Genomic DNA, 144,179 nt, shown 5'->3' with positions numbered 1-144,179 from the left:
TCTTTCCCAAAACATGTAAAACACAGAACCACAGAGCATAGGGCACTTCCACACATGGGCGTAGACCTTGGGAAAATGAAAAAATCAACCAGACACAGGGACCCCAAAGTTGAGGGCTGCTGTCTTGACAAGAACCTCGACTCCGGTACACGTTTCATATCCCAGGAAAGAGCCAAGTGGACAAAGACAAGTGGACAAGTGGACAAAGACAAGTGGACAAGTGGACAAGTGGTGCTACGTAGGTCCAATGGAGTGTCACTCCGCCATGAAATCCACGTCATGAGGCTGGTAGCAGCATCCTGAGTGGATTTAGGTACGATCATCCTCAGTGAAGTAAGTCCCACAAAGACAGAAACTTATGATATCACTTATCGAGGGAATGTAAAAATCGCTCCCCATGAACTGAATCCCCAAACAGAACAGAGTCACCCTTTTAGAAAACACACTTAGGCCTGCTTCAGGGGAAAGGTGAGGTGGGGTGACGCATAAAACTCGAGTTTGAAATGAGCACAGATACCCTTCCGAAAACCGAATATGGAATGGACACGACCTACTCCTTGCTCAATCAACTGGACTCACCAGACCCTGTTCATCGCACAAGTATCTATCCGACTAGTAAGCATCTTAAAAGCTAAGTCTTGATATCTCTGTGTAAGTGCATCAAGTGTGTGTAAAGCGGCCTAAAAACAGCAGGGAAAATCAGCTCAGACCCATTCTGAGGATACATTTCCAACACAAAGAAGAAACAAGCAGGGCAAAACAGAGAGAAATTCTTCCAAAATGCGTTCAGGGACTGGCATGCAACCAGCATTGACCACATCTACAACCCCAGCGGCAGAAGACATAAGGCTGGACACTCTTGGGGCTGAGACGATTGGTGAGGTTGGGAAAGCAAATGCAGACCCTTGAAAGGAATCCTGCGTGCTCCCCATTCCATGGGTCCCAACTCTCCAGGTTCAACGCAATCTTCCGACAGCGAAAGCACTCATTGGAAACCCAGCGGACGCTACACCGTGGGATCGGGAAAGCTTTCTGAAACTCACCTCACTTTTCATCTCCTGGTGCTCGTGTTCTCCATTCAGGCCCCCTTACTAACAATCTCCCCACTTGGAGACTCAGCGCCTTTCCATGCCTCTTTCGTACCGTCTGCAATTTGTCCGCAGGATGAACTGCAAGAGGGGGAACCAATGAGAGACTCGCTGGAGGGGTTTGGTCGGGCACATGTCACTCTCATTTCCCATCGCGAAGAAGAATTCACCAAAGGCTCAGCCTGCCACCCCGGATCGACAATAGGGCGTGAAGCCATCCAGCCGTGTTGCGTCCCACTCACAAAAAAGCGACTTGGGAAATGGAGCTCAGGGGCACTGCACTTCCCAAACCTGCAGAGTTCTAAACGATAACTATCGCCCCCAAATATATTGAGGTCAGGCTACGAAGAGGCGTTGAACGCAAGGCAGAACTGCAGGAAACGGATGTCAACGGGTACATCGGAATGGCCTCGATAGCACATGAAAAGCGCCAGAACGTGGACAATGATGCGGTTGGCCAAAAAGGGCGTATGCGTTTTTTCCTGAATATATTCAGGAAAAAACGCATACGCCCTTTTTGGCCAACCAAGCAACCTGGGAGAGCAAATCAGCACTACAAAGAAATCTCTCCCCCCCCCCCGGGGCAAAAGGGCCAGGCGAAAAAAGTCTAAAAACCAGAAAGGCAGGGCAGGCCACGGAGTCAAGGGAGCCTTGTTAAGCTGATGGGCGGGATGTCAATGGCCAACAGCCAATCTTCACAAGTGTATCCTCTTTCCCAAAACATGTAAAACACAGAACCACAGAGCATAGGGCACTTCCACACATGGGCGTAGACCTTGGGAAAATGAAAAAATCAACCAGACACAGGGACCCCAAAGTTGAGGGCTGCTGTCTTGACAAGAACCTCGACTCCGGTACACGTTTCATATCCCAGGAAAGAGCCAAGTGGACAAAGACAAGTGGACAAGTGGACAAAGACAAGTGGACAAGTGGACAAGTGGTGCTACGTAGGTCCAATGGAGTGTCACTCAGCCATGAAATCCACGTCATGAGGCTGGTAGCAGCATCCTGAGTGGATTTAGGTACGATCATCCTCAGTGAAGTAAGTCCCACAAAGACAGAAACTTATGATATCACTTATCGAGGGAATGTAAAAATCGCTCCCCATGAACTGAATCCCCAAACAGAACAGAGTCACCCTTTTAGAAAACACACTTAGGCCTGCTTCAGGGGAAAGGTGAGGTGGGGTTACGCATAAAACTCGAGTTTGAAATGAGCACAGATACCCTTCCGAAAACCGAATATGGAATGGACACGACCTACTCCTTGCTCAATCAACTGGACTCACCAGACCCTGTTCATCGCACAAGTATCTATCCGACTAGTAAGCATCTTAAAAGCTAAGTCTTGATATCTCTGTGTAAGTGCATCAAGTGTGTGTAAAGCGGCCTAAAAACAGCAGGGAAAATCAGCTCAGACCCATTCTGAGGATACATTTCCAACACAAAGAAGAAACAAGCAGGGCAAAACAGAGAGAAATTCTTCCAAAATGCGTTCAGGGACTGGCATGCAACCAGCATTGACCACATCTACAACACCAGCGGCAGAAGACATAAGGCTGGACACTCTTGGGGCTGAGACGATTGGTGAGGTTGGGAAAGCAAATGCAGACCCTTGAAAGGAATCCTGCGTGCTCCCCATTCCATGGGTCCCAACTCTCCAGGTTCAACGCAATCTTCCGACAGCGAAAGCACTCATTGGAAACCCAGCGGACGCTACACCGTGGGATCGGGAAAGCTTTCTGAAACTCACCTCACTTTTCATCTCCTGGTGCTCGTGTTCTCCATTCAGGCCCCCTTACTAACAATCTCCCCACTTGGAGACTCAGGCCTTTCCATGCCTCTTTCGTACCGTCTGCAATTTGTCCGCAGGATGAACTGCAAGAGGGGGAACCAATGAGAGACTCGCTGGAGGGGTTTGGTCGGGCACATGTCACTCTCATTTCCCATCGCGAAGAAGAATTCACCAAAGGCTCAGCCTGCCACCCCGGATCGACAATAGGGCGTGAAGCCATCCAGCCGTGTTGCGTCCCACTCACAAAAAAGCGACTTGGGAAATGGAGCTCAGGGGCACTGCACTTCCCAAACCTGCAGAGTTCTAAACGATAACTATCGCCCCAAAATATATTGAGGTCAGGCTACGAAGAGGCGTTGAACGCAAGGCAGAACTGCAGGAAACGGATGTCAACGGGTACATCGGAATGGCCCCGATAGCACATGAAAAGCGCCAGAACGTGGACAATGATGCGGTTGGCCAAAAAGGGCGTATGCGTTTTTTCCTGAATATATTCAGGAAAAAACGCATACGCCCTTTTTGGCCAACCAAGCAACCTGGGAGAGCAAATCAGCACTACAAAGAAATCTCTCACTCCCCCCCCCCCCCCCGGGGCAAAAGGGCCAGGCGAAAAAAGTCTAAACACCTGAAAGGCAGGGCAGGCCACGGAGTCAAGGGAGCCTTGTTAAGCTGATGGGCGGGATGTCAATGGCCAACAGCCAATCTTCACAAGTGTATCCTCTTTCCCAAAACATGTAAAACACAGAACCACAGAGCATAGGGCACTTCCACACATGGGCGTTGACCTTGGGAGAATGAAAAAATCAACCAGACACAGGGACCCCAAAGTTGAGGGCTGCTGTCTTGACAAGAACCTCGACTCCGGTACACGTTTCATATCCCAGGAAAGAGCCAAGTGGACAAAGACAAGTGGACAAGTGGACAAAGACAAGTGGACAAGTGGACAAGTGGTGCTACGTAGGTCCAATGGAGTGTCACTCAGCCATGAAATCCACGTCATGAGGCTGGTAGCAGCATCCTGAGTGGATTTAGGTACGATCATCCTCAGTGAAATAAGTCCCACAAAGACAGAAACTTATGATATCACTTATCGAGGGAATGTAAAAATCGCTCCCCATGAACTGAATCCCCAAACAGAACAGAGTCACGCTTTTAGGAAACACACTTAGGCCTGCTTCAGGGGAAAGGTGAGGTGGGGTGACGCATAAAACTCGAGTTTGAAATGAGCACAGATACCCTTCCGAAAACCGAATATGGAATGGACACGACCTACTCCTTGCTCAATCAACTGGACTCACCAGACCCTGTTCATCGCACAAGTATCTATCCGACTAGTAAGCATCTTAAAAGCTAAGTCTTGATATCTCTGTGTAAGTGCATCAAGTGTGTGTAAAGCGGCCTAAAAACAGCAGGGAAAATCAGCTCAGACCCATTCTGAGGATACATTTCCAACACAAAGAAGAAACAAGCAGGGCAAAACAGAGAGAAATTCTTCCAAAATGCGTTCAGGGACTGGCATGCAACCAGGATTGTCCACATCTACAGCCCCAGCGGCAGAAGACATAAGGCTGGACACTCTTGGGGCTGAGACGATTGGTGAGGTTGGGAAAGCAAATGCAGACCCTTGAAAGGAATCCTGCGTGCTCCCCATTCCATGGGTCCCAACTCTCCAAGTTCAACGCAATCTTCCGACAGCGAAAGCACTCATTGGAAACCCAGCGGACGCTACACCGTGCGATCGGGAAAGCTTTCTGAAACTCACCTCACTTTTCATCTCCTGGTGCTCGTGTTCTCCATTCAGGCCCCCTTACGAACAATCTCCCCACTTGGAGACTCAGCGCCTTTCCATGCCTCTTTCGTACCGTCTGCAATTTGTCCGCAGGATGAACTGCAAGAGGGGGAACCAATGAGAGACTCGCTGGAGGGGTTTGGTCGGGCACATGTCACTCTCATTTCCCATCGCGAAGAAGAATTCACCAAAGGCTCAGCCTGCCACCCCGGATCGACAATAGGGCGTGAAGCCATCCAGCCGTGTTGCGTCCCACTCACAAAAAAGCGACTTGGGAAATGGAGCTCAGGGGCACTGCACTTCCCAAACCTGCAGAGTTCTAAACGATAACTATCGCCCCCAAATATATTGAGGTCAGGCTACGAAGAGGCGTTGAACGCAAGGCAGAACTGCAGGAAACGGATGTCAACGGGTACATCGGAATGGCCCCGATAGCACATGAAAAGCGCCAGAACGTGGACAATGATGCGGTTGGCCAAAAAGGGCGTATGCGTTTTTTCCTGAATATATTCAGGAAAAAACGCATACGCCCTTTTTGGCCAACCAAGCAACCTGGGAGAGCAAATCAGCACTACAAAGAAATCTCTCGCCCCCCCCCCCCAGGGCAAAAGGACCAGGCAAAAAAAGTCTAAAATCCAGAAAGGCAGGGCAGGCCACGGAGTCAAGGGAGCCTTGTTAAGCTGATGGGCGGGATGTCAATGGCCAACATCCAATCTTCACAAGTGTATCCTCTTTCCCAAAACATGGAAAACACAGAAGCACAGAGCATAGGGCACTTCCACACATGGGCGTTGACCTTGGGAAAATGAAAAAATCAACCAGACACAGGGACCCCAAAGTTGAGGGCTGCTGTCTTGACAAGAACCTCGACTCCGGTACACGTTTCATATCCCAGGAAATAGGCAAGTGGACAAAGACAAGTGGACAAGTGGACAAAGACAAGTGGACAAGTGGTGCTACGTAGGTCCAATGGAGTGTCACTCAGCCATGAAATCCACGTCATGAGGCTGGTAGCAGCATCCTGAGTGGATTTAGGTACGATCATCCTCAGTGAAATAAGTCCCACAAAGACAGAAACTTATGATATCACTTATCGAGGGAATGTAAAAATCGCTCCCCATGAACTGAATCCCCAAACAGAACAGAGTCACGCTTTTAGGAAACACACTTAGGCCTGCTTCAGGGGAAAGGTGAGGTGGGGTGACGCATAAAACTCGAGTTTGAAATGAGCACAGATACCCTTCCGAAAACCGAATATGGAATGGACACGACCTACTCCTTGCTCAATCAACTGGACTCACCAGACCCTGTTCATCGCACAAGTATCTATCCGACTAGTAAGCATCTTAAAAGCTAAGTCTTGATATCTCTGTGTAAGTGCATCAAGTGTGTGTAAAGCGGCCTAAAAACAGCAGGGAAAATCAGCTCAGACCCATTCTGAGGATACATTTCCAACACAAAGAAGAAACAAGCAGGGCAAAACAGAGAGAAATTCTTCCAAAATGCGTTCAGGGACTGGCATGCAACCAGGATTGTCCACATCTACAGCCCCAGCGGCAGAAGACATAAGGCTGGACACTCTTGGGGCTGAGACGATTGGTGAGGTTGGGAAAGCAAATGCAGACCCTTGAAAGGAATCCTGCGTGCTCCCCATTCCATGGGTCCCAACTCTCCAAGTTCAACGCAATCTTCCGACAGCGAAAGCACTCATTGTTAACCCAGCGGATGCTACACCGTGGGATCGGGAAAGCTTTCTGAAACTCACCTCACTTTTCATCTCCTGGTGCTCGTGTTCTCCATTCAGGCCCCCTTACGAACAATCTCCCCACTTGGAGACTCAGCGCCTTTCCATGCCTCTTTCGTACCGTCTGCAATTTGTCCGCAGGATGAACTGCAAGAGGGGGAACCAATGAGAGACTCGCTGGAGGGGTTTGGTCGGGCACATGTCACTCTCATTTCCCATCGCGAAGAAGAATTCACCAAAGGCTCAGCCTGCCACCCCGGATCGACAATAGGGCGTGAAGCCATCCAGCCGTGTTGCGTCCCACTCACAAAAAAGCGACTTGGGAAATGGAGCTCAGGGGCACTGCACTTCCCAAACCTGCAGAGTTCTAAACGATAACTATCGCCCCCAAATATATTGAGGTCAGGCTACGAAGAGGCGTTGAACGCAAGGCAGAACTGCAGGAAACGGATGTCAACGGGTACATCGGAATGGCCCCGATAGCACATGAAAAGCGCCAGAACGTGGACAATGATGCGGTTGGCCAAAAAGGGCGTATGCGTTTTTTCCTGAATATATTCAGGAAAAAACGCATACGCCCTTTTTGGCCAACCAAGCAACCTGGGAGAGCAAATCAGCACTACAAAGAAATCTCTCGCCCCCCCCCCCCAGGGCAAAAGGACCAGGCAAAAAAAGTCTAAAATCCAGAAAGGCAGGGCAGGCCACGGAGTCAAGGGAGCCTTGTTAAGCTGATGGGCGGGATGTCAATGGCCAACAGCCAATCTTCACAAGTGTATCCTCTTTCCCAAAACATGGAAAACACAGAAGCACAGAGCATAGGGCACTTCCACACATGGGCGTTGACCTTGGGAAAATGAAAAAATCAACCAGACACAGGGACCCCAAAGTTGAGGGCTGCTGTCTTGACAAGAACCTCGACTCCGGTACACGTTTCATATCCCAGGAAAGAGGCAAGTGGACAAAGACAAGTGGACAAGTGGACAAAGACAAGTGGTCAAGTGGACAAGTGGTGCTACGTAGGTCCAATGGAGTGTCACTCAGCCATGAAATCCACGTCATGAGGCTGGTAGCAGCATCCTGAGTGGATTTAGGTACGATCATCCTCAGTGAAATAAGTCCCACAAAGACAGAAACTTATGATATCACTTATCGAGGGAATGTAAAAATCGCTCCCCATGAACTGAATCCCCAAACAGAACAGAGTCACCCTTTTAGAAAACACACTTAGGCCTGCTTCAGGGGAAAGGTGAGGTGGGGTTACGCATAAAACTCGAGTTTGAAATGAGCACAGATACCCTTCCGAAAACCGAATATGGAATGGACACGACCTACTCCTTGCTCAATCAACTGGACTCACCAGACCCTGTTCATCGCACAAGTATCTATCCGACTAGTAAGCATCTTAAAAGCTAAGTCTTGATATCTCTGTGTAAGTGCATCAAGTGTGTGTAAAGCGGCCTAAAAACAGCAGGGAAAATCAGCTCAGACCCATTCTGAGGATACATTTCCAACACAAAGAAGAAACAAGCAGGGCAAAACAGAGAGAAATTCTTCCAAAATGCGTTCAGGGACTGGCATGCAACCAGCATTGACCACATCTACAACCCCAGCGGCAGAAGACATAAGGCTGGACACTCTTGGGGCTGAGACGATTGGTGAGGTTGGGAAAGCAAATGCAGACCCTTGAAAGGAATCCTGCGTGCTCCCCATTCCATGGGTCCCAACTCTCCAGGTTCAACGCAATCTTCCGACAGCGAAAGCACTCATTGGAAACCCAGCGGACGCTACACCGTGGGATCGGGAAAGCTTTCTGAAACTCACCTCACTTTTCATCTCCTGGTGCTCGTGTTCTCCATTCAGGCCCCCTTACTAACAATCTCCCCACTTGGAGACTCAGCGCCTTTCCATGCCTCTTTCGTACCGTCTGCAATTTGTCCGCAGGATGAACTGCAAGAGGGGGAACCAATGAGAGACTCGCTGGAGGGGTTTGGTCGGGCACATGTCACTCTCATTTCCCATCGCGAAGAAGAATTCACCAAAGGCTCAGCCTGCCACCCCGGATCGACAATAGGGCGTGAAGCCATCCAGCCGTGTTGCGTCCCACTCACAAAAAAGCGACTTGGGAAATGGAGCTCAGGGGCACTGCACTTCCCAAACCTGCAGAGTTCTAAACGATAACTATCGCCCCAAAATATATTGAGGTCAGGCTACGAAGAGGCGTTGAACGCAAGGCAGAACTGCAGGAAACGGATGTCAACGGGTACATCGGAATGGCCCCGATAGCACATGAAAAGCGCCAGAACGTGGACAATGATGCGGTTGGCCAAAAAGGGCGTATGCGTTTTTTCCTGAATATATTCAGGAAAAAACGCATACGCCCTTTTTGGCCAACCAAGCAACCTGGGAGAGCAAATCAGCACTACAAAGAAATCTCTCACTCCCCCCCCCCCCCCGGGGCAAAAGGGCCAGGCGAAAAAAAGTCTAAACACCTGAAAGGCAGGGCAGGCCACGGAGTCAAGGGAGCCTTGTTAAGCTGATGGGCGGGATGTCAATGGCCAACAGCCAATCTTCACAAGTGTATCCTCTTTCCCAAAACATGTAAAACACAGAACCACAGAGCATAGGGCACTTCCACACATGGGCGTTGACCTTGGGAGAATGAAAAAATCAACCAGACACAGGGACCCCAAAGTTGAGGGCTGCTGTCTTGACAAGAACCTCGACTCCGGTACACGTTTCATATCCCAGGAAAGAGCCAAGTGGACAAAGACAAGTGGACAAGTGGACAAAGACAAGTGGACAAGTGGACAAGTGGTGCTACGTAGGTCCAATGGAGTGTCACTCAGCCATGAAATCCACGTCATGAGGCTGGTAGCAGCATCCTGAGTGGATTTAGGTACGATCATCCTCAGTGAAATAAGTCCCACAAAGACAGAAACTTATGATATCACTTATCGAGGGAATGTAAAAATCGCTCCCCATGAACTGAATCCCCAAACAGAACAGAGTCACGCTTTTAGGAAACACACTTAGGCCTGCTTCAGGGGAAAGGTGAGGTGGGGTGACGCATAAAACTCGAGTTTGAAATGAGCACAGATACCCTTCCGAAAACCGAATATGGAATGGACACGACCTACTCCTTGCTCAATCAACTGGACTCACCAGACCCTGTTCATCGCACAAGTATCTATCCGACTAGTAAGCATCTTAAAAGCTAAGTCTTGATATCTCTGTGTAAGTGCATCAAGTGTGTGTAAAGCGGCCTAAAAACAGCAGGGAAAATCAGCTCAGACCCATTCTGAGGATACATTTCCAACACAAAGAAGAAACAAGCAGGGCAAAACAGAGAGAAATTCTTCCAAAATGCGTTCAGGGACTGGCATGCAACCAGGATTGTCCACATCTACAGCCCCAGCGGCAGAAGACATAAGGCTGGACACTCTTGGGGCTGAGACGATTGGTGAGGTTGGGAAAGCAAATGCAGACCCTTGAAAGGAATCCTGCGTGCTCCCCATTCCATGGGTCCCAACTCTCCAAGTTCAACGCAATCTTCCGACAGCGAAAGCACTCATTGTTAACCCAGCGGATGCTACACCGTGGGATCGGGAAAGCTTTCTGAAACTCACCTCACTTTTCATCTCCTGGTGCTCGTGTTCTCCATTCAGGCCCCCTTACGAACAATCTCCCCACTTGGAGACTCAGCGCCTTTCCATGCCTCTTTCGTACCGTCTGCAATTTGTCCGCAGGATGAACTGCAAGAGGGGGAACCAATGAGAGACTCGCTGGAGGGGTTTGGTCGGGCACATGTCACTCTCATTTCCCATCGCGAAGAAGAATTCACCAAAGGCTCAGCCTGCCACCCCGGATCGACAATAGGGCGTGAAGCCATCCAGCCGTGTTGCGTCCCACTCACAAAAAAGCGACTTGGGAAATGGAGCTCAGGGGCACTGCACTTCCCAAACCTGCAGAGTTCTAAACGATAACTATCGCCCCCAAATATATTGAGGTCAGGCTACGAAGAGGCGTTGAACGCAAGGCAGAACTGCAGGAAACGGATGTCAACGGGTACATCGGAATGGCCCCGATAGCACATGAAAAGCGCCAGAACGTGGACAATGATGCGGTTGGCCAAAAAGGGCGTATGCGTTTTTTCCTGAATATATTCAGGAAAAAACGCATACGCCCTTTTTGGCCAACCAAGCAACCTGGGAGAGCAAATCAGCACTACAAAGAAATCTCTCGCCCCCCCCCCCCCAGGGCAAAAGGACCAGGCAAAAAAAGTCTAAAATCCAGAAAGGCAGGGCAGGCCACGGAGTCAAGGGAGCCTTGTTAAGCTGATGGGCGGGATGTCAATGGCCAACATCCAATCTTCACAAGTGTATCCTCTTTCCCAAAACATGGAAAACACAGAAGCACAGAGCATAGGGCACTTCCACACATGGGCGTTGACCTTGGGAAAATGAAAAAATCAACCAGACACAGGGACCCCAAAGTTGAGGGCTGCTGTCTTGACAAGAACCTCGACTCCGGTACACGTTTCATATCCCAGGAAATAGGCAAGTGGACAAAGACAAGTGGACAAGTGGACAAAGACAAGTGGACAAGTGGTGCTACGTAGGTCCAATGGAGTGTCACTCAGCCATGAAATCCACGTCATGAGGCTGGTAGCAGCATCCTGAGTGGATTTAGGTACGATCATCCTCAGTGAAATAAGTCCCACAAAGACAGAAACTTATGATATCACTTATCGAGGGAATGTAAAAATCGCTCCCCATGAACTGAATCCCCAAAAAGAACAGAGTCACGCTTTTAGGAAACACACTTAGGCCTGCTTCAGGGGAAAGGTGAGGTGGGGTGACGCATAAAACTCGAGTTTGAAATGAGCACAGATACCCTTCCGAAAACCGAATATGGAATGGACACGACCTACTCCTTGCTCAATCAACTGGACTCACCAGACCCTGTTCATCGCATAAGTATCTATCCGACTAGTAAGCATCTTAAAAGCTACGTCTTGATATCTCTGTGTAAGTGCATCAAGTGTGTGTAAAGCGGCCTAAAAACAGCAGGGAAAATCAGCTCAGACCCATTCTGAGGATACATTTCCAACACAAAGAAGAAACAAGCAGGGCAAAACAGAGAGAAATTCTTCCAAAATGCGTTCAGGGACTGGCATGCAACCAGCATTGACCACATCTACAACCCCAGCGGCAGAAGACATAAGGCTGGACACTCTTGGGGCTGAGACGATTGGTGAGGTTGGGAAAGCAAATGCAGACCCTTGAAAGGAATCCTGCGTGCTCCCCATTCCATGGGTCCCAACTCTCCAGGTTCAACGCAATCTTCCGACAGCGAAAGCACTCATTGGAAACCCAGCGGACGCTACACCGTGGGATCGGGAAAGCTTTCTGAAACTCACCTCACTTTTCATCTCCTGGTGCTCGTGTTCTCCATTCAGGCCCCCTTACTAACAATCTCCCCACTTGGAGACTCAGCGCCTTTCCATGCCTCTTTCGTACCGTCTGCAATTTGTCCGCAGGATGAACTGCAAGAGGGGGAACCAATGAGAGACTCGCTGGAGGGGTTTGGTCGGGCACATGTCACTCTCATTTCCCATCGCGAAGAAGAATTCACCAAAGGCTCAGCCTGCCACCCCGGATCGACAATAGGGCGTGAAGCCATCCAGCCGTGTTGCGTCCCACTCACAAAAAAGCGACTTGGGAAATGGAGCTCAGGGGCACTGCACTTCCCAAACCTGCAGAGTTCTAAACGATAACTATCGCCCCCAAATATATTGAGGTCAGGCTACGAAGAGGCGTTGAACGCAAGGCAGAACTGCAGGAAACGGATGTCAACGGGTACATCGGAATGGCCCCGATAGCACATGAAAAGCGCCAGAACGTGGACAATGATGCGGTTGGCCAAAAAGGGCGTATGCGTTTTTTCCTGAATATATTCAGGAAAAAACGCATACGCCCTTTTTGGCCAACCAAGCAACCTGGGAGAGCAAATCAGCACTACAAAGAAATCTCTCCCCCCCCCCCCCGGGGCAAAAGGGCCAGGCGAAAAAAGTCTAAAAACCAGAAAGGCAGGGCAGGCCACGGAGTCAAGGGAGCCTTGTTAAGCTGATGGGCGGGATGTCAATGGCCAACAGCCAATCTTCACAAGTGTATCCTCTTTCCCAAAACATGTAAAACACAGAACCACAGAGCATAGGGCACTTCCACACATGGGCGTAGACCTTGGGAAAATGAAAAAATCAACCAGACACAGGGACCCCAAAGTTGAGGGCTGCTGTCTTGACAAGAACCTCGACTCCGGTACACGTTTCATATCCCAGGAAAGAGCCAAGTGGACAAAGACAAGTGGACAAGTGGACAAAGACAAGTGGACAAGTGGACAAGTGGTGCTACGTAGGTCCAATGGAGTGTCACTCAGCCATGAAATCCACGTCATGAGGCTGGTAGCAGCATCCTGAGTGGATTTAGGTACGATCATCCTCAGTGAAGTAAGTCCCACAAAGACAGAAACTTATGATATCACTTATCGAGGGAATGTAAAAATCGCTCCCCATGAACTGAATCCCCAAACAGAACAGAGTCACCCTTTTAGAAAACACACTTAGGCCTGCTTCAGGGGAAAGGTGAGGTGGGGTGACGCATAAAACTCGAGTTTGAAATGAGCACAGATACCCTTCCGAAAACCGAATATGGAATGGACACGACCTACTCCTTGCTCAATCAACTGGACTCACCAGACCCTGTTCATCGCACAAGTATCTATCCGACTAGTAAGCATCTTAAAAGCTAAGTCTTGATATCTCTGTGTAAGTGCATCAAGTGTGTGTAAAGCGGCCTAAAAACAGCAGGGAAAATCAGCTCAGACCCATTCTGAGGATACATTTCCAACACAAAGAAGAAACAAGCAGGGCAAAACAGAGAGAAATTCTTCCAAAATGCGTTCAGGGACTGGCATGCAACCAGCATTGACCACATCTACAACCCCAGCGGCAGAAGACATAAGGCTGGACACTCTTGGGGCTGAGACGATTGGTGAGGTTGGGAAAGCAAATGCAGACCCTTGAAAGGAATCCTGCGTGCTCCCCATTCCATGGGTCCCAACTCTCCAGGTTCAACGCAATCTTCCGACAGCGAAAGCACTCATTGGAAACCCAGCGGACGCTACACCGTGGGATCGGGAAAGCTTTCTGAAACTCACCTCACTTTTCATCTCCTGGTGCTCGTGTTCTCCATTCAGGCCCCCTTACTAACAATCTCCCCACTTGGAGACTCAGCGCCTTTCCATGCCTCTTTCGTACCGTCTGCAATTTGTCCGCAGGATGAACTGCAAGAGGGGGAACCAATGAGAGACTCGCTGGAGGGGTTTGGTCGGGCACATGTCACTCTCATTTCCCATCGCGAAGAAGAATTCACCAAAGGCTCAGCCTGCCACCCCGGATCGACAATAGGGCGTGAAGCCATCCAGCCGTGTTGCGTCCCACTCACAAAAAAGCGACTTGGGAAATGGAGCTCAGGGGCACTGCACTTCCCAAACCTGCAGAGTTCTAAACGATAACTATCGCCCCCAAATATATTGAGGTCAGGCTACGAAGAGGCGTTGAACGCAAGGCAGAACTGCAGGAAACGGATGTCAACGGGTACATCGGAATGGCCCCGATAGCACATGAAAAGCGCCAGAACGTGGACAATGATGCGGTTGGCCAAAAAGGGCGTATGCGTTTTTTCCTGAATATATTCAGGAAAAAACGCATACGCCCTTTTTGGCCAACCAAGCAACCTGGGAGAGCAAATCAGCACTACAAAGAAATCTCTCACTCCCCCCCCCCCCGGGGCAAAAGGGCCAGGCGAAAAATGTCTAAACACCTGAAAGGCAGGGCAGGCCACGGAGTCAAGGGAGCCTTGTTAAGCTGATGGGCGGGATGTCAATGGCCAACAGCCAATCTTCACAAGTGTATCCTCTTTCCCAAAACATGTAAAACACAGAACCACAGAGCATAGGGCACTTCCACACATGGGCGTTGACCTTGGGAGAATGAAAAAATCTACCAGACACAGGGACCCCAAAGTTGAGGGCTGCTGTCTTGACAAGAACCTCGACTCCGGTACACGTTTCATATCCCAGGAAAGAGCCAAGTGGACAAAGACAAGTGGACAAGTGGACAAAGACAAGTGGACAAGTGGACAAGTGGTGCTACGTAGGTCCAATGGAGTGTCACTCAGCCATGAAATCCACGTCATGAGGCTGGTAGCAGCATCCTGAGTGGATTTAGGTACGATCATCCTCAGTGAAATAAGTCCCACAAAGACAGAAACTTATGATATCACTTATCGAGGGAATGTAAAAATCGCTCCCCATGAACTGAATCCCCAAACAGAACAGAGTCACGCTTTTAGGAAACACACTTAGGCCTGCTTCAGGGGAAAGGTGAGGTGGGGTGACGCATAAAACTCGAGTTTGAAATGAGCACAGATACCCTTCCGAAAACCGAATATGGAATGGACACGACCTACTCCTTGCTCAATCAACTGGACTCACCAGACCCTGTTCATCGCACAAGTATCTATCCGACTAGTAAGCATCTTAAAAGCTAAGTCTTGATATCTCTGTGTAAGTGCATCAAGTGTGTGTAAAGCAGCCTAAAAACAGCAGGGAAAATCAGCTCAGACCCATTCTGAGGATACATTTCCAACACAAAGAAGAAACAAGCAGGGCAAAACAGAGAGAAATTCTTCCAAAATGCGTTCAGGGACTGGCATGCAACCAGGATTGTCCACATCTACAGCCCCAGCGGCAGAAGACATAAGGCTGGACACTCTTGGGGCTGAGACGATTGGTGAGGTTGGGAAAGCAAAAGCAGACCCTTGAAAGGAATCCTGCGTGCTCCCCATTCCATGGGTCCCAACTCTCCAAGTTCAACGCAATCTTCCGACAGCGAAAGCACTCATTGTTAACCCAGCGGATGCTACACCGTGGGATCGGGAAAGCTTTCTGAAACTCACCTCACTTTTCATCTCCTGGTGCTCGTGTTCTCCATTCAGGCCCCCTTACGAACAATCTCCCCACTTGGAGACTCAGCGCCTTTCCATGCCTCTTTCGTACCGTCTGCAATTTGTCCGCAGGATGAACTGCAAGAGGGGGAACCAATGAGAGACTCGCTGGAGGGGTTTGGTCGGGCACATGTCACTCTCATTTCCCATCGCGAAGAAGAATTCACCAAAGGCTCAGCCTGCCACCCCGGATCGACAATAGGGCGTGAAGCCATCCAGCCGTGTTGCGTCCCACTCACAAAAAAGCGACTTGGGAAATGGAGCTCAGGGGCACTGCACTTCCCAAACCTGCAGAGTTCTAAACGATAACTATCGCCCCCAAATATATTGAGGTCAGGCTACGAAGAGGCGTTGAACGCAAGGCAGAACTGCAGGAAACGGATGTCAACGGGTACATCGGAATGGCCCCGATAGCACATGAAAAGCGCCAGAACGTGGACAATGATGCGGTTGGCCAAAAAGGGCGTATGCGTTTTTTCCTGAATATATTCAGGAAAAAACGCATACGCCCTTTTTGGCCAACCAAGCAACCTGGGAGAGCAAATCAGCACTACAAAGAAATCTCTCCCCCCCCCCCCGGGGCAAAAGGGCCAGGCGAAAAAAGTCTAAAAACCAGAAAGGAAGGGCAGGCCACGGAGTCAACGGAGCCTTGTTAAGCTGATGGGCGGGATGTCAATGGCCAACAGCCAATCTTCACAAGTGTATCCTCTTTCCCAAAACATGTAAAACACAGAACCACAGAGCATAGGGCACTTCCACACATGGGCGTTGACCTTGGGAAAATGAAAAAATCAACCAGACACAGGGACCCCAAAGTTGAGGGCTGCTGTCTTGACAAGAACCTCGACTCCGGTACACGTTTCATATCCCAGGAAAGAGCCAAGTGGACAAAGACAAGTGGACAAGTGGACAAAGACAAGTGGACAAGTGGACAAGTGGTGCTACGTAGGTCCAATGGAGTGTCACTCAGCCATGAAATCCACGTCATGAGGCTGGTAGCAGCATCCTGAGTGGATTTAGGTACGATCATCCTCAGTGAAGTAAGTCCCACAAAGACAGAAACTTATGATATCACTTATCGAGGGAATGTAAAAATCGCTCCCCATGAACTGAATCCCCAAACAGAACAGAGTCACCCTTTTAGAAAACACACTTAGGCCTGCTTCAGGGGAAAGGTGAGGTGGGGTGACGCATAAAACTCGAGTTTGAAATGAGCACAGATACCCTTCCGAAAACCGAATATGGAATGGACACGACCTACTCCTTGCTCAATCAACTGGACTCACCAGACCCTGTTCATCGCACAAGTATCTATCCGACTAGTAAGCATCTTAAAAGCTAAGTCTTGATATCTCTGTGTAAGTGCATCAAGTGTGTGTAAAGCGGCCTAAAAACAGCAGGGAAAATCAGCTCAGACCCATTCTGAGGATACATTTCCAACACAAAGAAGAAACAAGCAGGGCAAAACAGAGAGAAATTCTTCCAAAATGCGTTCAGGGACTGGCATGCAACCAGCATTGACCACATCTACAACCCCAGCGGCAGAAGACATAAGGCTGGACACTCTTGGGGCTGAGACGATTGGTGAGGTTGGGAAAGCAAATGCAGACCCTTGAAAGGAATCCTGCGTGCTCCCCATTCCATGGGTCCCAACTCTCCAGGTTCAACGCAATCTTCCGACAGCGAAAGCACTCATTGGAAACCCAGCGGACGCTACACCGTGGGATCGGGAAAGCTTTCTGAAACTCACCTCACTTTTCATCTCCTGGTGCTCGTGTTCTCCATTCAGGCCCCCTTACTAACAATCTCCCCACTTGGAGACTCAGCGCCTTTCCATGCCTCTTTCGTACCGTCTGCAATTTGTCCGCAGGATGAACTGCAAGAGGGGGAACCAATGAGAGACTCGCTGGAGGGGTTTGGTCGGGCACATGTCACTCTCATTTCCCATCGCGAAGAAGAATTCACCAAAGGCTCAGCCTGCCACCCCGGATCGACAATAGGGCGTGAAGCCATCCAGCCATGTTGCGTCCCACTCACAAAAAAGCGACTTGGGAAATGGAGCTCAGGGGCACTGCACTTCCCAAACCTGCAGAGTTCTAAACGATAACTATCGCCCCCAAATATATTGAGGTCAGGCTACGAAGAGGCGTTGAACGCAAGGCAGAACTGCAGGAAACGGATGTCAACGGGTACATCGGAATGGCCCCGATAGCACATGAAAAGCGCCAGAACGTGGACAATGATGCGGTTGGCCAAAAAGGGCGTATGCGTTTTTTCCTGAATATATTCAGGAAAAAACGCATACGCCCTTTTTGGCCAACCAAGCAACCTGGGAGAGCAAATCAGCACTACAAAGAAATCTCTCCCCCCCCCCCCCGGGGCAAAAGGGCCAGGCGAAAAAAGTCTAAAAACCAGAAAGGCAGGGCAGGCCACGGAGTCAAGGGAGCCTTGTTAAGCTGATGGGCGGGATGTCAATGGCCAACAGCCAATCTTCACAAGTGTATCCTCTTTCCCAAAACATGTAAAACACAGAACCACAGAGCATAGGGCACTTCCACACATGGGCGTAGACCTTGGGAAAATGAAAAAATCAACCAGACACAGGGACCCCAAAGTAGAGGGCTGCTGTCTTGACAAGAACCTCGACTCCGGTACACGTTTCATATCCCAGGAAAGAGCCAAGTGGACAAAGACAAGTGGACAAGTGGACAAAGACAAGTGGACAAGTGGACAAGTGGTGCTACGTAGGTCCAATGGAGTGTCACTCAGCCATGAAATCCACGTCATGAGGCTGGTAGCAGCATCCTGAGTGGATTTAGGTACGATCATCCTCAGTGAAGTAAGTCCCACAAAGACAGAAACTTATGATATCACTTATCGAGGGAATGTAAAAATCGCTCCCCATGAACTGAATCCCCAAACAGAACAGAGTCACCCTTTTAGAAAACACACTTAGGCCTGCTTCAGGGGAAAGGTGAGGTGGGGTGACGCATAAAACTCGAGTTTGAAATGAGCACAGATACCCTTCCGAAAACCGAATATGGAATGGACACGACCTACTCCTTGCTCAATCAACTGGACTCACCAGACCCTGTTCATCGCACAAGTATCTATCCGACTAGTAAGCATCTTAAAAGCTAAGTCTTGATATCTCTGTGTAAGTGCATCAAGTGTGTGTAAAGCGGCCTAAAAACAGCAGGGAAAATCAGCTCAGACCCATTCTGAGGATACATTTCCAACACAAAGAAGAAACAAGCAGGGCAAAACAGAGAGAAATTCTTCCAAAATGCGTTCAGGGACTGGCATGCAACCAGCATTGACCACATCTACAACCCCAGCGGCAGAAGACATAAGGCTGGACACTCTTGGGGCTGAGACGATTGGTGAGGTTGGGAAAGCAAATGCAGACCCTTGAAAGGAATCCTGCGTGCTCCCCATTCCATGGGTCCCAACTCTCCAGGTTCAACGCAATCTTCCGACAGCGAAAGCACTCATTGGAAACCCAGCGGACGCTACACCGTGGGATCGGGAAAGCTTTCTGAAACTCACCTCACTTTTCATCTCCTGGTGCTCGTGTTCTCCATTCAGGCCCCCTTACTAACAATCTCCCCACTTGGAGACTCAGCGCCTTTCCATGCCTCTTTCGTACCGTCTGCAATTTGTCCGCAGGATGAACTGCAAGAGGGGGAACCAATGAGAGACTCGCTGGAGGGGTTTGGTCGGGCACATGTCACTCTCATTTCCCATCGCGAAGAAGAATTCACCAAAGGCTCAGCCTGCCACCCCGGATCGACAATAGGGCGTGAAGCCATCCAGCCGTGTTGCGTCCCACTCACAAAAAAGCGACTTGGGAAATGGAGCTCAGGGGCACTGCACTTCCCAAACCTGCAGAGTTCTAAACGATAACTATCGCCCCCAAATATATTGAGGTCAGGCTACGAAGAGGCGTTGAACGCAAGGCAGAACTGCAGGAAACGGATGTCAACGGGTACATCGGAATGGCCCCGATAGCACATGAAAAGCGCCAGAACGTGGACAATGATGCGGTTGGCCAAAAAGGGCGTATGCGTTTTTTCCTGAATATATTCAGGAAAAAACGCATACGCCCTTTTTGGCCAACCAAGCAACCTGGGAGAGCAAATCAGCACTACAAAGAAATCTCTCACTCCCCCCCCCCCCGGGGCAAAAGGGCCAGGCGAAAAAAGTCTAAACACCTGAAAGGCAGGGCAGGCCACGGAGTCAAGGGAGCCTTGTTAAGCTGATGGGCGGGATGTCAATGGCTAACAGCCAATCTTCACAAGTGTATCCTCTTTCCCAAAACATGTAAAACACAGAACCACAGAGCATAGGGCACTTCCACACATGGGCGTTGACCTTGGGAGAATGAAAAAATCTACCAGACACAGGGACCCCAAAGTTGAGGGCTGCTGTCTTGACAAGAACCTCGACTCCGGTACACGTTTCATATCCCAGGAAAGAGCCAAGTGGACAAAGACAAGTGGACAAGTGGACAAAGACAAGTGGACAAGTGGACAAGTGGTGCTACGTAGGTCCAATGGAGTGTCACTCAGCCATGAAATCCACGTCATGAGGCTGGTAGCAGCATCCTGAGTGGATTTAGGTACGATCATCCTCAGTGAAATAAGTCCCACAAAGACAGAAACTTATGATATCACTTATCGAGGGAATGTAAAAATCGCTCCCCATGAACTGAATCCCCAAACAGAACAGAGTCACGCTTTTAGGAAACACACTTAGGCCTGCTTCAGGGGAAAGGTGAGGTGGGGTGACGCATAAAACTCGAGTTTGAAATGAGCACAGATACCCTTCCGAAAACCGAATATGGAATGGACACGACCTACTCCTTGCTCAATCAACTGGACTCACCAGACCCTGTTCATCGCACAAGTATCTATCCGACTAGTAAGCATCTTAAAAGCTAAGTCTTGATATCTCTGTGTAAGTGCATCAAGTGTGTGTAAAGCGGCCTAAAAACAGCAGGGAAAATCAGCTCAGACCCATTCTGAGGATACATTTCCAACACAAAGAAGAAACAAGCAGGGCAAAACAGAGAGAAATTCTTCCAAAATGCGTTCAGGGACTGGCATGCAACCAGGATTGTCCACATCTACAGCCCCAGCGGCAGAAGACATAAGGCTGGACACTCTTGGGGCTGAGACGATTGGTGAGGTTGGGAAAGCAAATGCAGACCCTTGAAAGGAATCCTGCGTGCTCCCCATTCCATGGGTCCCAACTCTCCAAGTTCAACGCAATCTTCCGACAGCGAAAGCACTCATTGTTAACCCAGCGGATGCTACACCGTGGGATCGGGAAAGCTTTCTGAAACTCACCTCACTTTTCATCTCCTGGTGCTCGTGTTCTCCATTCAGGCCCCCTTACGAACAATCTCCCCACTTGGAGACTCAGCGCCTTTCCATGCCTCTTTCGTACCGTCTGCAATTTGTCCGCAGGATGAACTGCAAGAGGGGGAACCAATGAGAGACTCGCTGGAGGGGTTTGGTCGGGCACATGTCACTCTCATTTCCCATTGCGAAGAAGAATTCACCAAAGGCTCAGCCTGCCACCCCGGATCGACAATAGGGCGTGAAGCCATCCAGCCGTGTTGCGTCCCACTCACAAAAAAGCGACTTGGGAAATGGAGCTCACGGGCACTGCACTTCCCAAACCTGCAGAGTTCTAAACGATAACTATCGCCCCCAAATATATTGAGGTCAGGCTACGAAGAGGCGTTGAACGCAAGGCAGAACTGCAGGAAACGGATGTCAACGGGTACATCGGAATGGCCCCGATAGCACATGAAAAGCGCCAGAACGTGGACAATGATGCGGTTGGCCAAAAAGGGCGTATGCGTTTTTTCCTGAATATATTCAGGAAAAAACGCATACGCCCTTTTTGGCCAACCAAGCAACCTGGGAGAGCAAATCAGCACTACAAAGAAATCTCTCCCCCCCCCCCCCCCGGGGCAAAAGGGCCAGGCGAAAAAAGTCTAAAAACCAGAAAGGAAGGGCAGGCCACGGAGTCAACGGAGCCTTGTTAAGCTGATGGGCGGGATGTCAATGGCCAACAGCCAATCTTCACAAGTGTATCCTCTTTCCCAAAACATGGAAAACACAGAACCACAGAGCATAGGGCACTTCCACACATGGGCGTTGACCTTGGGAAAATGAAAAAATCAACCAGACACAGGGACCCCAAAGTTGAGGGCTGCTGTCTTGACAAGAACCTCGACTCCGGTACACGTTTCATATCCCAGGAAAGAGCCAAGTGGACAAAGACAAGTGGACAAGTGGACAAAGACAAGTGGACAAGTGGACAAGTGGTGCTACGTAGGTCCAATGGAGTGTCACTCAGCCATGAAATCCACGTCATGAGGCTGGTAGCAGCATCCTGAGTGGATTTAGGTACGATCATCCTCAGTGAAGTAAGTCCCACAAAGACAGAAACTTATGATATCACTTATCGAGGGAATGTAAAAATCGCTCCCCATGAACTGAATCCCCAAACAGAACAGAGTCACCCTTTTAGAAAACACACTTAGGCCTGCTTCAGGGGAAAGGTGAGGTGGGGTGACGCATAAAACTCGAGTTTGAAATGAGCACAGATACCCTTCCGAAAACCGAATATGGAATGGACACGACCTACTCCTTGCTCAATCAACTGGACTCACCAGACCCTGTTCATCGCACAAGTATCTATCCGACTAGTAAGCATCTTAAAAGCTAAGTCTTGATATCTCTGTGTAAGTGCATCAAGTGTGTGTAAAGCGGCCTAAAAACAGCAGGGAAAATCAGCTCAGACCCATTCTGAGGATACATTTCCAACACAAAGAAGAAACAAGCAGGGCAAAACAGAGAGAAATTCTTCCAAAATGCGTTCAGGGACTGGCATGCAACCAGCATTGACCACATCTACAACCCCAGCGGCAGAAGACATAAGGCTGGACACTCTTGGGGCTGAGACGATTGGTGAGGTTGGGAAAGCAAATGCAGACCCTTGAAAGGAATCCTGCGTGCTCCCCATTCCATGGGTCCCAACTCTCCAGGTTCAACGCAATCTTCCGACAGCGAAAGCACTCATTGGAAACCCAGCGGACGCTACACCGTGGGATCGGGAAAGCTTTCTGAAACTCACCTCACTTTTCATCTCCTGGTGCTCGTGTTCTCCATTCAGGCCCCCTTACTAACAATCTCCCCACTTGGAGACTCAGCGCCTTTCCATGCCTCTTTCGTACCGTCTGCAATTTGTCCGCAGTATGAACTGCAAGAGGGGGAACCAATGAGAGACTCGCTGGAGGGGTTTGGTCGGGCACATGTCACTCTCATTTCCCATCGCGAAGAAGAATTCACCAAAGGCTCAGCCTGCCACCCCGGATCGACAATAGGGCGTGAAGCCATCCAGCCATGTTGCGTCCCACTCACAAAAAAGCGACTTGGGAAATGGAGCTCAGGGGCACTGCACTTCCCAAACCTGCAGAGTTCTAAACGATAACTATCGCCCCCAAATATATTGAGGTCAGGCTACGAAGAGGCGTTGAACGCAAGGCAGAACTGCAGGAAACGGATGTCAACGGGTACATCGGAATGGCCCCGATAGCACATGAAAAGCGCCAGAACGTGGACAATGATGCGGTTGGCCAAAAAGGGCGTATGCGTTTTTTCCTGAATATATACAGGAAAAAACGCATACGCCCTTTTTGGCCAACCAAGCAACCTGGGAGAGCAAATCAGCACTACAAAGAAATCTCTCACTCCCCCCCCCCCCCGGGGCAAAAGGGCCAGGCGAAAAAAGTCTAAACACCTGAAAGGCAGGGCAGGCCACGGAGTCAAGGGAGCCTTGTTAAGCTGATGGGCGGGATGTCAATGGCCAACAGCCAATCTTCACAAGTGTATCCTCTTTCCCAAAACATGTAAAACACAGAACCACAGAGCATAGGGCACTTCCACACATGGGCGTTGACCTTGGGAGAATGAAAAAATCTACCAGACACAGGGACCCCAAAGTTGAGGGCTGCTGTCTTGACAAGAACCTCGACTCCGGTACACGTTTCATATCCCAGGAAAGAGCCAAGTGGACAAAGACAAGTGGACAAGTGGACAAAGACAAGTGGACAAGTGGACAAGTGGTGCTACGTAGGTCCAATGGAGTGTCACTCAGCCATGAAATCCACGTCATGAGGCTGGTAGCAGCATCCTGAGTGGATTTAGGTACGATCATCCTCAGTGAAATAAGTCCCACAAAGACAGAAACTTATGATATCACTTATCGAGGGAATGTAAAAATCGCTCCCCATGAACTGAATCCCCAAACAGAACAGAGTCACGCTTTTAGGAAACACACTTAGGCCTGCTTCAGGGGAAAGGTGAGGTGGGGTGACGCATAAAACTCGAGTTTGAAATGAGCACAGATACCCTTCCGAAAACCGAATATGGAATGGACACGACCTACTCCTTGCTCAATCAACTGGACTCACCAGACCCTGTTCATCGCACAAGTATCTATCCGACTAGTAAGCATCTTAAAAGCTAAGTCTTGATATCTCTGTGTAAGTGCATCAAGTGTGTGTAAAGCGGCCTAAAAACAGCAGGGAAAATCAGCTCAGACCCATTCTGAGGATACATTTCCAACACAAAGAAGAAACAAGCAGGGCAAAACAGAGAGAAATTCTTCCAAAATGCGTTCAGGGACTGGCATGCAACCAGGATTGTCCACATCTACAGCCCCAGCGGCAGAAGACATAAGGCTGGACACTCTTGGGGCTGAGACGATTGGTGAGGTTGGGAAAGCAAATGCAGACCCTTGAAAGGAATCCTGCGTGCTCCCCATTCCATGGGTCCCAACTCTCCAAGTTCAACGCAATCTTCCGACAGCGAAAGCACTCATTGTTAACCCAGCGGATGCTACACCGTGGGATCGGGAAAGCTTTCTGAAACTCACCTCACTTTTCATCTCCTGGTGCTCGTGTTCTCCATTCAGGCCCCCTTACGAACAATCTCCCCACTTGGAGACTCAGCGCCTTTCCATGCCTCTTTCGTACCGTCTGCAATTTGTCCGCAGGATGAACTGCAAGAGGGGGAACCAATGAGAGACTCGCTGGAGGGGTTTGGTCGGGCACATGTCACTCTCATTTCCCATCGCGAAGAAGAATTCACCAAAGGCTCAGCCTGCCACCCCGGATCGACAATAGGGCGTGAAGCCATCCAGCCGTGTTGCGTCCCACTCACAAAAAAGCGACTTGGGAAATGGAGCTCAGGGGCACTGCACTTCCCAAACCTGCAGAGTTCTAAACGATAACTATCGCCCCCAAATATATTGAGGTCAGGCTACGAAGAGGCGTTGAACGCAAGGCAGAACTGCAGGAAACGGATGTCAACGGGTACATCGGAATGGCCCCGATAGCACATGAAAAGCGCCAGAACGTGGACAATGATGCGGTTGGCCAAAAAGGGCGTATGCGTTTTTTCCTGAATATATTCAGGAAAAAACGCATACGCCCTTTTTGGCCAACCAAGCAACCTGGGAGAGCAAATCAGCACTACAAAGAAATCTCTCGCCCCCCCCCCCCCCCAGGGCAAAAGGACCAGGCAAAAAAAGTCTAAAATCCAGAAAGGCAGGGCAGGCCACGGAGTCAAGGGAGCCTTGTTAAGCTGATGGGCGGGATGTCAATGGCCAACAGCCAATCTTCACAAGTGTATCCTCTTTCCCAAAACATGGAAAACACAGAAGCACAGAGCATAGGGCACTTCCACACATGGGCGTTGACCTTGGGAAAATGAAAAAATCAACCAGACACAGGGACCCCAAAGTTGAGGGCTGCTGTCTTGACAAGAACCTCGACTCCGGTACACGTTTCATATCCCAGGAAAGAGCCAAGTGGACAAAGACAAGTGGACAAGTGGACAAAGACAAGTGGTCAAGTGGACAAGTGGTGCTACGTAGGTCCAATGGAGTGTCACTCAGCCATGAAATCCACGTCATGAGGCTGGTAGCAGCATCCTGAGTGGATTTAGGTACGATCATCCTCAGTGAAGTAAGTCCCACAAAGACAGAAACTTATGATATCACTTATCGAGGGAATGTAAAAATCGCTCCCCATGAACTGAATCCCCAAACAGAACAGAGTCACGCTTTTAGGAAACACACTTAGGCCTGCTTCAGGGGAAAGGTGAGGTGGGGTGACGCATAAAACTCGAGTTTGAAATGAGCACAGATACCCTTCCGAAAACCGAATATGGAATGGACACGACCTACTCCTTGCTCAATCAACTGGACTCACCAGACCCTGTGCATCGCACAAGTATCTATCCGACTAGTAAGCATCTTAAAAGCTACGTCTTGATATCTCTGTGTAAGTGCATCAAGTGTGTGTAAAGCGGCCTAAAAACAGCAGGGAAAATCAGCTCAGACCCATTCTGAGGATACATTTCCAACACAAAGAAGAAACAAGCAGGGCAAAACAGAGAGAAATTCTTCCAAAATGCGTTCAGGGACTGGCATGCAACCAGCATTGACCACATCTACAGCCCCAGCGGCAGAAGACATAAGGCTGGACACTCTTGGGGCTGAGACGATTGGTGAGGTTGGGAAAGCAAATGCAGACCCTTGAAAGGAATCCTGCGTGCTCCCCATTCCATGGGTCCCAACTCTCCAGGTTCAACGCAATCTTCCGACAGCGAAAGCACTCATTGGAAACCCAGCGGACGCTACACCGTGGGATCGGGAAAGCTTTCTGAAACTCACCTCACTTTTCATCTCCTGGTGCTCGTGTTCTCCATTCAGGCCCCCTTACTAACAATCTCCCCACTTGGAGACTCAGCGCCTTTCCATGCCTCTTTCGTACCGTCTGCAATTTGTCCGCAGGATGAACTGCAAGAGGGGGAACCAATGAGAGACTCGCTGGAGGGGTTTGGTCGGGCACATGTCACTCTCATTTCCCATCGCGAAGAAGAATTCACCAAAGGCTCAGCCTGCCACCCCGGATCGACAATAGGGCGTGAAGCCATCCAGCCGTGTTGCGTCCCACTCACAAAAAAGCGACTTGGGAAATGGAGCTCAGGGGCACTGCACTTCCCAAACCTGCAGAGTTCTAAACGATAACTATCGCCCCCAAATATATTGAGGTCAGGCTACGAAGAGGCGTTGAACGCAAGGCAGAACTGCAGGAAACGGATGTCAACGGGTGCATCGGAAAGGCCCCGATAGCACATGAAAAGCGCCAGAACGTGGACAATGATGCGGTTGGCCAAAAAGGGCGTATGCCTTTTTACCTGAATATATTCAGGAAAAATGGCATACGCCCTTTTTGGCCAACCAAACAACCTGGGAGAGCAAATCAGCACTACAAAGAAATCTCTCCCCGCCCCCCCCCGGGGCAAAAGGGTCAGGCGAAAAAAGTCTAAAAACCAGAAAGGCAGGGCAGGCCACGGAGTCAAGGGAGCCTTGTTAAGCTGATGGGCGGGATGTCAATGGCCAACAGCCAATCTTCACAAGTGTATCCTCTTTCCCAAAACATGGAAAACACAGAACCACAGAGCATAGGGCACTTCCACACATGGGCGTTGACCTTGGGAAAATGAAAAAATGAAGCAGACACAGGGACCCCAAAGTTGAGGGCTGCTGTCTTGACAAGAACCTCGACTCCGGTACACGTTTCATATCCCAGGAAAGAGCCAAGTGGACAAAGACAAGTGGACAAGTGGACAAAGACAAGTGGACAAGTGGACAAGTGGTGCTACGTAGGTCCAATGGAGTGTCACTCAGCCATGAAATCCACGTCATGAGGCTGGTAGCAGCATCCTGAGTGGATTTAGGTACGATCATCCTCAGTGAAATAAGTCCCACAAAGACAGAAACTTATGATATCACTTATCGAGGGAATGTAAAAATCGCTCCCCATGAACTGAATCCCCAAACAGAACAGAGTCACGCTTTTAGAAAACACACTTAGGCCTGCTTCAGGGGAAAGGTGAGGTGGGGTGACGCATAAAACTCGAGTTTGAAATGAGCACAGATACCCTTCCGAAAACCGAATATGGAATGGACACGACCTACTCCTTGCTCAATCAACTGGACTCACCAGACCCTGTTCATCGCACAAGTATCTATCCGACTAGTAAGCATCTTAAAAGCTAAGTCTTGATATCTCTGTGTAAGTGCATCAAGTGTGTGTAAAGCAGCCTAAAAACAGCAGGGAAAATCAGCTCAGACCCATTCTGAGGATACATTTCCAACACAAAGAAGAAACAAGCAGGGCAAAACAGAGAGAAATTCTTCCAAAATGCGTTCAGGGACTGGCATGCAACCAGGATTGACCAAATCTACAGCCCCAACGGCAGAAGACATAAGGCTGGACACTCTTGGGGCTGAGACGATTGGTGAGGTTGGGAAAGCAAATGCAGACCCTTGAAAGGAATCCTGCATGCTCCCCATTCCATGGGTCCCAACTCTCCAGGTTCAACGCAATCTTCCGACAGCGAAAGCACTCATTGGAAACCCAGCGGACGCTACACCGTGGGATCGGGAAAGCTTTCTGAAACTCACCTCACTTTTCATCTCCTGGTGCTCGTGTTCTCCATTCAGGCCCCCTTACGAACAATCTCCCCACTTGGAGACTCAGCGCCTTTCCATGCCTCTTTCGTACCGTCTGCAATTTGTCCGCAGGATGAACTGCAAGAGGGGGAACCAATGAGAGACTCGCTGGAGGGGTTTGGTCGGGCACATGTCACTCTCATTTCCCATCGCGAAGAAGAATTCACCAAAGGCTCAGCCTGCCACCCCGGATCGACAATAGGGCGTGAAGCCATCCAGCCGTGTTGCGTCCCACTCACAAAAAAGCGACTTGGGAAATGAAGCTCAGGGGCACTGCACTTCCCAAACCTGCAGAGTTCTAAACGATAACTATCGCCCCCAAATATATTGAGGTCAGGCTACGAAGAGGCGTTGAACGCAAGGCAGAACTGCAGGAAACGGATGTCAACGGGTACATCGGAATGGCCCCGATAGCACATGAAAAGCGCCAGAACGTGGACAATGATGCGGTTGGCCAAAAAGGGCGTATGCGTTTTTTCCTGAATATATTCAGGAAAAAACGCATACGCCCTTTTTGGCCAACCAAGCAACCTGGGAGAGCAAATCAGCACTACAAAGAAATCTCTCCCCCCACCCCCCCCGGGGCAAAAGGGCCAGGCGAAAAAAGTCTAAAAACCAGAAAGGCAGGGCAGGCCACGGAGTCAAGGGAGCCTTGTTAAGCTGATGGGCGGGATGTCAATGGCCAACAGCCAATCTTCACAAGTGTATCCTCTTTCCCAAAACATGTAAAACACAGAACCACAGAGCATAGGGCACTTCCACACATGGGCGTAGACCTTGGGAAAATGAAAAAATCAACCAGACACAGGGACCCCAAAGTTGAGGGCTGCTGTCTTGACAAGAACCTCGACTCCGGTACACGTTTCATATCCCAGGAAAGAGCCAAGTGGACAAAGACAAGTGGACAAGTGGACAAAGACAAGTGGACAAGTGGACAAGTGGTGCTACGTAGGTCCAATGGAGTGTCACTCTGCCATGAAATCCACGTCATGAGGCTGGTAGCAGCATCCTGAGTGGATTTAGGTACGATCATCCTCAGTGAAGTAAGTCCCACAAAGACAGAAACTTATGATATCACTTATCGAGGGAATGTAAAAATCGCTCCCCATGAACTGAATCCCCAAACAGAACAGAGTCACCCTTTTAGAAAACACACTTAGGCCTGCTTCAGGGGAAAGGTGAGGTGGGGTGACGCATAAAACTCGAGTTTGAAATGAGCACAGATACCCTTCCGAAAACCGAATATGGAATGGACACGACCTACTCCTTGCTCAATCAACTGGACTCACCAGACCCTGTTCATCGCACAAGTATCTATCCGACTAGTAAGCATCTTAAAAGCTAAGTCTTGATATCTCTGTGTAAGTGCATCAAGTGTGTGTAAAGCGGCCTAAAAACAGCAGGGAAAATCAGCTCAGACCCATTCTGAGGATACATTTCCAACACAAAGAAGAAACAAGCAGGGCAAAACAGAGAGAAATTCTTCCAAAATGCGTTCAGGGACTGGCATGCAACCAGCATTGACCACATCTACAACCCCAGCGGCAGAAGACATAAGGCTGGACACTCTTGGGGCTGAGACGATTGGTGAGGTTGGGAAAGCAAATGCAGACCCTTGAAAGGAATCCTGCGTGCTCCCCATTCCATGGGTCCCAACTCTCCAGGTTCAACGCAATCTTCCGACAGCGAAAGCACTCATTGGAAACCCAGCGGACGCTACACCGTGGGATCGGGAAAGCTTTCTGAAACTCACCTCACTTTTCATCTCCTGGTGCTCGTGTTCTCCATTCAGGCCCCCTTACTAACAATCTCCCCACTTGGAGACTCAGCGCCTTTCCATGCCTCTTTCGTACCGTCTGCAATTTGTCCGCAGGATGAACTGCAAGAGGGGGAACCAATGAGAGACTCGCTGGAGGGGTTTGGTCGGGCACATGTCACTCTCATTTCCCATCGCGAAGAAGAATTCACCAAAGGCTCAGCCTGCCACCCCGGATCGACAATAGGGCGTGAAGCCATCCAGCCGTGTTGCGTCCCACTCACAAAAAAGCGACTTGGGAAATGGAGCTCAGGGGCACTGCACTTCCCAAACCTGCAGAGTTCTAAACGATAACTATCGCCCCCAAATATATTGAGGTCAGGCTACGAAGAGGCGTTGAACGCAAGGCAGAACTGCAGGAAACGGATGTCAACGGGTACATCGGAATGGCCCCGATAGCACATGAAAAGCGCCAGAACGTGGACAATGATGCGGTTGGCCAAAAAGGGCGTATGCGTTTTTTCCTGAATATATTCAGGAAAAAACGCATACGCCCTTTTTGGCCAACCAAGCAACCTGGGAGAGCAAATCAGCACTACAAAGAAATCTCTCCCCCCCCCCCCCGGGGCAAAAGGGCCAGGCGAAAAAAGTCTAAAAACCAGAAAGGCAGGGCAGGCCACGGAGTCAAGGGAGCCTTGTTAAGCTGATGGGCGGGATGTCAATGGCCAACAGCCAATCTTCACAAGTGTATCCTCTTTCCCAAAACATGTAAAACACAGAACCACAGAGCATAGGGCACTTCCACACATGGGCGTAGACCTTGGGAAAATGAAAAAATCAACCAGACACAGGGACCCCAAAGTTGAGGGCTGCTGTCTTGACAAGAACCTCGACTCCGGTACACGTTTCATATCCCAGGAAAGAGCCAAGTGGACAAAGACAAGTGGACAAGTGGACAAAGACAAGTGGACAAGTGGACAAGTGGTGCTACGTAGGTCCAATGGAGTGTCACTCAGCCATGAAATCCACGTCATGAGGCTGGTAGCAGCATCCTGAGTGGATTTAGGTACGATCATCCTCAGTGAAGTAAGTCCCACAAAGACAGAAACTTATGATATCACTTATCGAGGGAATGTAAAAATCGCTCCCCATGAACTGAATCCCCAAACAGAACAGAGTCACCCTTTTAGAAAACACACTTAGGCCTGCTTCAGGGGAAAGGTGAGGTGGGGTTACGCATAAAACTCGAGTTTGAAATGAGCACAGATACCCTTCCGAAAACCGAATATGGAATGGACACGACCTACTCCTTGCTCAATCAACTGGACTCACCAGACCCTGTTCATCGCACAAGTATCTATCCGACTAGTAAGCATCTTAAAAGCTAAGTCTTGATATCTCTGTGTAAGTGCATCAAGTGTGTGTAAAGCGGCCTAAAAACAGCAGGGAAAATCAGCTCAGACCCATTCTGAGGATACATTTCCAACACAAAGAAGAAACAAGCAGGGCAAAACAGAGAGAAATTCTTCCAAAATGCGTTCAGGGACTGGCATGCAACCAGCATTGACCACATCTACAACCCCAGCGGCAGAAGACATAAGGCTGGACACTCTTGGGGCTGAGACGATTGGTGAGGTTGGGAAAGCAAATGCAGACCCTTGAAAGGAATCCTGCGTGCTCCCCATTCCATGGGTCCCAACTCTCCAGGTTCAACGCAATCTTCCGACAGCGAAAGCACTCATTGGAAACCCAGCGGACGCTACACCGTGGGATCGGGAAAGCTTTCTGAAACTCACCTCACTTTTCATCTCCTGGTGCTCGTGTTCTCCATTCAGGCCCCCTTACTAACAATCTCCCCACTTGGAGACTCAGCGCCTTTCCATGCCTCTTTCGTACCGTCTGCAATTTGTCCGCAGGATGAACTGCAAGAGGGGGAACCAATGAGAGACTCGCTGGAGGGGTTTGGTCGGGCACATGTCACTCTCATTTCCCATCGCGAAGAAGAATTCACCAAAGGCTCAGCCTGCCACCCCGGATCGACAATAGGGCGTGAAGCCATCCAGCCGTGTTGCGTCCCACTCACAAAAAAGCGACTTGGGAAATGGAGCTCAGGGGCACTGCACTTCCCAAACCTGCAGAGTTCTAAACGATAACTATCGCCCCCAAATATATTGAGGTCAGGCTACGAAGAGGCGTTGAACGCAAGGCAGAACTGCAGGAAACGGATGTCAACGGGTACATCGGAATGGCCCCGATAGCACATGAAAAGCGCCAGAACGTGGACAATGATGCGGTTGGCCAAAAAGGGCGTATGCGTTTTTTCCTGAATATATTCAGGAAAAAACGCATACGCCCTTTTTGGCCAACCAAGCAACCTGGGAGAGCAAATCAGCACTACAAAGAAATCTCTCCCCCCCCCCCCCCCCGGGGCAAAAGGGCCAGGCGAAAAAAGTCTAAAAACCAGAAAGGCAGGGCAGGCCACGGAGTCAAGGGAGCCTTGTTAAGCTGATGGGCGGGATGTCAATGGCCAACAGCCAATCTTCACAAGTGTATCCTCTTTCCCAAAACATGTAAAACACAGAACCACAGAGCATAGGGCACTTCCACACATGGGCGTAGACCTTGGGAAAATGAAAAAATCAACCAGACACAGGGACCCCAAAGTTGAGGGCTGCTGTCTTGACAAGAACCTCGACTCCGGTACACGTTTCATATCCCAGGAAAGAGCCAAGTGGACAAAGACAAGTGGACAAGTGGACAAAGACAAGTGGACAAGTGGACAAGTGGTGCTACGTAGGTCCAATGGAGTGTCACTCAGCCATGAAATCCACGTCATGAGGCTGGTAGCAGCATCCTGAGTGGATTTAGGTACGATCATCCTCAGTGAAGTAAGTCCCACAAAGACAGAAACTTATGATATCACTTATCGAGGGAATGTAAAAATCGCTCCCCATGAACTGAATCCCCAAACAGAACAGAGTCACCCTTTTAGAAAACACACTTAGGCCTGCTTGAGGGGAAAGGTGAGGTGGGGTTACGCATAAAACTCGAGTTTGAAATGAGCACAGATACCCTTCCGAAAACCGAATATGGAATGGACACGACCTACTCCTTGCTCAATCAACTGGACTCACCAGACCCTGTTCATCGCACAAGTATCTATCCGACTAGTAAGCATCTTAAAAGCTAAGTCTTGATATCTCTGTGTAAGTGCATCAAGTGTGTGTAAAGCGGCCTAAAAACAGCAGGGAAAATCAGCTCAGACCCATTCTGAGGATACATTTCCAACACAAAGAAGAAACAAGCAGGGCAAAACAGAGAGAAATTCTTCCAAAATGCGTTCAGGGACTGGCATGCAACCAGCATTGACCACATCTACAACCCCAGCGGCAGAAGACATAAGGCTGGACACTCTTGGGGCTGAGACGATTGGTGAGGTTGGGAAAGCAAATGCAGACCCTTGAAAGGAATCCTGCGTGCTCCCCATTCCATGGGTCCCAACTCTCCAGGTTCAACGCAATCTTCCGACAGCGAAAGCACTCATTGGAAACCCAGCGGACGCTACACCGTGGGATCGGGAAAGCTTTCTGAAACTCACCTCACTTTTCATCTCCTGGTGCTCGTGTTCTCCATTCAGGCCCCCTTACTAACAATCTCCCCACTTGGAGACTCAGCGCCTTTCCATGCCTCTTTCGTACCGTCTGCAATTTGTCCGCAGGATGAACTGCAAGAGGGGGAACCAATGAGAGACTCGCTGGAGGGGTTTGGTCGGGCACATGTCACTCTCATTTCCCATCGCGAAGAAGAATTCACCAAAGGCTCAGCCTGCCACCCCGGATCGACAATAGGGCGTGAAGCCATCCAGCCGTGTTGCGTCCCACTCACAAAAAAGCGACTTGGGAAATGGAGCTCAGGGGCACTGCACTTCCCAAACCTGCAGAGTTCTAAACGATAACTATCGCCCCAAAATATATTGAGGTCAGGCTACGAAGAGGCGTTGAACGCAAGGCAGAACTGCAGGAAACGGATGTCAACGGGTACATCGGAATGGCCCCGATAGCACATGAAAAGCGCCAGAACGTGGACAATGATGCGGTTGGCCAAAAAGGGCGTATGCGTTTTTTCCTGAATATATTCAGGAAAAAACGCATACGCCCTTTTTGGCCAACCAAGCAACCTGGGAGAGCAAATCAGCACTACAAAGAAATCTCTCACTCCCCCCCCCCCCGGGGCAAAAGGGCCAGGCGAAAAAAGTCTAAACACCTGAAAGGCAGGGCAGGCCACGGAGTCAAGGGAGCCTTGTTAAGCTGATGGGCGGGATGTCAATGGCCAACAGCCAATCTTCACAAGTGTATCCTCTTTCCCAAAACATGTAAAACACAGAACCACAGAGCATAGGGCACTTCCACACATGGGCGTTGACCTTGGGAGAATGAAAAAATCTACCAGACACAGGGACCCCAAAGTTGAGGGCTGCTGTCTTGACAAGAACCTCGACTCCGGTACACGTTTCATATCCCAGGAAAGAGCCAAGTGGACAAAGACAAGTGGACAAGTGGACAAAGACAAGTGGACAAGTGGACAAGTGGTGCTACGTAGGTCCAATGGAGTGTCACTCAGCCATGAAATCCACGTCATGAGGCTGGTAGCAGCATCCTGAGTGGATTTAGGTACGATCATCCTCAGTGAAATAAGTCCCACAAAGACAGAAACTTATGATATCACTTATCGAGGGAATGTAAAAATCGCTCCCCATGAACTGAATCCCCAAACAGAACAGAGTCACGCTTTTAGGAAACACACTTAGGCCTGCTTCAGGGGAAAGGTGAGGTGGGGTGACGCATAAAACTCGAGTTTGAAATGAGCACAGATACCCTTCCGAAAACCGAATATGGAATGGACACGACCTACTCCTTGCTCAATCAACTGGACTCACCAGACCCTGTGCATCGCACAAGTATCTATCCGACTAGTAAGCATCTTAAAAGCTACGTCTTGATATCTCTGTGTAAGTGCATCAAGTGTGTGTAAAGCAGCCTAAAAACAGCAGGGAAAATCAGCTCAGACCCATTCTGAGGATACATTTCCAACACAAAGAAGAAACAAGCAGGGCAAAACAGAGAGAAATTCTTCCAAAATGCGTTCAGGGACTGGCATGCAACCAGGATTGACCACATCTACAGCCCCAACGGCAGAAGACATAAGGCTGGACACTCTTGGGGCTGAGACGATTGGTGAGGTTGGGAAAGCAAATGCAGACCCTTGAAAGGAATCCTGCATGCTCCCCATTCCATGGGTCCCAACTCTCCAGGTTCAACGCAATCTTCCGACAGCGAAAGCACTCATTGGAAACCCAGCGGACGCTACACCGTGGGATCGGGAAAGCTTTCTGAAACTCACCTCACTTTTCATCTCCTGGTGCTCGTGTTCTCCATTCAGGCCCCCTTACTAACAATCTCCCCACTTGGAGACTCAGCGCCTTTCCATGCCTCTTTCGTACCGTCTGCAATTTGTCCGCAGGATGAACTGCAAGAGGGGGAACCAATGAGAGACTCGCTGGAGGGGTTTGGTCGGGCACATGTCACTCTCATTTCCCATCGCGAAGAAGAATTCACCAAAGGCTCAGCCTGCCACCCCGGATCGACAATAGGGCGTGAAGCCATCCAGCCGTGTTGCGTCCCACTCACAAAAAAGCGACTTGGGAAATGGAGCTCAGGGGCACTGCACTTCCCAAACCTGCAGAGTTCTAAACGATAACTATCGCCCCCAAATATATTGAGGTCAGGCTACGAAGAGGCGTTGAACGCAAGGCAGAACTGCAGGAAACGGATGTCAACGGGTACATCGGAATGGCCCCGATAGCACATGAAAAGCGCCAGAACGTGGACAATGATGCGGTTGGCCAAAAAGGGCGTATGCGTTTTTTCCTGAATATATTCAGGAAAAAACGCATACGCCCTTTTTGGCCAACCAAGCAACCTGGGAGAGCAAATCAGCACTACAAAGAAATCTCACCCCCCCCCCCGGGGCAAAAGGGCCAGGCGAAAAAAGTCTAAAAACCAGAAAGGCAGGGCAGGCCACGGAGTCAAGGGAGCCTTGTTAAGCTGATGGGCGGGATGTCAATGGCCAACAGCCAATCTTCACAAGTGTATCCTCTTTCCCAAAACATGTAAAACACAGAACCACAGAGCATAGGGCACTTCCACACATGGGCGTAGACCTTGGGAAAATGAAAAAATCAACTAGACACAGGGACCCCAAAGTTGAGGGCTGCTGTCTTGACAAGAACCTCGACTCCGGTACACGTTTCATATCCCAGGAAAGAGCCAAGTGGACAAAGACAAGTGGACAAGTGGACAAAGACAAGTGGACAAGTGGACAAGTGGTGCTACGTAGGTCCAATGGAGTGTCACTCTGCCATGAAATCCACGTCATGAGGCTGGTAGCAGCATCCTGAGTGGATTTAGGTACGATCATCCTCAGTGAAGTAAGTCCCACAAAGACAGAAACTTATGATATCACTTATCGAGGGAATGTAAAAATCGCTCCCCATGAACTGAATCCCCAAACAGAACAGAGTCACCCTTTTAGAAAACACACTTAGGCCTGCTTCAGGGGAAAGGTGAGGTGGGGTGACGCATAAAACTCGAGTTTGAAATGAGCACAGATACCCTTCCGAAAACCGAATATGGAATGGACACGACCTACTCCTTGCTCAATCAACTGTACTCACCAGACCCTGTTCATCGCACAAGTATCTATCCGACTAGTAAGCATCTTAAAAGCTAAGTCTTGATATCTCTGTGTAAGTGCATCAAGTGTGTGTAAAGCGGCCTAAAAACAGCAGGGAAAATCAGCTCAGACCCATTCTGAGGATACATTTCCAACACAAAGAAGAAACAAGCAGGGCAAAACAGAGAGAAATTCTTCCAAAATGCGTTCAGGGACTGGCATGCAACCAGCATTGACCACATCTACAACCCCAGCGGCAGAAGACATAAGGCTGGACACTCTTGGGGCTGAGACGATTGGTGAGGTTGGGAAAGCAAATGCAGACCCTTGAAAGGAATCCTGCGTGCTCCCCATTCCATGGGTCCCAACTCTCCAGGTTCAACGCAATCTTCCGACAGCGAAAGCACTCATTGGAAACCCAGCGGACGCTACACCGTGGGATCGGGAAAGCTTTCTGAAACTCACCTCACTTTTCATCTCCTGGTGCTCGTGTTCTCCATTCAGGCCCCCTTACTAACAATCTCCCCACTTGGAGACTCAGCGCCTTTCCATGCCTCTTTCGGACCGTCTGCAATTTGTCCGCAGGATGAACTGCAAGAGGGGGAACCAATGAGAGACTCGCTGGAGGGGTTTGGTCGGGCACATGTCACTCTCATTTCCCATCGCGAAGAAGAATTCACCAAAGGCTCAGCCTGCCACCCCGGATCGACAATAGGGCGTGAAGCCATCCAGCCGTGTTGCGTCCCACTCACAAAAAAGCGACTTGGGAAATGGAGCTCAGGGGCACTGCACTTCCCAAACCTGCAGAGTTCTAAACGATAACTATCGCCCCCAAATATATTGAGGTCAGGCTACGAAGAGGCGTTGAACGCAAGGCAGAACTGCAGGAAACGGATGTCAACGGGTACATCGGAATGGCCCCGATAGCACATGAAAAGCGCCAGAACGTGGACAATGATGCGGTTGGCCAAAAAGGGCGTATGCGTTTTTTCCTGAATATATTCAGGAAAAAACGCATACGCCCTTTTTGGCCAACCAAGCAACCTGGGAGAGCAAATCAGCACTACAAAGAAATCTCTCCCCCCCCCCCCCGGGGCAAAAGGGCCAGGCGAAAAAAGTCTAAAAACCAGAAAGGCAGGGCAGGCCACGGAGTCAAGGGAGCCTTGTTAAGCTGATGGGCGGGATGTCAATGGCCAACAGCCAATCTTCACAAGTGTATCCTCTTTCCCAAAACATGTAAAACACAGAACCACAGAGCATAGGGCACTTCCACACATGGGCGTAGACCTTGGGAAAATGAAAAAATCAACCAGACACAGGGACCCCAAAGTTGAGGGCTGCTGTCTTGACAAGAACCTCGACTCCGGTACACGTTTCATATCCCAGGAAAGAGCCAAGTGGACAAAGACAAGTGGACAAGTGGACAAAGACAAGTGGACAAGTGGACAAGTGGTGCTACGTAGGTCCAATGGAGTGTCACTCAGCCATGAAATCCACGTCATGAGGCTGGTAGCAGCATCCTGAGTGGATTTAGGTACGATCATCCTCAGTGAAGTAAGTCCCACAAAGACAGAAACTTATGATATCACTTATCGAGGGAATGTAAAAATCGCTCCCCATGAACTGAATCCCCAAACAGAACAGAGTCACCCTTTTAGAAAACACACTTAGGCCTGCTTCAGGGGAAAGGTGAGGTGGGGTTACGCATAAAACTCGAGTTTGAAATGAGCACAGATACCCTTCCGAAAACCGAATATGGAATGGACACGACCTACTCCTTGCTCAATCAACTGGACTCACCAGACCCTGTTCATCGCACAAGTATCTATCCGACTAGTAAGCATCTTAAAAGCTAAGTCTTGATATCTCTGTGTAAGTGCATCAAGTGTGTGTAAAGCGGCCTAAAAACAGCAGGGAAAATCAGCTCAGACCCATTCTGAGGATACATTTCCAACACAAAGAAGAAACAAGCAGGGCAAAACAGAGAGAAATTCTTCCAAAATGCGTTCAGGGACTGGCATGCAACCAGCATTGACCACATCTACAACCCCAGCGGCAGAAGACATAAGGCTGGACACTCTTGGGGCTGAGACGATTGGTGAGGTTGGGAAAGCAAATGCAGACCCTTGAAAGGAATCCTGCGTGCTCCCCATTCCATGGGTCCCAACTCTCCAGGTTCAACGCAATCTTCCGACAGCGAAAGCACTCATTGGAAACCCAGCGGACGCTACACCGTGGGATCGGGAAAGCTTTCTGAAACTCACCTCACTTTTCATCTCCTGGTGCTCGTGTTCTCCATTCAGGCCCCCTTACTAACAATCTCCCCACTTGGAGACTCAGCGCCTTTCCATGCCTCTTTCGTACCGTCTGCAATTTGTCCGCAGGATGAACTGCAAGAGGGGGAACCAATGAGAGACTCGCTGGAGGGGTTTGGTCGGGCACATGTCACTCTCATTTCCCATCGCGAAGAAGAATTCACCAAAGGCTCAGCCTGCCACCCCGGATCGACAATAGGGCGTGAAGCCATCCAGCCGTGTTGCGTCCCACTCACAAAAAAGCGACTTGGGAAATGGAGCTCAGGGGCACTGCACTTCCCAAACCTGCAGAGTTCTAAACGATAACTATCGCCCCAAAATATATTGAGGTCAGGCTACGAAGAGGCGTTGAACGCAAGGCAGAACTGCAGGAAACGGATGTCAACGGGTACATCGGAATGGCCCCGATAGCACATGAAAAGCGCCAGAACGTGGACAATGATGCGGTTGGCCAAAAAGGGCGTATGCGTTTTTTCCTGAATATATTCAGGAAAAAACGCATACGCCCTTTTTGGCCAACCAAGCAACCTGGGAGAGCAAATCAGCACTACAAAGAAATCTCTCACTCCCCCCCCCCCCGGGGCAAAAGGGCCAGGCGAAAAAAGTCTAAACACCTGAAAGGCAGGGCAGGCCACGGAGTCAAGGGAGCCTTGTTAAGCTGATGGGCGGGATGTCAATGGCCAACAGCCAATCTTCACAAGTGTATCCTCTTTCCCAAAACATGGAAAACACAGAACCACAGAGCATAGGGCACTTCCACACATGGGCGTTGACCTTGGGAGAATGAAAAAATCTACCAGACACAGGGACCCCAAAGTTGAGGGCTGCTGTCTTGACAAGAACCTCGACTCCGGTACACGTTTCATATCCCAGGAAAGAGCCAAGTGGACAAAGACAAGTGGACAAGTGGACAAAGACAAGTGGACAAGTGGACAAGTGGTGCTACGTAGGTCCAATGGAGTGTCACTCAGCCATGAAATCCACGTCATGAGGCTGGTAGCAGCATCCTGAGTGGATTTAGGTACGATCATCCTCAGTGAAATAAGTCCCACAAAGACAGAAACTTATGATATCACTTATCGAGGGAATGTAAAAATCGCTCCCCATGAACTGAATCCCCAAACAGAACAGAGTCACGCTTTTAGGAAACACACTTAGGCCTGCTTCAGGGGAAAGGTGAGGTGGGGTGACGCATAAAACTCGAGTTTGAAATGAGCACAGATACCCTTCCGAAAACCGAATATGGAATGGACACGACCTACTCCTTGCTCAATCAACTGGACTCACCAGACCCTGTTCATCGCACAAGTATCTATCCGACTAGTAAGCATCTTAAAAGCTAAGTCTTGATATCTCTGTGTAAGTGCATCAAGTGTGTGTAAAGCGGCCTAAAAACAGCAGGGAAAATCAGCTCAGACCCATTCTGAGGATACATTTCCAACACAAAGAAGAAACAAGCAGGGCAAAACAGAGAGAAATTCTTCCAAAATGCGTTCAGGGACTGGCATGCAACCAGGATTGTCCACATCTACAGCCCCAGCGGCAGAAGACATAAGGCTGGACACTCTTGGGGCTGAGACGATTGGTGAGGTTGGGAAAGCAAATGCAGACCCTTGAAAGGAATCCTGCGTGCTCCCCATTCCATGGGTCCCAACTCTCCAAGTTCAACGCAATCTTCCGACAGCGAAAGCACTCATTGTTAACCCAGCGGATGCTACACCGTGGGATCGGGAAAGCTTTCTGAAACTCACCTCACTTTTCATCTCCTGGTGCTCGTGTTCTCCATTCAGGCCCCCTTACGAACAATCTCCCCACTTGGAGACTCAGCGCCTTTCCATGCCTCTTTCGTACCGTCTGCAATTTGTCCGCAGGATGAACTGCAAGAGGGGGAACCAATGAGAGACTCGCTGGAGGGGTTTGGTCGGGCACATGTCACTCTCATTTCCCATCGCGAAGAAGAATTCACCAAAGGCTCAGCCTGCCACCCCGGATCGACAATAGGGCGTGAAGCCATCCAGCCGTGTTGCGTCCCACTCACAAAAAAGCGACTTGGGAAATGGAGCTCAGGGGCACTGCACTTCCCAAACCTGCAGAGTTCTAAACGATAACTATCGCCCCCAAATATATTGAGGTCAGGCTACGAAGAGGCGTTGAACGCAAGGCAGAACTGCAGGAAACGGATGTCAACGGGTACATCGGAATGGCCCCGATAGCACATGAAAAGCGCCAGAACGTGGACAATGATGCGGTTGGCCAAAAAGGGCGTATGCGTTTTTTCCTGAATATATTCAGGAAAAAACGCATACGCCCTTTTTGGCCAACCAAGCAACCTGGGAGAGCAAATCAGCACTACAAAGAAATCTCTCGCCCCCCCCCCCCAGGGCAAAAGGACCAGGCAAAAAAAGTCTAAAATCCAGAAAGGCAGGGCAGGCCACGGAGTCAAGGGAGCCTTGTTAAGCTGATGGGCGGGATGTCAATGGCCAACATCCAATCTTCACAAGTGTATCCTCTTTCCCAAAACATGGAAAACACAGAAGCACAGAGCATAGGGCACTTCCACACATGGGCGTTGACCTTGGGAAAATGAAAAAATCAACCAGACACAGGGACCCCAAAGTTGAGGGCTGCTGTCTTGACAAGAACCTCGACTCCGGTACACGTTTCATATCCCAGGAAAGAGGCAAGTGGACAAAGACAAGTGGACAAGTGGACAAAGACAAGTGGACAAGTGGTGCTACGTAGGTCTAATGGAGTGTCACTCAGCCATGAAATCCACGTCATGAGGCTGGTAGCAGCATCCTGAGTGGATTTAGGTACGATCATCCTCAGTGAAATAAGTCCCACAAAGACAGAAACTTATGATATCACTTATCGAGGGAATGTAAAAATCGCTCCCCATGAACTGAATCCCCAAACAGAACAGAGTCACGCTTTTAGGAAACACACTTAGGCCTGCTTCAGGGGAAAGGTGAGGTGGGGTGACGCATAAAACTCGAGTTTGAAATGAGCACAGATACCCTTCCGAAAACCGAATATGGAATGGACACGACCTACTCCTTGCTCAATCAACTGGACTCACCAGACCCTGTTCATCGCACAAGTATCTATCCGACTAGTAAGCATCTTAAAAGCTAAGTCTTGATATCTCTGTGTAAGTGCATCAAGTGTGTGTAAAGCGGCCTAAAAACAGCAGGGAAAATCAGCTCAGACCCATTCTGAGGATACATTTCCAACACAAAGAAGAAACAAGCAGGGCAAAACAGAGAGAAATTCTTCCAAAATGCGTTCAGGGACTGGCATGCAACCAGGATTGTCCACATCTACAGCCCCAGCGGCAGAAGACATAAGGCTGGACACTCTTGGGGCTGAGACGATTGGTGAGGTTGGGAAAGCAAATGCAGACCCTTGAAAGGAATCCTGCGTGCTCCCCATTCCATGGGTCCCAACTCTCCAAGTTCAACGCAATCTTCCGACAGCGAAAGCACTCATTGTTAACCCAGCGGATGCTACACCGTGGGATCGGGAAAGCTTTCTGAAACTCACCTCACTTTTCATCTCCTGGTGCTCGTGTTCTCCATTCAGGCCCCCTTACGAACAATCTCCCCACTTGGAGACTCAGCGCCTTTCCATGCCTCTTTCGTACCGTCTGCAATTTGTCCGCAGGATGAACTGCAAGAGGGGGAACCAATGAGAGACTCGCTGGAGGGGTTTGGTCGGGCACATGTCACTCTCATTTCCCATCGCGAAGAAGAATTCACCAAAGGCTCAGCCTGCCACCCCGGATCGACAATAGGGCGTGAAGCCATCCAGCCGTGTTGCGTCCCACTCACAAAAAAGCGACTTGGGAAATGGAGCTCAGGGGCACTGCACTTCCCAAACCTGCAGAGTTCTAAACGATAACTATCGCCCCCAAATATATTGAGGTCAGGCTACGAAGAGGCGTTGAACGCAAGGCAGAACTGCAGGAAACGGATGTCAACGGGTACATCGGAATGGCCCCGATAGCACATGAAAAGCGCCAGAACGTGGACAATGATGCGGTTGGCCAAAAAGGGCGTATGCGTTTTTTCCTGAATATATTCAGGAAAAAACACATACGCCCTTTTTGGCCAACCAAGCAACCTGGGAGAGCAAATCAGCACTACAAAGAAATCTCTCGCCCCCCCCCCAGGGCAAAAGGACCAGGCAAAAAAAGTCTAAAATCCAGAAAGGCAGGGCAGGCCACGGAGTCAAGGGAGCCTTGTTAAGCTGATGGGCGGGATGTCAATGGCCAACAGCCAATCTTCACAAGTGTATCCTCTTTCCCAAAACATGGAAAACACAGAAGCACAGAGCATAGGGCACTTCCACACATGGGCGTTGACCTTGGGAAAATGAAAAAATCAACCAGACACAGGGACCCCAAAGTTGAGGGCTGCTGTCTTGACAAGAACCTCGACTCCGGTACACGTTTCATATCCCAGGAAAGAGGCAAGTGGACAAAGACAAGTGGACAAGTGGACAAAGACAAGTGGTCAAGTGGACAAGTGGTGCTACGTAGGTCCAATGGAGTGTCACTCAGCCAGGAAATCCACGTCATGAGGCTGGTAGCAGCATCCTGAGTGGATTTAGGTACGATCATCCTCAGTGAAATAAGTCCCACAAAGACAGAAACTTATGATATCACTTATCGAGGGAATGTAAAAATCGCTCCCCATGAACTGAATCCCCAAACAGAACAGAGTCACGCTTTTAGGAAACACACTTAGGCCTGCTTCAGGGGAAAGGTGAGGTGGGGTGACGCATAAAACTCGAGTTTGAAATGAGCACAGATACCCTTCCGAAAACCGAATATGGAATGGACACGACCTACTCCTTGCTCAATCAACTGGACTCACCAGACCCTGTGCATCGCACAAGTATCTATCCGACTAGTAAGCATCTTAAAAGCTACGTCTTGATATCTCTGTGTAAGTGCATCAAGTGTGTGTAAAGCGGCCTAAAAACAGCAGGGAAAATCAGCTCAGACCCATTCTGAGGATACATTTCCAACACAAAGAAGAAACAAGCAGGGCAAAACAGAGAGAAATTCTTCCAAAATGCGTTCAGGGACTGGCATGCAACCAGCATTGACCACATCTACAACCCCAGCGGCAGAAGACATAAGGCTGGACACTCTTGGGGCTGAGACGATTGGTGAGGTTGGGAAAGCAAATGCAGACCCTTGAAAGGAATCCTGCGTGCTCCCCATTCCATGGGTCCCAACTCTCCAGGTTCAACGCAATCTTCCGACAGCGAAAGCACTCATTGGAAACCCAGCGGACGCTACACCGTGGGATCGGGAAAGCTTTCTGAAACTCACCTCACTTTTCATCTCCTGGTGCTCGTGTTCTCCATTCAGGCCCCCTTACTAACAATCTCCCCACTTGGAGACTCAGCGCCTTTCCATGCCTCTTTCGTACCGTCTGCAATTTGTCCGCAGGATGAACTGCAAGAGGGGGAACCAATGAGAGACTCGCTGGAGGGGTTTGGTCGGGCACATGTCACTCTCATTTCCCATCGCGAAGAAGAATTCACCAAAGGCTCAGCCTGCCACCCCGGATCGACAATAGGGCGTGAAGCCATCCAGCCGTGTTGCGTCCCACTCACAAAAAAGCGACTTGGGAAATGGAGCTCAGGGGCACTGCACTTCCCAAACCTGCAGAGTTCTAAACGATAACTATCGCCCCAAAATATATTGAGGTCAGGCTACGAAGAGGCGTTGAACGCAAGGCAGAACTGCAGGAAACGGATGTCAACGGGTACATCGGAATGGCCCCGATAGCACATGAAAAGCGCCAGAACGTGGACAATGATGCGGTTGGCCAAAAAGGGCGTATGCGTTTTTTCCTGAATATATTCAGGAAAAAACGCATACGCCCTTTTTGGCCAACCAAGCAACCTGGGAGAGCAAATCAGCACTACAAAGAAATCTCTCACTCCCCCCCCCCCCGGGGCAAAAGGGCCAGGCGAAAAAAGTCTAAACACCTGAAAGGCAGGGCAGGCCACGGAGTCAAGGGAGCCTTGTTAAGCTGATGGGCGGGATGTCAATGGCCAACAGCCAATCTTCACAAGTGTATCCTCTTTCCCAAAACATGGAAAACACAGAACCACAGAGCATAGGGCACTTCCACACATGGGCGTTGACCTTGGGAGAATGAAAAAATCTACCAGACACAGGGACCCCAAAGTTGAGGGCTGCTGTCTTGACAAGAACCTCGACTCCGGTACACGTTTCATATCCCAGGAAAGAGCCAAGTGGACAAAGACAAGTGGACAAGTGGACAAAGACAAGTGGACAAGTGGACAAGTGGTGCTACGTAGGTCCAATGGAGTGTCACTCAGCCATGAAATCCACGTCATGAGGCTGGTAGCAGCATCCTGAGTGGATTTAGGTACGATCATCCTCAGTGAAATAAGTCCCACAAAGACAGAAACTTATGATATCACTTATCGAGGGAATGTAAAAATCGCTCCCCATGAACTGAATCCCCAAACAGAACAGAGTCACGCTTTTAGGAAACACACTTAGGCCTGCTTCAGGGGAAAGGTGAGGTGGGGTGACGCATAAAACTCGAGTTTGAAATGAGCACAGATACCCTTCCGAAAACCGAATATGGAATGGACACGACCTACTCCTTGCTCAATCAACTGGACTCACCAGACCCTGTTCATCGCACAAGTATCTATCCGACTAGTAAGCATCTTAAAAGCTAAGTCTTGATATCTCTGTGTAAGTGCATCAAGTGTGTGTAAAGCGGCCTAAAAACAGCAGGGAAAATCAGCTCAGACCCATTCTGAGGATACATTTCCAACACAAAGAAGAAACAAGCAGGGCAAAACAGAGAGAAATTCTTCCAAAATGCGTTCAGGGACTGGCATGCAACCAGGATTGTCCACATCTACAGCCCCAGCGGCAGAAGACATAAGGCTGGACACTCTTGGGGCTGAGACGATTGGTGAGGTTGGGAAAGCAAATGCAGACCCTTGAAAGGAATCCTGCGTGCTCCCCATTCCATGGGTCCCAACTCTCCAAGTTCAACGCAATCTTCCGACAGCGAAAGCACTCATTGTTAACCCAGCGGATGCTACACCGTGGGATCGGGAAAGCTTTCTGAAACTCACCTCACTTTTCATCTCCTGGTGCTCGTGTTCTCCATTCAGGCCCCCTTACGAACAATCTCCCCACTTGGAGACTCAGCGCCTTTCCATGCCTCTTTCGTACCGTCTGCAATTTGTCCGCAGGATGAACTGCAAGAGGGGGAACCAATGAGAGACTCGCTGGAGGGGTTTGGTCGGGCACATGTCACTCTCATTTCCCATCGCGAAGAAGAATTCACCAAAGGCTCAGCCTGCCACCCCGGATCGACAATAGGGCGTGAAGCCATCCAGCCGTGTTGCGTCCCACTCACAAAAAAGCGACTTGGGAAATGGAGCTCAGGGGCACTGCACTTCCCAAACCTGCAGAGTTCTAAACGATAACTATCGCCCCCAAATATATTGAGGTCAGGCTACGAAGAGGCGTTGAACGCAAGGCAGAACTGCAGGAAACGGATGTCAACGGGTACATCGGAATGGCCCCGATAGCACATGAAAAGCGCCAGAACGTGGACAATGATGCGGTTGGCCAAAAAGGGCGTATGCGTTTTTTCCTGAATATATTCAGGAAAAAACGCATACGCCCTTTTTGGCCAACCAAGCAACCTGGGAGAGCAAATCAGCACTACAAAGAAATCTCTCGCCCCCCCCCCCCCCAGGGCAAAAGGACCAGGCAAAAAAAGTCTAAAATCCAGAAAGGCAGGGCAGGCCACGGAGTCAAGGGAGCCTTGTTAAGCTGATGGGCGGGATGTCAATGGCCAACATCCAATCTTCACAAGTGTATCCTCTTTCCCAAAACATGGAAAACACAGAACCACAGAGCATAGGGCACTTCCACACATGGGCGTTGACCTTGGGAAAATGAAAAAATCAACCAGACACAGGGACCCCAAAGTTGAGGGCTGCTGTCTTGACAAGAACCTCGACTCCGGTACACGTTTCATATCCCAGGAAAGAGGCAAGTGGACAAAGACAAGTGGACAAGTGGACAAAGACAAGTGGACAAGTGGTGCTACGTAGGTCTAATGGAGTGTCACTCAGCCATGAAATCCACGTCATGAGGCTGGTAGCAGCATCCTGAGTGGATTTAGGTACGATCATCCTCAGTGAAATAAGTCCCACAAAGACAGAAACTTATGATATCACTTATCGAGGGAATGTAAAAATCGCTCCCCATGAACTGAATCCCCAAACAGAACAGAGTCACGCTTTTAGGAAACACACTTAGGCCTGCTTCAGGGGAAAGGTGAGGTGGGGTGACGCATAAAACTCGAGTTTGAAATGAGCACAGATACCCTTCCGAAAACCGAATATGGAATGGACACGACCTACTCCTTGCTCAATCAACTGGACTCACCAGACCCTGTTCATCGCACAAGTATCTATCCGACTAGTAAGCATCTTAAAAGCTAAGTCTTGATATCTCTGTGTAAGTGCATCAAGTGTGTGTAAAGCGGCCTAAAAACAGCAGGGAAAATCAGCTCAGACCCATTCTGAGGATACATTTCCAACACAAAGAAGAAACAAGCAGGGCAAAACAGAGAGAAATTCTTCCAAAATGCGTTCAGGGACTGGCATGCAACCAGGATTGTCCACATCTACAGCCCCAGCGGCAGAAGACATAAGGCTGGACACTCTTGGGGCTGAGACGATTGGTGAGGTTGGGAAAGCAAATGCAGACCCTTGAAAGGAATCCTGCGTGCTCCCCATTCCATGGGTCCCAACTCTCCAAGTTCAACGCAATCTTCCGACAGCGAAAGCACTCATTGTTAACCCAGCGGATGCTACACCGTGGGATCGGGAAAGCTTTCTGAAACTCACCTCACTTTTCATCTCCTGGTGCTCGTGTTCTCCATTCAGGCCCCCTTACGAACAATCTCCCCACTTGGAGACTCAGCGCCTTTCCATGCCTCTTTCGTACCGTCTGCAATTTGTCCGCAGGATGAACTGCAAGAGGGGGAACCAATGAGAGACTCGCTGGAGGGGTTTGGTCGGGCACATGTCACTCTCATTTCCCATCGCGAAGAAGAATTCACCAAAGGCTCAGCCTGCCACCCCGGATCGACAATAGGGCGTGAAGCCATCCAGCCGTGTTGCGTCCCACTCACAAAAAAGCGACTTGGGAAATGGAGCTCAGGGGCACTGCACTTCCCAAACCTGCAGAGTTCTAAACGATAACTATCGCCCCCAAATATATTGAGGTCAGGCTACGAAGAGGCGTTGAACGCAAGGCAGAACTGCAGGAAACGGATGTCAACGGGTACATCGGAATGGCCCCGATAGCACATGAAAAGCGCCAGAACGTGGACAATGATGCGGTTGGCCAAAAAGGGCGTATGCGTTTTTTCCTGAATATATTCAGGAAAAAACACATACGCCCTTTTTGGCCAACCAAGCAACCTGGGAGAGCAAATCAGCACTACAAAGAAATCTCTCGCCCCCCCCCCAGGGCAAAAGGACCAGGCAAAAAAAGTCTAAAATCCAGAAAGGCAGGGCAGGCCACGGAGTCAAGGGAGCCTTGTTAAGCTGATGGGCGGGATGTCAATGGCCAACAGCCAATCTTCACAAGTGTATCCTCTTTCCCAAAACATGGAAAACACAGAAGCACAGAGCATAGGGCACTTCCACACATGGGCGTTGACCTTGGGAAAATGAAAAAATCAACCAGACACAGGGACCCCAAAGTTGAGGGCTGCTGTCTTGACAAGAACCTCGACTCCGGTACACGTTTCATATCCCAGGAAAGAGGCAAGTGGACAAAGACAAGTGGACAAGTGGACAAAGACAAGTGGTCAAGTGGACAAGTGGTGCTACGTAGGTCCAATGGAGTGTCACTCAGCCAGGAAATCCACGTCATGAGGCTGGTAGCAGCATCCTGAGTGGATTTAGGTACGATCATCCTCAGTGAAATAAGTCCCACAAAGACAGAAACTTATGATATCACTTATCGAGGGAATGTAAAAATCGCTCCCCATGAACTGAATCCCCAAACAGAACAGAGTCACGCTTTTAGGAAACACACTTAGGCCTGCTTCAGGGGAAAGGTGAGGTGGGGTGACGCATAAAACTCGAGTTTGAAATGAGCACAGATACCCTTCCGAAAACCGAATATGGAATGGACACGACCTACTCCTTGCTCAATCAACTGGACTCACCAGACCCTGTGCATCGCACAAGTATCTATCCGACTAGTAAGCATCTTAAAAGCTACGTCTTGATATCTCTGTGTAAGTGCATCAAGTGTGTGTAAAGCGGCCTAAAAACAGCAGGGAAAATCAGCTCAGACCCATTCTGAGGATACATTTCCAACACAAAGAAGAAACAAGCAGGGCAAAACAGAGAGAAATTCTTCCAAAATGCGTTCAGGGACTGGCATGCAACCAGCATTGACCACATCTACAACCCCAGCGGCAGAAGACATAAGGCTGGACACTCTTGGGGCTGAGACGATTGGTGAGGTTGGGAAAGCAAATGCAGACCCTTGAAAGGAATCCTGCGTGCTCCCCATTCCATGGGTCCCAACTCTCCAGGTTCAACGCAATCTTCCGACAGCGAAAGCACTCATTGGAAACCCAGCGGACGCTACACCGTGGGATCGGGAAAGCTTTCTGAAACTCACCTCACTTTTCATCTCCTGGTGCTCGTGTTCTCCATTCAGGCCCCCTTACTAACAATCTCCCCACTTGGAGACTCAGCGCCTTTCCATGCCTCTTTCGTACCGTCTGCAATTTGTCCGCAGGATGAACTGCAAGAGGGGGAACCAATGAGAGACTCGCTGGAGGGGTTTGGTCGGGCACATGTCACTCTCATTTCCCATCGCGAAGAAGAATTCACCAAAGGCTCAGCCTGCCACCCCGGATCGACAATAGGGCGTGAAGCCATCCAGCCGTGTTGCGTCCCACTCACAAAAAAGCGACTTGGGAAATGGAGCTCAGGGGCACTGCACTTCCCAAACCTGCAGAGTTCTAAACGATAACTATCGCCCCCAAATATATTGAGGTCAGGCTACGAAGAGGCGTTGAACGCAAGGCAGAACTGCAGGAAACGGATGTCAACGGGTACATCGGAATGGCCCCGATAGCACATGAAAAGCGCCAGAACGTGGACAATGATGCGGTTGGCCAAAAAGGGCGTATGCGTTTTTTCCTGAATATATTCAGGAAAAAACGCATACGCCCTTTTTGGCCAACCAAGCAACCTGGGAGAGCAAATCAGCACTACAAAGAAATCTCTCCCCCCCCCCCCCGGGGCAAAAGGGCCAGGCGAAAAAAGTCTAAAAACCAGAAAGGCAGGGCAGGCCACGGAGTCAAGGGAGCCTTGTTAAGCTGATGGGCGGGATGTCAATGGCCAACAGCCAATCTTCACAAGTGTATCCTCTTTCCCAAAACATGTAAAACACAGAACCACAGAGCATAGGGCACTTCCACACATGGGCGTAGACCTTGGGAAAATGAAAAAATCAACCAGACACAGGGACCCCAAAGTTGAGGGCTGCTGTCTTGACAAGAACCTCGACTCCGGTACACGTTTCATATCCCAGGAAAGAGCCAAGTGGACAAAGACAAGTGGACAAGTGGACAAAGACAAGTGGACAAGTGGACAAGTGGTGCTACGTAGGTCCAATGGAGTGTCACTCAGCCATGAAATCCACGTCATGAGGCTGGTAGCAGCATCCTGAGTGGATTTAGGTACGATCATCCTCAGTGAAGTAAGTCCCACAAAGACAGAAACTTATGATATCACTTATCGAGGGAATGTAAAAATCGCTCCCCATGAACTGAATCCCCAAACAGAACAGAGTCACCCTTTTAGAAAACACACTTAGGCCTGCTTGAGGGGAAAGGTGAGGTGGGGTGACGCATAAAACTCGAGTTTGAAATGAGCACAGATACCCTTCCGAAAACCGAATATGGAATGGACACGACCTACTCCTTGCTCAATCAACTGGACTCACCAGACCCTGTTCATCGCACAAGTATCTATCCGACTAGTAAGCATCTTAAAAGCTAAGTCTTGATATCTCTGTGTAAGTGCATCAAGTGTGTGTAAAGCGGCCTAAAAACAGCAGGGAAAATCAGCTCAGACCCATTCTGAGGATACATTTCCAACACAAAGAAGAAACAAGCAGGGCAAAACAGAGAGAAATTCTTCCAAAATGCGTTCAGGGACTGGCATGCAACCAGCATTGACCACATCTACAACCCCAGCGGCAGAAGACATAAGGCTGGACACTCTTGGGGCTGAGACGATTGGTGAGGTTGGGAAAGCAAATGCAGACCCTTGAAAGGAATCCTGCGTGCTCCCCATTCCATGGGTCCCAACTCTCCAGGTTCAACGCAATCTTCCGACAGCGAAAGCACTCATTGGAAACCCAGCGGACGCTACACCGTGGGATCGGGAAAGCTTTCTGAAACTCACCTCACTTTTCATCTCCTGGTGCTCGTGTTCTCCATTCAGGCCCCCTTACTAACAATCTCCCCACTTGGAGACTCAGCGCCTTTCCATGCCTCTTTCGTACCGTCTGCAATTTGTCCGCAGGATGAACTGCAAGAGGGGGAACCAATGAGAGACTCGCTGGAGGGGTTTGGTCGGGCACATGTCACTCTCATTTCCCATCGCGAAGAAGAATTCACCAAAGGCTCAGCCTGCCACCCCGGATCGACAATAGGGCGTGAAGCCATCCAGCCGTGTTGCGTCCCACTCACAAAAAAGCGACTTGGGAAATGGAGCTCAGGGGCACTGCACTTCCCAAACCTGCAGAGTTCTAAACGATAACTATCGCCCCAAAATATATTGAGGTCAGGCTACGAAGAGGCGTTGAACGCAAGGCAGAACTGCAGGAAACGGATGTCAACGGGTACATCGGAATGGCCCCGATAGCACATGAAAAGCGCCAGAACGTGGACAATGATGCGGTTGGCCAAAAAGGGCGTATGCGTTTTTTCCTGAATATATTCAGGAAAAAACGCATACGCCCTTTTTGGCCAACCAAGCAACCTGGGAGAGCAAATCAGCACTACAAAGAAATCTCTCACTCCCCCCCCCCCCGGGGCAAAAGGGCCAGGCGAAAAAAGTCTAAACACCTGAAAGGCAGGGCAGGCCACGGAGTCAAGGGAGCCTTGTTAAGCTGATGGGCGGGATGTCAATGGCCAACAGCCAATCTTCACAAGTGTATCCTCTTTCCCAAAACATGTAAAACACAGAACCACAGAGCATAGGGCACTTCCACACATGGGCGTTGACCTTGGGAGAATGAAAAAATCTACCAGACACAGGGACCCCAAAGTTGAGGGCTGCTGTCTTGACAAGAACCTCGACTCCGGTACACGTTTCATATCCCAGGAAAGAGCCAAGTGGACAAAGACAAGTGGACAAGTGGACAAAGACAAGTGGACAAGTGGACAAGTGGTGCTACGTAGGTCCAATGGAGTGTCACTCAGCCATGAAATCCACGTCATGAGGCTGGTAGCAGCATCCTGAGTGGATTTAGGTACGATCATCCTCAGTGAAATAAGTCCCACAAAGACAGAAACTTATGATATCACTTATCGAGGGAATGTAAAAATCGCTCCCCATGAACTGAATCCCCAAACAGAACAGAGTCACGCTTTTAGGAAACACACTTAGGCCTGCTTCAGGGGAAAGGTGAGGTGGGGTGACGCATAAAACTCGAGTTTGAAATGAGCACAGATACCCTTCCGAAAACCGAATATGGAATGGACACGACCTACTCCTTGCTCAATCAACTGGACTCACCAGACCCTGTGCATCGCACAAGTATCTATCCGACTAGTAAGCATCTTAAAAGCTACGTCTTGATATCTCTGTGTAAGTGCATCAAGTGTGTGTAAAGCAGCCTAAAAACAGCAGGGAAAATCAGCTCAGACCCATTCTGAGGATACATTTCCAACACAAAGAAGAAACAAGCAGGGCAAAACAGAGAGAAATTCTTCCAAAATGCGTTCAGGGACTGGCATGCAACCAGGATTGACCACATCTACAGCCCCAACGGCAGAAGACATAAGGCTGGACACTCTTGGGGCTGAGACGATTGGTGAGGTTGGGAAAGCAAATGCAGACCCTTGAAAGGAATCCTGCATGCTCCCCATTCCATGGGTCCCAACTCTCCAGGTTCAACGCAATCTTCCGACAGCGAAAGCACTCATTGGAAACCCAGCGGACGCTACACCGTGGGATCGGGAAAGCTTTCTGAAACTCACCTCACTTTTCATCTCCTGGTGCTCGTGTTCTCCATTCAGGCCCCCTTACTAACAATCTCCCCACTTGGAGACTCAGCGCCTTTCCATGCCTCTTTCGTACCGTCTGCAATTTGTCCGCAGGATGAACTGCAAGAGGGGGAACCAATGAGAGACTCGCTGGAGGGGTTTGGTCGGGCACATGTCACTCTCATTTCCCATCGCGAAGAAGAATTCACCAAAGGCTCAGCCTGCCACCCCGGATCGACAATAGGGCGTGAAGCCATCCAGCCGTGTTGCGTCCCACTCACAAAAAAGCGACTTGGGAAATGGAGCTCAGGGGCACTGCACTTCCCAAACCTGCAGAGTTCTAAACGATAACTATCGCCCCCAAATATATTGAGGTCAGGCTACGAAGAGGCGTTGAACGCAAGGCAGAACTGCAGGAAACGGATGTCAACGGGTACATCGGAATGGCCCCGATAGCACATGAAAAGCGCCAGAACGTGGACAATGATGCGGTTGGCCAAAAAGGGCGTATGCGTTTTTTCCTGAATATATTCAGGAAAAAACGCATACGCCCTTTTTGGCCAACCAAGCAACCTGGGAGAGCAAATCAGCACTACAAAGAAATCTCACCCCCCCCCCCGGGGCAAAAGGGCCAGGCGAAAAAAGTCTAAAAACCAGAAAGGCAGGGCAGGCCACGGAGTCAAGGGAGCCTTGTTAAGCTGATGGGCGGGATGTCAATGGCCAACAGCCAATCTTCACAAGTGTATCCTCTTTCCCAAAACATGTAAAACACAGAACCACAGAGCATAGGGCACTTCCACACATGGGCGTAGACCTTGGGAAAATGAAAAAATCAACTAGACACAGGGACCCCAAAGTTGAGGGCTGCTGTCTTGACAAGAACCTCGACTCCGGTACACGTTTCATATCCCAGGAAAGAGCCAAGTGGACAAAGACAAGTGGACAAGTGGACAAAGACAAGTGGACAAGTGGACAAGTGGTGCTACGTAGGTCCAATGGAGTGTCACTCTGCCATGAAATCCACGTCATGAGGCTGGTAGCAGCATCCTGAGTGGATTTAGGTACGATCATCCTCAGTGAAGTAAGTCCCACAAAGACAGAAACTTATGATATCACTTATCGAGGGAATGTAAAAATCGCTCCCCATGAACTGAATCCCCAAACAGAACAGAGTCACCCTTTTAGAAAACACACTTAGGCCTGCTTCAGGGGAAAGGTGAGGTGGGGTGACGCATAAAACTCGAGTTTGAAATGAGCACAGATACCCTTCCGAAAACCGAATATGGAATGGACACGACCTACTCCTTGCTCAATCAACTGGACTCACCAGACCCTGTTCATCGCACAAGTATCTATCCGACTAGTAAGCATCTTAAAAGCTAAGTCTTGATATCTCTGTGTAAGTGCATCAAGTGTGTGTAAAGCGGCCTAAAAACAGCAGGGAAAATCAGCTCAGACCCATTCTGAGGATACATTTCCAACACAAAGAAGAAACAAGCAGGGCAAAACAGAGAGAAATTCTTCCAAAATGCGTTCAGGGACTGGCATGCAACCAGCATTGACCACATCTACAACCCCAGCGGCAGAAGACATAAGGCTGGACACTCTTGGGGCTGAGACGATTGGTGAGGTTGGGAAAGCAAATGCAGACCCTTGAAAGGAATCCTGCGTGCTCCCCATTCCATGGGTCCCAACTCTCCAGGTTCAACGCAATCTTCCGACAGCGAAAGCACTCATTGGAAACCCAGCGGACGCTACACCGTGGGATCGGGAAAGCTTTCTGAAACTCACCTCACTTTTCATCTCCTGGTGCTCGTGTTCTCCATTCAGGCCCCCTTACTAACAATCTCCCCACTTGGAGACTCAGCGCCTTTCCATGCCTCTTTCGGACCGTCTGCAATTTGTCCGCAGGATGAACTGCAAGAGGGGGAACCAATGAGAGACTCGCTGGAGGGGTTTGGTCGGGCACATGTCACTCTCATTTCCCATCGCGAAGAAGAATTCACCAAAGGCTCAGCCTGCCACCCCGGATCGACAATAGGGCGTGAAGCCATCCAGCCGTGTTGCGTCCCACTCACAAAAAAGCGACTTGGGAAATGGAGCTCAGGGGCACTGCACTTCCCAAACCTGCAGAGTTCTAAACGATAACTATCGCCCCCAAATATATTGAGGTCAGGCTACGAAGAGGCGTTGAACGCAAGGCAGAACTGCAGGAAACGGATGTCAACGGGTACATCGGAATGGCCCCGATAGCACATGAAAAGCGCCAGAACGTGGACAATGATGCGGTTGGCCAAAAAGGGCGTATGCGTTTTTTCCTGAATATATTCAGGAAAAAACGCATACGCCCTTTTTGGCCAACCAAGCAACCTGGGAGAGCAAATCAGCACTACAAAGAAATCTCTCCCCCCCCCCCCCGGGGCAAAAGGGCCAGGCGAAAAAAGTCTAAAAACCAGAAAGGCAGGGCAGGCCACGGAGTCAAGGGAGCCTTGTTAAGCTGATGGGCGGGATGTCAATGGCCAACAGCCAATCTTCACAAGTGTATCCTCTTTCCCAAAACATGTAAAACACAGAACCACAGAGCATAGGGCACTTCCACACATGGGCGTAGACCTTGGGAAAATGAAAAAATCAACCAGACACAGGGACCCCAAAGTTGAGGGCTGCTGTCTTGACAAGAACCTCGACTCCGGTACACGTTTCATATCCCAGGAAAGAGCCAAGTGGACAAAGACAAGTGGACAAGTGGACAAAGACAAGTGGACAAGTGGACAAGTGGTGCTACGTAGGTCCAATGGAGTGTCACTCAGCCATGAAATCCACGTCATGAGGCTGGTAGCAGCATCCTGAGTGGATTTAGGTACGATCATCCTCAGTGAAGTAAGTCCCACAAAGACAGAAACTTATGATATCACTTATCGAGGGAATGTAAAAATCGCTCCCCATGAACTGAATCCCCAAACAGAACAGAGTCACCCTTTTAGAAAACACACTTAGGCCTGCTTCAGGGGAAAGGTGAGGTGGGGTTACGCATAAAACTCGAGTTTGAAATGAGCACAGATACCCTTCCGAAAACCGAATATGGAATGGACACGACCTACTCCTTGCTCAATCAACTGGACTCACCAGACCCTGTTCATCGCACAAGTATCTATCCGACTAGTAAGCATCTTAAAAGCTAAGTCTTGATATCTCTGTGTAAGTGCATCAAGTGTGTGTAAAGCGGCCTAAAAACAGCAGGGAAAATCAGCTCAGACCCATTCTGAGGATACATTTCCAACACAAAGAAGAAACAAGCAGGGCAAAACAGAGAGAAATTCTTCCAAAATGCGTTCAGGGACTGGCATGCAACCAGCATTGACCACATCTACAACCCCAGCGGCAGAAGACATAAGGCTGGACACTCTTGGGGCTGAGACGATTGGTGAGGTTGGGAAAGCAAATGCAGACCCTTGAAAGGAATCCTGCGTGCTCCCCATTCCATGGGTCCCAACTCTCCAGGTTCAACGCAATCTTCCGACAGCGAAAGCACTCATTGGAAACCCAGCGGACGCTACACCGTGGGATCGGGAAAGCTTTCTGAAACTCACCTCACTTTTCATCTCCTGGTGCTCGTGTTCTCCATTCAGGCCCCCTTACTAACAATCTCCCCACTTGGAGACTCAGCGCCTTTCCATGCCTCTTTCGTACCGTCTGCAATTTGTCCGCAGGATGAACTGCAAGAGGGGGAACCAATGAGAGACTCGCTGGAGGGGTTTGGTCGGGCACATGTCACTCTCATTTCCCATCGCGAAGAAGAATTCACCAAAGGCTCAGCCTGCCACCCCGGATCGACAATAGGGCGTGAAGCCATCCAGCCGTGTTGCGTCCCACTCACAAAAAAGCGACTTGGGAAATGGAGCTCAGGGGCACTGCACTTCCCAAACCTGCAGAGTTCTAAACGATAACTATCGCCCCAAAATATATTGAGGTCAGGCTACGAAGAGGCGTTGAACGCAAGGCAGAACTGCAGGAAACGGATGTCAACGGGTACATCGGAATGGCCCCGATAGCACATGAAAAGCGCCAGAACGTGGACAATGATGCGGTTGGCCAAAAAGGGCGTATGCGTTTTTTCCTGAATATATTCAGGAAAAAACGCATACGCCCTTTTTGGCCAACCAAGCAACCTGGGAGAGCAAATCAGCACTACAAAGAAATCTCTCACTCCCCCCCCCCCCGGGGCAAAAGGGCCAGGCGAAAAAAGTCTAAACACCTGAAAGGCAGGGCAGGCCACGGAGTCAAGGGAGCCTTGTTAAGCTGATGGGCGGGATGTCAATGGCCAACAGCCAATCTTCACAAGTGTATCCTCTTTCCCAAAACATGGAAAACACAGAACCACAGAGCATAGGGCACTTCCACACATGGGCGTTGACCTTGGGAGAATGAAAAAATCTACCAGACACAGGGACCCCAAAGTTGAGGGCTGCTGTCTTGACAAGAACCTCGACTCCGGTACACGTTTCATATCCCAGGAAAGAGCCAAGTGGACAAAGACAAGTGGACAAGTGGACAAAGACAAGTGGACAAGTGGACAAGTGGTGCTACGTAGGTCCAATGGAGTGTCACTCAGCCATGAAATCCACGTCATGAGGCTGGTAGCAGCATCCTGAGTGGATTTAGGTACGATCATCCTCAGTGAAATAAGTCCCACAAAGACAGAAACTTATGATATCACTTATCGAGGGAATGTAAAAATCGCTCCCCATGAACTGAATCCCCAAACAGAACAGAGTCACGCTTTTAGGAAACACACTTAGGCCTGCTTCAGGGGAAAGGTGAGGTGGGGTGACGCATAAAACTCGAGTTTGAAATGAGCACAGATACCCTTCCGAAAACCGAATATGGAATGGACACGACCTACTCCTTGCTCAATCAACTGGACTCACCAGACCCTGTTCATCGCACAAGTATCTATCCGACTAGTAAGCATCTTAAAAGCTAAGTCTTGATATCTCTGTGTAAGTGCATCAAGTGTGTGTAAAGCGGCCTAAAAACAGCAGGGAAAATCAGCTCAGACCCATTCTGAGGATACATTTCCAACACAAAGAAGAAACAAGCAGGGCAAAACAGAGAGAAATTCTTCCAAAATGCGTTCAGGGACTGGCATGCAACCAGGATTGTCCACATCTACAGCCCCAGCGGCAGAAGACATAAGGCTGGACACTCTTGGGGCTGAGACGATTGGTGAGGTTGGGAAAGCAAATGCAGACCCTTGAAAGGAATCCTGCGTGCTCCCCATTCCATGGGTCCCAACTCTCCAAGTTCAACGCAATCTTCCGACAGCGAAAGCACTCATTGTTAACCCAGCGGATGCTACACCGTGGGATCGGGAAAGCTTTCTGAAACTCACCTCACTTTTCATCTCCTGGTGCTCGTGTTCTCCATTCAGGCCCCCTTACGAACAATCTCCCCACTTGGAGACTCAGCGCCTTTCCATGCCTCTTTCGTACCGTCTGCAATTTGTCCGCAGGATGAACTGCAAGAGGGGGAACCAATGAGAGACTCGCTGGAGGGGTTTGGTCGGGCACATGTCACTCTCATTTCCCATCGCGAAGAAGAATTCACCAAAGGCTCAGCCTGCCACCCCGGATCGACAATAGGGCGTGAAGCCATCCAGCCGTGTTGCGTCCCACTCACAAAAAAGCGACTTGGGAAATGGAGCTCAGGGGCACTGCACTTCCCAAACCTGCAGAGTTCTAAACGATAACTATCGCCCCCAAATATATTGAGGTCAGGCTACGAAGAGGCGTTGAACGCAAGGCAGAACTGCAGGAAACGGATGTCAACGGGTACATCGGAATGGCCCCGATAGCACATGAAAAGCGCCAGAACGTGGACAATGATGCGGTTGGCCAAAAAGGGCGTATGCGTTTTTTCCTGAATATATTCAGGAAAAAACGCATACGCCCTTTTTGGCCAACCAAGCAACCTGGGAGAGCAAATCAGCACTACAAAGAAATCTCTCGCCCCCCCCCCCCAGGGCAAAAGGACCAGGCAAAAAAAGTCTAAAATCCAGAAAGGCAGGGCAGGCCACGGAGTCAAGGGAGCCTTGTTAAGCTGATGGGCAGGATGTCAATGGCCAACATCCAATCTTCACAAGTGTATCCTCTTTCCCAAAACATGGAAAACACAGAAGCACAGAGCATAGGGCACTTCCACACATGGGCGTTGACCTTGGGAAAATGAAAAAATCAACCAGACACAGGGACCCCAAAGTTGAGGGCTGCTGTCTTGACAAGAACCTCGACTCCGGTACACGTTTCATATCCCAGGAAAGAGGCAAGTGGACAAAGACAAGTGGACAAGTGGACAAAGACAAGTGGACAAGTGGTGCTACGTAGGTCTAATGGAGTGTCACTCAGCCATGAAATCCACGTCATGAGGCTGGTAGCAGCATCCTGAGTGGATTTAGGTACGATCATCCTCAGTGAAATAAGTCCCACAAAGACAGAAACTTATGATATCACTTATCGAGGGAATGTAAAAATCGCTCCCCATGAACTGAATCCCCAAACAGAACAGAGTCACGCTTTTAGGAAACACACTTAGGCCTGCTTCAGGGGAAAGGTGAGGTGGGGTGACGCATAAAACTCGAGTTTGAAATGAGCACAGATACCCTTCCGAAAACCGAATATGGAATGGACACGACCTACTCCTTGCTCAATCAACTGGACTCACCAGACCCTGTTCATCGCACAAGTATCTATCCGACTAGTAAGCATCTTAAAAGCTAAGTCTTGATATCTCTGTGTAAGTGCATCAAGTGTGTGTAAAGCGGCCTAAAAACAGCAGGGAAAATCAGCTCAGACCCATTCTGAGGATACATTTCCAACACAAAGAAGAAACAAGCAGGGCAAAACAGAGAGAAATTCTTCCAAAATGCGTTCAGGGACTGGCATGCAACCAGGATTGTCCACATCTACAGCCCCAGCGGCAGAAGACATAAGGCTGGACACTCTTGGGGCTGAGACGATTGGTGAGGTTGGGAAAGCAAATGCAGACCCTTGAAAGGAATCCTGCGTGCTCCCCATTCCATGGGTCCCAACTCTCCAAGTTCAACGCAATCTTCCGACAGCGAAAGCACTCATTGTTAACCCAGCGGATGCTACACCGTGGGATCGGGAAAGCTTTCTGAAACTCACCTCACTTTTCATCTCCTGGTGCTCGTGTTCTCCATTCAGGCCCCCTTACGAACAATCTCCCCACTTGGAGACTCAGCGCCTTTCCATGCCTCTTTCGTACCGTCTGCAATTTGTCCGCAGGATGAACTGCAAGAGGGGGAACCAATGAGAGACTCGCTGGAGGGGTTTGGTCGGGCACATGTCACTCTCATTTCCCATCGCGAAGAAGAATTCACCAAAGGCTCAGCCTGCCACCCCGGATCGACAATAGGGCGTGAAGCCATCCAGCCGTGTTGCGTCCCACTCACAAAAAAGCGACTTGGGAAATGGAGCTCAGGGGCACTGCACTTCCCAAACCTGCAGAGTTCTAAACGATAACTATCGCCCCCAAATATATTGAGGTCAGGCTACGAAGAGGCGTTGAACGCAAGGCAGAACTGCAGGAAACGGATGTCAACGGGTACATCGGAATGGCCCCGATAGCACATGAAAAGCGCCAGAACGTGGACAATGATGCGGTTGGCCAAAAAGGGCGTATGCGTTTTTTCCTGAATATATTCAGGAAAAAACGCATACGCCCTTTTTGGCCAACCAAGCAACCTGGGAGAGCAAATCAGCACTACAAAGAAATCTCTCCCCCCCCCCCCCGGGGCAAAAGGGCCAGGCGAAAAAAGTCTAAAAACCAGAAAGGCAGGGCAGGCCACGGAGTCAAGGGAGCCTTGTTAAGCTGATGGGCGGGATGTCAATGGCCAACAGCCAATCTTCACAAGTGTATCCTCTTTCCCAAAACATGGAAAACACAGAAGCACAGAGCATAGGGCACTTCCACACATGGGCGTAGACCTTGGGAAAATGAAAAAATCAACCAGACACAGGGACCCCAAAGTTGAGGGCTGCTGTCTTGACAAGAACCTCGACTCCGGTACACGTTTCATATCCCAGGAAAGAGCCAAGTGGACAAAGACAAGTGGACAAGTGGACAAAGACAAGTGGACAAGTGGACAAGTGGTGCTACGTAGGTCCAATGGAGTGTCACTCAGCCATGAAATCCACGTCATGAGGCTGGTAGCAGCATCCTGAGTGGATTTAGGTACGATCATCCTCAGTGAAGTAAGTCCCACAAAGACAGAAACTTATGATATCACTTATCGAGGGAATGTAAAAATCGCTCCCCATGAACTGAATCCCCAAACAGAACAGAGTCACCCTTTTAGAAAACACACTTAGGCCTGCTTCAGGGGAAAGGTGAGGTGGGGTGACGCATAAAACTCGAGTTTGAAATGAGCACAGATACCCTTCCGAAAACCGAATATGGAATGGACACGACCTACTCCTTGCTCAATCAACTGGACTCACCAGACCCTGTTCATCGCACAAGTATCTATCCGACTAGTAAGCATCTTAAAAGCTAAGTCTTGATATCTCTGTGTAAGTGCATCAAGTGTGTGTAAAGCGGCCTAAAAACAGCAGGGAAAATCAGCTCAGACCCATTCTGAGGATACATTTCCAACACAAAGAAGAAACAAGCAGGGCAAAACAGAGAGAAATTCTTCCAAAATGCGTTCAGGGACTGGCATGCAACCAGCATTGACCACATCTACAACCCCAGCGGCAGAAGACATAAGGCTGGACACTCTTGGGGCTGAGACGATTGGTGAGGTTGGGAAAGCAAATGCAGACCCTTGAAAGGAATCCTGCGTGCTCCCCATTCCATGGGTCCCAACTCTCCAGGTTCAACGCAATCTTCCGACAGCGAAAGCACTCATTGGAAACCCAGCGGACGCTACACCGTGGGATCGGGAAAGCTTTCTGAAACTCACCTCACTTTTCATCTCCTGGTGCTCGTGTTCTCCATTCAGGCCCCCTTACTAACAATCTCCCCACTTGGAGACTCAGCGCCTTTCCATGCCTCTTTCGTACCGTCTGCAATTTGTCCGCAGGATGAACTGCAAGAGGGGGAACCAATGAGAGACTCGCTGGAGGGGTTTGGTCGGGCACATGTCACTCTCATTTCCCATCGCGAAGAAGAATTCACCAAAGGCTCAGCCTGCCACCCCGGATCGACAATAGGGCGTGAAGCCATCCAGCCGTGTTGCGTCCCACTCACAAAAAAGCGACTTGGGAAATGGAGCTCAGGGGCACTGCACTTCCCAAACCTGCAGAGTTCTAAACGATAACTATCGCCCCCAAATATATTGAGGTCAGGCTACGAAGAGGCGTTGAACGCAAGGCAGAACTGCAGGAAACGGATGTCAACGGGTACATCGGAATGGCCCCGATAGCACATGAAAAGCGCCAGAACGTGGACAATGATGCGGTTGGCCAAAAAGGGCGTATGCGTTTTTTCCTGAATATATTCAGGAAAAAACGCATACGCCCTTTTTGGCCAACCAAGCAACCTGGGAGAGCAAATCAGCACTACAAAGAAATCTCTCACTCCCCCCCCCCCCCGGGGCAAAAGGGCCAGGCGAAAAAAGTCTAAACACCTGAAAGGCAGGGCAGGCCACGGAGTCAAGGGAGCCTTGTTAAGCTGATGGGCGGGATGTCAATGGCCAACAGCCAATCTTCACAAGTGTATCCTCTTTCCCAAAACATGTAAAACACAGAACCACAGAGCATAGGGCACTTCCACACATGGGCGTTGACCTTGGGAGAATGAAAAAATCAACCAGACACAGGGACCCCAAAGTTGAGGGCTGCTGTCTTGACAAGAACCTCGACTCCGGTACACGTTTCATATCCCAGGAAAGAGCCAAGTGGACAAAGACAAGTGGACAAGTGGACAAAGACAAGTGGACAAGTGGACAAGTGGTGCTACGTAGGTCCAATGGAGTGTCACTCAGCCATGAAATCCACGTCATGAGGCTGGTAGCAGCATCCTGAGTGGATTTAGGTACGATCATCCTCAGTGAAATAAGTCCCACAAAGACAGAAACTTATGATATCACTTATCGAGGGAATGTAAAAATCGCTCCCCATGAACTGAATCCCCAAACAGAACAGAGTCACGCTTTTAGGAAACACACTTAGGCCTGCTTCAGGGGAAAGGTGAGGTGGGGTGACGCATAAAACTCGAGTTTGAAATGAGCACAGATACCCTTCCGAAAACCGAATATGGAATGGACACGACCTACTCCTTGCTCAATCAACTGGACTCACCAGACCCTGTTCATCGCACAAGTATCTATCCGACTAGTAAGCATCTTAAAAGCTAAGTCTTGATATCTCTGTGTAAGTGCATCAAGTGTGTGTAAAGCGGCCTAAAAACAGCAGGGAAAATCAGCTCAGACCCATTCTGAGGATACATTTCCAACACAAAGAAGAAACAAGCAGGGCAAAACAGAGACAAATTCTTCCAAAATGCGTTCAGGGACTGGCACGCAACCAGGATTGTCCACATCTACAGCCCCAGCGGCAGAAGACATAAGGCTGGACACTCTTGGGGCTGAGACGATTGGTGAGGTTGGGAAAGCAAATGCAGACCCTTGAAAGGAATCCTGCGTGCTCCCCATTCCATGGGTCCCAACTCTCCAAGTTCAACGCAATCTTCCGACAGCGAAAGCACTCATTGTTAACCCAGCGGATGCTACACCGTGGGATCGGGAAAGCTTTCTGAAACTCACCTCACTTTTCATCTCCTGGTGCTCGTGTTCTCCATTCAGGCCCCCTTACGAACAATCTCCCCACTTGGAGACTCAGCGCCTTTCCATGCCTCTTTCGTACCGTCTGCAATTTGTCCGCAGGATGAACTGCAAGAGGGGGAACCAATGAGAGACTCGCTGGAGGGGTTTGGTCGGGCACATGTCACTCTCATTTCCCATCGCGAAGAAGAATTCACCAAAGGCTCAGCCTGCCACCCCGGATCGACAATAGGGCGTGAAGCCATCCAGCCGTGTTGCGTCCCACTCACAAAAAAGCGACTTGGGAAATGGAGCTCAGGGGCACTGCACTTCCCAAACCTGCAGAGTTCTAAACGATAACTATCGCCCCCAAATATATTGAGGTCAGGCTACGAAGAGGCGTTGAACGCAAGGCAGAACTGCAGGAAACGGATGTCAACGGGTACATCGGAATGGCCCCGATAGCACATGAAAAGCGCCAGAACGTGGACAATGATGCGGTTGGCCAAAAAGGGCGTATGCGTTTTTTCCTGAATATATTCAGGAAAAAACGCATACGCCCTTTTTGGCCAACCAAGCAACCTGGGAGAGCAAATCAGCACTACAAAGAAATCTCTCGCCCCCCCCCCCCCCAGGGCAAAAGGACCAGGCAAAAAAAGTCTAAAATCCAGAAAGGCAGGGCAGGCCACGGAGTCAAGGGAGCCTTGTTAAGCTGATGGGCGGGATGTCAATGGCCAACATCCAATCTTCACAAGTGTATCCTCTTTCCCAAAACATGGAAAACACAGAAGCACAGAGCATAGGGCACTTCCACACATGGGCGTTGACCTTGGGAAAATGAAAAAATCAACCAGACACAGGGACCCCAAAGTTGAGGGCTGCTGTCTTGACAAGAACCTCGACTCCGGTACACGTTTCATATCCCAGGAAAGAGGCAAGTGGACAAAGACAAGTGGACAAGTGGACAAAGACAAGTGGTCAAGTGGACAAGTGGTGCTACGTAGGTCCAATGGAGTGTCACTCAGCCATGAAATCCACGTCATGAGGCTGGTAGCAGCATCCTGAGTGGATTTAGGTACGATCATCCTCAGTGAAATAAGTCCCACAAAGACAGAAACTTATGATATCACTTATCGAGGGAATGTAAAAATCGCTCCCCATGAACTGAATCCCCAAACAGAACAGAGTCACGCTTTTAGGAAACACACTTAGGCCTGCTTCAGGGGAAAGGTGAGGTGGGGTGACGCATAAAACTCGAGTTTGAAATGAGCACAGATACCCTTCCGAAAACCGAATATGGAATGGACACGACCTACTCCTTGCTCAATCAACTGGACTCACCAGACCCTGTGCATCGCACAAGTATCTATCCGACTAGTAAGCATCTTAAAAGCTACGTCTTGATATCTCTGTGTAAGTGCATCAAGTGTGTGTAAAGCGGCCTAAAAACAGCAGGGAAAATCAGCTCAGACCCATTCTGAGGATACATTTCCAACACAAAGAAGAAACAAGCAGGGCAAAACAGAGAGAAATTCTTCCAAAATGCGTTCAGGGACTGGCATGCAACCAGCATTGACCACATCTACAGCCCCAGCGGCAGAAGACATAAGGCTGGACACTCTTGGGGCTGAGACGATTGGTGAGGTTGGGAAAGCAAATGCAGACCCTTGAAAGGAATCCTGCGTGCTCCCCATTCCATGGGTCCCAACTCTCCAGGTTCAACGCAATCTTCCGACAGCGAAAGCACTCATTGGAAACCCAGCGGACGCTACACCGTGGGATCGGGAAAGCTTTCTGAAACTCACCTCACTTTTCATCTCCTGGTGCTCGTGTTCTCCATTCAGGCCCCCTTACTAACAATCTCCCCACTTGGAGACTCAGCGCCTTTCCATGCCTCTTTCGTACCGTCTGCAATTTGTCCGCAGGATGAACTGCAAGAGGGGGAACCAATGAGAGACTCGCTGGAGGGGTTTGGTCGGGCACATGTCACTCTCATTTCCCATCGCGAAGAAGAATTCACCAAAGGCTCAGCCTGCCACCCCGGATCGACAGTAGGGCGTGAAGCCATCCAGCCGTGTTGCGTCCCACTCACAAAAAAGCGACTTGGGAAATGGAGCTCAGGGGCACTGCACTTCCCAAACCTGCAGAGTTCTAAACGATAACTATCGCCCCCAAATATATTGAGGTCAGGCTACGAAGAGGCGTTGAACGCAAGGCAGAACTGCAGGAAACGGATGTCAACGGGTACATCGGAATGGCCCCGATAGCACATGAAAAGCGCCAGAACGTGGACAATGATGCGGTTGGCTAAAAAGGGCGTATGCGTTTTTTCCTGAATATATTCAGGAAAAAACGCATACGCCCTTTTTAGCCAACCAAGCAACCTGGGAGAGCAAATCAGCACTACAAAAAAATCTCTCGCTCCCCCCCCCCCGGGGCAAAAGGGCCAGGCGAAAAAAGTCTAAAAACCTGAAAGGCAGGGCAGGCCATGGAATCAAGGGAGCCTTGTTAAGCTGATGGGCGGGATGTCAATGGCCAACAGCCAATCTTCACAAGTGTATCCTCTTTCCCAAAACATGTAAAACACAGAACCACAGAGCATAGGGCACTTCCACACATGGGCGTTGACCTTGGGAAAATGAAAAAATCAACCAGACACAGGGACCCCAAAGTTGAGGGCTGCTGTCTTGACAAGAACCTCGACTCCGGTACACGTTTCATATCCCAGGAAAGAGCCAAGTGGACAAAGACAAGTGGACAAGTGGACAAAGACAAGTGGACAAGTGGACAAGTGGTGCTATGTAGGTCCAATGGAGTGTCACTCAGCCATGAAATCCACGTCATGAGGCTGGTAGCAGCATCCTGAGTGGATTTAGGTACGATCATCCTCAGTGAAGTAAGTCCCACAAAGACAGAAACTTATGATATCACTTATCGAGGGAATGTAAAAATCGCTCCCCATGAACTGAATCCCCAAACAGAACAGAGTCACCCTTTTAGAAAACACACTTAGGCCTGCTTCAGGGGAAAGGTGAGGTGGGGTGACGCATAAAACTCGAGTTTGAAATGAGCACAGATACCCTTCCGAAAACCGAATATGGAATGGACACGACCTACTCCTTGCTCAATCAACTGGACTCACCAGACCCTGTTCATCGCACAAGTATCTATCCCACTAGTAAGCATCTTAAAAGCTAAGTTTTGATATCTCTGTGTAAGTGCATCAAGTGTGTGTAAAGCGGCCTAAAAACAGCAGGGAAAATCAGCTCAGACCCATTCTGAGGATACATTTCCAACACAAAGAAGAAACAAGCAGGGCAAAACAGAGAGAAATTCTTCCAAAATGCGTTCAGGGACTGGCATGCAACCAGGATTGACCACATCTACAGCCCCAGCGGCAGAAGACATAAGGCTGGACACTCTTGGGGCTGAGACGATTGGTGAGGTTGGGAAAGCAAATGCAGACCCTTGAAAGGAATCCTGCGTGCTCCCCATTCCATGGGTCCCAACTCTCCAGGTTCAACGCAATCTTCCGACAGCGAAAGCACTCATTGGAAACCCAGCGGACGCTACACCGTGGGATCGGGAAAGCTTTCTGAAACTCACCTCACTTTTCATCTCCTGGTGCTCGTGTTCTCCATTCAGGCCCCCTTACTAACAATCTCCCCACTTGGAGACTCAGCGCCTTTCCATGCCTCTTTCGTACCGTCTGCAATTTGTCCGCAGGATGAACTGCAAGAGGGGGAACCAATGAGAGACTCGCTGGAGGGGTTTGGTCGGGCACATGTCACTCTCATTTCCCATCGCGAAGAAGAATTCACCAAAGGCTCAGCCTGCCACCCCGGATCGACAATAGGGCGTGAAGCCATCCAGCCGTGTTGCGTCCCACTCACAAAAAAGCGACTTGGGAAATGGAGCTCAGGGGCACTGCACTTCCCAAACCTGCAGAGTTCTAAACGATAACTATCGCCCCAAAATATATTGAGGTCAGGCTACGAAGAGGCGTTGAACGCAAGGCAGAACTGCAGGAAACGGATGTCAACGGGTACATCGGAATGGCCCCGATAGCACATGAAAAGCGCCAGAACGTGGACAATGATGCGGTTGGCCAAAAAGGGCGTATGCGTTTTTTCCTGAATATATTCAGGAAAAAACGCATACGCCCTTTTTGGCCAACCAAGCAACCTGGGAGAGCAAATCAGCACTACAAAGAAATCTCTCGCTCCCCCCCCCCCCCCCGGGGCAAAAGGGCCAGGCGAAAAAAGTCTAAAAACCTGAAAGGCAGGGCAGGCCACGGAGTCAAGGGAGCCTTTTTAAGCTGATGGGCGGGATGTCAATGGCCAACAGCCAATCTTCACAAGTGTATCCTCTTTCCCAAAACATGTAAAACACAGAACCACAGAGCATAGGGCACTTCCACACATGGGCGTTGACCTTGGGAAAATGAAAAAATCAACCAGACACAGGGACCCCAAAGTTGAGGGCTGCTGTCTTGACAAGAACCTCGACTCCGGTACACGTTTCATGTCGCAGGAAAGAGCCAAGTGGACAAAGACAAGTGGACAAGTGGACAAAGACAAGTGGACAAGTGGACAAGTGGTGCTACGTAGGTCCAATGGAGTGTCACTCAGCCATGAAATCCACGTCATGAGGCTGGTAGCAGCATCCTGAGTGGATTTAGGTACGATCATCCTCAGTGAAATAAGTCCCACAAAGACAGAAACTTATGATATCACTTATAGAGGGAATGTAAAAATCGCTCCCCATGAACTGAATCCCCAAACAGAACAGAGTCACGCTTTTAGAAAACACACTTAGGCCTGCTTCAGGGGAAAGGTGAGGTGGGGTGACGCATAAAACTCGAGTTTGAAATGAGCACAAATACCCTTCCGAAAACCGAATATGGAATGGACACGACCTCCTCCTTGCTCAATAAACTGGACTCACCAGACCCTGTTCATCGCACAAGTATCTATCCCACTAGTAAGCATCTTAAAAGCTAAGTCTTGATATCTCTGTGTAAGTGCATCAAGTGTGTGTAAAGCGGCCTAAAAACAGCAGGGAAAATCAGCTCAGACCCATTCTGAGGATACATTTCCAACACAAAGAAGAAACAAGCAGGGCAAAACAGAGAGAAATTCTTCCAAAATGCGTTCAGGGACTGGCATGCAACCAGCATTGACCACATCTACAACCCCAGCGGCAGAAGACATAAGGCTGGACACTCTTGGGGCTGAGACGATTGGTGAGGTTGGGAAAGCAAATGCAGACCCTTGAAAGGAATCCTGCGTGCTCCCCATTCCATGGGTCCCAACTCTCCAGGTTCAACGCAATCTTCCGACAGCGAAAGCACTCATTGGAAACCCAGCGGACGCTACACCGTGGGATCGGGAAAGCTTTCTGAAACTCACCTCACTTTTCATCTCCTGGTGCTCGTGTTCTACATTCAGGCCCCCTTACTAACAATCTCCCCACTTGGAGACTCAGCGCCTTTCCATGCCTCTTTCGTACCGTCTGCAATTTGTCCGCAGGATGAACTGCAAGAGGGGGAACCAATGAGAGACTCGCTGGAGGTGTTTGGTCGGGTACATGTCACTCTCATTTCCCATCGCGAAGAAGAATTCACCAAAGGCTCAGCCTGCCACCCCGGATCGACAATAGGGCGTGAAGCCATCCAGCCGTGTTGCGTCCCACTCACAAAAAAGCGACTGGGGAAATGGAGCTCAGGGGCACTGCACTTCCCAAACCTGCAGAGTTCTAAACGATAACTATCGCCCCCAAATATATTGAGGTCAGGCTACGAAGAGGCGTTGAACGCAAGGCAGAACTGCAGGAAACGGATGTCAACGGGTACATCGGAATGGCCCCGATAGCACATGAAAAGCGCCAGAACGTGGACAATGATGCGGTTGGCCAAAAAGGGCGTATGCCTTTTTTACTGAATATATTCAGGAAAAAAGGCATACGCCCTTTTTGGCCAACCAAGCAACCTGGGAGAGCAAATCAGCACTACAAAGAAATCTCTCCCCCCCCCCGGGGCAAAAGGGCCAGGCGAAAAAAGTCTAAAAACCAGAAAGGCAGGGCAGGCCACGGAGTCAACGGAGCCTTGTTAAGCTGATGGGCGGGATGTCAATGGCCAACAGCCAATCTTCACAAGTGTATCCTCTTTCCCAAAACATGGAAAACACAGAACCACAGAGCATAGGGCACTTCCACACATGGGCGTTGACCTTCGGAAAATGAAAAAATCAACCAGACACAGGGACCCCAAAGTTGAGGGCTGCTGTCTTGACAAGAACCTCGACTCCGGTACACGTTTCATATCCCAGGAAAGAGCCAAGTGGACAAAGACAAGTGGACAAGTGGACAAAGACAAGTGGACAAGTGGACAAGTGGTGCTACGTAGGTCCAATGGAGTGTCACTCAGCCATGAAATCCACGTCATGAGGCTGGTAGCAGCATCCTGAGTGGATTTAGGTACGATCATCCTCAGTGAAGTAAGTCCCACAAAGACAGAAACTTATGATATCACTTATCGAGGGAATGTAAAAATCGCTCCCCATGAACTGAATCCCCAAACAGAACAGAGTCACCCTTTTAGAAAACACACTTAGGCCTGCTTCAGGGGAAAGGTGAGGTGGGGTGACGCATAAAACTCGAGTTTGAAATGAGCACAGATACCCTTCCGAAAACCGAATATGGAATGGACACGACCTACTCCTTGCTCAATCAACTGGACTCACCAGACCCTGTTCATCGCACAAGTATCTATCCGACTAGTAAGCATCTTAAAAGCTAAGTCTTGATATCTCTGTGTAAGTGCATCAAGTGTGTGTAAAGCGGCCTAAAAACAGCAGGGAAAATCAGCTCAGACCCATTCTGAGGATACATTTCCAACACAAAGAAGAAACAAGCAGGGCAAAACAGAGAGAAATTCTTCCAAAATGCGTTCAGGGACTGGCATGCAACCAGCATTGACCACATCTACAACCCCAGCGGCAGAAGACATAAGGCTGGACACTCTTGGGGCTGAGACGATTGGTGAGGTTGGGAAAGCAAATGCAGACCCTTGAAAGGAATCCTGCGTGCTCCCCATTCCATGGGTCCCAACTCTCCAGGTTCAACGCAATCTTCCGACAGCGAAAGCACTCATTGGAAACCCAGCGGACGCTACACCGTGGGATCGGGAAAGCTTTCTGAAACTCACCTCACTTTTCATCTCCTGGTGCTCGTGTTCTCCATTCAGGCCCCCTTACTAACAATCTCCCCACTTGGAGACTCAGCGCCTTTCCATGCCTCTTTCGTACCGTCTGCAATTTGTCCGCAGGATGAACTGCAAGAGGGGGAACCAATGAGAGACTCGCTGGAGGGGTTTGGTCGGGCACATGTCACTCTCATTTCCCATCGCGAAGAAGAATTCACCAAAGGCTCAGGCTGCCACCCCGGATCGACAATAGGGCGTGAAGCCATCCAGCCGTGTTGCGTCCCACTCACAAAAAAGCGACTTGGGAAATGGAGCTCAGGGGCACTGCACTTCCCAAACCTGCAGAGTTCTAAACGATAACTATCGCCCCCAAATATATTGAGGTCAGGCTACGAAGAGGCGTTGAACGCAAGGCAGAACTGCAGGAAACGGATGTCAACGGGTACATCGGAATGGCCCCGATAGCACATGAAAAGCGCCAGAACGTGGACAATGATGCGGTTGGCCAAAAAGGGCGTATGCGTTTTTTCCTGAATATATTCAGGAAAAAACGCATACGCCCTTTTTGGCCAACCAAGCAACCTGGGAGAGCAAATCAGCACTACAAAGAAATCTCTCGCTCCCCCCCCCCCCGGGGGCAAAAGGGCCAGGCGAAAAAAGTCTAAAAACCAGTAAGGCAGGGCAGGCCACGGAGTCAAGGGAGCCTTGTTAAGCTGATGGGCGGGATGTCAATGGCCAACAGCCAATCTTCACAAGTGTATCCTCTTTCCCAAAACATGTAAAACACAGAACCACAGAGCATAGGGCACTTCCACACATGGGCGTTGACCTTGGGAAAATGAAAAAATGAAGCAGACACAGGGACCCCAAAGTTGAGGGCTGCTGTCTTGACAAGAACCTCGACTCCGGTACACGTTTCATATCCCAGGAAAGAGCCAAGTGGACAAAGACAAGTGGACAAGTGGACAAAGACAAGTGGACAAGTGGACAAGTGGTGCTACGTAGGTCCAATGGAGTGTCACTCAGCCATGAAATCCACGTCATGAGGCTGGTAGCAGCATCCTGAGTGGATTTAGGTACGATCATCCTCAGTGAAATAAGTCCCACAAAGACAGAAACTTATGATATCACTTATCGAGGGAATGTAAAAATCGCTCCCCATGAACTGAATCCCCAAAGAGAACAGAGTCACGCTTTTAGAAAACACACTTAGGCCTGCTTCAGGGGAAAGGTGAGGTGGGGTGACGCATAAAACTCAAGTTTGAAATGAGCACAGATACCCTTCCGAAAACCGAATATGGAATGGACACGACCTACTCCTTGCTCAATCAACTGGACTCACCAGACCCTGTTCATCGCACAAGTATCTATCCGACTAGTAAGCATCTTAAAAGCTAAGTCTTGATATCTCTGTGTAAGTGCATCAAGTGTGTGTAAAGCAGCCTAAAAACAGCAGGGAAAATCAGCTCAGACCCATTCTGAGGATACATTTCCAACACAAAGAAGAAACAAGCAGGGCAAAACAGAGAGAAATTCTTCCAAAATGCGTTCAGGGACTGGCATGCAACCAGGATTGACCACATCTACAGCCCCAGCGGCAGAAGACATAAGGCTGGACACTCTTGGGGCTGAGACGATTGGTGAGGTTGGGAAAGCAAATGCAGACCCTTGAAAGGAATCCTGCATGCTCCCCATTCCATGGGTCCCAACTCTCCAGGTTCAACGCAATCTTCCGACAGCGAAAGCACTCATTGGAAACCCAGCGGACGCTACACCGTGGGATCGGGAAAGCTTTCTGAAACTCACCTCACTTTTCATCTCCTGGTGCTCGTGTTCTCCATTCAGGCCCCCTTACTAACAATCTCCCCACTTGGAGACTCAGCGCCTTTCCATGCCTCTTTCGTACCGTCTGCAATTTGTCCGCAGGATGAACTGCAAGAGGGGGAACCAATGAGAGACTCGCTGGAGGGGTTTGGTCGGGCACATGTCACTCTCATTTCCCATCGCGAAGAAGAATTCACCAAAGGCTCAGCCTGCCACCCCGGATCGACAATAGGGCGTGAAGCCATCCAGCCGTGTTGCGTCCCACTCACAAAAAAGCGACTTGGGAAATGGAGCTCAGGGGCACTGCACTTCCCAAACCTGCAGAGTTCTAAACGATAACTATCGCCCCAAAATATATTGAGGTCAGGCTACGAAGAGGCGTTGAACGCAAGGCAGAACTGCAGGAAACGGATGTCAACGGGTACATCGGAATGGCCCCGATAGCACATGAAAAGCGCCAGAACGTGGACAATGATGCGGTTGGCCAAAAAGGGCGTATGCGTTTTTTCCTGAATATATTCAGGAAAAAACGCATACGCCCTTTTTGGCCAACCAAGCAACCTGGGAGAGCAAATCAGCACTACAAAGAAATCTCTCCCCCCCCACCGGGGCAAAAGGGCCAGGCGAAAAAAGTCTAAAAACCAGAAAGGCAGGGCAGGCCACGGAGTCAACGGAGCCTTGTTAAGCTGATGGGCGGGATGTCAATGGCCAACAGCCAATCTTCACAAGTGTATCCTCTTTCCCAAAACATGTAAAACACAGAACCACAGAGCATAGGGCACTTCCACACATGGGCGTTGACCTTGGTAAAATGAAAAAATCAACCAGACACAGGGACCCCAAAGTTGAGGGCTGCTGTCTTGACAAGAACCTCGACTCCGGTACACGTTTCATATCCCAGGAAAGAGCCAAGTGGACAAAGACAAGTGGACAAGTGGACAAAGACAAGTGGACAAGTGGACAAGTGGTGCTACGTAGGTCCAATGGAGTGTCACTCAGCCATGAAATCCACGTCATGAGGCTGGTAGCAGCATCCTGAGTGGATTTAGGTACGATCATCCTCAGTGAAATAAGTCCCACAAAGACAGAAACTTATGATATCACTTATCGAGGGAATGTAAAAATCGCTCCCCATGAACTGAATCCCCAAACAGAACAGAGTCACGTTTTTAGGAAACACACTTAGGCCTGCTTCAGGGGAAAGGTGAGGTGGGGTGACGCCTAAAACTCGAGTTTGAAATGAGCACAGATACCCTTCCGAAAACCGAATATGGAATGGACACGACCTACTCCTTGCTCAATCAACTGGACTCACCAGACCCTGTTCATCGCACAAGTATCTATCCGACTAGTAAGCATCTTAAAAGCTAAGTCTTGATATCTCTGTGTAAGTGCATCAAGTGTGTGTAAAGCGGCCTAAAAACAGCAGGGAAAATCAGCTCAGACCCATTCTGAGGATACATTTCCAACACAAAGAAGAAACAAGCAGGGCAAAACAGAGAGAAATTCTTCCAAAATGCGTTCAGGGACTGGCATGCAACCAGGATTGTCCACATCTACAGCCCCAGCGGCAGAAGACATAAGGCTGGACACTCTTGGGGCTGAGACGATTGGTGAGGTTGGGAAAGCAAATGCAGACCCTTGAAAGGAATCCTGCGTGCTCCCCATTCCATGGATCCCAACTCTCCAAGTTCAACGCAATCTTCCGACAGCGAAAGCACTCATTGTTAACCCAGCGGATGCTACACCGTGGGATCGGGAAAGCTTTCTGAAACTCACCTCACTTTTCATCTCCTGGTGCTCGTGTTCTCCATTCAGGCCCCCTTACGAACAATCTCCCCACTTGGAGACTCAGCGCCTTTCCATGCCTCTTTCGTACCGTCTGCAATTTGTCCGCAGGATGAACTGCAAGAGGGGGAACCAATGAGAGACTCGCTGGAGGGGTTTGGTCGGGCACATGTCACTCTCATTTCCCATCGCGAAGAAGAATTCACCAAAGGCTCAGCCTGCCACCCCGGATCGACAATAGGGCGTGAAGCCATCCAGCCGTGTTGCGTCCCACTCACAAAAAAGCGACTTGGGAAATGGAGCTCAGGGGCACTGCACTTCCCAAACCTGCAGAGTTCTAAACGATAACTATCGCCCCCAAATATATTGAGGTCAGGCTACGAAGAGGCGTTGAACGCAAGGCAGAACTGCAGGAAACGGATGTCAACGGGTACATCGGAATGGCCCCGATAGCACATGAAAAGCGCCAGAACGTGGACAATGATGCGGTTGGCCAAAAAGGGCGTATGCGTTTTTTCCTGAATATATTCAGGAAAAAACGCATACGCCCTTTTTGGCCAACCAAGCAACCTGGGAGAGCAAATCAGCACTACAAAGAAATCTCTCGCCCCCCCCCCCCCAGGGCAAAAGGACCAGGCAAAAAAAGTCTAAAATCCAGAAAGGCAGGGCAGGCCACGGAGTCAAGGGAGCCTTGTTAAGCTGATGGGCGGGATGTCAATGGCCAACATCCAATCTTCACAAGTGTATCCTCTTTCCCAAAACATGGAAAACACAGAAGCACAGAGCATAGGGCACTTCCACACATGGGCGTTGACCTTGGGAAAATGAAAAAATCAACCAGACACAGGGACCCCAAAGTTGAGGGCTGCTGTCTTGACAAGAACCTCGACTCCGGTACACGTTTCATATCCCAGGAAAGAGGCAAGTGGACAAAGACAAGTGGACAAGTGGACAAAGACAAGTGGACAAGTGGTGCTACGTAGGTCTAATGGAGTGTCACTCAGCCATGAAATCCACGTCATGAGGCTGGTAGCAGCATCCTGAGTGGATTTAGGTACGATCATCCTCAGTGAAATAAGTCCCACAAAGACAGAAACTTATGATATCACTTATCGAGGGAATGTAAAAATCGCTCCCCATGAACTGAATCCCCAAACAGAACAGAGTCACGCTTTTAGGAAACACACTTAGGCCTGCTTCAGGGGAAAGGTGAGGTGGGGTGACGCATAAAACTCGAGTTTGAAATGAGCACAGATACCCTTCCGAAAACCGAATATGGAATGGACACGACCTACTCCTTGCTCAATCAACTGGACTCACCAGACCCTGTTCATCGCACAAGTATCTATCCGACTAGTAAGCATCTTAAAAGCTAAGTCTTGATATCTCTGTGTAAGTGCAACAAGTGTGTGTAAAGCGGCCTAAAAACAGCAGGGAAAATCAGCTCAGACCCATTCTGAGGATACATTTCCAACACAAAGAAGAAACAAGCAGGGCAAAACAGAGAGAAATTCTTCCAAAATGCGTTCAGGGACTGGCATGCAACCAGGATTGTCCACATCTACAGCCCCAGCGGCAGAAGACATAAGGCTGGACACTCTTGGGGCTGAGACGATTGGTGAGGTTGGGAAAGCAAATGCAGACCCTTGAAAGGAATCCTGCGTGCTCCCCATTCCATGGATCCCAACTCTCCAAGTTCAACGCAATCTTCCGACAGCGAAAGCACTCATTGTTAACCCAGCGGATGCTACAAGGTGGGATCGGGAAAGCTTTCTGAAACTCACCTCACTTTTCATCTCCTGGTGCTCGTGTTCTCCATTCAGGCCCCCTTACGAACAATCTCCCCACTTGGAGACTCAGCGCCTTTCCATGCCTCTTTCGTACCGTCTGCAATTTGTCCGCAGGATGAACTGCAAGAGGGGGAACCAATGAGAGACTCGCTGGAGGGGTTTGGTCGGGCACATGTCACTCTCATTTCCCATCGCGAAGAAGAATTCACCAAAGGCTCAGCCTGCCACCCCGGATCGACAATAGGGCGTGAAGCCATCCAGCCGTGTTGCGTCCCACTCACAAAAAAGCGACTTGGGAAATGGAGCTCAGGGGCACTGCACTTCCCAAACCTGCAGAGTTCTAAACGATAACTATCGCCCCCAAATATATTGAGGTCAGGCTACGAAGAGGCGTTGAACGCAAGGCAGAACTGCAGGAAACGGATGTCAACGGGTACATCGGAATGGCCCCGATAGCACATGAAAAGCGCCAGAACGTGGACAATGATGCGGTTGGACAAAAAGGGCGTATGCGTTTTTTCCTGAATATATTCAGGAAAAAACGCATACGCCCTTTTTGGCCAACCAAGCAACCTGGGAGAGCAAATCAGCACTACAAAGAAATCTCTCGCCCCCCCCCCAGGGCAAAAGGACCAGGCAAAAAAAGTCTAAAATCCAGAAAGGCAGGGCAGGCCACGGAGTCAAGGGAGCCTTGTTAAGCTGATGGGCGGGATGTCAATGGCCAACAGCCAATCTTCACAAGTGTATCCTCCTTCCCAAAACATGGAAAACACAGAAGCACAGAGCATAGGGCACTTCCACACATGGGCGTTGACCTTGGGAAAATGAAAAAATCAACCAGACACAGGGACCCCAAAGTTGAGGGCTGCTGTCTTGACAAGAACCTCGACTCCGGTACACGTTTCATATCCCAGGAAAGAGGCAAGTGGACAAAGACAAGTGGACAAGTGGACAAAGACAAGTGGTCAAGTGGACAAGTGGTGCTACGTAGGTCCAATGGAGTGTCACTCAGCCATGAAATCCACGTCATGAGGCTGGTAGCAGCATCCTGAGTGGATTTAGGTACGATCATCCTCAGTGAAATAAGTCCCACAAAGACAGAAACTTATGATATCACTTATCGAGGGAATGTAAAAATCGCTCCCCATGAACTGAATCCTCAAACAGAACAGAGTCACGCTTTTAGGAAACACACTTAGGCCTGCTTCAGGGGAAAGGTGAGGTGGGGTGACGCATAAAACTCGAGTTTGAAATGAGCACAGATACCCTTCCGAAAACCGAATATGGAATGGACACGACCTACTCCTTGCTCAATCAACTGGACTCACCAGACCCTGTGCATCGCACAAGTATCTATCCGACTAGTAAGCATCTTAAAAGCTACGTCTTGATATCTCTGTGTAAGTGCATCAAGTGTGTGTAAAGCGGCCTAAAAACAGCAGGGAAAATCAGCTCAGACCCATTCTGAGGATACATTTCCAACACAAAGAAGAAACAAGCAGGGCAAAACAGAGAGAAATTCTTCCAAAATGCGTTCAGGGACTGGCATGCAACCAGCATTGACCACATCTACAGCCCCAGCGGCAGAAGACATAAGGCTGGACACTCTTGGGGCTGAGACGATTGGTGAGGTTGGGAAAGCAAATGCAGACCCTTGAAAGGAATCCTGCGTGCTCCCCATTCCATGGGTCCCAACTCTCCAGGTTCAACGCAATCTTCCGACAGCGAAAGCACTCATTGGAAACCCAGCGGACGCTACACCGTGGGATCGGGAAAGCTTTCTGAAACTCACCTCACTTTTCATCTCCTGGTGCTCGTGTTCTCCATTCAGGCCCCCTTACTAACAATCTCCCCACTTGGAGACTCAGCGCCTTTCCATGCCTCTTTCGTACCGTCTGCAATTTGTCCGCAGGATGAACTGCAAGAGGGGGAACCAATGAGAGACTCGCTGGAGGGGTTTGGTCGGGCACATGTCACTCTCATTTCCCATCGCGAAGAAGAATTCACCAAAGGCTCAGCCTGCCACCCCGGATCGACAATAGGGCGTGAAGCCATCCAGCCGTGTTGCGTCCCACTCACAAAAAAGCGACTTGGGAAATGGAGCTCAGGGGCACTGCACTTCCCAAACCTGCAGAGTTCTAAACGATAACTATCGCCCCCAAATATATTGAGGTCAGGCTACGAAGAGGCGTTGAACGCAAGGCAGAACTGCAGGAAACGGATGTCAACGGGTGCATCGGAAAGGCCCCGATAGCACATGAAAAGCGCCAGAACGTGGACAATGATGCGGTTGGCCAAAAAGGGCGTATGCCTTTTTACCTGAATATATTCAGGAAAAATGGCATACGCCCTTTTTGGCCAACCAAACAACCTGGGAGAGCAAATCAGCACTACAAAGAAATCTCTCCCCGCCCCCCCACGGGGCAAAAGGGTCAGGCGAAAAAAGTCTAAAAACCAGAAAGGCAGGGCAGGCCACGGAGTCAAGGGAGCCTTGTTAAGCTGATGGGCGGGATGTCAATGGCCAACAGCCAATCTTCACAAGTGTATCCTCTTTCCCAAAACATGTAAAACACAGAACCACAGAGCATAGGGCACTTCCACACATGGGGGTTGACCTTGGGAAAATGAAAAAATCAACCAGACACAGGGACCCCAAAGTTGAGGGCTGCTGTCTTGACAAGAACCTCGACTCCGGTACACGTTTCATATCCCAGGAAAGAGCCAAGTGGACAAAGACAAGTGGACAAGTGGACAAAGACAAGTGGACAAGTGGACAAGTGGTGCTACGTAGGTCCAATGGAGTGTCACTCAGCCATGAAATCCACGTCATGAGGCTGGTAGCAGCATACTGAGTGGATTTAGGTACGATCATCCTCAGTGAAATAAGTCCCACAAAGACAGAAACTTATGATATCACTTATCGAGGGAATGTAAAAATCGCTCCCCATGAACTGAATCCCCAAACAGAACAGAGTCACGCTTTTAGAAAACACACTTAGGCCTGCTTCAGGGGAAAGGTGAGGTGGGGTGACGCATAAAACTCGAGTTTGAAATGAGCACAGATACCCTTCCGAAAACCGAATATGGAATGGACACGACCTACTCCTTGCTCAATCAACTGGACTCACCAGACCCTGTTCATCGCACAAGTATCTATCCGACTAGTAAGCATCTTAAAAGCTAAGTCTTGATATCTCTGTGTAAGTGCATCAAGTGTGTGTAAAGCAGCCTAAAAACAGCAGGGAAAATCAGCTCAGACCCATTCTGAGGATACATTTCCAACACAAAGAAGAAACAAGCAGGGCAAAACAGAGAGAAATTCTTCCAAAATGCGTTCAGGGACTGGCATGCAACCAGGATTGACCACATCTACAGCCCCAGCGGCAGAAGACATAAGGCTGGACACTCTTGGGGCTGAGACGATTGGTGAGGTTGGGAAAGCAAATGCAGACCCTTGAAAGGAATCCTGCATGCTCCCCATTCCATGGGTCCCAACTCTCCAGGTTCAACGCAATCTTCCGACAGCGAAAGCACTCATTGGAAACCCAGCGGACGCTACACCGTGGGATCGGGAAAGCTTTCTGAAACTCACCTCACTTTTCATCTCCTGGTGCTCGTGTTCTCCATTCAGGACCCCTTACTAACAATCTCCCCACTTGGAGACTCAGCGCCTTTCCATGCCTCTTTCGTACCGTCTGCAATTTGTCCGCAGGATGAACTGCAAGAGGGGGAACCAATGAGAGACTCGCTGGAGGGGTTTGGTCGGGCACATGTCACTCTCATTTCCCATCGCGAAGAAGAATTCACCAAAGGCTCAGCCTGCCACCCCGGATCGACAATAGGGCGTGAAGCCATCCAGCCGTGTTGCGTCCCACTCACAAAAAAGCGACTTGGGAAATGGAGCTCAGGGGCACTGCACTTCCCAAACCTGCAGAGTTCTAAACGATAACTATCGCCCCCAAATATATTGAGGTCAGGCTACGAAGAGGCGTTGAACGCAAGGCAGAACTGCAGGAAACGGATGTCAACGGGTACATCGGAATGGCCCCGATAGCACATGAAAAGCGCCAGAACGTGGACAATGATACGGTTGGCCAAAAAGGGCGTATGCGTTTTTTCCTGAATATATTCAGGAAAAAACGCATACGCCCTTTTTGGCCAACCAAGCAACCTGGGAGAGCAAATCAGCACTACAAAGAAATCTCTCCCCCCCCCCGGGGGCAAAAGGGCCAGGCGAAAAAAGTCTAAAAACCAGAAAGGCAGGGCAGGCCACGGAGTCAACGGAGCCTTGTTAAGCTGATGGGCGGGATGTCAATGGCCAACAGCCAATCTTCACAAGTGTATCCTCTTTCCCAAAACATGTAAAACACAGAACCACAGAGCATAGGGCACTTCCACACATGGGCGTTGACCTTGGGAAAATGAAAAAATCTACCAGACACAGGGACCCCAAAGTTGAGGGCTGCTGTCTTGACAAGAACCTCGACTCCGGTACACGTTTCATATCCCAGGAAAGAGCCAAGTGGACAAAGACAAGTGGACAAGTGGACAAAGACAAGTGGACAAGTGGACAAGTGGTGCTACGTAGGTCCAATGGAGTGTCACTCAGCCATGAAATCCACGTCATGAGGCTGGTAGCAGCATACTGAGTGGATTTAGGTACGATCATCCTCAGTGAAATAAGTCCCACAAAGACAGAAACTTATGATATCACTTATCGAGGGAATGTAAAAATCGCTCCCCATGAACTGAATCCCCAAACAGAACAGAGTCACGCTTTTAGAAAACACACTTAGGCCTGCTTCAGGGGAAAGGTGAGGTGGGGTGACGCATAAAACTCGAGTTTGAAATGAGCACAGATACCCTTCCGAAAACCGAATATGGAATGGACACGACCTACTCCTTGCTCAATCAACTGGACTCACCAGACCCTGTTCATCGCACAAGTATCTATCCGACTAGTAAGCATCTTAAAAGCTAAGTCTTGATATCTCTGTGTAAGTGCATCAAGTGTGTGTAAAGCAGCCTAAAAACAGCAGGGAAAATCAGCTCAGACCCATTCTGAGGATACATTTCCAACACAAAGAAGAAACAAGCAGGGCAAAACAGAGAGAAATTCTTCCAAAATGCGTTCAGGGACTGGCATGCAACCAGCATTGACCACATCTACAGCCCCAGCGGCAGAAGACATAAGGCTGGACACTCTTGGGGCTGAGACGATTGGTGAGGTTGGGAAAGCAAATGCAGACCCTTGAAAGGAATCCTGCGTGCTCCCCATTCCATGGGTCCCAACTCTCCAGGTTCAACGCAATCTTCCGACAGCGAAAGCACTCATTGGAAACCCAGCGGACGCTACACCGTGGGATCGGGAAAGCTTTCTGAAACTCACCTCACTTTTCATCTCCTGGTGCTCGTGTTCTCCATTCAGGCCCCCTTACTAACAATCTCCCCACTTGGAGACTCAGCGCCTTTCCATGCCTCTTTCGTACCGTCTGCAATTTGTCCGCAGGATGAACTGCAAGAGGGGGAACCAATGAGAGACTCGCTGGAGGGGTTTGGTCGGGCACATGTCACTCTCATTTCCCATCGCGAAGAAGAATTCACCAAAGGCTCAGCCTGCCACCCCGGATCGACAATAGGGCGTGAAGCCATCCAGCCGTGTTGCGTCCCACTCACAAAAAAGCGACTTGGGAAATGGAGCTCAGGGGCACTGCACTTCCCAAACCTGCAGAGTTCTAAACGATAACTATCGCCCCCAAATATATTGAGGTCAGGCTACGAAGAGGCGTTGAACGCAAGGCAGAACTGCAGGAAACGGATGTCAACGGGTACATCGGAATGGCCCCGATAGCACATGAAAAGCGCCAGAACGTGGACAATGATGCGGTTGGCTAAAAAGGGCGTATGCGTTTTTTCCTGAATATATTCAGGAAAAAACGCATACGCCCTTTTTGGCCAACCAAGCAACCTGGGAGAGAAAATCAGCACTACAAAAAAATCTCTCGCTCCCCCCCCCCCGGGGCAAAAGGGCCAGGCGAAAAAAGTCTAAAAACCTGAAAGGCAGGGCAGGCCATGGAATCAAGGGAGCCTTGTTAAGCTGATGGGCGGGATGTCAATGGCCAACAGCCAATCTTCACAAGTGTATCCTCTTTCCCAAAACATGTAAAACACAGAACCACAGAGCATAGGGCACTTCCACACATGGGCGTTGACCTTGGGAAAATGAAAAAATCAACCAGACACAGGGACCCCAAAGTTGAGGGCTGCTGTCTTGACAAGAACCTCGACTCCGGTACACGTTTCATATCCCAGGAAAGAGCCAAGTGGACAAAGACAAGTGGACAAGTGGACAAAGACAAGTGGACAAGTGGACAAGTGGTGCTACGTAGGTCCAATGGAGTGTCACTCAGCCATGAAATCCACGTCATGAGGCTGGTAGCAGCATCCTGAGTGGATTTAGGTACGATCATCCTCAGTGAAATAAGTCCCACAAAGACAGAAACTTATGATATCACTTATCGCGGGAATGTAAAAATCGCTCCCCATGAACTGAATCCCCAAACAGAACAGAGTCACGCTTTTAGAAAACACACTTAGGCCTGCTTCAGGGGAAAGGTGAGGTGGGGTGACGCATAAAACTCGAGTTTGAAATGAGCACAGATACCCTTCCGAAAACCGAATATGGAATGGACACGACCTACTCCTTGCTCAATCAACTGGACTCACCAGAACCTGTTCATCGCACAAGTATCTATCCGACTAGTAAGCATCTTAAAAGCTAAGTTTTGATATCTCTGTGTAAGTGCATCAAGTGTGTGTAAAGCGGCCTAAAAACAGCAGGGAAAATCAGCTCAGACCCATTCTGAGGATACATTTCCAACACAAAGAAGAAACAAGCAGGGCAAAACAGAGAGAAATTCTTCCAAAATGCGTTCAGGGACTGGCATGCAACCAGGATTGACCACATCTACAGCCCCAGCGGCAGAAGACATAAGGCTGGACACTCTTGGGGCTGAGACGATTGGTGAGGTTGGGAAAGCAAATGCAGACCCTTGAAAGGAATCCTGCGTGCTCCCCATTCCATGGGTCCCAACTCTCCAGGTTCAACGCAATCTTCCGATAGCGAAAGCACTCATTGGAAACCCAGCGGACGCTACACCGTGGGATCGGGAAAGCTTTCTGAAACTCACCTCACTTTTCATCTCCTGGTGCTCGTGTTCTCCATTCAGGCCCCCTTACTAACAATCTCCCCACTTGGAGACTCAGCGCCTTTCCATGCCTCTTTCGTACCGTCTGCAATTTGTCCGCAGGATGAACTGCAAGAGGGGGAACCAATGAGAGACTCGCTGGAGGGGTTTGGTCGGGCACATGTCACTCTCATTTCCCATCGCGAAGAAGAATTCACCAAAGGCTCAGCCTGCCACCCCGGATCGACAATAGGGCGTGAAGCCATCCAGCCGTGTTGCGTCCCACTCACAAAAAAGCGACTTGGGAAATGGAGCTCAGGGGCACTGCACTTCCCAAACCTGCAGAGTTCTAAACGATAACTATCGCCCCAAAATATATTGAGGTCAGGCTACGAAGAGGCGTTGAACGCAAAGCAGAACTGCAGGAAACGGATGTCAACGGGTACATCGGAATGGCCCCGATAGCACATGAAAAGCGCCAGAACGTGGACAATGATGCGGTTGGCCAAAAAGGGCGTATGCGTTTTTTCCTGAATATATTCAGGAAAAAACGCATACGCCCTTTTTGGCCAACCAAGCAACCTGGGAGAGCAAATCAGCACTACAAAGAAATCTCTCGCTCCCCCCCCCCCCGGGGCAAAAGGGCCAGGCGAAAAAAGTCTAAAAACCTGAAAGGCAGGGCAGGCCACGGAGTCAAGGGAGCCTTTTTAAGCTGATGGGCGGGATGTCAATGGCCAACAGCCAATCTTCACAAGTGTATCCTCTTTCCCAAAACATGTAAAACACAGAACCACAGAGCATAGGGCACTTCCACACATGGGCGTTGACCTTGGGAAAATGAAAAAATCAACCAGACACAGGGACCCCAAAGTTGAGGGCTGCTGTCTTGACAAGAACCTCGACTCCGGTACACGTTTCATGTCGCAGGAAAGAGCCAAGTGGACAAAGACAAGTGGACAAGTGGACAAAGACAAGTGGACAAGTGGACAAGTGGTGCTACGTAGGTCCAATGGAGTGTCACTCAGCCATGAAATCCACGTCATGAGGCTGGTAGCAGCATCCTGAGTGGATTTAGGTACGATCATCCTCAGTGAAATAAGTCCCACAAAGACAGAAACTTATGATATCACTTATCGAGGGAATGTAAAAATCGCTCCCCATGAACTGAATCCCCAAACAGAACAGAGTCACGCTTTTAGAAAACACACTTAGGCCTGCTTCAGGGGAAAGGTGAGGTGGGGTGACGCATAAAACTCGAGTTTGAAATGAGCACAAATACCCTTCCGAAAACCGAATATGGAATGGACACGACCTCCTCCTTGCTCAATAAACTGGACTCACCAGACCCTGTTCATCGCACAAGTATCTATCCCACTAGTAAGCATCTTAAAAGCTAAGTCTTGATATCTCTGTGTAAGTGCATCAAGTGTGTGTAAAGCGGCCTAAAAACAGCAGGGAAAATCAGCTCAGACCCATTCTGAGGATACATTTCCAACACAAAGAAGAAACAAGCAGGGCAAAACAGAGAGAAATTCTTCCAAAATGCGTTCAGGGACTGGCATGCAACCAGCATTGACCACATCTACAACCCCAGCGGCAGAAGACATAAGGCTGGACACTCTTGGGGCTGAGACGATTGGTGAGGTTGGGAAAGCAAATGCAGACCCTTGAAAGGAATCCTGCGTGCTCCCCATTCCATGGGTCCCAACTCTCCAGGTTCAACGCAATCTTCCGACAGCGAAAGCACTCATTGGAAACCCAGCGGACGCTACACCGTGGGATCGGGAAAGCTTTCTGAAACTCACCTCACTTTTCATCTCCTGGTGCTCGTGTTCTACATTCAGGCCCCCTTACTAACAATCTCCCCACTTGGAGACTCAGCGCCTTTCCATGCCTCTTTCGTACCGTCTGCAATTTGTCCGCAGGATGAACTGCAAGAGGGGGAACCAATGAGAGACTCGCTGGAGGTGTTTGGTCGGGTACATGTCACTCTCATTTCCCATCGCGAAGAAGAATTCACCAAAGGCTCAGCCTGCCACCCCGGATCGACAATAGGGCGTGAAGCCATCCAGCCGTGTTGCGTCCCACTCACAAAAAAGCGACTGGGGAAATGGAGCTCAGGGGCACTGCACTTCCCAAACCTGCAGAGTTCTAAACGATAACTATCGCCCCCAAATATATTGAGGTCAGGCTACGAAGAGGCGTTGAACGCAAGGCAGAACTGCAGGAAACGGATGTCAACGGGTACATCGGAATGGCCCCGATAGCACATGAAAAGCGCCAGAACGTGGACAATGATGCGGTTGGCCAAAAAGGGCGTATGCCTTTTTTACTGAATATATTCAGGAAAAAAGGCATACGCCCTTTTTGGCCAACCAAGCAACCTGGGAGAGCAAATCAGCACTACAAAGAAATCTCTCCCCCCCCCCGGGGCAAAAGGGCCAGGCGAAAAAAGTCTAAAAACCAGAAAGGCAGGGCAGGCCACGGAGTCAACGGAGCATTGTTAAGCTGATGGGCGGGATGTCAATGGCCAACAGCCAATCTTCACAAGTGTATCCTCTTTCCCAAAACATGGAAAACACAGAACCACAGAGCATAGGGCACTTCCACACATGGGCGTTGACCTTCGGAAAATGAAAAAATCAACCAGACACAGGGACCCCAAAGTTGAGGGCTGCTGTCTTGACAAGAACCTCGACTCCGGTACACGTTTCATATCCCAGGAAAGAGCCAAGTGGACAAAGACAAGTGGACAAGTGGACAAAGACAAGTGGACAAGTGGACAAGTGGTGCTACGTAGGTCCAATGGAGTGTCACTCAGCCATGAAATCCACGTCATGAGGCTGGTAGCAGCATCCTGAGTGGATTTAGGTACGATCATCCTCAGTGAAGTAAGTCCCACAAAGACAGAAACTTATGATATCACTTATCGAGGGAATGTAAAAATCGCTCCCCATGAACTGAATCCCCAAACAGAACAGAGTCACCCTTTTAGAAAACACACTTAGGCCTGCTTCAGGGGAAAGGTGAGGTGGGGTGACGCATAAAACTCGAGTTTGAAATGAGCACAGATACCCTTCCGAAAACCGAATATGGAATGGACACGACCTACTCCTTGCTCAATCAACTGGACTCACCAGACCCTGTTCATCGCACAAGTATCTATCCGACTAGTAAGCATCTTAAAAGCTAAGTCTTGATATCTCTGTGTAAGTGCATCAAGTGTGTGTAAAGCGGCCTAAAAACAGCAGGGAAAATCAGCTCAGACCCATTCTGAGGATACATTTCCAACACAAAGAAGAAACAAGCAGGGCAAAACAGAGAGAAATTCTTCCAAAATGCGTTCAGGGACTGGCATGCAACCAGCATTGACCACATCTACAACCCCAGCGGCAGAAGACATAAGGCTGGACACTCTTGGGGCTGAGACGATTGGTGAGGTTGGGAAAGCAAATGCAGACCCTTGAAAGGAATCCTGCGTGCTCCCCATTCCATGGGTCCCAACTCTCCAGGTTCAACGCAATCTTCCGACAGCGAAAGCACTCATTGGAAACCCAGCGGACGCTACACCGTGGGATCGGGAAAGCTTTCTGAAACTCACCTCACTTTTCATCTCCTGGTGCTCGTGTTCTCCATTCAGGCCCCCTTACTAACAATCTCCCCACTTGGAGACTCAGCGCCTTTCCATGCCTCTTTCGTACCGTCTGCAATTTGTCCGCAGGATGAACTGCAAGAGGGGGAACCAATGAGAGACTCGCTGGAGGGGTTTGGTCGGGCACATGTCACTCTCATTTCCCATCGCGAAGAAGAATTCACCAAAGGCTCAGGCTGCCACCCCGGATCGACAATAGGGCGTGAAGCCATCCAGCCGTGTTGCGTCCCACTCACAAAAAAGCGACTTGGGAAATGGAGCTCAGGGGCACTGCACTTCCCAAACCTGCAGAGTTCTAAACGATAACTATCGCCCCCAAATATATTGAGGTCAGGCTACGAAGAGGCGTTGAACACAAGGCAGAACTGCAGGAAACGGATGTCAACGGGTACATCGGAATGGCCCCGATAGCACATGAAAAGCGCCAGAACGTGGACAATGATGCGGTTGGCCAAAAAGGGCGTATGCGTTTTTTCCTGAATATATTCAGGAAAAAACGCATACGCCCTTTTTGGCCAACCAAGCAACCTGGGAGAGCAAATCAGCACTACAAAGAAATCTCTCGCTCCCCCCCCCCCCGGGGGCAAAAGGGCCAGGCGAAAAAAGTCTAAAAACCAGTAAGGCAGGGCAGGCCACGGAGTCAAGGGAGCCTTGTTAAGCTGATGGGCGGGATGTCAATGGCCAACAGCCAATCTTCACAAGTGTATCCTCTTTCCCAAAACATGTAAAACACAGAACCACAGAGCATAGGGCACTTCCACACATGGGCGTTGACCTTGGGAAAATGAAAAAATGAAGCAGACACAGGGACCCCAAAGTTGAGGGCTGCTGTCTTGACAAGAACCTCGACTCCGGTACACGTTTCATATCCCAGGAAAGAGCCAAGTGGACAAAGACAAGTGGACAAGTGGACAAAGACAAGTGGACAAGTGGACAAGTGGTGCTACGTAGGTCCAATGGAGTGTCACTCAGCCATGAAATCCACGTCATGAGGCTGGTAGCAGCATCCTGAGTGGATTTAGGTACGATCATCCTCAGTGAAATAAGTCCCACAAAGACAGAAACTTATGATATCACTTATCGAGGGAATGTAAAAATCGCTCCCCATGAACTGAATCCCCAAAGAGAACAGAGTCACGCTTTTAGAAAACACACTTAGGCCTGCTTCAGGGGAAAGGTGAGGTGGGGTGACGCATAAAACTCGAGTTTGAAATGAGCACAGATACCCTTCCGAAAACCGAATATGGAATGGACACGACCTACTCCTTGCTCAATCAACTGGACTCACCAGACCCTGTTCATCGCACAAGTATCTATCCGACTAGTAAGCATCTTAAAAGCTAAGTCTTGATATCTCTGTGTAAGTGCATCAAGTGTGTGTAAAGCAGCCTAAAAACAGCAGGGAAAATCAGCTCAGACCCATTCTGAGGATACATTTCCAACACAAAGAAGAAACAAGCAGGGCAAAACAGAGAGAAATTCTTCCAAAATGCGTTCAGGGACTGGCATGCAACCAGGATTGACCACATCTACAGCCCCAGCGGCAGAAGACATAAGGCTGGACACTCTTGGGGCTGAGACGATTGGTGAGGTTGGGAAAGCAAATGCAGACCCTTGAAAGGAATCCTGCATGCTCCCCATTCCATGGGTCCCAACTCTCCAGGTTCAACGCAATCTTCCGACAGTGAAAGCACTCATTGGAAACCCAGCGGACGCTACACCGTGGGATCGGGAAAGCTTTCTGAAACTCACCTCACTTTTCATCTCCTGGTGCTCGTGTTCTCCATTCAGGCCCCCTTACTAACAATCTCCCCACTTGGAGACTCAGCGCCTTTCCATGCCTCTTTCGTACCGTCTGCAATTTGTCCGCAGGATGAACTGCAAGAGGGGGAACCAATGAGAGACTCGCTGGAGGGGTTTGGTCGGGCACATGTCACTCTCATTTCCCATCGCGAAGAAGAATTCACCAAAGGCTCAGCCTGCCACCCCGGATCGACAATAGGGCGTGAAGCCATCCAGCCGTGTTGCGTCCCACTCACAAAAAAGCGACTTGGGAAATGGAGCTCAGGGGCACTGCACTTCCCAAACCTGCAGAGTTCTAAACGATAACTATCGCCCCAAAATATATTGAGGTCAGGCTACGAAGAGGCGTTGAACGCAAGGCAGAACTGCAGGAAACGGATGTCAACGGGTACATCGGAATGGCCCCGATAGCACATGAAAAGCGCCAGAACGTGGACAATGATGCGGTTGGCCAAAAAGGGCGTATGCGTTTTTTCCTGAATATATTCAGGAAAAAACGCATACGCCCTTTTTGGCCAACCAAGCAACCTGGGAGAGCAAATCAGCACTACAAAGAAATCTCTCCCCCCCCCCCCGGGGCAAAAGGGCCAGGCGAAAAAAGTCTAAAAACCAGAAAGGCAGGGCAGGCCACGGAGTCAAGGGAGCCTTGTTAAGCTGATGGGCGGGATGTCAATGGCCAACAGCCAATCTTCACAAGTGTATCCTCTTTCCCAAAACATGTAAAACACAGAACCACAGAGCATAGGGCACTTCCACACATGGGCGTTGACCTTGGGAAAATGAAAAAATCAACCAGACACAGGGACCCCAAAGTTGAGGGCTGCTGTCTTGACAAGAACCTCGACTCCGGTACACGTTTCATATCCCAGGAAAGAGCCAAGTGGACAAAGACAAGTGGACAAGTGGACAAAGACAAGTGGACAAGTGGACAAGTGGTGCTACGTAGGTCCAATGGAGTGTCACCCAGCCATGAAATCCACGTCATGAGGCTGGTAGCAGCATCCTGAGTGGATTTAGGTACGATCATCCTCAGTGAAGTAAGTCCCACAAAGACAGAAACTTATGATATCACTTATCGAGGGAATGTAAAAATCGCTCCCCATGAACTGAATCCCCAAACAGAACAGAGTCACCCTTTTAGAAAACACACTTAGGCCTGCTTCAGGGGAAAGGTGAGGTGGGGTGACGCATAAAACTCGAGTTTGAAATGAGCACAGATACCCTTCCGAAAACCGAATATGGAATGGACACGACCTACTCCTTGCTCAATCAACTGGACTCACCAGACCCTGTTCATCGCACAAGTATCTATCCGACTAGTAAGCATCTTAAAAGCTAAGTCTTGATATCTCTGTGTAAGTGCATCAAGTGTGTGTAAAGCGGCCTAAAAACAGCAGGGAAAATCAGCTCAGACCCATTCTGAGGATACATTTCCAACACAAAGAAGAAACAAGCAGGGCAAAACAGAGAGAAATTCTTCCAAAATGCGTTCAGGGACTGGCATGCAACCAGCATTGACCACATCTACAACCCCAGCGGCAGAAGACATAAGGCTGGACACTCTTGGGGCTGAGACGATTGGTGAGGTTGGAAAAGCAAATGCAGACCCTTGAAAGGAATCCTGCGTGCTCCCCATTCCATGGGTCCCAACTCTCCAGGTTCAACGCAATCTTCCGACAGCGAAAGCACTCATTGGAAACCCAGCGGATGCTACACCGTGGGATCGGGAAAGCTTTCTGAAACTCACCTCACTTTTCATCTCCTGGTGCTCGTGTTCTCCATTCAGGCCCCCTTACTAACAATCTCCCCACTTGGAGACTCAGCGCCTTTCCATGCCTCTTTCGTACCGTCTGCAATTTGTCCGCAGGATGAACTGCAAGAGGGGGAACCAATGAGAGACTCGCTGGAGGGGTTTGGTCGGGCACATGTCACTCTCATTTCCCATCGCGAAGAAGAATTCACCAAAGGCTCAGCCTGCCACCCCGGATCGACAATAGGGCGTGAAGCCATCCAGCCGTGTTGCGTCCCACTCACAAAAAAGCGACTTGGGAAATGGAGCTCAGGGGCACTGCACTTCCCAAACCTGCAGAGTTCTAAACGATAACTATCGCCCCAAAATATATTGAGGTCAGGCTACGAAGAGGCGTTGAACGCAAGGCAGAACTGCAGGAAACGGATGTCAACGGGTACATCGGAATGGCCCCGATAGCACATGAAAAGCGCCAGAACGTGGACAATGATGCGGTTGGCCAAAAAGGGCGTATGCCTTTTTACCTGAATATATTCAGGAAAAATGGCATACGCCCTTTTTGGCCAACCAAACAACCTGGGAGAGCAAATCAGCACTACAAAGTAATTTCTCCCCGCCCCCCCCCCCCGGGGCAAAAGGGTCAGGCGAAAAAAGTCTAAAAACCAGAAAGGCAGGGCAGGCCACGGAGTCAAGGGAGCCTTGTTAAGCTGATGGGCGGGATGTCAATGGCCAACAGCCAATCTTCACAAGTGTATCCTCTTTCCCAAAACATGTAAAACACAGAACCACAGAGCATAGGGCACTTCCACACATGGGCGTTGACCTTGGGAAAATGAAAAAATCAACCAGACACAGGGACCCCAAAGTTGAGGGCTGCTGTCTTGACAAGAACCTCGACTCCGGTACACGTTTCATATCCCAGGAAAGAGCCAAGTGGACAAAGACAAGTGGACAAGTGGACAAAGACAAGTGGACAAGTGGACAAGTGGTGCTACGTAGGTCCAATGGAGTGTCACTCAGCCATGAAATCCACGTCATGAGGCTGGTAGCAGCATCCTGAGTGGATTTAGGTACGATCATCCTCAGTGAAGTAAGTCCCACAAAGACAGAAACTTATGATATCACTTATCGAGGGAATGTAAAAATCGCTCCCCATGAACTGAATCCCCAAACAGAACAGAGTCACCCTTTTAGAAAACACACTTAGGCCTGCTTCAGGGGAAAGGTGAGGTGGGGTGACGCATAAAACTCGAGTTTGAAATGAGCACAGATACCCTTCCGAAAACCGAATATGGAATGGACACGACCTACTCCTTGCTCAATCAACTGGACTCACCAGACCCTGTTCATCGCACAAGTATCTATCCGACTAGTAAGCATCTTAAAAGCTAAGTCTTGATATCTCTGTGTAAGTGCATCAAGTGTGTGTAAAGCGGCCTAAAAACAGCAGGGAAAATCAGCTCAGACCCATTCTGAGGATACATTTCCAACACAAAGAAGAAACAAGCAGGGCAAAACAGAGAGAAATTCTTCCAAAATGCGTTCAGGGACTGGCATGCAACCAGCATTGACCACATCTACAACCCCAGCGGCAGAAGACATAAGGCTGGACACTCTTGGGGCTGAGACGATTGGTGAGGTTGGGAAAGCAAATGCAGACCCTTGAAAGGAATCCTGCGTGCTCCCCATTCCATGGGTCCCAACTCTCCAGGTTCAACGCAATCTTCCGACAGCGAAAGCACTCATTGGAAACCCAGCGGATGCTACACCGTGGGATCGGGAAAGCGTTCTGAAACTCACCTCACTTTTCATCTCCTGGTGCTCGTGTTCTACATTCAGGCCCCCTTACGAACAATCTCCCCACTTGGAGACTCAGCGCCTTTCCATGCCTCTTTCGTACCGTCTGCAATTTGTCCGCAGGATGAACTGCAAGAGGGGGAACCAATGAGAGCCTCGCTGGAGGGGTTTGGTCGGGCACATGTCACTCTCATTTCCCATCGCGAAGAAGAATTCACCAAAGGCTCAGCCTGCCACCCCGGATCGACAATAGGGCGTGAAGCCATCCAGCCGTGTTGCGTCCCACTCACAAAAAAGCGACTTGGGAAATGGAGCTCAGGGGCACTGCACTTCCCAAACCTGCAGAGTTCTAAACGATAACTATCGCCCCCAAATATATTGAGGTCAGGCTACGAAGAGGCGTTGAACGCAAGGCAGAACTGCAGGAAACGGATGTCAACGGGTACATCGGAATGGCCCCGATAGCACATGAAAAGCGCCAGAACGTGGACAATGATGCGGTTGGCCAAAAAGGGCGTATGCGTTTTTTCCTGAACATATTCAGGAAAAAACGCATACGCCCTTTTTGGCCAACCAAGCAACCTGGGAGAGCAAATCAGCACTACAAAGAAATCTCTCCCCCCCCCCCGGGGCAAAAGGGCCAGGCGAAAAAAGTCTAAAAACCAGAAAGGCAGGGCAGGCCACGGAGTCAAGGGAGCCTTGTTAAGCTGATGGGCGGGATGTCAATGGCCAACAGCCAATCTTCACAAGTGTATCCTCTTTCCCAAAACATGTAAAACACAGAACCACAGAGCATAGGGAACTTCCACACATGGGGGTTGACCTTGGGAAAATGAAAAAATGAAGCAGACACAGGGACCCCAAAGTTGAGGGCTGCTGTCTTGACAAGAACCTCGACTCCGGTACACGTTTCATATCCCAGGAAAGAGGCAAGTGGACAAAGACAAGTGGACAAGTGGACAAAGACAAGTGGACAAGTGGTGCTACGTAGGTCTAATGGAGTGTCACTCAGCCATGAAATCCACGTCATGAGGCTGGTAGCAGCATCCTGAGTGGATTTAGGTACGATCATCCTCAGTGAAATAAGTCCCACAAAGACAGAAACTTATGATATCACTTATCGAGGGAATGTAAAAATCGCTCCCCATGAACTGAATCCCCAAACAGAACAGAGTCACGCTTTTAGGAAACACACTTATGCCTGCTTCAGGGGAAAGGTGAGGTGGGGTGACGCATAAAACTCGAGTTTGAAATGAGCACAGATACCCTTCCGAAAACCGAATATGGAATGGACACGACCTACTCCTTGCTCAATCAACTGGACTCACCAGACCCTGTTCATCGCACAAGTATCTATCCGACTAGTAAGCATCTTAAAAGCTAAGTCTTGATATCTCTGTGTAAGTGCATCAAGTGTGTGTAAAGCGGCCTAAAAACAGCAGGGAAAATCAGCTCAGACCCATTCTGAGGATACATTTCCAACACAAAGAAGAAACAAGCAGGGCAAAACAGAGAGAAATTCTTCCAAAATGCGTTCAGGGACTGGCATGCAACCAGGATTGACCACATCTACAGCCCCAGCGGCAGAAGACATAAGGCTGGACACTCTTGGGGCTGAGACGATTGGTGAGGTTGGGAAAGCAAATGCAGACCCTTGAAAGGAATCCTGCGTGCTCCCCATTCCATGGGTCCCAACTCTCCAGGTTCAACGCAATCTTCCGACAGCGAAAGCACTCATTGGAAACCCAGCGGACGCTACACCGTGGGATCGGGAAAGCTTTCTGAAACTCACCTCACTTTTCATCTCCTGGTGCTCGTGTTCTCCATTCAGGCCCCCTTACTAACAATCTCCCCACTTGGAGACTCAGCGCCTTTCCATGCCTCTTTCGTACCGTCTGCAATTTGTCCGCAGGATGAACTGCAAGAGGGGGAACAAATCAGACACTCGCTGGAGGTGTTTGGTCGGGCACATGTCACTCTCATTTCCCATCGCGAAGAAGAATTCACCAAAGGCTCAGCCTGCCACCCCGGATCGACAATAGGGCGTGAAGCCATCCAGCCGTGTTGCGTCCCACTCACAAAAAAGCGACTTGGGAAATGGAGCTCAGGGGCACTGCACTTCCCAAACCTGCAGAGTTCTAAACGATAACTATCGCCCCCAAATATATTGAGGTCAGGCTACGAAGAGGCGTTGAACGCAAGGCAGAACTGCAGGAAACGGATGTCAACGGGTACATCGGAATGGCCCCGATAGCACATGAAAAGCGCCAGAACGTGGACAATGATGCGGTTGGCCAAAAAGGGCGTATGCGTTTTTTCCTGAATATATTCAGGAAAAAACGCATACGCCCTTTTTGGCCAACCAAGCAACCTGGGAGAGCAAATCAGCACTACAAAGAAATCTCTCGCCCCCCCCCCCAGGGCAAAAGGACCAGGCAAAAAAAGTCTAAAATCCAGAAAGGCAGGGCAGGCCACGGAGTCAAGGGAGCCTTGTTAAGCTGATGGGCGGGATGTCAATGGCCAACAGCCAATCTTCACAAGTGTATCCTCTTTCCCAAAACATGTAAAACACAGAACCACAGAGCATAGGGTACTTCCACACATGGGCGTTGACCGTGGGAAAATGAAAAAATCAAGCAGACACAGGGACCCCAAAGTTGAGGGCTGCTGTCTTGACAAGAACCTCGACTCCGGTACACGTTTCATATCCCAGGAAAGAGCCAAGTGGACAAAGACAAGTGGACAAGTGGACAAAGACAAGTGGACAAGTGGTGCTACGTAGGTCCAATGGAGTGTCACTCAGCCATGAAATCCACGTCATGAGGCTGGTAGCAGCATCCTGAGTGGATTTAGGTACGATCATCCTCAGTGAAATAAGTCCCACAAAGACAGAAACTTATGATATCACTTATCGAGGGAATGTAAAAATCGCTCCCCATGAACTGAATCCCCAAACAGAACAGAGTTACGCTTTTAGAAAACACACTTATGCCTGCTTCAGGGGAAAGGTGAGGTGGGGTGACGCATAAAACTCGAGTTTGAAATGAGCACAGATACCCTTCCGAAAACCGAATATGGAATGGACACGACCTACTCCTTGCTCAATCAACTGGACTCACCAGAACCTGTTCATCGCACAAGTATCTATCCGACTAGTAAGCATCTTAAAAGCTAAGTCTTGATATCTCTGTGTAAGTGCATCAAGTGTGTGTAAAGCGGCCTAAAAACAGCAGGGAAAATCAGCTCAGACCCATTCTGAGGATACATTTCCAACACAAAGAAGAAACAAGCAGGGCAAAACAGAGAGAAATTCTTCCAAAATGCGATCAGGGACTGGCATGCAACCAGGATTGACCACATCTACAGCCCCAGCGGCAGAAGACATAAGGCTGGACACTCTTGGGGCTGAGACGATTGGTGAGGTTGGGAAAGCAAATGCAGACCCTTGAAAGGAATCCTGCGTGCTCCCCATTCCATGGGTCCCAACTCTCCAGGTTCAACGCAATCTTCCGACAGCGAAAGCACTCATTGTTAACCCAGCGGATGCTACACCGTGGGATCTGGAAAGCTTTCTGAAACTCATCTCACTTTTCATCTCCTGGTGCTCGTGTTCTCCATTCAGGCCCCCTTACTAACAATCTCCCCACTTGGAGACTCAGCGCCTTTCCATGCCTCTTTCGTACCGTCTGCAATTTGTCCGCAGGATGAACTGCAAGAGGGGGAACCAATCAGACACTCGCTGGAGGTGTTTGGTCGGGCACATGTCACTCTCATTTCCCATCGCGAAGAAGAATTCACCAAAGGCTCAGCCTGCCACCCCGGATCGACAATAGGGCGTGAAGCCATCCAGCCGTGTTGCGTCCCACTCACAAAAAAGCGACTTGGGAAATGGAGCTCAGGGGCACTGCACTTCCCAAACCTGCAGAGTTCTAAACGATAACTATCGCCCCCAAATATATTGAGGTCAGGCTACGAAGAGGCGTTGAACGCAAGGCAGAACTGCAGGAAACGGATGTCAACGGGTACATCGGAATGGCCCCGATAGCACATGAAAAGCGCCAGAACGTGGACAATGATGCGGTTGGCCAAAAAGGGCGTATGCGTTTTTTCCTGAATATATTCAGGAAAAAACGCATACGCCCTTTTTGGCCAACCAAGCAACCTGGGAGAGCAAATCAGCACTACAAAGAAATCTCTCGCCCCCCCCCCCCCCGGGGCAAAAGGGCCAGGCGAAAAAAGTCTAAAAACCAGAAATGCAGGGCAGGCCACGGAGTCAAGGGAGCCTTGTTAAGCTGATGGGCGGGATGTCAATGGCCAACAGCCAATCTTCACAAGTGTATCCTCTTTCCCAAAACATGTAAAACACAGAACCACAGAGCATAGGGCACTTCCACACATGGGCGTTGACCTTGGGAAAATGAAAAAATCAACCAGACACAGGGACCCCAAAGTTGAGGGCTGCTGTCTTGACAAGAACCTCGACTCCGGTACACGTTTCATATCCCAGGAAAGAGCCAAGTGGACAAAGACAAGTGGACAAGTGGACAAAGACAAGTGGACAAGTGGACAAGTGGTGCTACGTAGGTCCAATGGAGTGTCACTCAGCCATGAAATCCACGTCATGAGGCTGGTAGCAGCATCCTGAGTGGATTTAGGTACGATCATCCTCAGTGAAATAAGTCCCACAAAGACAGAAACTTATGATATCACTTATCGAGGGAATGTAAAAATCGCTCCCCGTGAACTGAATCCCCAAACAGAACAGAGTCACGCTTTTAGAAAACACACTTAGGCCTGCTTCAGGGGAAAGGTGAGGTGGGGTGACGCATAAAACTCGAGTTTGAAATGAGCACAGATACCCTTCCGAAAACCGAATATGGAATGGACACGACCTACTCCTTGCTCAATCAACTGGACTCACCAGACCCTGTTCATCGCACAAGTATCTATCCGACTAGTAAGCATCTTAAAAGCTAAGTCTTGATATCTCTGTGTAAGTGCATCAAGTGTGTGTAAAGCGGCCTAAAAACAGCAGGGAAAATCAGCTCAGACCCATTCTGAGGATACATTTCCGACACAAAGAAGAAACAAGCAGGGCAAAACAGAGAGAAATTCTTCCAAAATGCGTTCAGGGACTGGCATGCAACCAGGATTGACCACATCTACAGCCCCAGCGGCAGAAGACATAAGGCTGGACACTCTTGGGGCTGAGACGATTGGTGAGGTTGGGAAAGCAAATGCAGACCCTTGAAAGGAATCCTGCGTGCTCCCCATTCCATGGGTCCCAACTCTCCAGGTTCAACGCAATCTTCCGACAGCGAAAGCACTCATTGGAAACCCAGCGGACGCTACACCGTGGGATCGGGAAAGCTTTCTGAAACTCACCTCACTTTTCATCTCCTGGTGCTCGTGTTCTCCATTCAGGCCCCCTTACTAACAATCTCCCCACTTGGAGACTCAGCGCCTTTCCATGCCTCTTTCGTACCGTCTGCAATTTGTCCGCAGGATGAACTGCAAGAGGGGGAACCAATGAGAGACTCGCTGGAGGGGTTTGGTCGGGCACATGTCACTCTCATTTCCCATCGCGAAGAAGAATTCACCAAAGGCTCAGCCTGCCACCCCGGATCGACAATAGGGCGTGAAGCCATCCAGCCGTGTTGCGTCCCACTCACAAAAAAGCGACTTGGGAAATGGAGCTCAGGGGCACTGCACTTCCCAAACCTGCAGAGTTCTAAACGATAACTATCGCCCCAAAATATATTGAGGTCAGGCTACGAAGAGGCGTTGAACGCAAGGCAGAACTGCAGGAAACGGATGTCAACGGGTACATCGGAATGGCCCCGATAGCACATGAAAAGCGCCAGAACGTGGACAATGATGCGGTTGGCCAAAAAGGGCGTATGCCTTTTTACCTGAATATATTCAGGAAAAATGGCATACGCCCTTTTTGGCCAACCAAACAACCTGGGAGAGCAAATCAGCACTACAAAGTAATGTCTCCCCGCCCCCCCCCCCGGGGCAAAAGGGCCAGGCGAAAAAAGTCTAAAAACCAGAAAGGCAGGGCAGGCCACGGAGTCAAGGGAGCCTTGTTAAGCTGATGGGCGGGATGTCAATGGCCAACAGCCAATCTTCACAAGTGTATCCTCTTTCCCAAAACATGTAAAACACAGAACCACAGAGCATAGGGCACTTCCACACATGGGCGTTGACCTTGGGAAAATGAAAAAATCAACCAGACACAGGGACCCCAAAGTTGAGGGCTGCTGTCTTGACAAGAACCTCGACTCCGGTACACGTTTCATATCCCAGGAAAGAGCCAAGTGGACAAAGACAAGTGGACAAGTGGACAAAGACAAGTGGACAAGTGGACAAGTGGTGCTACGTAGGTCCAATGGAGTGTCACTCAGCCATGAAATCCACGTCATGAGGCTGGTAGCAGCATCCTGAGTGGATTTAGGTACGATCATCCTCAGTGAAGTAAGTCCCACAAAGACAGAAACTTATGATATCACTTATCGAGGGAATGTAAAAATCGCTCCCCATGAACTGAATCCCCAAACAGAACAGAGTCACCCTTTTAGAAAACACACTTAGGCCTGCTTCAGGGGAAAGGTGAGGTGGGGTGACGCATAAAACTCGAGTTTGAAATGAGCACAGATACCCTTCCGAAAACCGAATATGGAATGGACACGACCTACTCCTTGCTCAATCAACTGGACTCACCAGACCCTGTTCATCGCACAAGTATCTATCCGACTAGTAAGCATCTTAAAAGCTAAGTCTTGATATCTCTGTGTAAGTGCATCAAGTGTGTGTAAAGCGGCCTAAAAACAGCAGGGAAAATCAGCTCAGACCCATTCTGAGGATACATTTCCAACACAAAGAAGAAACAAGCAGGGCAAAACAGAGAGAAATTCTTCCAAAATGCGTTCAGGGACTGGCATGCAACCAGGATTGACCACATCTACAGCCCCAGCGGCAGAAGACATAAGGCTGGACACTCTTGGGGCTGAGACGATTGGTGAGGTTGGGAAAGCAAATGCAGACCCTTGAAAGGAATCCTGCGTGCTCCCCATTCCATGGGTCCCAACTCTCCAGGTTCAACGCAATCTTCCGACAGCGAAAGCACTCATTGGAAACCCAGCGGACGCTACACCGTGGGATCGGGAAAGCTTTCTGAAACTCACCTCACTTTTCATCTCCTGGTGCTCGTGTTCTCCATTCAGGCCCCCTTACTAACAATCTCCCCACTTGGAGACTCAGCGCCTTTCCATGCCTCTTTCGTACCGTCTGCAATTTGTCCGCAGGATGAACTGCAAGAGGGGGAACCAATGAGAGACTCGCTGGAGGGGTTTGGTCGGGCACATGTCACTCTCATTTCCCATCGCGAAGAAGAATTCACCAAAGGCTCAGGCTGCCACCCCGGATCGACAATAGGGCGTGAAGCCATCCAGCCGTGTTGCGTCCCACTCACAAAAAAGCGACTTGGGAAATGGAGCTCAGGGGCACTGCACTTCCCAAACCTGCAGAGTTCTAAACGATAACTATCGCCCCAAAATATATTGAGGTCAGGCTACGAAGAGGCGTTGAACGCAAGGCAGAACTGCAGGAAACGGATGTCAACGGGTACATCGGAATGGCCCCGATAGCACATGAAAAGCGCCAGAACGTGGACAATGATGCGGTTGGCCAAAAAGGGCGTATGCGTTTTTTCCTGAATATATTCAGGAAAAAACGCATACGCCCTTTTTGGCCAACCAAGCAACCTGGGAGAGCAAATCAGCACTACAAAGAAATCTCTCGCTCCCCCCCCCCCGGGGCAAAAGGGCCAGGCGAAAAAAGTCTAAAAACCAGAAAGGCAGGGCAGGCCACGGAGTCAAGGGAGCCTTGTTAAGCTGATGGGCGGGATGTCAATGGCCAACAGCCAATCTTCACAAGTGTATCCTCTTTCCCAAAACATGTAAAACACAGAACCACAGAGCATAGGGCACTTCCACACATGGGCGTTGACCTTGGGAAAATGAAAAAATCAACCAGACACAGGGACCCCAAAGTTGAGGGCTGCTGTCTTGACAAGAACCTCGACTCCGGTACACGTTTCATATCCCAGGAAAGAGCCAAGTGGACAAAGACAAGTGGACAAGTGGACAAAGACAAGTGGACAAGTGGACAAGTGGTGCTACGTAGGTCCAATGGAGTGTCACTCAGCCATGAAATCCACGTCATGAGGCTGGTAGCAGCATACTGAGTGGATTTAGGTACGATCATCCTCAGTGAAATAAGTCCCACAAAGACAGAAACTTATGATATCACTTATCGAGGGAATGTAAAAATCGCTCCCCATGAACTGAATCCCCAAACAGAACAGAGTCACGCTTTTAGAAAACACACTTAGGCCTGCTTCAGGGGAAAGGTGAGGTGGGGTGACGCATAAAACTCGAGTTTGAAATGAGCACAGATACCCTTCCGAAAACCGAATATGGAATGGACACGACCTACTCCTTGCTCAATCAACTGGACTCACCAGACCCTGTTCATCGCACAAGTATCTATCCGACTAGTAAGCATCTTAAAAGCTAAGTCTTGATATCTCTGTGTAAGTGCATCAAGTGTGTGTAAAGCGGCCTAAAAACAGCAGGGAAAATCAGCTCAGACCCATTCTGAGGATACATTTCCAACACAAAGAAGAAACAAGCAGGGCAAAACAGAGAGAAATTCTTCCAAAATGCGTTCAGGGACTGGCATGCAACCAGGATTGACCACATCTACAGCCCCAGCGGCAGAAGACATAAGGCTGGACACTCTTGGGGCTGAGACGATTGGTGAGGTTGGGAAAGCAAATGCAGACCCTTGAAAGGAATCCTGCATGCTCCCCATTCCATGGGTCCCAACTCTCCAGGTTCAACGCAATCTTCCGACAGCGAAAGCACTCATTGGAAACCCAGCGGACGCTACACCGTGGGATCGGGAAAGCTTTCTGAAACTCACCTCACTTTTCATCTCCTGGTGCTCGTGTTCTCCATTCAGGCCCCCTTACTAACAATCTCCCCACTTGGAGACTCAGCGCCTTTCCATGCCTCTTTCGTACCGTCTGCAATTTGTCCGCAGGATGAACTGCAAGAGGGGGAACAAATGAGAGACTCGCTGGAGGGGTTTGGTCGGGCACATGTCACTCTCATTTCCCATCGCGAAGAAGAATTCACCAAAGGCTCAGCCTGCCACCCCGGATCGACAATAGGGCGTGAAGCCATCCAGCCGTGTTGCGTCCCACTCACAAAAAAGCGACTTGGGAAATGGAGCTCAGGGGCACTGCACTTCCCAAACCTGCAGAGTTCTAAACGATAACTATCGCCCCCAAATATATTGAGGTCAGGCTACGAAGAGGCGTTGAACGCAAGGCAGAACTGCAGGAAACGGATGTCAACGGGTACATCGGAATGGCCCCGATAGCACATGAAAAGCGCCAGAACGTGGACAATGATGCGGTTGGCCAAAAAGGGCGTATGCCTTTTTTCCTGAATATATTCAGGAAAAAACGCATACGCCCTTTTTGGCCAACCAAGCAACCTGGGAGAGCAAATCAGCACTACAAAGAAATCTCTCGCTCCCCCCCCCCCCCGGGGCAAAAGGGCCAGGCGAAAAAAGTCTAAAAACCTGAAAGGCAGGGCAGGCCACGGAGTCAAGGGAGCCTTGTTAAGCTGATGGGCGGGATGTCAATGGCCAACAGCCAATCTTCACAAGTGTATCCTCTTTCCCAAAACATGTAAAACACAGAACCACAGAGCATAGGGCACTTCCACACATGGGCGTTGACCTTGGGAAAATGAAAAAATCAACCAGACACAGGGACCCCAAAGTTGAGGGCTGCTGTCTTGACAAGAACCTCGACTCCGGTACACGTTTCATATCCCAGGAAAGAGCCAAGTGGACAAAGACAAGTGGACAAGTGGACAAAGACAAGTGGACAAGTGGACAAGTGGTGCTACGTAGGTCCAATGGAGTGTCACTCAGCCATGAAATCCACGTCATGAGGCTGGTAGCAGCATCCTGAGTGGATTTAGGTACGATCATCCTCAGTGAAGTAAGTCCCACAAAGACAGAAACTTATGATATCACTTATCGAGGGAATGTAAAAATCGCTCCCCATGAACTGAATCCCCAAACAGAACAGAGTCACCCTTTTAGAAAACACACTTAGGCCTGCTTCAGGGGAAAGGTGAGGTGGGGTGACGCATAAAACTCGAGTTTGAAATGAGCACAGATACCCTTCCGAAAACCGAATATGGAATGGACACGACCTACTCCTTGCTCAATCAACTGGACTCACCAGACCCTGTTCATCGCACAAGTATCTATCCGACTAGTAAGCATCTTAAAAGCTAAGTCTTGATATCTCTGTGTAAGTGCATCAAGTGTGTGTAAAGCGGCCTAAAAACAGCAGGGAAAATCAGCTCAGACCCATTCTGAGGATACATTTCCAACACAAAGAAGAAACAAGCAGGGCAAAACAGAGAGAAATTCTTCCAAAATGCGTTCAGGGACTGGCATGCAACCAGCATTGACCACATCTACAACCCCAGCGGCAGAAGACATAAGGCTGGACACTCTTGGGGCTGAGACGATTGGTGAGGTTGGGAAAGCAAATGCAGACCCTTGAAAGGAATCCTGCGTGCTCCCCATTCCATGGGTCCCAACTCTCCAGGTTCAACGCAATCTTCCGACAGCGAAAGCACTCATTGGAAACCCAGCGGATGCTACACCGTGGGATCGGGAAAGCTTTCTGAAACTCACCTCACTTTTCATCTCCTGGTGCTCGTGTTCTCCATTCAGGCCCCCTTACTAACAATCTCCCCACTTGGAGACTCAGCGCCTTTCCATGCCTCTTTCGTACCGTCTGCAATTTGTCCGCAGGATGAACTGCAAGAGGGGGAACCAATGAGAGACTCGCTGGAGGGGTTTGGTCGGGCACATGTCACTCTCATTTCCCATCGCGAAGAAGAATTCACCAAAGGCTCAGGCTGCCACCCCGGATCGACAATAGGGCGTGAAGCCATCCAGCCGTGTTGCGTCCCACTCACAAAAAAGCGACTTGGGAAATGGAGCTCAGGGGCACTGCACTTCCCAAACCTGCAGAGTTCTAAACGATAACTATCGCCCCAAAATATATTGAGGTCAGGCTACGAAGAGGCGTTGAACGCAAGGCAGAACTGCAGGAAACGGATGTCAACGGGTACATCGGAATGGCCCCGATAGCACATGAAAAGCGCCAGAACGTGGACAATGATGCGGTTGGCCAAAAAGGGCGTATGCGTTTTTTCCTGAATATATTCAGGAAAAAACGCATACGCCCTTTTTGGCCAACCAAGCAACCTGGGAGAGCAAATCAGCACTACAAAGAAATCTCTCGCTTCCCCCCCCCCCCGGGGGCAAAAGGGCCAGGCGAAAAAAGTCTAAAAACCTGAAAGGCAGGGCAGGCCACGGAGTCAAGGGAGCCTTGTTAAGCTGATGGGCGGGATGTCAATGGCCAACAGCCAATCTTCACAAGTGTATCCTCTTTCCCAAAACATGTAAAACACAGAACCACAGAGCATAGGGCACTTCCACACATGGGCGTTGACCTTGGGAAAATGAAAAAATCAACCAGACACAGGGACCCCAAAGTTGAGGGCTGCTGTCTTGACAAGAACCTCGACTCCGGTACACGTTTCATATCCCAGGAAAGAGCCAAGTGGACAAAGACAATTGGACAAGTGGACAAAGACAAGTGGACAAGTGGACAAGTGGTGCTACGTAGGTCCAATGGAGTGTCACTCAGCCATGAAATCCACGTCATGAGGCTGGTAGCAGCATCCTGAGTGGATTTAGGTACGATCATCCTCAGTGAAGTAAGTCCCACAAAGACAGAAACTTATGATATCACTTATCGAGGGAATGTAAAAATCGCTCCCCATGAACTGAATCCCCAAACAGAACAGAGTCACCCTTTTAGAAAACACACTTAGGCCTGCTTCAGGGGAAAGGTGAGGTGGGGTGACGCATAAAACTCGAGTTTGAAATGAGCACAGATACCCTTCCGAAAACCGAATATGGAATGGACACGACCTACTCCTTGCTCAATCAACTGGACTCACCAGATCCTGTTCATCGCACAAGTATCTATCCGACTAGTAAGCATCTTAAAAGCTAAGTCTTGATATCTCTGTGTAAGTGCATCAAGTGTGTGTAAAGCGGCCTAAAAACAGCAGGGAAAATCAGCTCAGACCCATTCTGAGGATACATTTCCAACACAAAGAAGAAACAAGCAGGGCAAAACAGAGAGAAATTCTTCCAAAATGCGTTCAGGGACTGGCATGCAACCAGCATTGACCACATCTACAACCCCAGCGGCAGAAGACATAAGGCTGGACACTCTTGGGGCTGAGACGATTGGTGAGGTTGGGAAAGCAAATGCAGACCCTTGAAAGGAATCCTGCGTGCTCCCCATTCCATGGGTCCCAACTCTCCAGGTTCAACGCAATCTTCCGACAGCGAAAGCACTCATTGGAAACCCAGCGGATGCTACACCGTGGGATCGGGAAAGCTTTCTGAAACTCACCTCACTTTTCATCTCCTGGTGCTCGTGTTCTCCATTCAGGCCCCCTTACTAACAATCTCCCCACTTGGAGACTCAGCGCCTTTCCATGCCTCTTTCGTACCGTCTGCAATTTGTCCGCAGGATGAACTGCAAGAGGGGGAACCAATGAGAGACTCGCTGGAGGGGTTTGGTCGGGCACATGTCACTCTCATTTCCCATCGCGAAGAAGAATTCACCAAAGGCTCAGCCTGCCACCCCGGATCGACAATAGGGCGTGAAGCCATCCAGCCGTGTTGCGTCCCACTCACAAAAAAGCGACTTGGGAAATGGAGCTCAGGGGCACTGCACTTCCCAAACCTGCAGAGTTCTAAACGATAACTATCGCCCCAAAATATATTGAGGTCAGGCTACGAAGAGGCGTTGAACGCAAGGCAGAACTGCAGGAAACGGATGTCAACGGGTACATCGGAATGGCCCCGATAGCACATGAAAAGCGCCAGAACGTGGACAATGATGCGGTTGGCCAAAAAGGGCGTATGCGTTTTTTCCTGAATATATTCAGGAAAAAACGCATACGCCCTTTTTGGCCAACCAAGCAACCTGGGAGAGCAAATCAGCACTACAAAGAAATCTCTCGCTCCCCCCCCCCCCGGGGCAAAAGGGCCAGGCGAAAAAAGTCTAAAAACCAGAAAGGCAGGGCAGGCCACGGAGTCAAGGGAGCCTTGTTAAGCTGATGGGCGGGATGTCAATGGCCAACAGCCAATCTTCACAAGTGTATCCTCTTTCCCAAAACATGTAAAACACAGAACCACAGAGCATAGGGCACTTCCACACATGGGCGTTGACCTTGGGAAAATGAAAAAATCAACCAGACACAGGGACCCCAAAGTTGAGGGCTGCTGTCTTGACAAGAACCTCGACTCCGGTACACGTTTCATATCCCAGGAAAGAGCCAAGTGGACAAAGACAAGTGGACAAGTGGACAAAGACAAGTGGACAAGTGGACAAGTGGTGCTACGTAGGTCCAATGGAGTGTCACTCAGCCATGAAATCCACGTCATGAGGCTGGTAGCAGCATACTGAGTGGATTTAGGTACGATCATCCTCAGTGAAATAAGTCCCACAAAGACAGAAACTTATGATATCACTTATCGAGGGAATGTAAAAATCGCTCCCCATGAACTGAATCCCCAAACAGAACAGAGTCACGCTTTTAGAAAACACACTTAGGCCTGCTTCAGGGGAAAGGTGAGGTGGGGTGACGCATAAAACTCGAGTTTGAAATGAGCACAGATACCCTTCCGAAAACCGAATATGGAATGGACACGACCTACTCCTTGCTCAATCAACTGGACTCACCAGACCCTGTTCATCGCACAAGTATCTATGCGACTAGTAAGCATCTTAAAAGCTAAGTCTTGATATCTCTGTGTAAGTGCATCAAGTGTGTGTAAAGCGGCCTAAAAACAGCAGGGAAAATCAGCTCAGACCCATTCTGAGGATACATTTCCGACACAAAGAAGAAACAAGCAGGGCAAAACAGAGAGAAATTCTTCCAAAATGCGTTCAGGGACTGGCATGCAACCAGGATTGATCACATCTACAACCGCAGCGGCAGAAGACATAAGGCTGGACACTCTTGGGGCTGAGACGATTGGTGAGGTTGGGAAAGCAAATGCAGACCCTTGAAAGGAATCCTGCGTGCTCCCCATTCCATGGGTCCCAACTCTCCAGGTTCAACGCAATCTTCCGACAGCGAAAGCACTCATTGGAAACCCAGCGGACGCTACACCGTGGGATCGGGAAAGCTTTCTGAAACTCACCTCACTTTTCATCTCCTGGTGCTCGTGTTCTCCATTCAGGCCCCCTTACTAACAATCTCCCCACTTGGAGACTCAGCGCCTTTCCATGCCTCTTTCGTACCGTCTGCAATTTGTCCGCAGGATGAACTGCAAGAGGGGGAACCAATGAGAGACTCGCTGGAGGGGTTTGGTCGGGCACATGTCACTCTCATTTCCCATCGCGAAGAAGAATTCACCAAAGGCTCAGCCTGCCACCCCGGATCGACAATAGGGCGTGAAGCCATCCAGCCGTGTTGCGTCCCACTCACAAAAAAGCGACTTGGGAAATGGAGCTCAGGGGCACTGCACTTCCCAAACCTGCAGAGTTCTAAACGATAACTATCGCCCCCAAATATATTGAGGTCAGGCTACGAAGAGGCGTTGAACGCAAGGCAGAACTGCAGGAAACGGATGTCAACGGGTACATCGGAATGGCCCCGATAGCACATGAAAAGCGCCAGAACGTGGACAATGATGCGGTTGGCCAAAAAGGGCGTATGCGTTTTTTCCTGAATATATTCAGGAAAAAACGCATACGCCCTTTTTGGCCAACCAAGCAACCTGGGAGAGCAAATCAGCACTACAAAGAAATCTCTCCCCCCCCCCGGGGCAAAAGGGCCAGGCGAAAAAAGTCTAAAAACCAGAAAGGCAGGGCAGGCCACGGAGTCAAGGGAGCCTTGTTAAGCTGATGGGCGGGATGTCAATGGCCAACAGCCAATCTTCACAAGTGTATCCTCTTTCCCAAAACATGTAAAACACAGAACCACAGAGCATAGGGCACTTCCACACATGGGCGTTGACCTTGGGAAAATGAAAAAATCAACCAGACACAGGGACCCCAAAGTTGAGGGCTGCTGTCTTGACAAGAACCTCGACTCCGGTACACGTTTCATATCCCAGGAAAGAGCCAAGTGGACAAAGACAAGTGGACAAGTGGACAAAGACAAGTGGACAAGTGGACAAGTGGTGCTACGTAGGTCCAATGGAGTGTCACTCAGCCATGAAATCCACGTCATGAGGCTGGTAGCAGCATCCTGAGTGGATTTAGGTACGATCATCCTCAGTGAAGTAAGTCCCACAAAGACAGAAACTTATGATATCACTTATCGAGGGAATGTAAAAATCGCTCCCCATGAACTGAATCCCCAAACAGAACAGAGTCACGCTTTTAGGAAACACACTTAGGCCTGCTTCAGGGGAAAGGTGAGGTGGGGTGACGCATAAAACTCGAGTTTGAAATGAGCACAGATACCCTTCCGAAAACCGAATATGGAATGGACACGACCTACTCCTTGCTCAATCAACTGGACTCACCAGACCCTGTTCATCGCACAAGTATCTATCCGACTAGTAAGCATCTTAAAAGCTAAGTCTTGATATCTCTGTGTAAGTGCATCAAGTGTGTGTAAAGCGGCCTAAAAACAGCAGGGAAAATCAGCTCAGACCCATTCTGAGGATACATTTCCAACACAAAGAAGAAACAAGCAGGGCAAAACAGAGAGAAATTCTTCCAAAATGCGTTCAGGGACTGGCATGCAACCAGCATTGACCACATCTACAACCCCAGCGGCAGAAGACATAAGGCTGGACACTCTTGGGGCTGAGACGATTGGTGAGGTTGGGAAAGCAAATGCAGACCCTTGAAAGGAATCCTGCGTGCTCCCCATTCCATGGGTCCCAACTCTCCAGGTTCAACGCAATCTTCCGACAGCGAAAGCACTCATTGGAAACCCAGCGGATGCTACACCGTGGGATCTGGAAAGCTTTCTGAAACTCACCTCACTTTTCATCTCCTGGTGCTCGTGTTCTCCATTCAGGCCCCCTTACTAACAATCTCCCCACTTGGAGACTCAGCGCCTTTCCATGCCTCTTTCGTACCGTCTGCAATTTGTCCGCAGGATGAACTGCAAGAGGGGGAACCAATGAGAGACTCGCTGGAGGGGTTTGGTCGGGCACATGTCACTCTCATTTCCCATCGCGAAGAAGAATTCACCAAAGGCTCAGGCTGCCACCCCGGATCGACAATAGGGCGTGAAGCCATCCAGCCGTGTTGCGTCCCACTCACAAAAAAGCGACTTGGGAAATGGAGCTCAGGGGCACTGCACTTCCCAAACCTGCAGAGTTCTAAACGATAACTATCGCCCCCAAATATATTGAGGTCAGGCTACGAAGAGGCGTTGAACGCAAGGCAGAACTGCAGGAAACGGATGTCAACGGGTACATCGGAATGGCCCCGATAGCACATGAAAAGCGCCAGAACGTGGACAATGATGCGGTTGGCCAAAAAGGGCGTATGCGTTTTTTCCTGAATTCAGGAAAAAACGCATACGCCCTTTTTGGCCAACCAAGCAACCTGGGAGAGCAAATCAGCACTACAAAGAAATCTCTCGCTTCCCCCCCCCCCCCCGGGGCAAAAGGGCCAGGCAAAAAAAGTCTAAAAACCTGAAAGGCAGGGCAGGCCACGGAGTCAAGGGAGCCTTGTTAAGCTGATGGGCGGGATGTCAATGGCCAACAGCCAATCTTCACAAGTGTATCCTCTTTCCCAAAACATGTAAAACACAGAACCACAGAGCATAGGGCACTTCCACACATGGGCGTTGACCTTGGGAAAATGAAAAAATCAACCAGACACAGGGACCCCAAAGTTGAGGGCTGCTGTCTTGACAAGAACCTCGACTCCGGTACACGTTTCATATCCCAGGAAAGAGCCAAGTGGACAAAGACAAGTGGACAAGTGGACAAAGACAAGTGGACAAGTGGACAAGTGGTGCTACGTAGGTCCAATGGAGTGTCACTCAGCCATGAAATCCACGTCATGAGGCTGGTAGCAGCATCCTGAGTGGATTTAGGTACGATCATCCTCAGTGAAGTAAGTCCCACAAAGACAGAAACTTATGATATCACTTATCGAGGGAATGTAAAAATCGCTCCCCATGAACTGAATCCCCAAACAGAACAGAGTCACGCTTTTAGGAAACACACTTAGGCCTGCTTCAGGGGAAAGGTGAGGTGGGGTGACGCATAAAACTCGAGTTTGAAATGAGCACAGATACCCTTCCGAAAACCGAATATGGAATGGACACGACCTACTCCTTGCTCAATCAACTGGACTCACCAGACCCTGTTCATCGCACAAGTATCTATCCGACTAGTAAGCATCTTAAAAGCTAAGTCTTGATATCTCTGTGTAAGTGCATCAAGTGTGTGTAAAGCGGCCTAAAAACAGCAGGGAAAATCAGCTCAGACCCATTCTGAGGATACATTTCCAACACAAAGAAGAAACAAGCAGGGCAAAACAGAGAGAAATTCTTCCAAAATGCGTTCAGGGACTGGCATGCAACCAGCATTGACCACATCTACAACCCCAGCGGCAGAAGACATAAGGCTGGACACTCTTGGGGCTGAGACGATTGGTGAGGTTGGGAAAGCAAATGCAGACCCTTGAAAGGAATCCTGCGTGCTCCCCATTCCATGGGTCCCAACTCTCCAGGTTCAACGCAATCTTCCGACAGCGAAAGCACTCATTGGAAACCCAGCGGACGCTACACCGTGGGATCGGGAAAGCTTTCTGAAACTCACCTCACTTTTCATCTCCTGGTGCTCGTGTTCTCCATTCAGGCCCCCTTACTAACAATCTCCCCACTTGGAGACTCAGCGCCTTTCCATGCCTCTTTCGTACCGTCTGCAATTTGTCCGCAGGATGAACTGCAAGAGGGGGAACCAATGAGAGACTCGCTGGAGGGGTTTGGTCGGGCACATGTCACTCTCATTTCCCATCGCGAAGAAGAATTCACCAAAGGCTCAGGCTGCCACCCCGGATCGACAATAGGGCGTGAAGCCATCCAGCCGTGTTGCGTCCCACTCACAAAAAAGCGACTTGGGAAATGGAGCTCAGGGGCACTGCACTTCCCAAACCTGCAGAGTTCTAAACGATAACTATCGCCCCAAAATATATTGAGGTCAGGCTACGAAGAGGCGTTGAACGCAAGGCAGAACTGCAGGAAACGGATGTCAACGGGTACATCGGAATGGCCCCGATAGCACATGAAAAGCGCCAGAACGTGGACAATGATGCGGTTGGCCAAAAAGGGCGTATGCGTTTTTTCCTGAATATATTCAGGAAAAAACGCATACGCCCTTTTTGGCCAACCAAGCAACCTGGGAGAGCAAATCAGCACTACAAAGAAATCTCTCGCTCCCCCCCCCCCCGGGGCAAAAGGGCCAGGCGAAAAAAGTCTAAAAACCAGAAAGGCAGGGCAGGCCACGGAGTCAAGGGAGCCTTGTTAAGCTGATGGGCGGGATGTCAATGGCCAACAGCCAATCTTCACAAGTGTATCCTCTTTCCCAAAACATGTAAAACACAGAACCACAGAGCATAGGGCACTTCCACACATGGGCGTTGACCTTGGGAAAATGAAAAAATGAAGCAGACACAGGGACCCCAAAGTTGAGGGCTGCTGTCTTGACAAGAATCTCGACTCCGGTACACGTTTCATATCCCAGGAAAGAGCCAAGTGGACAAAGACAAGTGGACAAGTGGACAAAGACAAGTGGACAAGTGGACAAGTGGTGCTACGTAGGTCCAATGGAGTGTCACTCAGCCATGAAATCCACGTCATGAGGCTGGTAGCAGCATCCTGAGTGGATTTAGGTACGATCATCCTCAGTGAAATAAGTCCCACAAAGACAGAAACTTATGATATCACTTATCGAGGGAATGTAAAAATCGCTCCCCATGAACTGAATCCCCAAACAGAACAGAGTCACGCTTTTAGAAAACACACTTAGGCCTGCTTCAGGGGAAAGGTGAGGTGGGGTGACGCATAAAACTCGAGTTTGAAATGAGCACAGATACCCTTCCGAAAACCGAATATGGAATGGACACGACCTACTCCTTGCTCAATCAACTGGACTCACCAGACCCTGTTCATCGCACAAGTATCTATCCGACTAGTAAGCATCTTAAAAGCTAAGTCTTGATATCTCTGTGTAAGTGCATCAAGTGTGTGTAAAGCAGCCTAAAAACAGCAGGGAAAATCAGCTCAGACCCATTCTGAGGATACATTTCCAACACAAAGAAGAAACAAGCAGGGCAAAACAGAGAGAAATTCTTCCAAAATGCGTTCAGGGACTGGCATGCAACCAGGATTGACCACATCTACAGCCCCAACGGCAGAAGACATAAGGCTGGACACTCTTGGGGCTGAGACGATTGGTGAGGTTGGGAAAGCAAATGCAGACCCTTGAAAGGAATCCTGCATGCTCCCCATTCCATGGGTCCCAACTCTCCAGGTTCAACGCAATCTTCCGACAGCGAAAGCACTCATTGGAAACCCAGCGGACGCTACACCGTGGGATCGGGAAAGCTTTCTGAAACTCACCTCACTTTTCATCTCCTGGTGCTCGTGTTCTCCATTCAGGCCCCCTTACTAACAATCTCCCCACTTGGAGACTCAGCGCCTTTCCATGCCTCTTTCGTACCGTCTGCAATTTGTCCGCAGGATGAACTGCAAGAGGGGGAACCAATGAGAGACTCGCTGGAGGGGTTTGGTCGGGCACATGTCACTCTCATTTCCCATCGCGAAGAAGAATTCACCAAAGGCTCAGGCTGCCACCCCGGATCGACAATAGGGCGTGAAGCCATCCAGCCGTGTTGCGTCCCACTCACAAAAAAGCGACTTGGGAAATGGAGCTCAGGGGCACTGCACTTCCCAAACCTGCAGAGTTCTAAACGATAACTATCGCCCCAAAATATATTGAGGTCAGGCTACGAAGAGGCGTTGAACGCAAGGCAGAACTGCAGGAAACGGATGTCAACGGGTACATCGGAATGGCCCCGATAGCACATGAAAAGCGCCAGAACGTGGACAATGATGCGGTTGGCCAAAAAGGGCGTATGCGTTTTTTCCTGAATATATTCAGGAAAAAACGCATACGCCCTTTTTGGCCAACCAAGCAACCTGGGAGAGCAAATCAGCACTACAAAGAAATCTCTCGCTCCCCCCCCCCCCGGGGCAAAAGGGCCAGGCGAAAAAAGTCTAAAAACCAGAAAGGCAGGGCAGGCCACGGAGTCAAGGGAGCCTTGTTAAGCTGATGGGCGGGATGTCAATGGCCAACAGCCAATCTTCACAAGTGTATCCTCTTTCCCAAAACATGTAAAACACAGAACCACAGAGCATAGGGCACTTCCACACATGGGCGTTGACCTTGGGAAAATGAAAAAATCAACCAGACACAGGGACCCCAAAGTTGAGGGCTGCTGTCTTGACAAGAATCTCGACTCCGGTACACGTTTCATATCCCAGGAAAGAGCCAAGTGGACAAAGACAAGTGGACAAGTGGACAAAGACAAGTGGACAAGTGGACAAGTGGTGCTACGTAGGTCCAATGGAGTGTCACTCAGCCATGAAATCCACGTCATGAGGCTGGTAGCAGCATCCTGAGTGGATTTAGGTACGATCATCCTCAGTGAAATAAGTCCCACAAAGACAGAAACTTATGATATCACTTATCGAGGGAATGTAAAAATCGCTCCCCATGAACTGAATCCCCAAACAGAACAGAGTCACGCTTTTAGAAAACACACTTAGGCCTGCTTCAGGGGAAAGGTGAGGTGGGGTGACGCATAAAACTCGAGTTTGAAATGAGCACAGATACCCTTCCGAAAACCGAATATGGAATGGACACGACCTACTCCTTGCTCAATCAACTGGACTCACCAGACCCTGTTCATCGCACAAGTATCTATCCGACTAGTAAGCATCTTAAAAGCTAAGTCTTGATATCTCTGTGTAAGTGCATCAAGTGTGTGTAAAGCGGCCTAAAAACAGCAGGGAAAATCAGCTCAGACCCATTCTGAGGATACATTTCCAACACAAAGAAGAAACAAGCAGGGCAAAACAGAGAGAAATTCTTCCAAAATGCGTTCAGGGACTGGCATGCAACCAGGATTGTCCACATCTACAGCCCCAGCGGCAGAAGACATAAGGCTGGACACTCTTGGGGCTGAGACGATTGGTGAGGTTGGGAAAGCAAATGCAGACCCTTGAAAGGAATCCTGCGTGCTCCCCATTCCATGGGTCCCAACTCTCCAGGTTCAACGCAATCTTCCGACAGCGAAAGCACTCATTGGAAACCCAGCGGACGCTACACCGTGGGATCGGGAAAGCTTTCTGAAACTCACCTCACTTTTCATCTCCTGGTGCTCGTGTTCTCCATTCAGGCCCCCTTACGAACAATCTCCCCACTTGGAGACTCAGCGCCTTTCCATGCCTCTTTCGTACCGTCTGCAATTTGTCCGCAGGATGAACTGCAAGAGGGGGAACCAATGAGAGACTCGCTGGAGGGGTTTGGTCGGGCACATGTCACTCTCATTTCCCATCGCGAAGAAGAATTCACCAAAGGCTCAGCCTGCCACCCCGGATCGACAATAGGGCGTGAAGCCATCCAGCCGTGTTGCGTCCCACTCACAAAAAAGCGACTTGGGAAATGGAGCTCAGGGGCACTGCACTTCCCAAACCTGCAGAGTTCTAAACGATAACTATCGCCCCCAAATATATTGAGGTCAGGCTACGAAGAGGCGTTGAACGCAAGGCAGAACTGCAGGAAACGGATGTCAACGGGTACATCGGAATGGCCCCGATAGCACATGAAAAGCGCCAGAACGTGGACAATGATGCGGTTGGCCAAAAAGGGCGTATGCGTTTTTTCCTGAATATATTCAGGAAAAAACGCATACGCCCTTTTTGGCCAACCAAGCAACCTGGGAGAGCAAATCAGCACTACAAAGAAATCTCTCCCCCCACCCCCCCCGGGGCAAAAGGGCCAGGCGAAAAAAGTCTAAAAACCAGAAAGGCAGGGCAGGCCACGGAGTCAAGGGAGCCTTGTTAAGCTGATGGGCGGGATGTCAATGGCCAACAGCCAATCTTCACAAGTGTATCCTCTTTCCCAAAACATGTAAAACACAGAACCACAGAGCATAGGGCACTTCCACACATGGGCGTAGACCTTGGGAAAATGAAAAAATCAACCAGACACAGGGACCCCAAAGTTGAGGGCTGCTGTCTTGACAAGAACCTCGACTCCGGTACACGTTTCATATCCCAGGAAAGAGCCAAGTGGACAAAGACAAGTGGACAAGTGGACAAAGACAAGTGGACAAGTGGACAAGTGGTGCTACGTAGGTCCAATGGAGTGTCACTCAGCCATGAAATCCACGTCATGAGGCTGGTAGCAGCATCCTGAGTGGATTTAGGTACGATCATCCTCAGTGAAGTAAGTCCCACAAAGACAGAAACTTATGATATCACTTATCGAGGGAATGTAAAAATCGCTCCCCATGAACTGAATCCCCAAACAGAACAGAGTCACCCTTTTAGAAAACACACTTAGGCCTGCTTCAGGGGAAAGGTGAGGTGGGGTGACGCATAAAACTCGAGTTTGAAATGAGCACAGATACCCTTCCGAAAACCGAATATGGAATGGACACGACCTACTCCTTGCTCAATCAACTGGACTCACCAGACCCTGTTCATCGCACAAGTATCTATCCGACTAGTAAGCATCTTAAAAGCTAAGTCTTGATATCTCTGTGTAAGTGCATCAAGTGTGTGTAAAGCGGCCTAAAAACAGCAGGGAAAATCAGCTCAGACCCATTCTGAGGATACATTTCCAACACAAAGAAGAAACAAGCAGGGCAAAACAGAGAGAAATTCTTCCAAAATGCGTTCAGGGACTGGCATGCAACCAGGATTGTCCACATCTACAGCCCCAGCGGCAGAAGACATAAGGCTGGACACTCTTGGGGCTGAGACGATTGGTGAGGTTGGGAAAGCAAATGCAGACCCTTGAAAGGAATCCTGCGTGCTCCCCATTCCATGGGTCCCAACTCTCCAAGTTCAACGCAATCTTCCGACAGCGAAAGCACTCATTGTTAACCCAGCGGATGCTACACCGTGGGATCGGGAAAGCTTTCTGAAACTCACCTCACTTTTCATCTCCTGGTGCTCGTGTTCTCCATTCAGGCCCCCTTACGAACAATCTCCCCACTTGGAGACTCAGCGCCTTTCCATGCCTCTTTCGTACCGTCTGCAATTTGTCCGCAGGATGAACTGCAAGAGGGGGAACCAATGAGAGACTCGCTGGAGGGGTTTGGTCGGGCACATGTCACTCTCATTTCCCATCGCGAAGAAGAATTCACCAAAGGCTCAGCCTGCCACCCCGGATCGACAATAGGGCGTGAAGCCATCCAGCCGTGTTGCGTCCCACTCACAAAAAAGCGACTTGGGAAATGGAGCTCAGGGGCACTGCACTTCCCAAACCTGCAGAGTTCTAAACGATAACTATCGCCCCCAAATATATTGAGGTCAGGCTACGAAGAGGCGTTGAACGCAAGGCAGAACTGCAGGAAACGGATGTCAACGGGTACATCGGAATGGCCCCGATAGCACATGAAAAGCGCCAGAACGTGGACAATGATGCGGTTGGCCAAAAAGGGCGTATGCGTTTTTTCCTGAATATATTCAGGAAAAAACGCATACGCCCTTTTTGGCCAACCAAGCAACCTGGGAGAGCAAATCAGCACTACAAAGAAATCTCTCCCCCCACCCCCCCCGGGGCAAAAGGGCCAGGCGAAAAAAGTCTAAAAACCAGAAAGGCAGGGCAGGCCACGGAGTCAAGGGAGCCTTGTTAAGCTGATGGGCGGGATGTCAATGGCCAACAGCCAATCTTCACAAGTGTATCCTCTTTCCCAAAACATGTAAAACACAGAACCACAGAGCATAGGGCACTTCCACACATGGGCGTAGACCTTGGGAAAATGAAAAAATCAACCAGACACAGGGACCCCAAAGTTGAGGGCTGCTGTCTTGACAAGAACCTCGACTCCGGTACACGTTTCATATCCCAGGAAAGAGCCAAGTGGACAAAGACAAGTGGACAAGTGGACAAAGACAAGTGGACAAGTGGACAAGTGGTGCTACGTAGGTCCAATGGAGTGTCACTCCGCCATGAAATCCACGTCATGAGGCTGGTAGCAGCATCCTGAGTGGATTTAGGTACGATCATCCTCAGTGAAGTAAGTCCCACAAAGACAGAAACTTATGATATCACTTATCGAGGGAATGTAAAAATCGCTCCCCATGAACTGAATCCCCAAACAGAACAGAGTCACCCTTTTAGAAAACACACTTAGGCCTGCTTCAGGGGAAAGGTGAGGTGGGGTGACGCATAAAACTCGAGTTTGAAATGAGCACAGATACCCTTCCGAAAACCGAATATGGAATGGACACGACCTACTCCTTGCTCAATCAACTGGACTCACCAGACCCTGTTCATCGCACAAGTATCTATCCGACTAGTAAGCATCTTAAAAGCTAAGTCTTGATATCTCTGTGTAAGTGCATCAAGTGTGTGTAAAGCGGCCTAAAAACAGCAGGGAAAATCAGCTCAGACCCATTCTGAGGATACATTTCCAACACAAAGAAGAAACAAGCAGGGCAAAACAGAGAGAAATTCTTCCAAAATGCGTTCAGGGACTGGCATGCAACCAGCATTGACCACATCTACAACCCCAGCGGCAGAAGACATAAGGCTGGACACTCTTGGGGCTGAGACGATTGGTGAGGTTGGGAAAGCAAATGCAGACCCTTGAAAGGAATCCTGCGTGCTCCCCATTCCATGGGTCCCAACTCTCCAGGTTCAACGCAATCTTCCGACAGCGAAAGCACTCATTGGAAACCCAGCGGACGCTACACCGTGGGATCGGGAAAGCTTTCTGAAACTCACCTCACTTTTCATCTCCTGGTGCTCGTGTTCTCCATTCAGGCCCCCTTACTAACAATCTCCCCACTTGGAGACTCAGCGCCTTTCCATGCCTCTTTCGTACCGTCTGCAATTTGTCCGCAGGATGAACTGCAAGAGGGGGAACCAATGAGAGACTCGCTGGAGGGGTTTGGTCGGGCACATGTCACTCTCATTTCCCATCGCGAAGAAGAATTCACCAAAGGCTCAGCCTGCCACCCCGGATCGACAATAGGGCGTGAAGCCATCCAGCCGTGTTGCGTCCCACTCACAAAAAAGCGACTTGGGAAATGGAGCTCAGGGGCACTGCACTTCCCAAACCTGCAGAGTTCTAAACGATAACTATCGCCCCCAAATATATTGAGGTCAGGCTACGAAGAGGCGTTGAACGCAAGGCAGAACTGCAGGAAACGGATGTCAACGGGTACATCGGAATGGCCCCGATAGCACATGAAAAGCGCCAGAACGTGGACAATGATGCGGTTGGCCAAAAAGGGCGTATGCGTTTTTTCCTGAATATATTCAGGAAAAAACGCATACGCCCTTTTTGGCCAACCAAGCAACCTGGGAGAGCAAATCAGCACTACAAAGAAATCTCTCCCCCCCCCCCGGGGCAAAAGGGCCAGGCGAAAAAAGTCTAAAAACCAGAAAGGCAGGGCAGGCCACGGAGTCAAGGGAGCCTTGTTAAGCTGATGGGCGGGATGTCAATGGCCAACAGCCAATCTTCACAAGTGTATCCTCTTTCCCAAAACATGTAAAACACAGAACCACAGAGCATAGGGCACTTCCACACATGGGCGTAGACCTTGGGAAAATGAAAAAATCAACCAGACACAGGGACCCCAAAGTTGAGGGCTGCTGTCTTGACAAGAACCTCGACTCCGGTACACGTTTCATATCCCAGGAAAGAGCCAAGTGGACAAAGACAAGTGGACAAGTGGACAAAGACAAGTGGACAAGTGGACAAGTGGTGCTACGTAGGTCCAATGGAGTGTCACTCAGCCATGAAATCCACGTCATGAGGCTGGTAGCAGCATCCTGAGTGGATTTAGGTACGATCATCCTCAGTGAAGTAAGTCCCACAAAGACAGAAACTTATGATATCACTTATCGAGGGAATGTAAAAATCGCTCCCCATGAACTGAATCCCCAAACAGAACAGAGTCACCCTTTTAGAAAACACACTTAGGCCTGCTTCAGGGGAAAGGTGAGGTGGGGTTACGCATAAAACTCGAGTTTGAAATGAGCACAGATACCCTTCCGAAAACCGAATATGGAATGGACACGACCTACTCCTTGCTCAATCAACTGGACTCACCAGACCCTGTTCATCGCACAAGTATCTATCCGACTAGTAAGCATCTTAAAAGCTAAGTCTTGATATCTCTGTGTAAGTGCATCAAGTGTGTGTAAAGCGGCCTAAAAACAGCAGGGAAAATCAGCTCAGACCCATTCTGAGGATACATTTCCAACACAAAGAAGAAACAAGCAGGGCAAAACAGAGAGAAATTCTTCCAAAATGCGTTCAGGGACTGGCATGCAACCAGCATTGACCACATCTACAACACCAGCGGCAGAAGACATAAGGCTGGACACTCTTGGGGCTGAGACGATTGGTGAGGTTGGGAAAGCAAATGCAGACCCTTGAAAGGAATCCTGCGTGCTCCCCATTCCATGGGTCCCAACTCTCCAGGTTCAACGCAATCTTCCGACAGCGAAAGCACTCATTGGAAACCCAGCGGACGCTACACCGTGGGATCGGGAAAGCTTTCTGAAACTCACCTCACTTTTCATCTCCTGGTGCTCGTGTTCTCCATTCAGGCCCCCTTACTAACAATCTCCCCACTTGGAGACTCAGGCCTTTCCATGCCTCTTTCGTACCGTCTGCAATTTGTCCGCAGGATGAACTGCAAGAGGGGGAACCAATGAGAGACTCGCTGGAGGGGTTTGGTCGGGCACATGTCACTCTCATTTCCCATCGCGAAGAAGAATTCACCAAAGGCTCAGCCTGCCACCCCGGATCGACAATAGGGCGTGAAGCCATCCAGCCGTGTTGCGTCCCACTCACAAAAAAGCGACTTGGGAAATGGAGCTCAGGGGCACTGCACTTCCCAAACCTGCAGAGTTCTAAACGATAACTATCGCCCCAAAATATATTGAGGTCAGGCTACGAAGAGGCGTTGAACGCAAGGCAGAACTGCAGGAAACGGATGTCAACGGGTACATCGGAATGGCCCCGATAGCACATGAAAAGCGCCAGAACGTGGACAATGATGCGGTTGGCCAAAAAGGGCGTATGCGTTTTTTCCTGAATATATTCAGGAAAAAACGCATACGCCCTTTTTGGCCAACCAAGCAACCTGGGAGAGCAAATCAGCACTACAAAGAAATCTCTCACTCCCCCCCCCCCCCCCGGGGCAAAAGGGCCAGGCGAAAAAAGTCTAAACACCTGAAAGGCAGGGCAGGCCACGGAGTCAAGGGAGCCTTGTTAAGCTGATGGGCGGGATGTCAATGGCCAACAGCCAATCTTCACAAGTGTATCCTCTTTCCCAAAACATGTAAAACACAGAACCACAGAGCATAGGGCACTTCCACACATGGGCGTTGACCTTGGGAGAATGAAAAAATCAACCAGACACAGGGACCCCAAAGTTGAGGGCTGCTGTCTTGACAAGAACCTCGACTCCGGTACACGTTTCATATCCCAGGAAAGAGCCAAGTGGACAAAGACAAGTGGACAAGTGGACAAAGACAAGTGGACAAGTGGACAAGTGGTGCTACGTAGGTCCAATGGAGTGTCACTCAGCCATGAAATCCACGTCATGAGGCTGGTAGCAGCATCCTGAGTGGATTTAGGTACGATCATCCTCAGTGAAATAAGTCCCACAAAGACAGAAACTTATGATATCACTTATCGAGGGAATGTAAAAATCGCTCCCCATGAACTGAATCCCCAAACAGAACAGAGTCACCCTTTTAGAAAACACACTTAGGCCTGCTTCAGGGGAAAGGTGAGGTGGGGTGACGCCTAAAACTCGAGTTTGAAATGAGCACAGATACCCTTCCGAAAACCGAATATGGAATGGACACGACCTACTCCTTGCTCAATCAACTGGACTCACCAGACCCTGTTCATCGCACAAGTATCTATCCGACTAGTAAGCATCTTAAAAGCTAAGTCTTGATATCTCTGTGTAAGTGCATCAAGTGTGTGTAAAGCGGCCTAAAAACAGCAGGGAAAATCAGCTCAGACCCATTCTGAGGATACATTTCCAACACAAAGAAGAAACAAGCAGGGCAAAACAGAGAGAAATTCTTCCAAAATGCGTTCAGGGACTGGCATGCAACCAGGATTGTCCACATCTACAGCCCCAGCGGCAGAAGACATAAGGCTGGACACTCTTGGGGCTGAGACGATTGGTGAGGTTGGGAAAGCAAATGCAGACCCTTGAAAGGAATCCTGCGTGCTCCCCATTCCATGGGTCCCAACTCTCCAAGTTCAACGCAATCTTCCGACAGCGAAAGCACTCATTGTTAACCCAGCGGATGCTACACCGTGGGATCGGGAAAGCTTTCTGAAACTCACCTCACTTTTCATCTCCTGGTGCTCGTGTTCTCCATTCAGGCCCCCTTACGAACAATCTCCCCACTTGGAGACTCAGCGCCTTTCCATGCCTCTTTCGTACCGTCTGCAATTTGTCCGCAGGATGAACTGCAAGAGGGGGAACCAATGAGAGACTCGCTGGAGGGGTTTGGTCGGGCACATGTCACTCTCATTTCCCATCGCGAAGAAGAATTCACCAAAGGCTCAGCCTGCCACCCCGGATCGACAATAGGGCGTGAAGCCATCCAGCCGTGTTGCGTCCCACTCACAAAAAAGCGACTTGGGAAATGGAGCTCAGGGGCACTGCACTTCCCAAACCTGCAGAGTTCTAAACGATAACTATCGCCCCCAAATATATTGAGGTCAGGCTACGAAGAGGCGTTGAACGCAAGGCAGAACTGCAGGAAACGGATGTCAACGGGTACATCGGAATGGCCCCGATAGCACATGAAAAGCGCCAGAACGTGGACAATGATGCGGTTGGCCAAAAAGGGCGTATGCGTTTTTTCCTGAATATATTCAGGAAAAAACGCATACGCCCTTTTTGGCCAACCAAGCAACCTGGGAGAGCAAATCAGCACTACAAAGAAATCTCTCGCCCCCCCCCCCCAGGGCAAAAGGACCAGGCAAAAAAAGTCTAAAATCCAGAAAGGCAGGGCAGGCCACGGAGTCAAGGGAGCCTTGTTAAGCTGATGGGCGGGATGTCAATGGCCAACATCCAATCTTCACAAGTGTATCCTCTTTCCCAAAACATGGAAAACACAGAAGCACAGAGCATAGGGCACTTCCACACATGGGCGTTGACCTTGGGAAAATGAAAAAATCAACCAGACACAGGGACCCCAAAGTTGAGGGCTGCTGTCTTGACAAGAACCTCGACTCCGGTACACGTTTCATATCCCAGGAAATAGGCAAGTGGACAAAGACAAGTGGACAAGTGGACAAAGACAAGTGGACAAGTGGTGCTACGTAGGTCCAATGGAGTGTCACTCAGCCATGAAATCCACGTCATGAGGCTGGTAGCAGCATCCTGAGTGGATTTAGGTACGATCATCCTCAGTGAAATAAGTCCCACAAAGACAGAAACTTATGATATCACTTATCGAGGGAATGTAAAAATCGCTCCCCATGAACTGAATCCCCAAACAGAACAGAGTCACGCTTTTAGGAAACACACTTAGGCCTGCTTCAGGGGAAAGGTGAGGTGGGGTGACGCATAAAACTCGAGTTTGAAATGAGCACAGATACCCTTCCGAAAACCGAATATGGAATGGACACGACCTACTCCTTGCTCAATCAACTGGACTCACCAGACCCTGTTCATCGCACAAGTATCTATCCGACTAGTAAGCATCTTAAAAGCTAAGTCTTGATATCTCTGTGTAAGTGCATCAAGTGTGTGTAAAGCGGCCTAAAAACAGCAGGGAAAATCAGCTCAGACCCATTCTGAGGATACATTTCCAACACAAAGAAGAAACAAGCAGGGCAAAACAGAGAGAAATTCTTCCAAAATGCGTTCAGGGACTGGCATGCAACCAGGATTGTCCACATCTACAGCCCCAGCGGCAGAAGACATAAGGCTGGACACTCTTGGGGCTGAGACGATTGGTGAGGTTGGGAAAGCAAATGCAGACCCTTGAAAGGAATCCTGCGTGCTCCCCATTCCATGGGTCCCAACTCTCCAAGTTCAACGCAATCTTCCGACAGCGAAAGCACTCATTGTTAACCCAGCGGATGCTACACCGTGGGATCGGGAAAGCTTTCTGAAACTCACCTCACTTTTCATCTCCTGGTGCTCGTGTTCTCCATTCAGGCCCCCTTACGAACAATCTCCCCACTTGGAGACTCAGCGCCTTTCCATGCCTCTTTCGTACCGTCTGCAATTTGTCCGCAGGATGAACTGCAAGAGGGGGAACCAATGAGAGACTCGCTGGAGGGGTTTGGTCGGGCACATGTCACTCTCATTTCCCATCGCGAAGAAGAATTCACCAAAGGCTCAGCCTGCCACCCCGGATCGACAATAGGGCGTGAAGCCATCCAGCCGTGTTGCGTCCCACTCACAAAAAAGCGACTTGGGAAATGGAGCTCAGGGGCACTGCACTTCCCAAACCTGCAGAGTTCTAAACGATAACTATCGCCCCCAAATATATTGAGGTCAGGCTACGAAGAGGCGTTGAACGCAAGGCAGAACTGCAGGAAACGGATGTCAACGGGTACATCGGAATGGCCCCGATAGCACATGAAAAGCGCCAGAACGTGGACAATGATGCGGTTGGCCAAAAAGGGCGTATGCGTTTTTTCCTGAATATATTCAGGAAAAAACGCATACGCCCTTTTTGGCCAACCAAGCAACCTGGGAGAGCAAATCAGCACTACAAAGAAATCTCTCGCCCCCCCCCCCCAGGGCAAAAGGACCAGGCAAAAAAAGTCTAAAATCCAGAAAGGCAGGGCAGGCCACGGAGTCAAGGGAGCCGTGTTAAGCTGATGGGCGGGATGTCAATGGCCAACAGCCAATCTTCACAAGTGTATCCTCTTTCCCAAAACATGGAAAACACAGAAGCACAGAGCATAGGGCACTTCCACACATGGGCGTTGACCTTGGGAAAATGAAAAAATCAACCAGACACAGGGACCCCAAAGTTGAGGGCTGCTGTCTTGACAAGAACCTCGACTCCGGTACACGTTTCATATCCCAGGAAAGAGGCAAGTGGACAAAGACAAGTGGACAAGTGGACAAAGACAAGTGGTCAAGTGGACAAGTGGTGCTACGTAGGTCCAATGGAGTGTCACTCAGCCATGAAATCCACGTCATGAGGCTGGTAGCAGCATCCTGAGTGGATTTAGGTACGATCATCCTCAGTGAAATAAGTCCCACAAAGACAGAAACTTATGATATCACTTATCGAGGGAATGTAAAAATCGCTCCCCATGAACTGAATCCCCAAACAGAACAGAGTCACCCTTTTAGAAAACACACTTAGGCCTGCTTCAGGGGAAAGGTGAGGTGGGGTTACGCATAAAACTCGAGTTTGAAATGAGCACAGATACCCTTCCGAAAACCGAATATGGAATGGACACGACCTACTCCTTGCTCAATCAACTGGACTCACCAGACCCTGTTCATCGCACAAGTATCTATCCGACTAGTAAGCATCTTAAAAGCTAAGTCTTGATATCTCTGTGTAAGTGCATCAAGTGTGTGTAAAGCGGCCTAAAAACAGCAGGGAAAATCAGCTCAGACCCATTCTGAGGATACATTTCCAACACAAAGAAGAAACAAGCAGGGCAAAACAGAGAGAAATTCTTCCAAAATGCGTTCAGGGACTGGCATGCAACCAGCATTGACCACATCTACAACCCCAGCGGCAGAAGACATAAGGCTGGACACTCTTGGGGCTGAGACGATTGGTGAGGTTGGGAAAGCAAATGCAGACCCTTGAAAGGAATCCTGCGTGCTCCCCATTCCATGGGTCCCAACTCTCCAGGTTCAACGCAATCTTCCGACAGCGAAAGCACTCATTGGAAACCCAGCGGACGCTACACCGTGGGATCGGGAAAGCTTTCTGAAACTCACCTCACTTTTCATCTCCTGGTGCTCGTGTTCTCCATTCAGGCCCCCTTACTAACAATCTCCCCACTTGGAGACTCAGCGCCTTTCCATGCCTCTTTCGTACCGTCTGCAATTTGTCCGCAGGATGAACTGCAAGAGGGGGAACCAATGAGAGACTCGCTGGAGGGGTTTGGTCGGGCACATGTCACTCTCATTTCCCATCGCGAAGAAGAATTCACCAAAGGCTCAGCCTGCCACCCCGGATCGACAATAGGGCGTGAAGCCATCCAGCCGTGTTGCGTCCCACTCACAAAAAAGCGACTTGGGAAATGGAGCTCAGGGGCACTGCACTTCCCAAACCTGCAGAGTTCTAAACGATAACTATCGCCCCAAAATATATTGAGGTCAGGCTACGAAGAGGCGTTGAACGCAAGGCAGAACTGCAGGAAACGGATGTCAACGGGTACATCGGAATGGCCCCGATAGCACATGAAAAGCGCCAGAACGTGGACAATGATGCGGTTGGCCAAAAAGGGCGTATGCGTTTTTTCCTGAATATATTCAGGAAAAAACGCATACGCCCTTTTTGGCCAACCAAGCAACCTGGGAGAGCAAATCAGCACTACAAAGAAATCTCTCACTCCCCCCCCCCCCCGGGGCAAAAGGGCCAGGCGAAAAAAAGTCTAAACACCTGAAAGGCAGGGCAGGCCACGGAGTCAAGGGAGCCTTGTTAAGCTGATGGGCGGGATGTCAATGGCCAACAGCCAATCTTCACAAGTGTATCCTCTTTCCCAAAACATGTAAAACACAGAACCACAGAGCATAGGGCACTTCCACACATGGGCGTTGACCTTGGGAGAATGAAAAAATCAACAAGACACAGGGACCCCAAAGTTGAGGGCTGCTGTCTTGACAAGAACCTCGACTCCGGTACACGTTTCATATCCCAGGAAAGAGCCAAGTGGACAAAGACAAGTGGACAAGTGGACAAAGACAAGTGGACAAGTGGACAAGTGGTGCTACGTAGGTCCAATGGAGTGTCACTCAGCCATGAAATCCACGTCATGAGGCTGGTAGCAGCATCCTGAGTGGATTTAGGTACGATCATCCTCAGTGAAATAAGTCCCACAAAGACAGAAACTTATGATATCACTTATCGAGGAAATGTAAAAATCGCTCCCCATGAACTGAATCCCCAAACAGAACAGAGTCACGCTTTTAGGAAACACACTTAGGCCTGCTTCAGGGGAAAGGTGAGGTGGGGTGACGCATAAAACTCGAGTTTGAAATGAGCACAGATACCCTTCCGAAAACCGAATATGGAATGGACACGACCTACTCCTTGCTCAATCAACTGGACTCACCAGACCCTGTTCATCGCACAAGTATCTATCCGACTAGTAAGCATCTTAAAAGCTAAGTCTTGATATCTCTGTGTAAGTGCATCAAGTGTGTGTAAAGCGGCCTAAAAACAGCAGGGAAAATCAGCTCAGACCCATTCTGAGGATACATTTCCAACACAAAGAAGAAACAAGCAGGGCAAAACAGAGAGAAATTCTTCCAAAATGCGTTCAGGGACTGGCATGCAACCAGGATTGTCCACATCTACAGCCCCAGCGGCAGAAGACATAAGGCTGGACACTCTTGGGGCTGAGACGATTGGTGAGGTTGGGAAAGCAAATGCAGACCCTTGAAAGGAATCCTGCGTGCTCCCCATTCCATGGGTCCCAACTCTCCAAGTTCAACGCAATCTTCCGACAGCGAAAGCACTCATTGTTAACCCAGCGGATGCTACACCGTGGGATCGGGAAAGCTTTCTGAAACTCACCTCACTTTTCATCTCCTGGTGCTCGTGTTCTCCATTCAGGCCCCCTTACGAACAATCTCCCCACTTGGAGACTCAGCGCCTTTCCATGCCTCTTTCGTACCGTCTGCAATTTGTCCGCAGGATGAACTGCAAGAGGGGGAACCAATGAGAGACTCGCTGGAGGGGTTTGGTCGGGCACATGTCACTCTCATTTCCCATCGCGAAGAAGAATTCACCAAAGGCTCAGCCTGCCACCCCGGATCGACAATAGGGCGTGAAGCCATCCAGCCGTGTTGCGTCCCACTCACAAAAAAGCGACTTGGGAAATGGAGCTCAGGGGCACTGCACTTCCCAAACCTGCAGAGTTCTAAACGATAACTATCGCCCCCAAATATATTGAGGTCAGGCTACGAAGAGGCGTTGAACGCAAGGCAGAACTGCAGGAAACGGATGTCAACGGGTACATCGGAATGGCCCCGATAGCACATGAAAAGCGCCAGAACGTGGACAATGATGCGGTTGGCCAAAAAGGGCGTATGCGTTTTTTCCTGAATATATTCAGGAAAAAACGCATACGCCCTTTTTGGCCAACCAAGCAACCTGGGAGAGCAAATCAGCACTACAAAGAAATCTCTCGCCCCCCCCCCCCCAGGGCAAAAGGACCAGGCAAAAAAAGTCTAAAATCCAGAAAGGCAGGGCAGGCCACGGAGTCAAGGGAGCCTTGTTAAGCTGATGGGCGGGATGTCAATGGCCAACATCCAATCTTCACAAGTGTATCCTCTTTCCCAAAACATGGAAAACACAGAAGCACAGAGCATAGGGCACTTCCACACATGGGCGTTGACCTTGGGAAAATGAAAAAATCAACCAGACACAGGGACCCCAAAGTTGAGGGCTGCTGTCTTGACAAGAACCTCGACTCCGGTACACGTTTCATATCCCAGGAAATAGGCAAGTGGACAAAGACAAGTGGACAAGTGGACAAAGACAAGTGGACAAGTGGTGCTACGTAGGTCCAATGGAGTGTCACTCAGCCATGAAATCCACGTCATGAGGCTGGTAGCAGCATCCTGAGTGGATTTAGGTACGATCATCCTCAGTGAAATAAGTCCCACAAAGACAGAAACTTATGATATCACTTATCGAGGGAATGTAAAAATCGCTCCCCATGAACTGAATCCCCAAACAGAACAGAGTCACGCTTTTAGGAAACACACTTAGGCCTGCTTCAGGGGAAAGGTGAGGTGGGGTGACGCATAAAACTCGAGTTTGAAATGAGCACAGATACCCTTCCGAAAACCGAATATGGAATGGACACGACCTACTCCTTGCTCAATCAACTGGACTCACCAGACCCTGTTCATCGCATAAGTATCTATCCGACTAGTAAGCATCTTAAAAGCTACGTCTTGATATCTCTGTGTAAGTGCATCAAGTGTGTGTAAAGCGGCCTAAAAACAGCAGGGAAAATCAGCTCAGACCCATTCTGAGGATACATTTCCAACACAAAGAAGAAACAAGCAGGGCAAAACAGAGAGAAATTCTTCCAAAATGCGTTCAGGGACTGGCATGCAACCAGCATTGACCACATCTACAACCCCAGCGGCAGAAGACATAAGGCTGGACACTCTTGGGGCTGAGACGATTGGTGAGGTTGGGAAAGCAAATGCAGACCCTTGAAAGGAATCCTGCGTGCTCCCCATTCCATGGGTCCCAACTCTCCAGGTTCAACGCAATCTTCCGACAGCGAAAGCACTCATTGGAAACCCAGCGGACGCTACACCGTGGGATCGGGAAAGCTTTCTGAAACTCACCTCACTTTTCATCTCCTGGTGCTCGTGTTCTCCATTCAGGCCCCCTTACTAACAATCTCCCCACTTGGAGACTCAGCGCCTTTCCATGCCTCTTTCGTACCGTCTGCAATTTGTCCGCAGGATGAACTGCAAGAGGGGGAACCAATGAGAGACTCGCTGGAGGGGTTTGGTCGGGCACATGTCACTCTCATTTCCCATCGCGAAGAAGAATTCACCAAAGGCTCAGCCTGCCACCCCGGATCGACAATAGGGCGTGAAGCCATCCAGCCGTGTTGCGTCCCACTCACAAAAAAGCGACTTGGGAAATGGAGCTCAGGGGCACTGCACTTCCCAAACCTGCAGAGTTCTAAACGATAACTATCGCCCCCAAATATATTGAGGTCAGGCTACGAAGAGGCGTTGAACGCAAGGCAGAACTGCAGGAAACGGATGTCAACGGGTACATCGGAATGGCCCCGATAGCACATGAAAAGCGCCAGAACGTGGACAATGATGCGGTTGGCCAAAAAGGGCGTATGCGTTTTTTCCTGAATATATTCAGGAAAAAACGCATACGCCCTTTTTGGCCAACCAAGCAACCTGGGAGAGCAAATCAGCACTACAAAGAAATCTCTCCCCCCCCCCCCGGGGCAAAAGGGCCAGGCGAAAAAAGTCTAAAAACCAGAAAGGCAGGGCAGGCCACGGAGTCAAGGGAGCCTTGTTAAGCTGATGGGCGGGATGTCAATGGCCAACAGCCAATCTTCACAAGTGTATCCTCTTTCCCAAAACATGTAAAACACAGAACCACAGAGCATAGGGCACTTCCACACATGGGCGTAGACCTTGGGAAAATGAAAAAATCAACCAGACACAGGGACCCCAAAGTTGAGGGCTGCTGTCTTGACAAGAACCTCGACTCCGGTACACGTTTCATATCCCAGGAAAGAGCCAAGTGGACAAAGACAAGTGGACAAGTGGACAAAGACAAGTGGACAAGTGGACAAGTGGTGCTACGTAGGTCCAATGGAGTGTCACTCAGCCATGAAATCCACGTCATGAGGCTGGTAGCAGCATCCTGAGTGGATTTAGGTACGATCATCCTCAGTGAAGTAAGTCCCACAAAGACAGAAACTTATGATATCACTTATCGAGGGAATGTAAAAATCGCTCCCCATGAACTGAATCCCCAAACAGAACAGAGTCACCCTTTTAGAAAACACACTTAGGCCTGCTTCAGGGGAAAGGTGAGGTGGGGTGACGCATAAAACTCGAGTTTGAAATGAGCACAGATACCCTTCCGAAAACCGAATATGGAATGGACACGACCTACTCCTTGCTCAATCAACTGGACTCACCAGACCCTGTTCATCGCACAAGTATCTATCCGACTAGTAAGCATCTTAAAAGCTAAGTCTTGATATCTCTGTGTAAGTGCATCAAGTGTGTGTAAAGCGGCCTAAAAACAGCAGGGAAAATCAGCTCAGACCCATTCTGAGGATACATTTCCAACACAAAGAAGAAACAAGCAGGGCAAAACAGAGAGAAATTCTTCCAAAATGCGTTCAGGGACTGGCATGCAACCAGCATTGACCACATCTACAACCCCAGCGGCAGAAGACATAAGGCTGGACACTCTTGGGGCTGAGACGATTGGTGAGGTTGGGAAAGCAAATGCAGACCCTTGAAAGGAATCCTGCGTGCTCCCCATTCCATGGGTCCCAACTCTCCAGGTTCAACGCAATCTTCCGACAGCGAAAGCACTCATTGGAAACCCAGCGGACGCTACACCGTGGGATCGGGAAAGCTTTCTGAAACTCACCTCACTTTTCATCTCCTGGTGCTCGTGTTCTCCATTCAGGCCCCCTTACTAACAATCTCCCCACTTGGAGACTCAGCGCCTTTCCATGCCTCTTTCGTACCGTCTGCAATTTGTCCGCAGGATGAACTGCAAGAGGGGGAACCAATGAGAGACTCGCTGGAGGGGTTTGGTCGGGCACATGTCACTCTCATTTCCCATCGCGAAGAAGAATTCACCAAAGGCTCAGCCTGCCACCCCGGATCGACAATAGGGCGTGAAGCCATCCAGCCGTGTTGCGTCCCACTCACAAAAAAGCGACTTGGGAAATGGAGCTCAGGGGCACTGCACTTCCCAAACCTGCAGAGTTCTAAACGATAACTATCGCCCCCAAATATATTGAGGTCAGGCTACGAAGAGGCGTTGAACGCAAGGCAGAACTGCAGGAAACGGATGTCAACGGGTACATCGGAATGGCCCCGATAGCACATGAAAAGCGCCAGAACGTGGACAATGATGCGGTTGGCCAAAAAGGGCGTATGCGTTTTTTCCTGAATATATTCAGGAAAAAACGCATACGCCCTTTTTGGCCAACCAAGCAACCTGGGAGAGCAAATCAGCACTACAAAGAAATCTCTCACTCCCCCCCCCCCCGGGGCAAAAGGGCCAGGCGAAAAAAGTCTAAACACCTGAAAGGCAGGGCAGGCCACGGAGTCAAGGGAGCCTTGTTAAGCTGATGGGCGGGATGTCAATGGCCAACAGCCAATCTTCACAAGTGTATCCTCTTTCCCAAAACATGTAAAACACAGAACCACAGAGCATAGGGCACTTCCACACATGGGCGTTGACCTTGGGAGAATGAAAAAATCTACCAGACACAGGGACCCCAAAGTTGAGGGCTGCTGTCTTGACAAGAACCTCGACTCCGGTACACGTTTCATATCCCAGGAAAGAGCCAAGTGGACAAAGACAAGTGGACAAGTGGACAAAGACAAGTGGACAAGTGGACAAGTGGTGCTACGTAGGTCCAATGGAGTGTCACTCAGCCATGAAATCCACGTCATGAGGCTGGTAGCAGCATCCTGAGTGGATTTAGGTACGATCATCCTCAGTGAAATAAGTCCCACAAAGACAGAAACTTATGATATCACTTATCGAGGGAATGTAAAAATCGCTCCCCATGAACTGAATCCCCAAACAGAACAGAGTCACGCTTTTAGGAAACACACTTAGGCCTGCTTCAGGGGAAAGGTGAGGTGGGGTGACGCATAAAACTCGAGTTTGAAATGAGCACAGATACCCTTCCGAAAACCGAATATGGAATGGACACGACCTACTCCTTGCTCAATCAACTGGACTCACCAGACCCTGTTCATCGCACAAGTATCTATCCGACTAGTAAGCATCTTAAAAGCTAAGTCTTGATATCTCTGTGTAAGTGCATCAAGTGTGTGTAAAGCGGCCTAAAAACAGCAGGGAAAATCAGCTCAGACCCATTCTGAGGATACATTTCCAACACAAAGAAGAAACAAGCAGGGCAAAACAGAGAGAAATTCTTCCAAAATGCGTTCAGGGACTGGCATGCAACCAGGATTGTCCACATCTACAGGCCCAGCGGCAGAAGACATAAGGCTGGACACTCTTGGGGCTGAGACGATTGGTGAGGTTGGGAAAGCAAAAGCAGACCCTTGAAAGGAATCCTGCGTGCTCCCCATTCCATGGGTCCCAACTCTCCAAGTTCAACGCAATCTTCCGACAGCGAAAGCACTCATTGTTAACCCAGCGGATGCTACACCGTGGGATCGGGAAAGCTTTCTGAAACTCACCTCACTTTTCATCTCCTGGTGCTCGTGTTCTCCATTCAGGCCCCCTTACGAACAATCTCCCCACTTGGAGACTCAGCGCCTTTCCATGCCTCTTTCGTACCGTCTGCAATTTGTCCGCAGGATGAACTGCAAGAGGGGGAACCAATGAGAGACTCGCTGGAGGGGTTTGGTCGGGCACATGTCACTCTCATTTCCCATCGCGAAGAAGAATTCACCAAAGGCTCAGCCTGCCACCCCGGATCGACAATAGGGCGTGAAGCCATCCAGCCGTGTTGCGTCCCACTCACAAAAAAGCGACTTGGGAAATGGAGCTCAGGGGCACTGCACTTCCCAAACCTGCAGAGTTCTAAACGATAACTATCGCCCCCAAATATATTGAGGTCAGGCTACGAAGAGGCGTTGAACGCAAGGCAGAACTGCAGGAAACGGATGTCAACGGGTACATCGGAATGGCCCCGATAGCACATGAAAAGCGCCAGAACGTGGACAATGATGCGGTTGGCCAAAAAGGGCGTATGCGTTTTTTCCTGAATATATTCAGGAAAAAACGCATACGCCCTTTTTGGCCAACCAAGCAACCTGGGAGAGCAAATCAGCACTACAAAGAAATCTCTCCCCCCCCCCCCGGGGCAAAAGGGCCAGGCGAAAAAAGTCTAAAAACCAGAAAGGAAGGGCAGGCCACGGAGTCAACGGAGCCTTGTTAAGCTGATGGGCGGGATGTCAATGGCCAACAGCCAATCTTCACAAGTGTATCCTCTTTCCCAAAACATGGAAAACACAGAACCACAGAGCATAGGGCACTTCCACACATGGGCGTTGACCTTGGGAAAATGAAAAAATCAACCAGACACAGGGACCCCAAAGTTGAGGGCTGCTGTCTTGACAAGAACCTCGACTCCGGTACACGTTTCATATCCCAGGAAAGAGCCAAGTGGACAAAGACAAGTGGACAAGTGGACAAAGACAAGTGGACAAGTGGACAAGTGGTGCTACGTAGGTCCAATGGAGTGTCACTCAGCCATGAAATCCACGTCATGAGGCTGGTAGCAGCATCCTGAGTGGATTTAGGTACGATCATCCTCAGTGAAGTAAGTCCCACAAAGACAGAAACTTATGATATCACTTATCGAGGGAATGTAAAAATCGCTCCCCATGAACTGAATCCCCAAACAGAACAGAGTCACCCTTTTAGAAAACACACTTAGGCCTGCTTCAGGGGAAAGGTGAGGTGGGGTGACGCATAAAACTCGAGTTTGAAATGAGCACAGATACCCTTCCGAAAACCGAATATGGAATGGACACGACCTACTCCTTGCTCAATCAACTGGACTCACCAGACCCTGTTCATCGCACAAGTATCTATCCGACTAGTAAGCATCTTAAAAGCTAAGTCTTGATATCTCTGTGTAAGTGCATCAAGTGTGTGTAAAGCGGCCTAAAAACAGCAGGGAAAATCAGCTCAGACCCATTCTGAGGATACATTTCCAACACAAAGAAGAAACAAGCAGGGCAAAACAGAGAGAAATTCTTCCAAAATGCGTTCAGGGACTGGCATGCAACCAGCATTGACCACATCTACAACCCCAGCGGCAGAAGACATAAGGCTGGACACTCTTGGGGCTGAGACGATTGGTGAGGTTGGGAAAGCAAATGCAGACCCTTGAAAGGAATCCTGCGTGCTCCCCATTCCATGGGTCCCAACTCTCCAGGTTCAACGCAATCTTCCGACAGCGAAAGCACTCATTGGAAACCCAGCGGACGCTACACCGTGGGATCGGGAAAGCTTTCTGAAACTCACCTCACTTTTCATCTCCTGGTGCTCGTGTTCTCCATTCAGGCCCCCTTACTAACAATCTCCCCACTTGGAGACTCAGCGCCTTTCCATGCCTCTTTCGTACCGTCTGCAATTTGTCCGCAGGATGAACTGCAAGAGGGGGAACCAATGAGAGACTCGCTGGAGGGGTTTGGTCGGGCACATGTCACTCTCATTTCCCATCGCGAAGAAGAATTCACCAAAGGCTCAGCCTGCCACCCCGGATCGACAATAGGGCGTGAAGCCATCCAGCCATGTTGCGTCCCACTCACAAAAAAGCGACTTGGGAAATGGAGCTCAGGGGCACTGCACTTCCCAAACCTGCAGAGTTCTAAACGATAACTATCGCCCCCAAATATATTGAGGTCAGGCTACGAAGAGGCGTTGAACGCAAGGCAGAACTGCAGGAAACGGATGTCAACGGGTACATCGGAATGGCCCCGATAGCACATGAAAAGCGCCAGAACGTGGACAATGATGCGGTTGGCCAAAAAGGGCGTATGCGTTTTTTCCTGAATATATTCAGGAAAAAACGCATACGCCCTTTTTGGCCAACCAAGCAACCTGGGAGAGCAAATCAGCACTACAAAGAAATCTCTCACTCCGCCCCCCCCCCGGGGCAAAAGGGCCAGGCGAAAAAAGTCTAAACACCTGAAAGGCAGGGCAGGCCACGGAGTCAAGGGAGCCTTGTTAAGCTGATGGGCGGGATGTCAATGGCCAACAGCCAATCTTCACAAGTGTATCCTCTTTCCCAAAACATGTAAAACACAGAACCACAGAGCATAGGGCACTTCCACACATGGGCGTTGACCTTGGGAGAATGAAAAAATCTACCAGACACAGGGACCCCAAAGTTGAGGGCTGCTGTCTTGACAAGAACCTCGACTCCGGTACACGTTTCATATCCCAGGAAAGAGCCAAGTGGACAAAGACAAGTGGACAAGTGGACAAAGACAAGTGGACAAGTGGACAAGTGGTGCTACGTAGGTCCAATGGAGTGTCACTCAGCCATGAAATCCACGTCATGAGGCTGGTAGCAGCATCCTGAGTGGATTTAGGTACGATCATCCTCAGTGAAATAAGTCCCACAAAGACAGAAACTTATGATATCACTTATCGAGGGAATGTAAAAATCGCTCCCCATGAACTGAATCCCCAAACAGAACAGAGTCACGCTTTTAGGAAACACACTTAGGCCTGCTTCAGGGGAAAGGTGAGGTGGGGTGACGCATAAAACTCGAGTTTGAAATGAGCACAGATACCCTTCCGAAAACCGAATATGGAATGGACACGACCTACTCCTTGCTCAATCAACTGGACTCACCAGACCCTGTTCATCGCACAAGTATCTATCCGACTAGTAAGCATCTTAAAAGCTAAGTCTTGATATCTCTGTGTAAGTGCATCAAGTGTGTGTAAAGCGGCCTAAAAACAGCAGGGAAAATCAGCTCAGACCCATTCTGAGGATACATTTCCAACACAAAGAAGAAACAAGCAGGGCAAAACAGAGAGAAATTCTTCCAAAATGCGTTCAGGGACTGGCATGCAACCAGGATTGTCCACATCTACAGCCCCAGCGGCAGAAGACATAAGGCTGGACACTCTTGGGGCTGAGACGATTGGTGAGGTTGGGAAAGCAAATGCAGACCCTTGAAAGGAATCCTGCTTGCTCCACATTCCATGGGTCCCAACTCTCCAAGTTCAACGCAATCTTCCGACAGCGAAAGCACTCATTGTTAACCCAGCGGATGCTACACCGTGGGATCGGGAAAGCTTTCTGAAACTCACCTCACTTTTCATCTCCTGGTGCTCGTGTTCTCCATTCAGGCCCCCTTACGAACAATCTCCCCACTTGGAGACTCAGCGCCTTTCCATGCCTCTTTCGTACCGTCTGCAATTTGTCCGCAGGATGAACTGCAAGAGGGGGAACCAATGAGAGACTCGCTGGAGGGGTTTGGTCGGGCACATGTCACTCTCATTTCCCATCGCGAAGAAGAATTCACCAAAGGCTCAGCCTGCCACCCCGGATCGACAATAGGGCGTGAAGCCATCCAGCCGTGTTGCGTCCCACTCACAAAAAAGCGACTTGGGAAATGGAGCTCAGGGGCACTGCACTTCCCAAACCTGCAGAGTTCTAAACGATAACTATCGCCCCCAAATATATTGAGGTCAGGCTACGAAGAGGCGTTGAACGCAAGGCAGAACTGCAGGAAACGGATGTCAACGGGTACATCGGAATGGCCCCGATAGCACATGAAAAGCGCCAGAACGTGGACAATGATGCGGTTGGCCAAAAAGGGCGTATGCGTTTTTTCCTGAATATATTCAGGAAAAAACGCATACGCCCTTTTTGGCCAACCAAGCAACCTGGGAGAGCAAATCAGCACTACAAAGAAATCTCTCGCCCCCCCCCCCCCCCAGGGCAAAAGGACCAGGCAAAAAAAGTCTAAAATCCAGAAAGGCAGGGCAGGCCACGGAGTCAAGGGAGCCTTGTTAAGCTGATGGGCGGGATGTCAATGGCCAACAGCCAATCTTCACAAGTGTATCCTCTTTCCCAAAACATGGAAAACACAGAAGCACAGAGCATAGGGCACTTCCACACATGGGCGTTGACCTTGGGAAAATGAAAAAATCAACCAGACACAGGGACCCCAAAGTTGAGGGCTGCTGTCTTGACAAGAACCTCGACTCCGGTACACGTTTCATATCCCAGGAAAGAGCCAAGTGGACAAAGACAAGTGGACAAGTGGACAAAGACAAGTGGTCAAGTGGACAAGTGGTGCTACGTAGGTCCAATGGAGTGTCACTCAGCCATGAAATCCACGTCATGAGGCTGGTAGCAGCATCCTGAGTGGATTTAGGTACGATCATCCTCAGTGAAGTAAGTCCCACAAAGACAGAAACTTATGATATCACTTATCGAGGGAATGTAAAAATCGCTCCCCATGAACTGAATCCCCAAACAGAACAGAGTCACGCTTTTAGGAAACACACTTAGGCCTGCTTCAGGGGAAAGGTGAGGTGGGGTGACGCATAAAACTCGAGTTTGAAATGAGCACAGATACCCTTCCGAAAACCGAATATGGAATGGACACGACCTACTCCTTGCTCAATCAACTGGACTCACCAGACCCTGTGCATCGCACAAGTATCTATCCGACTAGTAAGCATCTTAAAAGCTACGTCTTGATATCTCTGTGTAAGTGCATCAAGTGTGTGTAAAGCGGCCTAAAAACAGCAGGGAAAATCAGCTCAGACCCATTCTGAGGATACATTTCCAACACAAAGAAGAAACAAGCAGGGCAAAACAGAGAGAAATTCTTCCAAAATGCGTTCAGGGACTGGCATGCAACCAGCATTGACCACATCTACAACCCCAGCGGCAGAAGACATAAGGCTGGACACTCTTGGGGCTGAGACGATTGGTGAGGTTGGGAAAGCAAATGCAGACCCTTGAAAGGAATCCTGCGTGCTCCCCATTCCATGGGTCCCAACTCTCCAGGTTCAACGCAATCTTCCGACAGCGAAAGCACTCATTGGAAACCCAGCGGACGCTACACCGTGGGATCGGGAAAGCTTTCTGAAACTCACCTCACTTTTCATCTCCTGGTGCTCGTGTTCTCCATTCAGGCCCCCTTACTAACAATCTCCCCACTTGGAGACTCAGCGCCTTTCCATGCCTCTTTCGTACCGTCTGCAATTTGTCCGCAGGATGAACTGCAAGAGGGGGAACCAATGAGAGACTCGCTGGAGGGGTTTGGTCGGGCACATGTCACTCTCATTTCCCATCGCGAAGAAGAATTCACCAAAGGCTCAGCCTGCCACCCCGGATCGACAATAGGGCGTGAAGCCATCCAGCCGTGTTGCGTCCCACTCACAAAAAAGCGACTTGGGAAATGGAGCTCAGGGGCACTGCACTTCCCAAACCTGCAGAGTTCTAAACGATAACTATCGCCCCCAAATATATTGAGGTCAGGCTACGAAGAGGCGTTGAACGCAAGGCAGAACTGCAGGAAACGGATGTCAACGGGTACATCGGAATGGCCCCGATAGCACATGAAAAGCGCCAGAACGTGGACAATGATGCGGTTGGCCAAAAAGGGCGTATGCGTTTTTTCCTGAATATATTCAGGAAAAAACGCATACGCCCTTTTTGGCCAACCAAGCAACCTGGGAGAGCAAATCAGCACTACAAAGAAATCTCTCACTCCCCCCCCCCCCGGGGCAAAAGGGCCAGGCGAAAAAAGTCTAAACACCTGAAAGGCAGGGCAGGCCACGGAGTCAAGGGAGCCTTGTTAAGCTGATGGGCGGGATGTCAATGGCCAACAGCCAATCTTCACAAGTGTATCCTCTTTCCCAAAACATGTAAAACACAGAACCACAGAGCATAGGGCACTTCCACACATGGGCGTTGACCTTGGGAGAATGAAAAAATCTACCAGACACAGGGACCCCAAAGTTGAGGGCTGCTGTCTTGACAAGAACCTCGACTCCGGTACACGTTTCATATCCCAGGAAAGAGCCAAGTGGACAAAGACAAGTGGACAAGTGGACAAAGACAAGTGGACAAGTGGACAAGTGGTGCTACGTAGGTCCAATGGAGTGTCACTCAGCCATGAAATCCACGTCATGAGGCTGGTAGCAGCATCCTGAGTGGATTTAGGTACGATCATCCTCAGTGAAATAAGTCCCACAAAGACAGAAACTTATGATATCACTTATCGAGGGAATGTAAAAATCGCTCCCCATGAACTGAATCCCCAAACAGAACAGAGTCACGCTTTTAGGAAACACACTTAGGCCTGCTTCAGGGGAAAGGTGAGGTGGGGTGACGCATAAAACTCGAGTTTGAAATGAGCACAGATACCCTTCCGAAAACCGAATATGGAATGGACACGACCTACTCCTTGCTCAATCAACTGGACTCACCAGACCCTGTGCATCGCACAAGTATCTATCCGACTAGTAAGCATCTTAAAAGCTAAGTCTTGATATCTCTGTGTAAGTGCATCAAGTGTGTGTAAAGCGGCCTAAAAACAGCAGGGAAAATCAGCTCAGACCCATTCTGAGGATACATTTCCAACACAAAGAAGAAACAAGCAGGGCAAAACAGAGAGAAATTCTTCCAAAATGCGTTCAGGGACTGGCATGCAACCAGGATTGTCCACATCTACAGCCCCAGCGGCAGAAGACATAAGGCTGGACACTCTTGGGGCTGAGACGATTGGTGAGGTTGGGAAAGCAAATGCAGACCCTTGAAAGGAATCCTGCGTGCTCCCCATTCCATGGGTCCCAACTCTCCAAGTTCAACGCAATCTTCCGACAGCGAAAGCACTCATTGTTAACCCAGCGGATGCTACACCGTGGGATCGGGAAAGCTTTCTGAAACTCACCTCACTTTTCATCTCCTGGTGCTCGTGTTCTCCATTCAGGCCCCCTTACGAACAATCTCCCCACTTGGAGACTCAGCGCCTTTCCATGCCTCTTTCGTACCGTCTGCAATTTGTCCGCAGGATGAACTGCAAGAGGGGGAACCAATGAGAGACTCGCTGGAGGGGTTTGGTCGGGCACATGTCACTCTCATTTCCCATTGCGAAGAAGAATTCACCAAAGGCTCAGCCTGCCACCCCGGATCGACAATAGGGCGTGAAGCCATCCAGCCGTGTTGCGTCCCACTCACAAAAAAGCGACTTGGGAAATGGAGCTCAGGGGCACTGCACTTCCCAAACCTGCAGAGTTCTAAACGATAACTATCGCCCCCAAATATATTGAGGTCAGGCTACGAAGAGGCGTTGAACGCAAGGCAGAACTGCAGGAAACGGATGTCAACGGGTACATCGGAATGGCCCCGATAGCACATGAAAAGCGCCAGAACGTGGACAATGATGCGGTTGGCCAAAAAGGGCGTATGCGTTTTTTCCTGAATATATTCAGGAAAAAACGCATACGCCCTTTTTGGCCAACCAAGCAACCTGGGAGAGCAAATCAGCACTACAAAGAAATCTCTCCCCCCCCCCCCCGGGGCAAAAGGGCCAGGCGAAAAAAGTCTAAAAACCAGAAAGGAAGGGCAGGCCACGGAGTCAACGGAGCCTTGTTAAGCTGATGGGCGGGATGTCAATGGCCAACAGCCAATCTTCACAAGTGTATCCTCTTTCCCAAAACATGGAAAACACAGAACCACAGAGCATAGGGCACTTCCACACATGGGCGTTGACCTTGGGAAAATGAAAAAATCAACCAGACACAGGGACCCCAAAGTTGAGGGCTGCTGTCTTGACAAGAACCTCGACTCCGGTACACGTTTCATATCCCAGGAAAGAGCCAAGTGGACAAAGACAAGTGGACAAGTGGACAAAGACAAGTGGACAAGTGGACAAGTGGTGCTACGTAGGTCCAATGGAGTGTCACTCAGCCATGAAATCCACGTCATGAGGCTGGTAGCAGCATCCTGAGTGGATTTAGGTACGATCATCCTCAGTGAAGTAAGTCCCACAAAGACAGAAACTTATGATATCACTTATCGAGGGAATGTAAAAATCGCTCCCCATGAACTGAATCCCCAAACAGAACAGAGTCACCCTTTTAGAAAACACACTTAGGCCTGCTTCAGGGGAAAGGTGAGGTGGGGTGACGCATAAAACTCGAGTTTGAAATGAGCACAGATACCCTTCCGAAAACCGAATATGGAATGGACACGACCTACTCCTTGCTCAATCAACTGGACTCACCAGACCCTGTTCATCGCACAAGTATCTATCCGACTAGTAAGCATCTTAAAAGCTAAGTCTTGATATCTCTGTGTAAGTGCATCAAGTGTGTGTAAAGCGGCCTAAAAACAGCAGGGAAAATCAGCTCAGACCCATTCTGAGGATACATTTCCAACACAAAGAAGAAACAAGCAGGGCAAAACAGAGAGAAATTCTTCCAAAATGCGTTCAGGGACTGGCATGCAACCAGCATTGACCACATCTACAACCCCAGCGGCAGAAGACATAAGGCTGGACACTCTTGGGGCTGAGACGATTGGTGAGGTTGGGAAAGCAAATGCAGACCCTTGAAAGGAATCCTGCGTGCTCCCCATTCCATGGGTCCCAACTCTCCAGGTTCAACGCAATCTTCCGACAGCGAAAGCACTCATTGGAAACCCAGCGGACGCTACACCGTGGGATCGGGAAAGCTTTCTGAAACTCACCTCACTTTTCATCTCCTGGTGCTCGTGTTCTCCATTCAGGCCCCCTTACTAACAATCTCCCCACTTGGAGACTCAGCGCCTTTCCATGCCTCTTTCGTACCGTCTGCAATTTGTCCGCAGTATGAACTGCAAGAGGGGGAACCAATGAGAGACTCGCTGGAGGGGTTTGGTCGGGCACATGTCACTCTCATTTCCCATCGCGAAGAAGAATTCACCAAAGGCTCAGCCTGCCACCCCGGATCGACAATAGGGCGTGAAGCCATCCAGCCATGTTGCGTCCCACTCACAAAAAAGCGACTTGGGAAATGGAGCTCAGGGGCACTGCACTTCCCAAACCTGCAGAGTTCTAAACGATAACTATCGCCCCCAAATATATTGAGGTCAGGCTACGAAGAGGCGTTGAACGCAAGGCAGAACTGCAGGAAACGGATGTCAACGGGTACATCGGAATGGCCCCGATAGCACATGAAAAGCGCCAGAACGTGGACAATGATGCGGTTGGCCAAAAAGGGCGTATGCGTTTTTTCCTGAATATATACAGGAAAAAACGCATACGCCCTTTTTGGCCAACCAAGCAACCTGGGAGAGCAAATCAGCACTACAAAGAAATCTCTCACTCCCCCCCCCCCCGGGGCAAAAGGGCCAGGCGAAAAAAGTCTAAACACCTGAAAGGCAGGGCAGGCCACGGAGTCAAGGGAGCCTTGTTAAGCTGATGGGCGGGATGTCAATGGCCAACAGCCAATCTTCACAAGTGTATCCTCTTTCCCAAAACATGGAAAACACAGAACCACAGAGCATAGGGCACTTCCACACATGGGCGTTGACCTTGGGAGAATGAAAAAATCTACCAGACACAGGGACCCCAAAGTTGAGGGCTGCTGTCTTGACAAGAACCTCGACTCCGGTACACGTTTCATATCCCAGGAAAGAGCCAAGTGGACAAAGACAAGTGGACAAGTGGACAAAGACAAGTGGACAAGTGGACAAGTGGTGCTACGTAGGTCCAATGGAGTGTCACTCAGCCATGAAATCCACGTCATGAGGCTGGTAGCAGCATCCTGAGTGGATTTAGGTACGATCATCCTCAGTGAAATAAGTCCCACAAAGACAGAAACTTATGATATCACTTATCGAGGGAATGTAAAAATCGCTCCCCATGAACTGAATCCCCAAACAGAACAGAGTCACGCTTTTAGGAAACACACTTAGGCCTGCTTCAGGGGAAAGGTGAGGTGGGGTGACGCATAAAACTCGAGTTTGAAATGAGCACAGATACCCTTCCGAAAACCGAATATGGAATGGACACGACCTACTCCTTGCTCAATCAACTGGACTCACCAGACCCTGTTCATCGCACAAGTATCTATCCGACTAGTAAGCATCTTAAAAGCTAAGTCTTGATATCTCTGTGTAAGTGCATCAAGTGTGTGTAAAGCGGCCTAAAAACAGCAGGGAAAATCAGCTCAGACCCATTCTGAGGATACATTTCCAACACAAAGAAGAAACAAGCAGGGCAAAACAGAGAGAAATTCTTCCAAAATGCGTTCAGGGACTGGCATGCAACCAGGATTGTCCACATCTACAGCCCCAGCGGCAGAAGACATAAGGCTGGACACTCTTGGGGCTGAGACGATTGGTGAGGTTGGGAAAGCAAATGCAGACCCTTGAAAGGAATCCTGCGTGCTCCCCATTCCATGGGTCCCAACTCTCCAAGTTCAACGCAATCTTCCGACAGCGAAAGCACTCATTGTTAACCCAGCGGATGCTACACCGTGGGATCGGGAAAGCTTTCTGAAACTCACCTCACTTTTCATCTCCTGGTGCTCGTGTTCTCCATTCAGGCCCCCTTACGAACAATCTCCCCACTTGGAGACTCAGCGCCTTTCCATGCCTCTTTCGTACCGTCTGCAATTTGTCCGCAGGATGAACTGCAAGAGGGGGAACCAATGAGAGACTCGCTGGAGGGGTTTGGTCGGGCACATGTCACTCTCATTTCCCATCGCGAAGAAGAATTCACCAAAGGCTCAGCCTGCCACCCCGGATCGACAATAGGGCGTGAAGCCATCCAGCCGTGTTGCGTCCCACTCACAAAAAAGCGACTTGGGAAATGGAGCTCAGGGGCACTGCACTTCCCAAACCTGCAGAGTTCTAAACGATAACTATCGCCCCCAAATATATTGAGGTCAGGCTACGAAGAGGCGTTGAACGCAAGGCAGAACTGCAGGAAACGGATGTCAACGGGTACATCGGAATGGCCCCGATAGCACATGAAAAGCGCCAGAACGTGGACAATGATGCGGTTGGCCAAAAAGGGCGTATGCGTTTTTTCCTGAATATATTCAGGAAAAAACGCATACGCCCTTTTTGGCCAACCAAGCAACCTGGGAGAGCAAATCAGCACTACAAAGAAATCTCTCGCCCCCCCCCCCCCAGGGCAAAAGGACCAGGCAAAAGAAGTCTAAAATCCAGAAAGGCAGGGCAGGCCACGGAGTCAAGGGAGCCTTGTTAAGCTGATGGGCGGGATGTCAATGGCCAACAGCCAATCTTCACAAGTGTATCCTCTTTCCCAAAACATGGAAAACACAGAAGCACAGAGCATAGGGCACTTCCACACATGGGCGTTGACCTTGGGAAAATGAAAAAATCAACCAGACACAGGGACCCCAAAGTTGAGGGCTGCTGTCTTGACAAGAACCTCGACTCCGGTACACGTTTCATATCCCAGGAAAGAGCCAAGTGGACAAAGACAAGTGGACAAGTGGACAAAGACAA

The sequence above is a fragment of the Kogia breviceps genome, chromosome 3 (genome assembly GCF_026419965.1).
Source record: "Kogia breviceps isolate mKogBre1 chromosome 3, mKogBre1 haplotype 1, whole genome shotgun sequence".
In the NCBI taxonomy this organism is placed as follows: domain Eukaryota; kingdom Metazoa; phylum Chordata; class Mammalia; order Artiodactyla; family Physeteridae; genus Kogia; species Kogia breviceps.
This window is presented reverse-complemented; position numbering follows the sequence as displayed.